Source organism: Populus nigra, chromosome 1 (genome assembly GCF_951802175.1).
Source record: "Populus nigra chromosome 1, ddPopNigr1.1, whole genome shotgun sequence".
Lineage (NCBI taxonomy): Eukaryota > Viridiplantae > Streptophyta > Magnoliopsida > Malpighiales > Salicaceae > Populus > Populus nigra.
Window position 1 is genome coordinate 10,416,269 of NC_084852.1, and position 133,266 is coordinate 10,549,534.

The window sequence follows — 133,266 nt, forward strand, 5'->3', positions numbered from 1 at the left end:
GACTAGTTAGGGTTCCTAGTGACCAAAATATTAGGTGGTGACTCCCATTCTATTTTTCCATCGATAAAAGACAAGAATTCCTTGTCTCCTCATATTTCATATTTGTCAGATAGATATATGAATTGAAGTGAAATATTTGCCGTGACACCGCACAGGTGCGACAGTTTTCACAAATTAAAAAACACAAAATTATGGTAATGTAAAAAAGAAAAAAAAAACCTTGGATTGATGAAAGAAGAAAACAAATAATGAATGAATAGTATAAGAAACAGTAAAACATCTAGATATTTTAGATTTTCACTAATTTGTTTATTTTAAAATTGATGACATGACTAAATAAGACGGTATATCTTATTGTAGTTGGTTTATAATATTACTCGGAGAACTTCATGTGCTTAATATTTTTTTCTGTTCGCCTAAAAAAAAAAAAAAAAAAGCGCGGTTCCCCCAACTGGCTGTGGTAGGTGGTGCCTCGGGTCACTTCAAAACACCATTTCAACATCATAAAAGACTACAGAAAATTTCTAAACGAAACGCATTTTTTGTTATACATGTTCTAGGCGTTGTATCTCAGCATGACCATTTCATACCTTTTTTAATTGAGTTTCTTCTTCTTCTTCTTCTTCTTCTTTCAATTTGGTGGATAATGTCTTTGTCCTCTGGAATCTGGACAAGTCTAGATTTGTAGTCGTCTCTTGTCATCATTTGTTGATTGCTATCTTGACTTAATCCATGTTTAAGTGTAAAACTGCCTAGACTTCTTCTAGTAGTTTCTCCTGAAATAGCATCTCAAGGAGAAATGCTCTTTTGAAGAGTTTTTTTTTTAACAATGTAAATATGTTTTTTTTATATGCACTCATAAAAAATCACTTAGAAAATACAAATATATTTAATACTAATAAAACTATTTATTAAATATAGCTAACTAATATAATTTCAATCAAAACTTTTTTTAACATAGAAATATATTAAACAAATTTTTATCACTTTTGACTGATACGTAGGTATAACTTTTCAACATAGAAACGCTATTTTGACTGTTTAATACAACTTTTTCGTTGGAGCTGAATTTTTTTTGTCCTTTTCTCTTGGTTCTTCCCATAAAGATGCCCTAAATAATTAAGATATGTTGTTAACAAACTCTCACGAGCAAGCTTTTGAACAAAACCTTGAATGGTTCATTAAAGAAACTAGATTTCAAACTTATAATTGTTACATCATGTGGACTGCGGTCCTCGGCAGATATCCATTTTCAATAGAATTGAAATATTACATTTATAACATTGAATAGAATTTAGCTTGGTACTAGATGCTCGTGTTGCGTGACAGATTAAAATTCAGGTGTTGTTATTATATTTTTTAATAAATTAAATTAAACTATATAAATATTAATTTGATATAACCTGATTAATTTGTTAGGTTTGAAGACAACCCCAACAACTGCTAAAAATGTAGTTTGATTTTAAAAAATCAAGATAATATCTTATAGATCGACTCGGGTTAACTTGTTAAATTTATTATCCAGGTCATGAGACCCTAGTAACCATATAGAAAGTAAATAGAAAAAAAATATTAAACTCAATTCTCAATCAATCCAATGTTGAATAATAAAATTGAAAAAAAATCAACTAAAAAAATAAGTTGAGTCAACCTGGGTTAATTTTGTCAAACTTGGGTTATAAAACTGGGATAATGTTATAAAAAACAAATCAAAATAAATTATGAAACTCAATTCTCGATCAACTCAATATTAAAGGATGAAATTAAAAATAAATAAATAAATAAAGGACACAAAAAAACACCTAAGTCAATCGACCAAACCCGTGACTCGAGTAATGAGACGAGGATAACCTCATAGAATGCAAACAAAAAAATATTATGAAACCTAATTTTCAATCAATCTAATATTGAATAATAAAATTAAAAAAGAAATCAACTAAAAAAACTCAAGTCAATTGGCCTAACCCGCAACCTACGTCATAAGATTGAGATAATCACACGGAAAGCATATAAAAAAAACAATTATGAAGAATAATTCAGAATCAAATTAATATTAAATGATAAAATTAAAAAAAATATTTAATTAAAAAATACCAAAAAAAACCCAATCAACTTGGCCAACCCGTAAAACTAGCGACCTATGTCAAGATACCGTAATAACTTTATAGAAAGCAAGCAAAAGAAATTATAAAACTCAATTCTCAATCAACCCAATGTTAAAATGATGGAGTTAAGAAGCGAATAATTTTAAAAAATAAAAAAAATGATCAACCAGCTCAGCTAACCTGTAATACTCCCAACCTATGAGATTGTGATAACTTCATAGAAAACATATTAAAATAATGTTTTTAAATTAATCTAGTTTATATAATATAAACATTAAGGAATGAAATTGTATTGACATAATAATTAAAAAATTTTATTTAATTTGGAAGAATAATTTTTTAAATATTCATTTTATCTTATCTTTTAATATAGCGATTAATGATAATTAAGGAACATAAAAATTGTTTTCACTAGTCCAACGGTTCACATATGGTCTGCCGTTGTAATCATGAATCTTCTGCAAACGAAAGCGTAAGCAGATTCGGTGTGTGTGTGTGTGGGTGTGTGTGTGTGTGTGTGTCTTAGTCATACTTAGTGTTTTACATATATAAATAGAAAGATCGACTCTGGTAAGACCTTTCCCCTTTCATAATCCTCCTCGGCTGTCCTTGACGCGTGCAGGATTTAGTACCAAGTCGTTCATACCAAGTCAAAAACTTTTTCTTCTTCTTAATTTCTCTTTCTTTTCTTTTATTATTTTCCCCCTCCGTTTTGCCATGGAACCGCCCATTAAGTAATCATACTAAGTGCCATAACATAAAATTTATTAATTAACTACTATTGGAAGCTTCATATAGACAAGAAAATATGTTACGTACGTGCCAATACTAATATATAGTGAACCCAATAAAGTTACATAAAATTCAAAACCTTCGACTTTTGGCTTATATTTTCAACTTCTTGTTCATATTTTTTTTTGCTTAATTGACAATATCTAACGTTCTTTATTGAGTTTCTTCCCTCTCAAGCAAGAATTAAGCAAATTAATATCATTTATGGTTTAATTTATGATACTTTGATTTAATCTTAATAAATAACTCAATTGGTTAGTTTTTAAATTTACTTCTTAATAATTAATAATTACGAGTTTAAGTATTTATATAATTATTAATTTTTAAGTTTATAAAATTAATTAAAATATATATAAACTGTACTGAATATTCATATTAAATTAAAAAAATAATGTGGGATCAACTTGGTATAAATTAAATCTTCCTGCTACGCTGTGCATGAGATATGACTGAATTCCTAAATTGTGTGCTTTGACATTTGAAGTCTTCCTAGACTGCTGACCGTACGCATTCATGGTCAGCCAAGTTGTCTCATTGATAGACCTTTCCTTCTTTTCACCCGCAGCAACTTCGTACTGGCTAGTAGTTTCCTTGTGCCTCGATCATTTCAAATTCGCTATATAAATGCCTGTCTCTCGTAACTTAGTCAAGAAAGCAAACGAAGATACTGTAAGAAGATAACGTCTTACTTGCCTAGCTATACATACATAGATCAAGCAAAAGCCAAAACCCTTTTGAAACAACAAGATATATTCACTGAATTATCATGGCAGGTCTTATTAGAGAGCCAGTGAGGGTGGTGATAATCAACACGCAGTACGTGGAGACGGATGTTAGGAGCTTCAAGTCAGTGGTGCAAGAGTTCACCGGCAAAGACTCTGCACCTCCAGGAAATAGTGATCATAAGCATCTAAAGAGAGGACTGTCAAGGAAATTGACATCAATGGACGAGATCAGGGCAAAAAGGGTTCGGTTGGATGTTAGTGATAAGGTTCCAAATGCTGGTGGTGATCAAGTTTTGATGAGAGATTTATCGTTCAAGGAGTTTGAAGGATTGCTCAAGGAGATGCCATCTATGGATGAGTTATACCGATTATGGGCTGATATTTAAGTTTTCATGCACTAAACATATGTTTATTTAATTAATTCTACTAATTGTTTCAGTATTTGTGTTTAATGTTATGATAATGCAGATTCCTCACTACTATAATACCTCATTAAGGTCTTGTTAATCTTTATGGCTCCTCTCTCTCTCCAGTCTCCTGGCCTTGCAAATTGAGACACATTCACTAGAGCTCTAGCTAGAAAGGAAAGAATGTTCATTTTCACTGGTAATTAGCATGAAAACTGGAGCTATCAAATACAGAAAGCAGAGTTACAAACTGTAAATCAAAGGAGGAAAAAAACAAATTCTGCATTTTCTGCGGCCTATGTTTTTTAACTCTTATCATCCTCGAATTTATGGCTGCATGTTTGTGGCTGAAAATGAATGAAAGAATCCGTCGAGGACTTTTTTCTTGCTGGACTATAAGGTTTGAAACTACCAACTGCTTGTGATCATTTATGGAGTGAGGCCCATCATGGGGCCCCATAAATGTGTGGGTAAATAATCCGTACCGAGCCCTAAAGAGGCCCGCTCTCTTTTTTCGCATCACCAATTTATAAAAAAATCTATCTGCATAGTTTTGCAAAATGAATTAAATAGTGTTTCTAGTTTCAAATTTTAGTTTATTAATCCCTTTTATCCATTTTATATTTTTTTAATCTTTTATTTAAAAATATAATTAAATAGTATGGGAAGATACGGTCTATAAATGAAAGAATATTAAATTAAATATAAATGATATCGGTCTAGGAACTAATTAATTATTTTTAAAAACTAAAACGACTAGAATTAGAATGATATAAATGAATATAAAAGAATATTAAATAAAATATAAATGATATAAATGAATATTGGTCTATGTGATCAAGAATTAGAATTCGAGAGTTCGCTTGTGTCTGGAAAATGTATGATCACCCCTAAGATATCATTCCAATGAACAATTACTCGTAATAAAAAAAAAATTAGTTTTTATTGATTTTTATCATCTGCTTTCTAAAAACTCGGAATTTTTATATTATATATTTTTTTTTTACCATAGTCGGATATCCCTCACAATTCCCCATCATTTTTGCTGGGATTTGGAAGAGTACCCTTCGTAACCTACATAATTGCACTTGTTTTTATTCACTTTTTTAGGGATTTTTTAAATTCCCAACATATTTGGTAGAATCCAAAAATTAAGCTATTTTAGTTATTATTACCATCATAGTTGTAATTATATATTTTTATTGTTCTCTAATATCAAAGTTTTTTTATTAAGATCCCTCAGCATATTTGGTGGGATCCAAAAATTATTTTAGAAAATCATCTGCAAACTACCTAAAATTCCATCCTCGGATAATTTTTACCACAAAATTATTCATAAAAATTAAGGTTGTCAGGTAACAATATTGTTTTATTATTATTATTATCTTGTGATGTAGAATTTTTATTAAGATACTTCAGCACATTTGTAGGGATCCTAAAATTATTTTCCACCTCACGAATCATTTTAGAAAAACATCTTGCAAGCCCTGTAAAATTCCGTCCTCAGATATATTTAGAATACAACAGGAAAGATAAATAAGGGAATAATAATAATTAAATAGGTAGATACATGGCACTAAAAATTGTCTATTCAGTTTGAGACAGGAACAAGGGAAGGGAACGAGGACTGATCTGTCCGAAGCAGAAAGAAAAGGAAATATGCATCACTAATATATATGGTTTATATTTATATTATTTTTTTATATATATTTATACTTTGTAGGAATTTAAGCCAAACAAATGATGTTTTAGATCTCATTAGCTTTGATAACATGACTTAGCTTTATATTTAAAATATTTGTGTTTAAACATTTTACTTTCATAATATTTTGATATTTTGTTTAAGTTGAATTACTTTAAATTAAAAATCTATTTAATATTGACTATTAGAAATATTTTAAATTTTAAAATTATATTTGTTTAACATTGTGTTTGTATTGTATAATTTATAATTAATTTATCTTGAATTTGAATTATGTTTATATATATAATCTTGAAACGGTACGCCGAAATACTCCGAAACTGAAACATTCCATTCCAATTAAAAAAACAAAACACCTACCAAAACGGAATTGACAATTTTAAGCCCAACTGGTTCTTGTGTGGAGCAAGAACCAGTTTGCGGCGAGCTTAATTTTTATATTTTTTTTAATAATAATTTGGCACAACTTGCATATTAGACTTTAAGTTTTTAGATCATGCCAAAAAAGATAAATCATATATGCAATTTTATCCCCATAATTGTTTTAAGCCAAAAATCTAAACTAATGTTAGTATAACTTAAAATTTTTCTTGGGCAAAACTAAGTTTGCAGGTTAGGAATTTTTAAACTCGCTCAACCAGTAGATACTGTATTTTTGGTAACTAGCATGGGGTTATCTGAAAGACTCATTTTATGACTTTGACTTTTGAGCAATAAACACAAGTCAACTAGGTTTTAAGGTACATGCAGCAGGAGACTTGCACTGGAAAAAGGATATGTAATTTATTCTATTACTGAATTTGTTTTCTATTTTCTATTTGCATGTTATTCCTGAAACTCATAAGAATTGCCCATTTTATCTTCTTTTGCTTTATTTAAATAATTAAATAATATGGTAAGATTGATGAGAAAAGACGATAGTTTATAAATACAATAATATTAAATTAAATATGAATAATATTGTTCGAGGAACTAATTAATTATTTTTTAAAACTAAAATAACTATTTAATTTATTTTAAAAAATTAAAGGGATTAATTTATAAAATTTTTTTCCATTACCATGTCATTCATTTGTTGCATTACCTAATTCACATCTCCACTAATGTTGATAACCAAACAGTTAACCTCAGCCTGTAAGGGGAAAAAAGTACATAATATTGTCTAATTTAGTCCAATCTCATCTCTTTTCCTATCATGTCTAAGAGTACCAAATGCATCATTATAGCATATCTATAAAATGTAAAGGGGAAAATGGGAAATTATCATACAATATGAAAAAAATGATGAATTGACAAAATAGTTTTACTTAAACAAGTTATGGCGTGTAAAACTTCACTCATATCAATATCGACTAGAATGTCGTTTCTGTTGCCAAACTATCGCATTACTTGATATGGATAATGTAGCTTGACCATCTATAAAAATATTAGCGGGACCACTAATATTCATATGTCTATCCCGCTAGTGCAAATAGCAGGAGAAATTGTCAATCTTTCATTTGAATAAGGCATCCATTTTACCTGTAGAATAGAAGTTTCTTAAATATTAAACAGCTACAATTCAATGAAGTCAAGTTTTTTATTTAACAAATGGCTTAAAAAACACATGGATAACATGCTGCCTATCTAGCTCGCTCTAATAAAATATCAACACATGTGTTGAATTATTTTCAAATACTCTATCAACACATCACCTAGCATTACAAATATGTAAGTTTAATTATATTTGTTTTTAAAATTTTATTATTAGACAATATAAATGCATATAATTGCAAAATAACTTTGCAATACCTACATCGTATTGAGAGCTAAAGTGTAACCTCCATAGTCTAGACAATCATAGACAAGTAGTCTAGGTATCTAGAGCCGACCCACATAAATATGCTCTCAAGACCATAATTGTTATTAAATAAAAACAAGTTATTTTTTTCATGTTAACAACAAACATTTAAATTATCAATAATTACTTAAACTTTTCAATTCATATATGTAGAAGTAGCAAACATTCCCCAACCTATTTGACTCCCTTCATGCATGTAAAACACACACACACACACACACACACACACACACACACACACACACATATATATATATATATATATATATATATATTTGTACAAGATTGCAATACGGTAGATCGTCAGGTATATGTGGTGATGATGTCAAAGTCATCCATAAGCATCAGATAAATCAAAGGCACATATCTCTCTATGAAATTTGTGAACAATACATTACCAAATAGATGCAGTATATATGCTCTGGCATACCTACGTAACACATCAAAATTATCATAAGAATTCATGAAAACTTAACAAATAATCAACACATTCAAATCATAATTTAATTTGTACATCTGCAAGACCTCATCATCAATATCATCTGGTGTGTCGTAAATATCTCATCAATCCATTTAAAACGTATGTCACCCCTTTCAATTTAGAAAGAGAGGGTGTCAATCCAAATGATCACTTATATAATGCAATCTATTATGAACGCTAGTAAATATGATTGCTTGTCCATCAATAAGCAGTCCAAGTAAAGTTATCATGTTATGTAGTGTCGGTGTCATCTCTTCATGCCTAAGATGGAACGTGTGTGTCTCACGTCTCAATTAGTGTATGGATCAAGTCATGGTCAAACATGATGCGGTAACGTATAAAAAACTTGTCTAGAACACATATGGCTAAATCCGCTCATGTAGTCTCATCCGACTATATGTACAAAAATAAATTATGGTCGCATCCTTCATATCAATTTAAAATATAATTACATACATATATAATACCTTTAATGTTAAATAAATTAAAAATATATTAAAATTAAATATTCTTATAATGTCAGCAAATACATCCTCCAATCAATATCAATCTTGCAACCGCGGGACAAAAATATTGGCAGGTTTTGCATGTATTGTGACTCATGCTCTTTATGATCATACTCATGCTCTCTATGGATGTCATTGTCATGTTGTCTAGGAATATCATTGTCGTAATGTGGATACTCAACATAAGCAAACGATATGTCACCTTAAATGCATAACATCTTATATAATAGTACTTGTGTGAGATTATATAAGTTTACTATACTTGTCATAACTTATTTTTGGATTATTCCCTAAATTCAATTTTTTCTTCCAAAAATCAAAAAAATATATCAAAAAATTTGAGGAAGAAATGTCCAAAATCATATGTTTATTGGACTCAATTAAATTTATTAAAGATTTAATTGAGTTTATGAAGACTTCGATTGCAAGAAAAATTAATTTTGAAGTCAATTTGGGCATTAATTGAAAGAAATTAAAGTTCTAGGTCAAATTATAATTTTTTAGAGTTGATGTGGTCAAATTAGGGGCTTAATTGCATAAATATTAAAATTTGATGGTCAGTTAGGGACTTAATTGAAGAAATCTAAAACCAATAACCAAATTGGAAAAGGCGCGTAAATAGAGGGGCTGTAATTAACCGAATCAAGGGGCCAAATTAAAGAAATTAGAAGTTTATTGATCAATTGAGGGTCAAATTGCATAAATCAGAGACCAAGGACTAAAGTGAAAAGGGTAGCCAACTTCAAGGCCGACGATTGAATTTGGCTGGGATGCAATTGAATTGATTTTTAAAATCAAAATTGCAATTTAGGACTTGATTGAATAAATTACAAATTAAAGACTGATTTGGACTTTGACACGATTTTGCCGCCATTTTCTTTTAAATGAAGCGATGCATTTTGTCCAAAATGACGCTATTTCAAAAAAAAAAAAGCCCAAACAGTGTTGTTTTGAACGGCATTGTAGGTCTTCTTCTTCCCCTGGACGCGCGAGGTAGGGGAAGAAGAAGGTTTCGCTCCCCTGCTTTTCTCCTCTCCCTCTTTCTCCAAAAACCCCAAAAAGACGCCGACCAAAGACCCCCACTTGCTTAAACTTTGACCTGTGGCCTACCACGGGGTGAAAAACAGAGGGGACATGCCCCTTAGGCAGTCCTGGGGCGGTTGCACAGTAGCCGCCCCTACCACCCTACCCTTGCGCCACAACTGGGCAGGGGTAGTAGGCCTCCCCCCTTGTTTTTTGCCTATAAATACAGGGAAACAGAGAGCCCAAAAAGGAGGAGCAGAGAAGAAAAGAAAAGAAAAACCAAGATGAATAAGAGAAGGAAAACATAGAGAAAAAGAAAAACAAAACAAGGGAAGAAACAGAAAGAACCGTCACCGCCACCTTCCTCGTCGCCGCCACGAGAACCGTCTTGAGCCGCTGTCGATAGCAGCTCCATCGCCAGCAGAGGCAGAGGAGAAACCAAACCGAAACAAAGAAAAAAAAGAAGGGGAACCCTTGGCCGCTTCAGTTCTGCCATCTCCTCCGCCACCAGTAGTTGCGTTCTGCTACCTCCACCGCCACCAGCAGCACCACGAGCGACCGCAGGTCAGTCTCCTTCCCTTTCCCTTTCTTCTTCTTCTTCTTCTTAACCGGGTGCTGCACTGTTCATTTTGCATGCATGTGAACAGTGCAGCGATCCTCCACTGTTTAATGGGCCGACAGCGCTGACCCAGCCCAAAAATGGTTGGGCCTGGTCCGGCCCAATTCTAAAAAATTTCAAAAAAATTATTTTGAAAGAATTGTGATTTTTTCACGTATTTTTCTACTAAATTTTGCTTAATATTGGTTTGTATTTTTATACTCTAAATATACAAATCCGGTATTAAAATACCTAGTTTTCATAACAGAAAAATTGTTTTTGTTTTCATGCATACGACCAAGTCTCTTAAAGCTAAAAATCATATTGTATTTTCATATGACAAAGAAAACTTTAAAAAAATATATTTTAGCATGCATTTTGGCTTTAATAACCAGTTTATTAAAGTCACGATAACTTACATACTAACGTAACTTGATAGATAAAATTACAAAGAATAAAAGTTTGGTGATGAAAAAACATATGAATTGTTCATATGAACAGTATAGTTCATGGTAATCTATGCCTTGTGTTACAGTGGAAGGAGCTATAGTGATTTACCCAACTCTTTTAGTTTATTAAATAGCTATTGGACCCGCGTTTCATCACAAGTCGAATATTTTTTCTTTCTTAAACAAAAGTGTATATATAGATATTTATGACGTGTTTTTATATATATAAAAAATCTCAAATAGAATTCAGAAAGTTCATGCATACATCTAATTAAATAAATCGAGAATTACTTATGCAATAAAAAAAATTATCAATCATGATCTCAACTTAGCTAAAGTTAATGAGCCAAACATTCAACTCAAGTCATGGATTATAAAAAAAATTAGGTTCAACAATTTTTTTTATAGTTTTTTTTATCTAAAATAGACACTTATAAAGTCAAGAAGCAACAAAATATCAAAGTGACTGGAAAAAAAAATTAAACTAAAACAAATTATGTTGCTCAATTAATAATCAACCACATATGAAGTGATGAATTTTTTAAAAAAAAAAACAAGAAAAAAACAAATTATAATGGATAAAAATGAAAAAGAAAAAAGAAGAAAAGTAAAAAAGACCTAGTCTCTCAGGCTAGGAAAGCCTAAAGTTCCGTGGCCTCAAGAAAAAGGCTTAGACGCCCGGGCCTGGAGTAGCTCATGTGCCGAGGCCTTTTTTAATTTTCTTAAATGGAAGAAAATAGGTTCTCTGCCCCTTAATGCTTTGAAAAAAATAGCACACGATACGTCGCCTGCACTGCCTATATTCCGGTGACCTCTAGTAGCTGTAAAATTAGGTTGATTTGTTTTAGGAAAAAAAAACCTATTTTCAACCATATTTCAACCGGAAAAAAATTGGATTGATCTGTTTCAGATCAAAAAAAGTTTATTTTCAACCATATTTCAATAAAAAAAAACTAAACACCTTCTAAAACATTTTGATAACCTCTAACAACCTAGAAATTAGCTGTAAAACCCACAATTAACCCAAAATAAAAGTTCTTTTTAGATTCAGATTTACCATTTCAAACAAGTTTAAGAGAAAAACACCTTGTATAGACTTTTCCCATCAAAAGAAACTCATTAACATTGAAACCACTTGTTTTTATGGCCGGAATGAGTCTCAATCGAGACTTTCTCTCTCTATCATTGGAATTTAGTCACTTTCTCTCTTCTCTCTCATACCAATAACCAAAAAATAAGGAAAATAAAGTTTGGGACCAATATTGAATTTCATAAATTGTTAGGGATTGAAAGTTTATAATTTGAAAAGTTTGAGGATCAAAGTGTATGTTTAGCTCTAAGTTAAAAAAAACCATCTATTTTTGTCTCTTTTTTCATCTTAGTCCCCTATCTTTGAATTTTATCATGCCTTAATAAATGTGTTTTAATTGGTCAGTAATTTGGGCCTATAAGGATGTAAACAAAAGAAAAAAAAAGAACTAAAAAAAAGACAAATCATTGTGGCAATCCACGATGATGTGTTTTTATGAACAGTTGTGTGGAGAATAGTATTTCTTGATGAACAGTTGCGTGAGGAATAGTATTTTTCCACTACTTTTAAAGTATTTCTTAATAATTTGTTTCACTCTTTTCATTTGGCTTAGGGAATCATTATTTTTTCGTTAGCATTGCTTTAAATTAAAGTATTTTTATTATAATTGAGTTGTTTGTTGCTTTTCATAATCTTTTGTCTTTGAGATAGCATTATCATAGAAGCTCTCCTTTCTCTCTCACACTTTAGCCCTCATAACAAGACCACTTTTGAGGTTCTTCTCTTCTCTTTCTTTTCCCTTTTTATTTTTTATTGTGCTTTTTTATGTAACTTTCACATTTGAATTCATTTAGACTTACCATGTTTTTACATCTTAAAGCGTTTTGATTATTATTGTTGTTTTTAGTTGCAGAGCCAGAAATTTTTTGTTGGGGATGGATAAATATGCTAAGATGAAAAGGATGCTAGGATTAAAAGGCTATTATTTCATTTAAAATACAGTAGTTTTCTTATTTTAAATCTAATTTTTTATAGAATGGGAATAGATAGTTAATTGTCATTAGTTAGAAAAGGTACAAATTTATTAGTAGTGGATAATTATAGAAAAGAAAATACAACTAATAATAATTAGTTATATCTCAAAAAGAAAAATTTAATACAACTAATAATAATTAGATTTATATGTAAAAGAAATATATATATATATATATATATATATATAAAAATAAAGAAAAAATGGAGAATTAAATAAAGTCTAATTATAGAAAAGGAAAAATGATTAAAAAAAGGTACCGAAAATCTTACAAAGAAAATAAATAAATAAGGTATTAAAATTACTAAGAAAAGTAATAAAAAAAGGTATTAAAATTTATATTTTAGACATTAAGTTAATAAAAACTTAAAAATATTTTATTCAAATCAAATAAAGTTTGTGTTTTTATATATAGTTATAAAATTTAAAATATATATTTAGAGTAATAAGTAACATTTTAGTTTTAAATTGACAATTTTGAACATTAAGGAACTCTCCTAGTAAACTACTATGTGTGTATTTGATATTCTTGTTCTTTTTAAAGCACAACTAGTTTTTATCTATTATTTTCTTTAAATTTCTTTTCCATTTTTTTAATCTAAATGAGTATTTGGTTAAAGACTATTTTGCTTCGAAAGTAAAGAACTTTATCATTTAAAAAAAATGATTTACTTTTAGTTAAAAGAATAGTACCTCTTTTTAATCTAAAGCAAAGCTGTTTTTAATTTCTTAAAATCATAACAATATATTATCAAATACTCTTTTAGACAAACACTTTTACTTCGAGAACCTTAATAAGAAAGTTCATTATAGTCTTGTAGAAGTGTACTAGATAGGGTGTCCAGGCTTCACCTAGTGTCAGGTATAAATATTTTTTAAAGAAAAAAATAAAGAATATACAGATGTTGTTAGCATGTTTTTTAGATTAAGAAAAAGTTCAATCTTGAGGATTAAATCAACGTCGAACTTATTCTTGACATCACTTCATGCACAATGGGAAAAAAAGCTGAATATTTATTTTAGTTTCAGAATTGGTATCTAAAGTTTCAATTATTTTTAATTAATAAAACTAAATATTTTTCCAAATCAAGTATTAAATCCATGTTGTAACTTATTATTAACATCGCAAGAACCTCATATCAAGTCAACCAAAACAAATCATCAAACTCATTACCAAATCAACTAAATACAAAAGAATAAAATTAAAAAAAGAAGAAGTTAAATGTCTGAAAAAACTTTAAAGGACAAAAAAAACATTAAGTATTGCAATCCACAACTGATTGCATCTTCCTTCTATGTTGTGTTTTCATCATTTTATTTCTAATACCCCTTCAATCTCACATTTTCTTGCATCAAACAACATTCTCTGGCTTATCAAATGTCAATTGCGTGAAACTCAACAATAATTATTGCTATAAATAATTAAAAAAATATGGACCAAATCTAACATCCAAAAAATTAATAGGCTATTTTGCTATTTTAAAGGGAGCCAAGCGTGAAAACCAAAAAGAGATAAGAGAGAGAGAGAGAAAAAAAACAAAATGAGTCATCATAGCCACAATGAAACCTCATGTGTTCATGCGCCATCTTACAAGGAAGATTTTGTTGAGATGATTTGATGTACACTAAGGAAAACCATCATTGGAGATCTAAGAAGGTTGCATTCGCCTCCATATTACAATGGTCTTCCTCATACATTAGCGCCTGTAATACACGCACTAACCACCTTTTCCCTTTTCTTTCATTTTAGCCCTTGATTTAGAGGGGGAAAGGTTGACCATTTATTTTCATTTTAAATTTGGTCCTTAAAGCTTCAAATGTCTTAAATTAATAAAATTATATTTTATTTTATCAAATCGAGTATTAATCTAACCCTATAATGCTTTTCCAGCATTGTGAGAACCCAATATCAAGCTAAATGAAATAAATCATCAAATCCAATCACACAACCAAGTGTGAAAAGACCATTTTGAAAAAAGAAAGTTTAGTAAAAAAAAATGGTATGAATACTTGGTCCTTGATTTGGTAGAAAAGGGCCTAATCATTTGCTTAAGCTTTAAATTTGATCCCTAAAACTTCAATTATTTTCAATTAATAAAATCTTATTTAATTTTATCAAATTAAACATTAATTGAGCTCTAAAAGTTTTTGTCAATATCGCAAGAACCCAACATTAAGCTAACAGAAATAAATCATTAAGTCAAATCCCACATCAACTCAATGTAAAAGGATCAGATTGAAAAAGAAAAGGAAGTAAAGTGGCCAATAAAAAATAAAAATATAAAAAAGCATTGTTGAGAACTATTACAATTCACAATATTTTATCTCTTGGTCTACAATAAAATCAAAGAGACATTTTAGTTTCTTTTAAAAATTAATAATAAAAGGGTTAAATGTTGTTACCGAAACTTTGTTGTACCATTGCTATGAAAAAAAATGTTACTTTTCAAGTAACAAGTGCAAATATGGCTAAACCATTTTTATTTTTATCATTTTATTTGATGAGTATGTAATTTTTACTCAATATTTTTATGCTTTGGAAGAGCTCAAACCTATAACATGGTGATAACCTAATCAAACATGGATCTGGCAAAGTAGTCAAACTCAATATTCATGGGTCCAGTCATACGTTAAGCCCAAATCTTCATAAATCTAGCGATTTGTCATACCCAACATACTTGGATTCATCTATAAGCTAAGTTTAAAGCACCATGGGTCTGACATCTTGCCAGACCCAATATACCTAGGTTCAGCTATGAGTTGAGTCCAAGTCACCACGAGTTTGAAAAATTATCAGACCCAATATACATGGGTTTAGTCATCGGCTAAGCCCAAGTTACCATGGGTCTAACAATTTGCTAGACCCAATATACCTGGGTTCATTCATAAGTTGTGCCCAAAGTATCGTAGGTATGGCAAGGTATCAGATCCAATATACTTGGGTTCAGTTATAAACTGAGCCTGTGGGTCTGGCACCTTGGGTTTATCCACGAGCTGAACCCTGGTCACCATGGGTCTAGCAATGTTCTAGACTCAATATACTTGGGTTTAGCCTCGAAATAAGCCCAAGACTTCATGGGTCTAATGAATTGCTAGAACTATCTCCCCTGAGTATGGACATCAAACTCAATTGGTCTTAAAGATCCATGTTATGATCATAGAATTCTATCTTAAGATTATTAACAATCTATTCATGTCAGAAATAATCATTTTCTTACACTTGTAGATGTATGAATGGTCTCCCAAGAACATACCATATTTTCATCTCAGTAATGATGTGTAAAATGATTTTTTTCCCATTATTAAATGTCATCTAAAGAAAATGACTCTTCAAACCTTCCACTCCATTAAAATGACAAGGTTCAGGAAGTATAAATATCATCTAAACCACCCAAATAAAAAGTTCACAACTTTCTATTATCCAAGTTTATATACTTAAGCCTTTAAAGCATTTAACACAAAAAAAAATTCTTGTTTTTTGAATTTAAAGCTTTTTTTTATTTATCACCATATTTATTTAAAATTACTAACTTTATTATCGGAGAGTCTTTAAACCCCACTGATATGAACCTTTTTGCAAGTACTAGGACTTTTACCATTAATTTTATACTTCTTGAACTAAGAACAAGGAAGTATTGACATGAACATTTGATCAATCATTATCCATACACCAAATAACCTCATTCCTAAGCATATTAGATTTTAAAATATCATCATTATTCAATTAGTATCTTATGTTATCTAGTTGTGTCCACTTTCATCCAATTGATAACTCCATAGATTTTCTATAAAGGTTGCTAACATGGCTAGTGAAAAAATCTAACAAAATTTAATCAATGGGAGTAAATTAGAAAAAAAAAAGAACATAAGGGTATAATTGAACAAAGGACCCAAATATAGGGATAAAGTAAGGATATTATCCTACTAAGTTTCCATCGTGTAATTCTAACTACAAAGCTTAAAATATGGTCAGGTGAGCTGCGGACCTTTTAACTATTAAAAATGTTATATTTATGTGAACTAAAAAAAAGAAAAGAAAAGAAAAGAAGAGGTTTTCTTGTTACTGAAGTTTCTATATGATATGAGTTGAAGAAGCCCGTGGTGCCGTATTTTGGTGCACCAAATAACGGTTCCATTAACATTTCTTTTAATTGAAAAAGAAAAACCGTTGCCTCCTCCTCCTAAATAGTACGAGAATAATATAATAACGGTACACGTGTTTGGATATTATTCAATGTTGATAAACCTGAGTCAGGTATCTTAGAGTTTTGGTCAACCAATTAGACGGTCCAATATCATATATAAATCTTGATGATGCTAATGTCGACAAAAAATAACCGTCCATCACGGACCATGTGGCTTACTTTATTTTTGGAGTGAAAATATGGAACTGCTTTCTTCTTTGAATGGGGGCGGGCCTCGCATGGATATATTATTTTGGAAAAGCAATATGGTTCTGTGTTCGTCAGCGGGCCTCGTTCACTAAAGTCAATGTGTAAATTCAGCAAAATATCCATGGATATCTGCAATTTATCCAACTATTTGCTAACTATTTTTATATTTTAAAAGTATTTTAAAATAAAATAATTTTTTTTTATTTTTTCTTTACTTAAAATTAATAATTTTTTAATATTTTCAGATCATTTTAATGATATTTATATTTAAAATTATTTTGATATATTTTTAAATAAAAAATACTTTAAAAAATAATCACTACCATATTTTAACATCACGGTAGAATATATATATATATATATATATATATATATATATATATATATATATATATATATATATATAATTCAAAATTGACACATACAAGTAAGAATATTTATTGAGCATTAATCAGTCTCTGAATTTACAATTTGAGGATTTTACATGGAAGGTTTAGATTTTAATTTTAGAAAAGGTTGAGTAAAATGAGAAATATAGATAGGACATGGTTATTTTCTATTGTTAAATCTAGATCTTTAAATAAAATAAGTAATATATAATCGTTAGGGCGGTGAAGTGAATGTAGTTGTATGGTTGGGTGGCTCTTATTATTTGGGGATTTACCATCAAATGAAACTGCCATTATGGATGTAGCGCGTTAGCCTTCTAGGCTTTGGCCTTTTATAATTGTATTCCTCTACTAGTTTCCTTACGCACGCTACGTGGGTTAAATTAAAAATAAAAAATAAACCTAAATAATTAGAAAAAAAATTGAACCTAAAAAAATACGTATGTTTATGGAAAACTTTTTGGTTGTTATTAAACTCAGTGTATAACAAGTAAATTTTAAAAACTCTCGATTTATCTTCTTGTTTAATCTAATTTTTAAATTAAATTGTATAAAAATATATCGATGTAACTCAACCAGCTTGATTGATTCGAAAATAATCTGAATAATAAGTGAAAAGCTTGGTTTGATTTGAAAAAAAAATTCAAGACTATATTTTTTAATATTGAGACGAAATGGACCCAAGCTTCACAGTTTAACTTACCAAACTTGTAGCCTAGATCATAGACTCTACTTGGTTTAATAATTTTTAAACTATTTTTTACTTAATGATATGATACTAAAAATATATGCTCGTAAAATTAAGCATCAACTAAATGTTGAAATTTTTGTTTGAAACTGTAATAAGCTTATAGAAAATAAACTAAAATAAATTATAAATTTTAATTCAAAATCAACTAAATATTGAAGAATAAAATTGATAATAAAAAAAATCCAATAAGTATTCAAATGAAAGAAAAAAGTTGGCGGATGAAAAAAAAAAAATAATTTGGTATTATTATTAAACTCAACTTAACATGTCAACTTTGAAACCTTTTAACTCAACTCCTTACCTACCCTAAGTTTAAAATTAATCCACACAGAAGTTGACTCTAGGCGACGCAGTTGAATTGACAAGTTTAAAAACAACTAGGATGACTAGTAAAACCATGTTTGGCTTTTAAAAAATTTCAACTCAAGCTTCACGTCTTAACTCGTAAAACTCGCGATCTGGATCATGAATTCTACTTGGTTTAAATACTTTATTTTTTTATAATATTTTTTATTTAATGATATGATAACAAAAATAAACGCTTGTAAAAATTGAGCACCAGCCAAATACTGAGATATTTATTTAAGACTATAATAAATTTATAGAAAATAAATAAAAATAAATTATCACAATCAATTTAAAATTAATAAAATATTAAAGGATAAAATTTAAAAAAAATTAAATTTAGAAATTTTTTAAAAAAAATTAAGGTGCCTGAATCACCATTAGAGTATTAGTAACTAACCAAGTGTGTGTGTGTGTAAAGAAAGAAAGCATTATGGAGTTGGCGATAACAGGGGAGGAGAAAATTGCAACTCCTCTGATTTTAAGCCTGCAGGCACCACTCTTCAGCCTGGATTGTATTATTATTTCATCTGTTCATTAGTTCGATGTAAAAAATATGTTTTTAAAATTATCTAGAAAATATTTATTTTTAGTTAATTCATAAACTCATTCAAAGATGTTATTATCCTCGAAAACATTAATAGTGTCATGCATGAATTATATTAATAAATAATTCAGATAATTACAAATAATTTGTTTACATTAATCACAACAAATTGTTGAATTTTTTTTAAAACATATCTTTGGTTGGGAGAATGTGTGTACAATGAGTTATGTATTTGGTTGATTGCTTATGTGATAATACCTAAGTGAAGGTTATAGTTGTTTTTTTAGGAGATAAAAATATCATTTGTTAATTGATCAGGATAATCTAATAAATTATGATTTTTATATAGTAAAATTACTTTGTCATCTTTAAAAGCTAGGAGAGTAGATATTTTATCCAGGGGCTTTTGTGTATTTTTAACTTTATTTGCATGTATATTTTTCTCTATAGTAAAATAACATGTCTAGTCTTTGACTTTAAAAAATCTAAGCCTAACAAGATAGGTTGTTTTCGTATTTTACATGTTTTTTTTGTAATATTAGGATGTCCTCAGGAGGTTTTTAGTAATTTAAATTATTAAAATATTAATAAATTAATATAAAAGGTTGATGTGTGCTACACACACGTCATCACCCTCGGCTTTTTAGTAACTTGAATTATTAAAATACTAATAAATTAATATTAAAGGTTAACGTTTGCTATGCACGTGTTACTCCCCCCCCTCCCCGCGCGCCTAACCAGAAGGTGGAAGATGGCCAAAATTCACTGATTGTCGTATTATCCGACATGTCAAGTGGTAGCGCAACTGTTGGTACTGTAGCGCATTTAGCCTAGTTGGCGGCAGTTCGACAGCGATGAAAGTTTTTCTTCATCCCCTTCTTTTCTCTCTCTTGTGCATTGGTTTTCTTATCGAGCCTTTAAAAATTCAGATGTGTCCTCTGATTTGTATTTATTTTAAAGTTTGTCATCATTTTTATGATTTCTATTTGTTTTGATTTTAAAGCTTTTTTAATTTTTTTTGTTTCAATTTCATTTAGACCGAGGAGGTTACAAAAAGAAAAGGGGAGGGAAATTTTTCAAATTTTCCTTCACCAAGCCTAAGAGAAAACACCTAAATTTCTATACCCTACACAAACTTTAGAATTTCCACATGGGAAGACAAACTTGGGAAGGAGATTTGTAAGAAGAAAAGTGACGGAATTGCTAAGAGAAGATGGAGTGGGAGGCCGACTGCTTGTAGAGAAGAAAGGGGTTAGGAAACTTTAATCAAATCAAAAATCAAACCTAAATTTTTCTCCAGGTATGAAGTTTTAAACCAATTGGGAAAGCCAAATTAAATTCATGCAAGAATTGTGCATTAATTTGAAGTTTGAAAGATTAGGGTCCTTGAGTAAATTTTGAGGAAATGTGGAATTGATTGGAACTAAGTGAGTTGAGCAGCATAGGTTGCCTAAAAATAATGGAAGTATGCAAAGAAGATTTTAACAAAATCAAAGATCATGGGGAAATAGTGGTTGGCCATGAGATTGTAAGTAAAGAAAGGAAATTTTGATAGTTTGCGTTGTTTTCCTTATTGCAAAATTAAAACAGGTTTCAGGAGGTGAATAATAAGGAAATGTTGTGATTGAGTGTAGAAAAAAAAAGGGAAGGAACCGATTTAAGGACGGGTCACTGGAGGGGAAGAAAAAAACAGAGGAGGAGAACGTATGACTCCTCTGTTAATTAATTAGATGTGTTGATGTAGTGTAGTTACAAATTGGAACTTATAAGGGAGAGGAACTTACGTTCCAGGTAGGATGAAAACATGGCTGAAATTGATGGGGAAGTAGGATTGGAGATAAAAATTGCAGGTACCTTCTCCATTGACAAAATAAGGCAGGTTCGTTGTCCTGGTTCCTAAGGGAATTTGGACCTCAAGATGATAGAATCTAGGGAGGGTCCATTCATAGAAGTTGTAGTTGGGAGTGTTAGCTTTCCAACGAGTCTGACCCCGTCTAATTTGGAGTCCTGAAACTCTAGATAAAAATGAAAATATGAGGCGAAGTCAAGCTGCTACCCCTGTTAGCAGTTTCGGCCAAGTCGATAAAACGGCGAAATTTAGCCGTATTAAGGGTAGAATTTGTTTTCTCGCCTTTTGTAAAGTGTGTCTTGATCTCAAAGAAGAAGAAGAAGAAGAAGAAGAATAAACTGTGATCAACATTGAATCATGATGTCCACTCGGACTACTAATGGGCTGAAAATGTGAAAGGATAATAATGAGGAATGTAAGTGAGAAAGAAAAGATTGGTAAAAGAGAAATGAATAGTATTACCATTGTTGCTGTTGTGTTGTGTTGTGATATGTGGACTAATATAAAATAATGATGGGTGTTTGTGGTTTCAGGAGGAACCGCGAGAGGAGTACAACAACAATAGGGGAACGCAAGTCGAGCGTCTACAGCAGGTAGGTACTCGGTACCTATATCTCCTCTTGTTAATAATTATTTTAACTAACTATTGAACTATAAAAATTTAGTCCGTATTGATGAGGAAAAGAAAAGGGGGAAAGGAAAGGTTAAATGATGAGAAAATAGAAATGGAGGACTAAATTTAAATTATGGGTTCTTTTAGAGGAAATGAACAGTAACAACAAATTTTGGTAATGACTGTTTCTCGAATTTGATTAGCTTGTCCTTGATATGGGAGGCTAATGATGTTAGCCAAGCTAGTTAACATCGGCATTACCGGTACGTGGGAGGAGAAATATAAAACTTGATTAACTATTCAGGTTCAGAATAGTTAATGATATCGGCAGGCGACGCCGATATCGATAAAATTTATAAACTTGATTAACTATTCGGATTCAGAATAGTTAATGATATCGGCGGGTGACGTCGATATCGGCAAAACTTATAGACTTGATTAGCTTTCCGAGGTAAAAGCTAATGATGTCAAAAATCCTTGACATCGGCATACCCGAGGACCTCTCAAGGTAGCATAGAATAGTGATTAACTATTTCGGTCCAAAAATAGTTAATGACACCAACGGTTGTGTTAGTGTCGGCATTTTCATGAATATGATTAGTTGACCCCATGATGGGTAACTAAAGACACTAATGGAGGTCATTAGTGTCGGTAGTAGTCTTCCTAATGTGGGGAGAAGTAGTTAAAGGAAATAAACTGGATAATCCTCAGAAGGGGTTGATAGTGGTGTATTGAAATTGCATATGACTTAAGTAGATAAATGTGCTGTATAAATTTTCTTTCGTGAATTGTTTATATTTTAGTTATTTTTAATTTTATGGAAAATATATGTTTTGCAGGTCCCTCTTATTCACGTCAGGAGTAGAATTTAGGTTCCTTATCCCTTTTGTATAAGTTAGGAACTTAGGGATTTTTCATGTAATTTTGTTATGCAATAAACATGTAACCTGAATAGAATAGTATACTCCTTATATTATTTTGTTTTTGGAATATTAATGTATTAATCTATACTTGGAAAAATTATAGCGTAATAGCTTATATTCAGAACGCTAAACTGTGTTGTGCTTATATATAAAATTCCAGTGCTTGAATGGTCCTCTTAATTACTAACTTATGCATGTGATATGAGATGGAAATTGAGAATGAAAATTTGTCCTAAGTATATTCTCAAATGAATAAAATGATTGAATGTACCAATTATGAATGTGATTATGGGTGGGATGCGATTATAATTGTGTGCAGGATAAATTGTCGATAACTTGAGATCTCCCGGTATAGGGGAATCTTTGCTGAAATTTCATTAGAAATTTCGGTGAACTTAACAATAAATTTTTTTTTCTCCATTTACCCTTTATGTAGGAGTTAAACGAATATATATTGATTGAATTTTTTTGAGGTTGTTACAGCTATGCTATAAATAACTTTAAAAAACCGTGACACGGATCATCATACATGAGAAAACCGAGAAGTCCTCAACAAATCAAATGCCGAATGATAAAATCGGGAAAACAAAAACCCAATTAAATGAAAGGATTGAAAATAAAATAAAGTAATTAAAAGAATGAGGGTAACAATAAATAAATTAGAAGGCATGAACAATTATTTTATTAGAAGGTTAAATTAAAAACAAAAAAAATAACAAAATAAAAAAAATTAGAAGTATGAGGACCAAATTAGAAAAAAAAAATATAACAAACTTGGATTGAAGGATGAAATTGAAAACCACCAAAACCCTAACAAAAGAGCAAAAGAAAAAACTAATATCAAAAGAAGATGAAAAAAATTGAAAAATATCATATATAACAAATTAGAATTGAGGACTAAATTGACAAAAAAAATTCTCAAAAAGGTCTAGTAAAAAAATCAAAAATCAAAACAATAAAGACTAAATGGGAAAAAAAATATACCAAATTAAAATTAAAGGACTAAATTAAAAATAAATAAAACTTATATAAAAGGGTAAAAAAATAGAAATTAAAAGAATAAAATCAACACACATCGTACCTAATAGAAGAGGAAGTGGTTGCACATCTAATGAGATAATGAAAGTGCTTGTTCGATCACTGGAAAGCGCCGCACACACCATCTAAAGGGCATAATGCCTTCTATGCGCTAACGTGTGATAAACACGCACCAACAATTTTAAATAATAAAAAAATTAAGATTTCAAGGAAAAATACCAAATTACTTCCTGTAAATATAAGATTCACCATAAAACTTATTTGAAAAAACAAAAATATCTTTGGATGAATTGTTCATTTCTCATTGACTGCAAGGGCAAAAATGATTATATATGTATTTTTTAAAATTAGGATTAATTAAATAATTTAATTGTTTAAAAATTATAAAAAAGATATAAATATTATTATATAATTATTAAATGACTAATATACTGTAAAAATAACTAAAATACCCTTGAAATCAAGACTTATAATTTTTTTGGTGAATGGTAAAAACATCATTTTATTATAGTGGTAAATAAAAAAAATGTGTATGGCTATAATAAATTTTCCTTTCATGCTAGTTGTTTTTTTATTAAGTAAGGAAATAATCATTATTAGTACTTTAATTAAAATTAGTATGTGTAATATAATAAGCCAAAGCAATAAACGTGTGGCAGAAATGGAAAGCGAGGAGGTAATATCTCAATTTTTAAGGCATTCCGTATTAAGAACAAGACACGTATCCTTCTTGTTATAAACAAGATAAAACATGAAAATTAGTTACATCCTTTTACTTACCTTTTGTATCTACTAAAGAAAAGACAAATATAAAGTGAAAATAGAAAATGAAATTCATTATCTATTTTTAAAAATATATTTATTTATAATTTTTTTAAAATTAACAAAAATAACTTATAAAATATCATTATTTAAATCTTTACCACCTTAAATTTTCTCATTAGTAATTATCAAGTTAAGATTAATACCAAATAAATTTCTAGAATATATTATGTTGATACTAAAGATACAATTTTTAAAATTATAAGAAAATATTTAATTTTGATTAATATACAAATTAATTCAAAAATATCTTTTTACATGTAATAAAAAACCTAAATTGGCTAATATCATTTCAGTCAGCACGTGTATTACACGCGAACCAGCATCGCGTTTTCGTTTCTTTCTTTATAGTATTACAAAACACATGGACCCACTTAGTTGAAACTTTGATGGATGATGATCTTTGATTCTTTTCCTCGCTCAGTACTCTACCCTTTCGTGCCTTCCTTCTCTACATCATTCTTTCATTCTCTTTTTATCTATCGCCAAGCACTCTAAAAAGAGAAAAATTAAATTTATTTGGTCCCTCAACTCTTTAATATTTCTTTGTTTGATGATTTGATCCCCTAAAATTAATTTTTTATCATTACATCCTCCAGTACCTCATGTTTCTATAACTCTGTCCTTTTGAACCTATTCAAGGGAGAGGATTTTAATTTTAAAAGTAAGACTCCATAAAAGCAAAAGAATTACTATATTTTACGGAAGAAATCTTAGTAATATTAATAACAATAATTTACAAAGAACTCTGAAGAGTATAACTCAACTGATCAGACTCTATGTTTGCTTTCTAGAGATCACTAGTTCGAGTCTCACAAATTTCAGGGCCACTGAAGACTTATATGGTGGTTAACTTCAGGGCCCGTGAAATTAGTCAAAATATACGCAAATTGACCCGGACATCCATATTAAAAAAAAAAAAGAAGAATAACTTACAAAGCAAATCTTATAAAACGAAAGGAAATAATAGAAATACCAAATTAAAATAAATTGGAGAGTCAAGGGACCGAATTGCATTATTAACAAAAAAGAATTCAACAGAGATAAAAACACAACTCCTTGTTGGATCATTAAAAAAAGAGACAGAAGTCACGTATGTGTATTCTTCAACACCCACACACATTTGTGTATATTTGATGAAAATAACCATAATTACAAGTTGAAAACAAATTAAAAATAAAAAGTGAAAAGGGAAACTCTCTCTCTGTATATAAGTATAAATCAGAGAAAGTTCTGATTTTGTTTCTCTTCTTGTTACAAATCTCTCGATCTCTCCATATCTTTCTCTCTCTCTTTCATTTCACGTTGGAGATCTCGAACAGGTTAGTTCTTAATGTGAATTCTTCTTGTTTCTTTCAATTTCTGTTTCTTGTTTGAATTTTGGAGATAAACTGCTAGCGTTTTTCTTTTTTTCTTTTTTTTTTTTTATGGTGAACTTCTGATTTTCGTAGTATCTAGGGCTTTGGAGATGTTTCGAAATATATCAAATAGCAAATTGTGCTGTGAATTGGTTATAGTGGATGCTTTTATGTGATGAAGGGTTAGGGTTTTGAATGTTGTGATTGTTTGTTTCTTTCTTTCAAATAGTAATTTTTGTTGCTTCTTTGTGTTTATTCAATTCTTGCAGGTTTTTGTGGTGATGATTTTGTGCTTTAAATTGGAAGTGAATGGAGGGGAAAGTCTATTTTGTCTTGAGAGAATGAAATAGGGTTTTAAATATGGATAATTTTTTGGTGTTGCAGATTAATGTATTTCAAATAAGTTTACCTAGATAGTGATTGGAAGAGAAATGCCTTTTCTTGTTATGGTTAATTTGTTTTTTTTTTAATTGAGAAAACAAACAAAAACTGAGTAGAAGGGAATTCTTGGGATTACTGGATGGGGAATAAGCTGGGGAGAAGGAGACAAGTGGTGGATGAGAGGTATACAAGACCACAAGGTCTCTATGTTCATAAAGATGTGGACCATAAAAAGCTGAGAAAGCTCATTCTCGAATCCAAGCTTGCCCCTTGTTTTCCAGGGGATGAAGACAGCTGTAATGATCATGAGGAATGCCCAATCTGTTTCTTGGTCTGTATTTCTATCATTATCTTTGTTTCCCTGTCCTTTTTCCCTCAAGTTTATTATGATTTTGTTTTGCCCAGTTCCACTGTGTTTAGTTGCTTGCCAAGCTGAAGAAAAAGAAAGGAATTGCTTTTTGTATATTCTCATTAATATTTTCTTGAGAAAATAGCATTTGATCGATTCTTTCCCTTCTTTTTGAGAGACCTAGGAAAATTATTTTAAGATACCATGTTTTTTCCTCTCCCTTTGTTTACTCGTTGACCAAGGAGAAACAATTGATTTCCTAAAGCTTAGATTGAATGGTATTAGACGCTGTTATATATTGTTGGTGTGACCAATCTGGCACTTTTGTTTTGTTTCTTTCTTAGTATTATCCGAGTCTCAACCGATCAAGATGTTGCATGAAGGGCATTTGTACAGGTAATTGCCAATTGATTTCTGCAATTTGACATGCAAAGTTAGTTATTCATATCATGTACACAATTTGATCAGTGTTCTCTGTACCAGAGTGTTTTCTGCAGATGAAGAATCCTAATTCAACTCGTCCTACCCAGTATCCTTCATTCTTTATTATTATTATATATATATATATATATATATATATATATATATATTAATTTACTTGCATATTTGCTTAATTTGACTGTCATCATCTTATTCCTCATGAAGCCATATTTCTATGCTTGGGGTACTTAATGTTATCAGATGTCCATTTTGCAAAACCTCAAATTATGCTGTGGAGTATCGAGGTGTGAAAACAAAGGAGGAAAAGGGTTTGGAGCAGATTGTAAGATTTGATTGGCATACAAGCCCAAATTTTTGTTATTTGGTGAACTGTGTGCTTATATTTTCCACATGTTGGTTGAGATTTATATGCATTTCTTCATTTTCTGCAGGAAGAACAGCGTGTTATAGAAGCGAAAATTAGGATGCGACGGCAGGAGCTTCAGGATGAAGAAGAGAGAATGCAGAAAAGACTAGATGTGAGTTCGTCAAGTGCTAATATTGAACCAGGGGAGCTTGAATGTGGGCCAACAACTGGTATCCTCTCTTTGAAATTCTGATATCCACTCCTATGCTTATGTCATGGTTACTGTGATAGTAATACCTTTTATTCTCCTCTCCAATCCTCTCTCCCAGTTCCATCCGATACGACTCCCGTGGAAAGTGGGGAAATCGTTTCGTCTCAATACTCAATCAGACGTCCTCCACATGCTGGAGCGAACAGGTATATTGCGTCTCTTGTCCCCCCCCTGGATATGATTTTTGTATTTCTTACCAGTTCCTGTGGTGATGGAATGAAAGGAAGGAGAGAAGATAGCAGTGTCACAACTGCTTTGCACTGTTAAGTCTCTCTAGAAAAAGAACAAACAAAAGCTTCAATGCATGCTGTATCTCATTGAGACTCAGAGTTTGTTTTTTAATCAAGGGAAGGCATAGGTTAGAATGACTGTAAGTTTTGTTATGGTTTGTTGACTTCAAATTCTAAATCAAATGTGTCAACAGTTCCTTATTACATGATGTCAGATAGCTTGTTCCTCTGATTGTTGTTTTACCCTTTTTTTATAGATTTGATCAGCACCAGCACTCAGAATAGCATATTTAATACCATATTTCCAGTTCAGCAGCTTGTTATACTAGGCTCAATAACATTCTTAAACTGATTCTGATTTTCTTTCAGTTTGCCATTGTTCTAGTTTATATATCAAATGTTTATTAAATTTATAGGGATGATGAATTTGACCTGGATCTCGAGGATATTATGGTTATGGAAGCAATCTGGCTTTCCATTCAGGTAAACAGTCTTTGATTGATTACCTCCAACTTACATGAATATTGACCAAGAAATTTCAGGTGTTTAAACTAACATTTTAATTTTATTTTCTTACCTCTAGTATCTGATTGGATTTTTCACATGTATTAGTCTGGCATTATCCATGTACCATTCATAACTGTTTGCATCTTACCTATCTAGGGATTGGATGCGATTATGATTTCCTGTACTCCAACTTTATGATCAAATGAGATGGGTAATATTAGGGATGTGCAGATTTTAAATAATAATAATAATTAGAAAAAGAGATGTGCAGATTGAATTTTTCTTTACACTTTAGAGAATATCATCTTAATCTTAAATTTTAAAAGATGCAGAATTTAATGTACAGCATTTCAAAGGCATCTTACTGCGTTAGAAACACCATCTCTATGGTTTAAGGTTTCTATTCATCAATATTTTTGTGTCTATTCAAGTCTATTATTTGTGTAGCTTATATCTAGTACGCCCAATGAATCGACCATATTTCATTTCCTGATTACATAAATGGGTTAACATTTTTTTAGCATTTCATATAGCGTTTCTTTCTTTTTTTACTTTGGATATGTAAAACTCTTATGATATAATGTCTAAAGCCAGTCACTTCGTATGATTGTAAAAAAAACATAACCCAGCACCTTAATAGAAATCATAATAATAATTACACGTCACCTAAATTTGTTAGAATAGAGAGATGATTATTAAAATGAAAATTCAAAGTGGAGAGTAAGTTAGATCTATCAAGTAAATAGATGCTCTTGCCTAACAATTCAATTATCTGTCATCAGTTATAACTAGTTTCAAACTGATTTAAGTTAATCCCTCTCTCCCCATCCACCATGGCATTATGTTTCATCAGATACAATCACCTCGAGCTTTTCTTTGTGACTTAACATTTCTTCTCATCTGTAAACACCTTAAGAGGGCGGTATCCATAGTCATCTGTCTTTTATATGATAGCAGGGTTCTTATGCATATGTGCATCTAGATGTCAGCCCAGTGAACAAAGGAAAATTAGAGATACAATGAAATTGGAAGCATTTAAAAAAGATTTACAAAAAAGAGAGAGAAACATGACAGTATTGATAGTGTATAAATCTAGTGTTCCTTACCTCAGCAGAAAAACCAGTTCTTTTTTTAGAAGTTGATATCTGAAATGGAAGCAAATTGAAGCTATAAAAAGAGTTGCTGCTTACAAATATGTCTTATTGGTGCCTAAAACACTGCTTTAATGATTTTTGACTTCCCTCTTCTTGAAAATTAAAATTTGTATTGCATTGTGTATTTTTCCTTGCTGTGATATTGAATACTCTTTGCACATTGTTTTTTCATATTTGTCCTAGAGAAACTCGGGTTTGGGAGTCCAGTTCTGTTCTCTTTTTTTCCCCTTTATCACAAGCACAAGTATATTTTTGTCAAATAAAGCTTTCTTGACAGTTCATGCTTTTATCTATGGATGAGGTTGATAGGCCTTTTCTATGCAGACATGTGTTCATACAATGCATGATGTAAAAAATGTTCTGTTTGCTCTTTAGTAACTGAACTGTTGTCTGATATGGACCTGGGAGATTTGACACTGTTTTATTCCTGGTCGTGACAAATGATTTGAGCTTGTACCTTGCTCCAGGAAAATGGAAGACAGAAAAATCCACTTTGTGGTGATGTTGCACCTCCTGCACAATATACCATGGAAGCACGCTATGTGACTCCAGCGATGGCACCACCACTGGCTGGATCTTCATCATCCCCTTCTGGAGGTCTTGCTTGTGCTATAGCTGCTCTCGCTGAGCGTCAGCAGACTGGTGGGGAATCAATTGTTCACAGTAGTGGAAATATGCCATCATTCAACATGCTTCCAAGCACTAGTAGCTTTTACAACAGGCTTGAGCAGGATGCAGACAATTACTCGCCTGCACAGAGCTCTAGCAATGTATTGCCAGACTGCAGGATGATTGTGACAAGAGATGATGGGGAATGGGGTGCAGATCGTGGATCAGATGCTGCTGAAGCTGGGACCAGTTATGCAAGTTCTGAGACTGCAGAAGATGCTGGTGGAATTTCTTCCCTGTTACCTCCACCACCGCCTACAGATGAAATTGGAGGAAGCTTTCAGAATGTCTCTGGACCCATCCCAGAGAGTTTTGAGGAGCAGATGATGCTGGCCATGGCTGTTTCCCTTGCTGAGGCTCGAGCTATGACTAGTGGGCCCCAAAGTGCATGGCAATAGATTTCAGGTATAGGCGAAAAAAAGTTCAAACAAATGATGCTGGCTAAGGCTTTGCAGCTAGCTCAGTACTGAGCTAGGTCCAGTGCACAATGTGTGCCTGCAACTGGCTAAATGGTCCAGGTAGCGAAGATTCTCTCCTTTGCACTTCATATCACTACATATAGTTGTTAAAAGGAAAAGGTATTATTTTAGTGAATGAAAGGTTGTTTGATAATGGTACAACATAACGATTTGAAGTCTCTTGGTCGTTTCTTTTCATGGTTCTATATCATTTCTTAGCTTGTTCAGGATTCGCAGGGTAGCAAAATCAGTTAATGATGGAATCATCACATTCACTTGTACAGAATTTTAGGTGGCATCCATCTTTTCTGTAACGGTTTCATTCTTCCACAATTAATGAATAGATGCGCTTGCTCAATTTATCGGAGTGCAGACCAAAATGGAAGATTAGATTTTATTTGGTTTCTCAGCTTCTTACAGTGCTGTAAAGGAACTACATGTTAATCTGCTCACCATTGATGTGTCTTTGTAGAGGTGTTTCTGGATCCTTGGGTCTCAAGTCCCCAATAATCTAATGCCATTACTGTGCCTGGAATTTGGAAAGGAACACGATGAAAGATTCATGCAGCAACTAGAGGGATGGATTGATGGAAGGAAAGGAACTGCCTAGCCCATCATTTGCCTCGAGTGCCAAAAACATTGCATTCATGTGATTTTTCGACGCAGGGAACTTCTCACACCTTTTTCGAGGCCCCAATAATCGAATTTTACAAAAACATATACGTGCTTATAAGATTTGAAAGTATCAGGAGTTTAAGAATATGAAACACACAGAACAAATCCATTAAAGTGGACGCCGGGTGTGCAAAATGCAAATGGCTTGTGAGGAAAGGATTTAGATAGAAACGAGGATGATGTTGGGAAGAAATCATCAAATCTTTGTCCTCGTGAAGGGATACGAGCATCCCATAAGATCAAAATGATACGAATAGAGTGCAAGAGAATTAGGGAGTCATCCAGCTATGCGATCAATTTTCTAGTAATATATATTCCCTTTGCTCTTCTTCTTCTGGGAAATTGGAGAAATTAATAGATGAAAGAGTCTCGTCACCTGTACTAACCCTACCGATGTTTGGTTTGTATATGAAGGGTAGAAATTGTTTCCTCCTGAAATCGCAGCCCTATCTCTTTTCATCATCCATTCTCATCAGCTGACGGAACACGCCTTTACCATAAATTTGGCGGTGGTTTTCTGATAGATATCCAGGGATCGTGGTTTAATCTTATCAGACATGCTCAGGCTCTTCTTTACTCCAGTAAGGCCATGTGAATCCCTTCACTCTTTGCGTGTGAAGGTAATCAGTGTGAGTAACCTGGTACCGTGGTACGAACGACTTTGAAGCTTCATGTAACCTAATATATATTGAGATTGAGCATCGACCATATGCATAGAGATAGCATTCTTGTGAATTAATGCAATAGAAAAACGTGGGATAAGTTTAAATAATGATTGCGACTGTGATTTTGACCAAGGACTTGTGTATCTCCTCTAAAATAAGGTTAAATTGTACTATTTCTTGAAATAAATTTGCTGTCTCTCAATCCTCAAGATCATATGTTCATGACAGATCCAATCATGACCATTGGATCATGAGCCCCCGGCATCTTCAAAGATGTGGGTACGGTCAGTGTGAACTAACAACGATAAAGAAGGAGATTCATGAGCTAGGGCATTGGAGTAGTTGAAGATGCATCAACAATCATTTACACCCCACATGGTATGTCTCAAGAATAGTCAAGGGAGGCTCAACTTTCTTTCACATTAACAATGAAATGGGTGGTGGCCAAGATGGTTAAATGAATGCAGGACAAGAGATATGCTTTTTATATGGTTTTAGTTTCATTTTCTTTGTATACTAATACTAATGGTCATGGATCACATGATATAAATCATGTTTTGCAACTCTTATTTAGAATATAAAGTTTTAGTTTGATACACGTAAGTTAATGTGAGATCCTATATATATCAAAAAAAAAAAAAATCTTTCACATGATTTTGATATGGACAAGATATATGATTTTTATATAGTTTCTAGTTTAATTTTCTTTCTACTAATATTAATGGTCATAGAACATATGATACAAGTCTTGTTTTGTAAATTTTATTCAGGATATAAAGATTTAATTTGATATACACAAATTGGCTTAAGATATTCCACACACATGTCTCTAATGGGTGTAGCGTGGTGGCAAAGGGTTTGAGATTTGCACAGCAGGTCTTGAGTTCGAGTCAGAGCGTGCACCTCTTGTAAGAGCTTGGAACAGCCAGGGTTTTACTCGCTCACCTGGGCCCACAAAGTGCGCTTTCCGAGGATGGGGTTTCCTTGAATTAAAAAAAAAAATTCCACACGCGCGCGCGCACACACAAAACTTTCTTGCACATGGTTTTGATATGGACGAAACTTGTTGACATTATTTTCCGTAAGCTATTCATTAAATGATTGATGTTTGAGGACTGTATTACCTCCATTCGCCCATAGTATAATAACATTAATGATAAGTTTCTGATCCATTATTAGAGTGAGATTAGAAAAATAAATTAAGTGATTCATCCCACCGCTAAGTGTTGGCATTTGTTTTTGACCTCCGAACCAATTCAAGGCATGCTAGACCAGCTTTTGCCTTATCCCATTTCTTTACAATGTTATCCCATTTCTTTACAATGTTATCAATTATGCATTGGTTTTAGGGGTAGGGATTTGGGATGGGAGGGAATTTTTTATTTCTTATGCTGCTCATGATTCTGTGGATCTACGTTCCAATGAAAGAAATTACTATGAAGTTTCCTATAAAAAAATAGATTAAGGTTAGGAATAACATAACTTGTGTTAAATAATTGTTAATTTTGAGTCACAATTCAATTAATTTTTATTAAATAACTTATGATAAAACCAAGAAATGAGTTAGAGTAATGTTTTTAATTTCTTATTCATTAGTTCAGACCAAAGGTATTTTGGATATTTGTTAATGAATCTCTTAGATTTAATATATGCAATTGACAAAAGAAATACTTGAGTAAATATATAGTTCTATCAGCTTATCTAGTGGAAGTATTTAACAATTTGAGTGCATCATCCAAAGCTTGTAGCTTATCTCTTTTGCTCAACCATGGGGAAACAAATTTCCATTTAATTTCTTTTTCATGTAGGATAGTTACCACTAATTAACATGTGCACCCAACAAATATATATATATATATATATATATATATATATATATATATATATATATATATATATATATATATTTCTTTAAGCACACAGAAGATTTTACTTAAAACTTAGTACATGGCTTGTTTCTTTTTTTTTTAATGTTTTTAATTAACACTTTGTTATATGTTTTTTAAATAATTTCTAAATTTATATTTTAATTAATGCCCTTTCTTTGTGTTTTTTGAGCTTATTTAGCCTTTTTTCCTAAGTAGGGATTATTGTTTATTTATATTGTATGTATCTAAGGTTTTAAGAGATTAGTATGATTCATCTATAATTTTTTTTTTGTATTTTATATAGATTAAGTTTATTTTTAAAAATAAAAAATATTTATTTTTAGATAATATTTATAATATATGCAGTCTTGCATAATATTTTTTTTCTTTTTATTTTATTCAATTATTTTTATATGTGTGTCTGTTTTTATTATCATTTTATTTAATAAAAAATTAATTTTAATCAACAAGTTTATTAAATATAACTTGATAAATGGTTGTATTCTACATAAACCTAAAATCAAACAAATTCAAACAAGTATGTATTAATTATAATGAATCATGATATAAACAATTAAAATATTAAACATAACACTCTAATGTGTATGATAAACTCATAAGTAAGGTTGTTAAAAATACTTTTTTGACACAACATGGAACATACAATATAAACTCGGATCGTAAACTCGAATCGTAAAATCATAAGTAAAATATTTTAACAAATTATATATTAATAATTTCAGTCAAGTAGTAAATAATAACTTAATGTGGGGTTTAGCGATTGTTTAATAATATGATAAACTTGTTTTTTAAAATGTTTTTAACTTTGAAATGTATTAAAATAATATATTTTTTATTTTTTAAAATTTATTTTTAATATTAATACATTAAAACAATTTTAAAAATTAATTAAAACCTAAAAAATAATTAAGGATCAGTTTCTATGACTTTACTCACAAAGTCAATCCACAGTTTTTCTCATGTCTTTCCTTCTTAATTGATGTTTTTTATTCATAAAGCAATGGGCAGAAATGCATCTCAATCTCACAACACAACAAAAAAAAAAAACATAAATGATAATAAAATTTCTTTCACAATTCACATCCAACATCACCACCTCAACTATAGTCAACAACCATTAGTCCACTACCTTATCTTTCACAGCCAACATCACCACCTCTGAATTTATCAACCAAATGGAACAACTTTAAATATTTAGCAGCAATTAGCAAACAAGCTCAGCGTTTCTTCTCTGCAGTATTGCCCAATGCCCACCGTTGCCACAAGAGATACTTCAGCTACTAACTGTTTGATCAAGAAATTTGTAGCATCATCACCGAAATCAACTACCCTTGATGCACTCTCTCATCTTCTCTCCCCCGACTCCACTCACCACCCTTTATTGTATCTTCTCACTCTCCCTATAAGTAATAACTCAAGACCCATTAGATCTGCTTGGTAGGGACTTGATGTTGAGGGTTTTGAACAACCTCGATGCTCGCAATGTGGCACGATGTGTCATCGTCTCTCGTAGCTGGAACCATGTTGCTTCTAGTAATCTTCTCTGGACCTCCAAGTCTAGGTGTTTTTCTTCTGTTTGAGATGAACACAGAGATCAACAGAGAGTTGAAGAGTTTGTCAGTTAACAAACACACATAGAGTTGAAGAGTTTGTCAAACTCGTAAACTCGGTCCGAGTTGACCGAGTTTAATCGAGTTGACCGAGTTTAATCGAGTTGGACTGAGTTTGTTGGTTTTCAAGTTTCTAACCCGATTGTACACGGTATATACAAGTTAACTCGTAAAATCAGATGATTTTACAAGTTAACTCGCGAGTTTGACAACCTTGCTCATGAGTTCAAACAAAGCTGTAAACCATAAGGTCGAGTTTGTAAAATTTATCTACTTGTTTGTAATGTTTGTCTTGGAATAGTAAAAATAAGGAAAACTAATTTCACCCTTCTCAATTCAATTCAAGAAAATCACAAAGATATCTTCATCCAAAATCCCTCAAACTAACTATATATGCCATCTTATAATGTTTTTTTATAGATTTTCTTGGAAGAAATCTTATTTAAGTAGGGGTGATCATTTTCGGTTCGGTTCAATTTTTATTAAAAAAAAATTAACCAAACCAATTTTTTTTTAAAAAAAACCAAAACCGGTTCAAACCGACCGGTTTCGATTTGGTTTTTCCAGTTTGGCTCGGTTTTGACTTAGTTTTTTTTGTTTGGCTCGGTTTTTTCTGGTTTTTTTCGGTTCGGTTTTTTCGGTTTCAGGCTTATAAAACTGAAATCGAACTGAACCAGAACCGATTAGTTTTTTCAAAATTTTAATCGGTTTTTTTCACAATTCGGTTATTTGTTTTTCCAGTTTTCTAAGTTTAATCGGTTTTTCAGTTTTTTTGCTCACCTCTACATTGAAGTCTTGTTTGAGAGATCACAATGATTACTTTTTAATCTAACTTGATCTCTCCAAACTCAACTATATAATCAAATAATTCCACACGAATTCAATGCTTATCATGTGTTAGATGAAAGGAAATAATTTAAATAATTGAGAGTATTTTTCCTATATATATATTTTAAGAGTCTTGCACTTCCATATGGTTATTTTTTGTGTATTCATATTTTCTACCATACATCTTTTTATCACTTTTCAGACAAAAAAGCCCCTTAAGTTGCTAAAAAGAAAAATTCCAAAATATAAGAAATGAAAAATTAATTTTAAAAAATTATCAAAACTTAAAATGCCTAGAAAAACAATAAAATTAAAATAGCCACAAAAATTGAAAAAATTGGAATATTAATAAAAACTTGGAACATCGAGAAAACATTGAAATAAACCCTAAAAAATATATAAAATCCATGTTCTCAAAACTTATTTTATTTTCTTAGACATTTTTTTATGCTTTAAGATTTTCTAGGTTTTTTCTTGGCTTTTCAAGTCTTATTCCTTTTGCCTTTGGAAAATTAGTTTTTCATTTTTTAGATTTTTAGAAATTAGTTTTTTCAGATAGTGATGTGATTGTAGAGGCATTTTTGTCCAAAAAGTGATAAAATAGCATATGAAAGAAAATTTAAATATATCCATACATATTATAAAACTTTATTTTTTTTAAAAATGAGGAATTTAGAGAATTGCTTTCAGCCCCGTGGGTTAAGGTAAGGGCAAATGAGAGAATTCATATAAATGATATTTTTTTAAGGAGATTGAAGTGGCGTGTCTCTCATGATAACTCCTTTTTTTTTTCAAATTTTTTTTTTTTTAATTGTGATCTTCTAGATTCAACTATTGACCATTTTTTGTAGTATTTACTAGAGAAAGAAAAAAATTAACAAAATAGGACCAAAGCGTTAAATAAGAAAAAAATTCCATGGTTAATTTCAAACTCATTGAAAAACGTTCTTTTTAGTCCCTCTATCTTTCTTTGTTTGTTCGGTTCCTATAGTTTTTAGAATTGTAATTTTAGTCTAAAAATTTATCTTATTTATTTTTCAGTCTTTTAATTTGAGATAACAAAAAATCATTGAAAATGATAGAGAAAAGAGAGTTCTCTGTTGGATACCTTCAAACAATAAAAAAGGTAAATGTTGATGTCAACGAGTTGTTTTCAACGAGAGTGGTTTGATGGTAATAGATTTTTCTTATAAACATGTTGAAAAAAAGTAAATCAGGGTTCATTTAAATTTTTTTATTTGATTATTTTTTAATTGATTTTGGGGTTAGTAAGTGGTTTATGTAGGTTATTATGGTATTTTTGAGTTGTTTTCCGGTAAAAATGACAAGAAAATTAGGTTTTTATGACAAAAAAACTCAGATCTTGATTTTCTAATCACTAAAAGTGACCGAAAAATATTACAGTAAGTGACAAGTTAACTATGAGTGGTGATTTGTGACATGTCTCCCAGTTCTTTTTTTTTTGAAAAAAAAAGAAAGCATATGACTCCAAAGAAAAAAAATATAAAAAACCTCAAGCATGAGCCTAGGTTTTTTAATAAAGCCTAAATAGGTGGGCCTGCCTTGTTTTTATTTTTTGTTTTGGAGAAATTACCCCCAACATTCTCCTCCAAACACAATTTCAATATCTTAAAAACAACTAAAAAAACCCAAACTAAAGCTTAGAAAGAACTTTATTTTTTTCAATCATCTCATCGATTGTCCATAAACCAAGTTGAATTTATTAAAGGCTACATCCAACATTTTTTTTTAAAAAAACCAATTGACTGGGCAATTCTGGGTATTATCTAATTGAATCAAGTGAATTAGGCAAATTCAATTGTTTGCTTTTAAAGAGATAGTTAAGGCAACAAATAGGTTTTCAACCTAAAACCTTGTGGGAGAAGGTGGATTTGGTTTTGTATTTGGATTTTTTTAGGGGTTAGGAGTATTTGGGTTTATTATCGAGAGAGGTGAAGGTGAGCCAAAATATACTTGCACTTATGCAAAGAGTGACAGTGGATAAAGACCTATTAGTTGATTTATTTATGGTGAGGGACTGTGATGTACATGGGTTTACAACGGTGTTTGGCTTTGGCTTGGTGGAGATGGTTGTTTGATGGGGGGAAAGCTAAGTTATTGCTGATGTGGGGAAAGAGTGACAGTGGCTCTCAGTTATGGGTGGTGATTTATGAGATAGGAAAATGGTGGCAGTAGCTTTCGACTATGAGTGGTGGTTTGTGAAATGGGAAAATGGTGGCAGTTTTGATAGTAAGGTGATTGTTTTTTTTTTGTTGTCATAATGGATATGGAGAAGTGGTGGTTCGGTGTTAGGTTGTTTGGATAGGGAGAAAGACTGGTATGGAGGTATAACAAGGTGATTATGGAGGTGGTGTGTTGGCTAGGTTTTGAGTTTGTGGTCTTGATGGCTAGGGTTTAGTTGTGGAAGATGGTGAACAATGTTTTCTCTCAAGCATTTCGTTCTATTTTTTTATTCATTTTCTCTCTAGTCATCATATTTAAGAAAAAAAATATTTGTTTTCTCTTTTTTTTCCGAATAATTGTTATGTAAGACTAGGAAGAGTTTGCCTCCATTTCAAATTTCTATAAATAAGAGCAAATGATTGAGATTTGTAACTAAGAGAAAGAGATCTAGGTTGAATTTTTTTATATAAGAAAAATAAGAAATTTAAAGATCTAAGCAAAATTTAGTAAAAGCTCTTAGATCATTTGTGTCCCAATTTGGTTTCACCATTTAGATCCAAGTTTTTGAAGTGAATATAGGTGATGGAGTTGCCTTATTTGTGAAACATAATTAGGATACTCTTTGAAGGGACTTCTTGCCCTAAAATGGGGTTTTCTTGCCCTAAAATTGGGTTGGATTAAAATTTTATAACAATTATGTGTTAGATACTTGACTTAAAAAAATGTTACAACTTCTATTTCTACCAGATTGGTCATTTCATTATTCAATTGTTAGGTAGCTGAAACTCCAACAATGAGAAAAAAAGATGAGGTTGGTGGATATGTTTTTTTTTAAAAAAAATTTGATGGAAAAAATTATAATATTTAATATAAGGTCATTTTAGTTATTAAATGAAAAATAATGATAAATTTGTAAATAATTAGGTAATTTTTGTTGACTTTTTTTTGGCGAGGATATTAAGTATTAGTGAGCGTATAAAGTTTAAAATGCATTGTGTAATTTTGCAAAACTTGGTAGATAAGTGCAATTATGACCAAACCATAGGATGTTAGGGATATTTATTTCCTTTTGTTTTTGTTTAACTAAATTTATTTTTTAAAAAATTAATAAATCTAAAATATTATGAATAAATTATTTTTTTCAATTTTATCCTCTAACTTTGGGTATATTAAGGATTGAGTTTTAGAATTTGTTTTAATTTTCTTTCTATAAGGTTATTTTAGGGGTGATCATTTTCGGTTCGGTTCAGTTTTTATATATAAAAACAACCAAACCAAAATTTTGTAAAATATAAAAAATAAAATTGAAACTGGTTTAAACCGACTAGTTTCGGTTCGGTTCGGTAATTTTATATTAAAAATCAAAACTCAACCGACCGGTTTTGGTTATGTTCAGTTTGGTTTTGATGCAGTTCGGTTCGGTTATTTTATATTAAAAACCAAAAACTATATTGTTTTTTGGAGTTTTTTTTGGACTTTCTAATGAGCTTGGTTTCGATTTGGTTTGGTTTTTTTATTTTTTCAGTTCGGTTTTTCGATGTCAAGCTTATGAAACTGAAATCAAACTGAACCGAATATTTTTTTAAATATTCTAATTGGTTTAATTAGTTTTTTTTCATGATTCAGTTTTTTCGGTAATTTGTTTTAGGTTTTCTTGTTTTTTTAGTTTTTTTGCTCACCTCTAGGTTATCTCAGTCTCGTGATCTAGGTCATGAGTTTTCTATGTTAACCTCGGTTGACTTGAGTCTTTATTTTTCTCATTTTTTAATTGATTTTCTTAATTTCGTTATAAGGTTATCTTGGTCTCATGACCCGATTTGTGAGTTTTCTAGGCTAACCTTCATTGACTTGAGTTTTGTTTTTTTTTCAATTTCATCCTTCAATGTTAGGTTGATTGAGAATTAAGTTTTGTAATTTGTTTTCATTTTCTTTCTTTAAGGTTATCCCAGTATCATAACCTGAGTCCAAGTTGATTCAAGTCTTTTTTTGGTCCTTTTTAAATTTTTTTTCAATTTCATCCTTTAATATTTGATTGATTGATAATTAAGTTTCATAATTTATTTTGGTTTGCTTTCTATATGGTAATCCTGATCTCATGAATCAGAACATGAGTTTGACAAGTTAACTCTAGTTAATTAGGTAATTTTTGTTGTTTTTTAATTGAATTTTTCAATTTCATGCTTCAATATTTTGTTGATTAAAAATTGAGCTTTATGAATTGTTTCGACTTGCTTTTTATGGGGTTATCCCTGTCTCATAATCCAGGTTGAAGGTTTGACAAGTTGTTCTGAGTTGACTCATGATTTTTCTGTTCTTTTTTTAATAGATTTTTTTTTTAATTTTGTTCTTTAACATGAGGTTGATTAGGAATTGAGTTTCATAGCTTGTTTCGATTTGCTTTCTATGAGGTTATCATGGTCTCATGACTCAAGTGTAAGATTTGACAAGTTAATCTGGATTTACCCGAATCGATTCAATAAATTCTTGTCTCATTATTTAAAACAAAGATGCTAATGTTTTTGAGTTAAATTATATTTTTACCAGTTATTTTTGGACTCATCAAATGAATCAAGTTCTATCGAGTCAACTCATATGATTTAATTTTTTTACTAGAAAAAAATGTTAATAATATCAAAATCTTATATGTTTTTTTATATATAAAAAAATACCCATGACATACTGCTAATGAATGATATAGTCTAATAATGATAATACATTAAGTTAAAAGTGATTTCAATGCAAAAACATTGAAAAACCATTAAAAGGCTGTTCCAAATGATGACTGAAAATTGAAGTTTTAAAAATTGATTATAAACAAAACAACCGTACACCCCCAATATTTAGAATTATTGCGTGTTTATATATATAAAAAATTGTTAAAGTCTTTTGATTGTATTATAATAATAATAATAATAATAAAAAGGCTGCTTTTATGCAAACAAACTCTTTAATTTGAACATTCGAGGATCTTAGAATACCTTTCTATTTGTAAAATAAAATGAAAACTTCCATCTCTATTCGGCTTCCGGTGCACTTCAAATTATAAAATTCCTCTGTGCATTTCTCATGTAATGTTAGCTGAAATAAACCCACGAGTGTAAATTCTTCTATAAATCACAAGTAAACAGAAATATTAATGCTTGATCACTTGTTTGTTCTTCAACACTTCACTATTAAATTTTCAAACTTAAGTTGGAGAACATGATAATTAACTGCAGGCGGGAAAAAGGATACGTTCTCCAAGGACTTGCTATTAAGAACAGTATTAGAAGTGGAGTTGAAAAAAGACAAGAAAAAAAAAAAGGTTTGAACTTTGAAAAGAGACAAAAAAAGACAAGAGTTCTTGGAGAGGTGAGATAGAGGTTGGATTTCCAAAGATTCACCACTATCTTATTGCATTTATTATCACCATATCACACTGCCCACTCGTCCTTTCCCTTAAAAATTACCCTTTTGTCACCTTGCTTCTTTATTTTTTTTTTCCTTCACTTATTGGTACCAGCTTTCTTTCAAACTTCAAACTTCAAACTTCTGTCTTCCTCTCTCTAACTTCATATTTTTTTTTAGGCTACCACTCCCTTGTCTTTAGTGTTTGTGTTTGAAAAAAGAAGTATCGTAATTTTGACATTAAGCAGCTCCCTCTACACCTGTTAACCAAAGGGTGTTTCATGGAATCATTGATTATATGAATACTCTGTCTCTCTTACAACCCACAAGAGGAGCTGACTGGTTTAAGGAACAGTTCTAGTTCTGCATTCAGATAGATACCAAGGTGAGTTTCTCATTTTTTGTTTTTTTTTTTTGTTTTTGAGAAGCAAAGCAATTTATTTGTATGTAACAATGCATGTAGGTGTAGTTGATGAACGTGCAAAACAAAAGGAGTTTCTTTGGATCTCATTGTTATTCTTCTTTTTCCTTCTGTTTTTCTGTAAATCATGTGTGCTAGCTTGTTGAGTTTTTCTTCTTTCTTCTTTTTTTTTAATATTTTGGTACCAACAAAGTACCATTGCCCTTCTAACTATGATCCATTTGGTTTTCGAGAGAGAAAATATAAGAAGAGCGAAGCTTTGGAATCTCATCACTACCCAGTACCCACAATTCAATCTGTTATAAAATTCAAGCTTTAGTCTGTCCATGTTTTTTTCTGGGCAACCAAACACTCATTTTACACATACACCTGTTTTGGGTATCTATAATTTGTATTTTCCCATCTGATCATTTTAAGGAAAAAACAATGTTGAGATGTTAAATGGGTCAAACATGCGAATCCATGAATGCTGTTTCAGATCTATCTGGGTACTTTGATTTGTTTGAATTTATTTCTTTGGTTTTAATAAACCGAGAGAAAAAAAATTGTGTCTTGAATTATTGAGTCAACACTATCACTATTTATCACTATTTTTTCACTTTAAAAAATGTCTAGTTTTGAAGTTGTAATACACCAACACGTGCACGGTGGCGCGTGTGGTGGTATGTTCCTTTTCTTGTCTTTAGAAATATTCTTGGGCAGAGCATGTCCCTCCTCCTCTGACACCTTACAGTTGCTTATTTAACGTTTCTTTGTTGTCATCCTTCACCTTTTTTCTGTAAAAAAAAAGAGGTGGAAGAGATATGGGGCTGAAAGGACAATAATACCCCTGCCAAAGTTGAGATTCGAAGCTCTCTTTTTTAAAAAAGCAGTTAAGGTGAAAGGGAAGGCATATTTTGATTGATGGATATGGATAGTGAAAAGGAGTGGTTAAAAGATTGCGTTTGCACTGTCCAAGAAAACAAAGCACACTGGCAGGATATCGCGGCCTTGGTGCTTGTAAAAGTTGGAATGGATGGTACTTTTTTCAATTGTGTAGCCTAGTTAGTATTCAGGGATTGACTACGAGTAACAAGGAATGGAAATCTTCAGAAAAGAAATCATGTGACTATGGAAATCAATTAAGTCAAATGATATGAATGTGCTTTGCTCCGTAGACTGGTATCATCTCATCAGGGTTTCCAGTAAAATTCTGTCATGCTTGGCTCGGCATTTGAACTGTGTGCTAGGTCCTGAAAATGGCAGGTCTCGATCTTTATCTTGATCAAGTGGTTTGAGAGCTTATACTTTACCTATAATTATTTGAAGTAAAGTTGATATCTTAACTGCTCCCATTAAAGGGTCCCAATGATAATGATTAACAGGCCCCTGATAGGTGCATATTGTGGACCTGTTGAGACCATGTGGAAAGTAAAACTGTCACCTCTTTACCAGCTTTTCCTGCGAAATAAAAAGATGGAAAATCCTGTCTGGGGTGGTTGGATTATCTTAGTTCTTCATTACTTGTGTCTGGTGGATGTAATGTATGATTCTACATCCGTTTCTCTTGATGGACCATGAGATATTAATAATGCAACACAGTACTCCATTTATTGTTTCTTAACTGTAGGTTTTCCAGCTTTTGGTGATCCAGATTTCTCATTGCAGTGTTTTTCTTTTTTTCCCTGAGGAAATCTAGTGGTGTATTTGGGGCAACATGTCAAGTTAGGCCAGGTCAATGTTGTGTGGGCATATACACTTGTTCTCTTTATTATGTTTTCTTACATTAAAGTTGGCGTAGCAAGCTTAAGTCTGCATTATTTAGTAATGATCATTTCACAGGCTCTTGTATGTCCTCAAGGACGTAGGCTCATGTAATGTTTACCGTCACAAGAAGTTGGCCTTTTCAAATGCTATTGCTACTCCAAGTTATTTGATTATATTTGTGATGCTACACTCGTTCTTCTTGATTGTGCCCCCTAGAATATAGCTCATGGAACAAATTAAGATGTGAAGCCAGGATTTATTTCATTTCACAGGGGAGTTTTTAAATGCTTCACAAGCCCATGCTTTGACCTTTTACGGTTAACTAGGAAGAGTTGAGTTAACATCCTGTAAAAATAGCTTGAAATATAGCTTGCTGGAGCTTGGCTCAGAGGTCACTGGATTTTTTATTACAAATTGTGATTTAATTCTTACACCTATAATTGGACTGATATTTTGTTCATCATTTTCATTATAGCCTCCTTTTTTCGTTTTCTTTTTTTAAGTTTCCCTTCTGTTTGCATATTAAGTGCTAAGAACACAAATTTCCAATGACAGTTGCTTCCAGCTCTCTTGAACAAACATTGCTTTAGGTGCTTCAATGCCGAGATCAAGGTCAGAGAACATTACCCTGCTATCATTTATCAATATACTGTTTTGACAACACATGCATGCGCGTGCCCTGATTGAACTGTTGATTCAAGTTATTTGGATTAAGAGATTTTACTTGCTTTATACTTATAACATGCTTTAAAGCAAATTAAAAAGCTACAGGCATATTTTTCTGTTAGAGTGTATTGATGCCTTTATATGTACTTTTAGATGTGATTGTACTTGCAAAATTCTATTCTTCTATAGGATATCCAAATCTACTATCATTTCATCCAGCAAGGTTAAATTATTATAAAACTCTTGATTTATGCCAGAATCATAACATGAAGCATCGGTTGTTAAACTAGTAGCTTGGTTTAAACCATGACAATACATTGATTTATCTCTCAGGAACTAGGCGTCATCGAAGAAACCTACTTTATTTCAGTTGGATGGCATGAAATGCCCCAACTAGTTTCAGGTTGAGGCTTTGTTGTTGTATGGTATAAAATGATGAAATCAACCACGAATCAAGTAGAATGAATTTATGCTATTTAACAATTGTTTGACTCGGCTTCCTGATTGCATGCAGCTGCAAATAATATCCATACTTTAGTAGGGTTACTCAACCCGTCCTTTAGATGCTCTATCCTCAATCACTTTGGATTCGTTCTATCATTTCCTTGTCAATTTTTTTCCTCAGTGTAGTCTTGAATCAATTCAATTTACAATGAACATCGTGAGTGTCGCATTACATTACAAGTGGCATGCATTAACAGTCTAAATTCTTTTCTTTTTTTAAAATGAAGTTGCTGTTCATTTTGATTTTGGCTATAATATTACCAGTAACTTACGAATTCATTGTGTCAAAAATGTCTGATGGCTATTTTGGTTTCCATTTTCTGTTTCAATGATAATTAGAGGATCAGAAATGCCTCAAAGGCAGTCTCCTCGAGGCTCACATCCACTTAGGACATCTAACTCTGATTCCGACCCACTGCATCATAGACCTATAGCTGATCGAAGAGAGAAGCTAGGAGACCGTTGCTCCCCAAGAGGCTCCCAGCCTGACTCATTAAACCAAAAGAAGCTTGGAACCCGCATTGCAGATTTAGAATCTCAGCTTGGCCAAGCACAAGTAGAGCTGAAGACTCTAAAAGAGCAGTTGGCTTCAGCTGAAGCTGCAAAGAAAGAAGCTCAAAAAGAATTGGAGAAAAAAGCCAGGAAAGGTGCTGTTCCAGAGCCAGAGGTGGATTCCAAAAAAGCAGATAGCAACTCAGCAGATGAAGTTTCTGAAGACAACCAGCTGGAAACTGATGTTTTTGAAGTTCCAGTGGAGAAAAAGACTGTTGAGCCCGAGGTTGATCGTGGCGACTTGCTTGATCAGGTAGAAAAAGAAAACAACCCAACTGATATACCGGCTGAACCGCTAGTGATTTCAGAGCCAGAAAAGCTGTCTTTTCATGACCTGGCATTGAAGGATGATGAGATAAATATGCTAAAAACCAAGCTAGAAGAGAAGCAAAAGGACCTAGAGGTGTTTGGTATGGAAAATGAGAACTTGAAGAATCAACTGAATGAAGCAAATTTGTACATCTCATCTGCCAAATCCAAGGAAGAGGAAGTGTCCTTGAAGCTGGGCCAATTGGGAGAAGAGCTGGAAGCAAGTAAAGCAAATGCTGCCCAGTTAAAGGGGAAACTGGAAGCTGCCGAAGGAGCGAACGAAGCATTGGAGACAGAAATGAAGAAAATGAGAGTGCAGACAGAGCAGTGGAGAAAAGCAGCAGATGCTGCTGCTGCAGTTCTCGCTGGGGGAGTGGAGATTAGTGGAAGGATTCCAGAGAGGTGTGGCTCCATGGATAAGCACTTTGGTGGTGTTTTCGGGCCACCAGCAGGAGGGTATGCAGGTTTCGTGGGATCACCTGGAATGGCTGATGATTTGGACGATGGTTTTGGTAGTGTGAAGCGGAAGAGCTCTGGGATCAAGAAGTTTGGAGAGTTGTGGAAAAAGAAGGGCCAGAAATAAGATGTTAGGTTGTTGAAATCCTGATCCACCTTTTTTTATTGTGTTGGTAAGGAAATGGCTGCTTACCATTTCACATTTTGCTGTCAATGTTTATATATGTTGAAGTTACGCTATCTAAACCTTTCCAGGGATGATTTTGTAGCATGTTGTTGCTTTGGTGAAACTGGGAATCCTCCAAACTTTCACAATAAAATATGTGGAGACCTCACTCTTTTTTAAGATACTTGAGCTTATGAGGATAAAGAGGATACTGCATAGTGCAAACACCCAACTACCCCTTTGAATGATTGAATTTGATGGTTTTCTTGTGGTCCGGCCTTGTTGTTTTTACGTTTTAAAAATATTTTTGAAAAATTTTTATTTTTTTCTTTGTTTTAAATTAATATTTTTTTAGTATTTTTAGATTATTTTGATATACTAATAAAAAATATTATTTTAATATATTTTTAAATAAAAAATATTTTAAAAAATAACTATAACAACAACAGCAAGTTACATTACAATGATAACTCGTCTCAAACAGGTTGTATCGAGGTGTACATTACAATGACAACTCGACAGGTTTGAACCTTTTTTATTGATAAGGGATTTGGATTTTGATATAACATGAGATTTTACCAATAAAGCTACTTTGCTGCTACAAATTGATGTGGCTGTGTGTGGTTGATTTTTGATCTAAAATAGATAGACACCTATAAATTTAATAATGAATAAAATATTAAAGTGATTGAAAATAAAATAAAACATCAAAATGATTGGAAAAAAAAATCAAACTGTAATAAATTATGTTATTAAATTAATAATTAATCAAATATCAAGTAATGAAATTGAAAAATAAACAAGAAAAAAATATAATTTAAATGGATAAAAATACAAAAGAGACCCAATTTTTATGAGAAGAAAATCCAAAGTTCATGGGCTTCTAGAAAAAGGTCTAGGTGTGTGGGCCTAAAACAGCCCACACGCCTGGACCTTATTTTTTAAAAAACATTTTAAGAGGTTGTCTTGGGCCTTATTTTTTTAAAAAAATTTTAAGGGATTGACCACCTCTTAATGCTTTGAAAAATAAAATAGTAAGCGACGCGTTGCCTGAACTGTCTAGATTTCAACAACCTTCGGTCACTGAAAAATTAGGTTGGTCAGTTTCAAACCAAGAGAAACCAATTTTCAACCATATTATGACCTGAAAAAACAGAAAAAAAAAAACATTAAACACCTTCTAAAATATATTTATAGCATCTAACAACTTAGAAATTAGCTTCAAAACTCATAATCAACCCGAAACAAAAACATTTTCAAGTTTAGATCTACTATTTCAAGCATGTTTAAGGGAAAAAAAACACCTTGTATAAACTTTCTTTATCAAAAGGAATTCATTGACACCAAAACCACCCGTTTTCATGGCTAAAATTGGTTTCAACCAAGATTTTTTTTTTATTACTGAAATTCAGCTATTTTCTCTCTCATCTCTCAAATAAATGACAAAAAAAAAATGAAATTTAGGATTAAAATTGAATTTCATAAATAGTGTTTATAATTTATAAAGTTGGAGAACCAAATGTATTTTTAGTTCCAAGTTTTGAAATTTTTTTTTTTTTGCTACTTTTTTCATCTTATTCCCCTAGCTTTAAATTTTTTTCTTTTCTTAATAAATTTAGTTTAATTAGCTATTAATTTGGTTCTATAAAAGTGTAATAGAAAAAAATTAAAAATAAAACATATTGCTGTAACAATCTATAATAATTTATTCCTGAATAGTGGCGCGGGGAAAACTATATCCCACATGGTATTTCTTAATGCACTTTTGCAAATAAAACATAATTATTTTACCTAAACATACAACATTAAGCTTAGGCCCTGCATCGATCAATCAAAAATGCAGATCCACCAAATTCCCATGAAGTCTATAGGAAAGAAATGTAAATCTTTCTTTTGTGGGGACAATTATTATTATTATTATTAATTAACAAAACATTAAAGGCTTTAGGAAAGAGTTATTTTTTTTTATTTTATCATTTAATTTTTTAAAAAATTATACTTCATAATTTATTTTCTATTGAATTATATATTGGTCTCATAGATATTTTTTTAATCTCAAATTTTAACATTAAATATATTAGATTTGAGGCTTTATAATTTTTTATCGATTTTTAACCTTCAACAACTCAATTTTTTTTTAATTTCATCCTTCAATATTAAATTGTTTTAGAAATTATGTTTCATAATTATTTTTGATATTTTTTCTATTGGATTGTATACTAGTCTCATAGATTTAGGTTTTTTTTTTTCTCAATTTCAACATTTAATATTAGATATGTTTGAAGAGGAGCTTTATAATTTTTTTTATTTGCGTGAATAAATTTATCATGATCTTATGATTTAAGTTGTGGGTTTAACAGGTTAACTCAAGTTGACTCGGGTAATTTGGAGCCAACTTTTTCTTATTAATTATTTCTCGATTTCATCCTTTAACTTTGACTTAGCAGTACATTAAACTTCATAATTTTTTTTATTTGCTTTCTATAAGGTTATCGTGATGTTATGAACTAGATCACAAGTTTAATAAATTGACCTGAGTTGATTTTGTTTATTTTTTAGTCCTTTTTTTAATTGAATACTCTTTTCAATTGGGTTTTGTAACTTTTTGTATTTTTTTATATAGGATTATCTTGATATCATGATTCGGGTTTCAAGTTTGACAGGTTGACTTGAGTTAACTTGATTATTTTTTTGGTTTTTTTAATTGAGTATTTTTTTTTTCAATTTCACGCTTCAACAACTCAATCTTTTTTTTTAATTTAGTTTTTATTTTCAATTTCATCCTTCAATATTTGATTGTTTAGAAATTAAGCTTCATATTTTTTAAAAAAAAATTTGCTTTCAGGAGAGTTTTCCTAGTCTCATGGATTTATTTATTTATTATATTTCAACCTTCAACATTATATATGTTGGAAATATGCTTCATAATTTTTTTTATTTGTTTTATATGAAGTTACCTTAGTCTCATAATCAAGGTCGCAAGTTTAATAAGTTAGCTCAGGTTGATTTGAGTTTTTTTTTTGTTTTTTTTTTAATTGATTTTTTTTATTTCATCCTTCAATATTTGATTAGTTGGAAATTAAGCTTCGTAATTTTTCTCGATTTGCTTTTTATGTGATTATTTTGATCTTATAACCCGGGTCACGGATTTGATAGTTTAACCTAGGTTGACTTATGTATTTTTTTTTTGTTCTTTTTTTTAATTTTATTATTCAACATTAGGTTAATTTAGAATTGACTTTCTTAATTTTTTTTAATTTTTTTTCTATAAGTTATTATAGTCTCATAACCTAGATCGCATTTAACATGTTAACTCAGGTCAATTCAATACATTGTTATATTACTATTTGAAAAAAAATCATTCAATATATCATCATATCAATGTTAAAAAAATATCATCTAATATGTATCATATTTTAAGTTCATGATTAGATTTTTTTTATTAACAAACATGATAACAACACTTGAATATTTTTTTAAGTTAAAAAAATTTAATAACATGAACCAATGATCTAGTATTGCTTAAGTTGTAAAATACCATTATGAAGTTATGAAATTTGAGGGGAAAGAGATTCTTGAACTAAAAAAATTCCAAAATCATAAATAATATAATTTTTTTATCAAGGCTTTTATTAGTAAGCTGACCAAAAATACCCTGAAAATCCCCACTGTTCGCTCTCCTTCTCTGTAAGGTAATAAAATTAAAAAAAAAAAGCTAAAAAAAAAAAATACAGTTTGCTCTCTCTTTCATTTTTCACCACCAGTGCTCTTACCTCTTTCCGCCGCCGCCGCCACCGCCATATGCTTTCTTTACTATCTAAATTTACTTTGCATAGAAAGAAAAATCAGAATTTTTTATATTCAAGAGAATATTAGTTTTCTCATAAAAAAACAAGAGGGCATTTTACAATTAAAATTTTTTATTTTGTATAAAATATTTTACAAGTAAAAAAATATTTTATATATTTTATGTGTAAAATGTTCTGCTTATAAAATATTTTTTTAATAGTGATAGTGTAGGATATGATGAAATAACTAGTTGTAGTGAGATGAGACTGGTGGTAGAGAGAGTGGTGAGGTAATTGTGGTGGAAAAAATCGTAGCAGTGAGATGAAGATAGTGAAAAAAAAAAATGATGGTGAGATGACATTAATAATTGAAAAGATGGTAATGATAGTGAAAAAGAAGATGATGATTAGATAAAAATAATAATTAAATGATATTGTACGTAAATTGTATAAAATATTTTATAAAATAAAAATAATTTACAGTAAATAAACTAAATTTAAAAATTAATTATAAAATATTTTTTATTAACTAATTTTACTGTAAAATATTTTAAAAAAGCAAATACTTTAATGTAAAATATGAACATGGAAAAATTTGGAAAACATTTTGCAAAACAAAGGGACCTTAACTGACAAATGTTTTACTTCCCATTGTGCTTATTGGCCGTCGCTTACTGCTATAATTGCCATCTACACCGATGCTCATCAATTCATCAAGCAAATCAGAACCATTAAATCAAACAGAATCTGTAATTCCAAGTTGATTCAAATAGAGCCTGTCTCTTCTAGTTTGCAGAGCAGAATCCAAAGAGCGAACGCCTAACATTGCACACCCAGAGCCGAGCCATAGGAAAACTTCGCTTTCTAACGGCCTGGCATATGCTTTCAAGTGACAGTTTCTTATACTCGACAAAATATTCCATAACCATTGCCCCTCGAGCGAAAGAGAGTGAAATAGATTTCCAAAACTTCATCAATGTAAGGAAGCTATGTTGGTATACAACAATACCATTTACTAATCATCCTCATCATCACTGTCATAGTTCTGGAATAGGGATTGTAGCCCAGTGCTTGTATCATTGCCTTTACTCTCCTCCACTTGTTTATTCTCCACTGGCTTATTACTGTCAGAAGATGCAACTGGTTTCTTTATCACAGATATCCTGATCATCGGGGATCCGAAACTGGGTTTACTATCATTCTTAGTCCCTGAACCGCTTGAATTTTCTGTTGACAACCAAAGAACATGAATGTCAGACTCATCTAGGATTTCATAATAACAGATGAATGTAACAAGTAAAACAAAAGGTAACAATCCTAAGCTGAAAATTAAGATCCTGGTGATGTGTAGGAAATCAAATTTTCTGACGTAAATGTTTCTAAATACACTAGCATTTGAAGGATATTCTTTTACATAGAGCATTAATAACTTCTATTTGGGACACCAACACACGTTTTTTCTGAATACATTAGACCTGTCATGCAGACCACCAGAAAGGCAGTGAAACATTTTGAATATTAAAATATACTTTTTTGCAGGAGATGTTCGATATTTAGCAGAAATACACTGAACATTTAGCCACAGAAGTGAGTTTGAGAATATTCTAGCTATCTATGCTGTTCTTGCCTCATAGTTGTCGCATTATTCAAACATCATAGTCAATCTACCGATATTGACAAATGAATAGCTCCATTCAATGTCAAACAAGGAGCTTATATATAACTCATCTTTTCATTCCTTGCTTCTAATTATGAACTCCAATCTAACTGCACTCCAAGAATTTTAGTTCTGTAAAAATTAAGGAAGGAAAAGGTAAAAGACAGATATAGAGTACCTTTGTTATTTGAGCTATCTGAAACACTAGCTTTTGTTAATGAATCTGTTGGTTTACTTGAAACTTCATCAGCAACTTTCCTCTTCTGCAATGCATGCAGGCAAGAGTTCAAGTTAAGGAACCATTTAATCTCCACTTAAAGCCATAAATTGCTATATTGGAAGTTTAATACATTGCAAATGAAAAAGAAGAGAAAGAAGGGCAAATATAAATGGTTCAATTACGCTCATGATGAGTGCAGTAGATGAAATACTTTATAAAATTGACAAAGTTGATGCATGACGGCAATGCATCCAGACACAATGCTTGAAGAATGTAAAAGGTCACACAGACAGACTGTATTTCCGATAAATATGCATTCAGGTAAACTGCTCCTTGTGCCTAAATGAATAAGGAGTCACTTAATTAGTATACTCCAAAAAGTCATTACCATAACATTTTCTCTGAACTGGAATTGTAGAGATGGAAAGGTTGGAAAGTGGGACAGTATATGGAGGAATAAAGCTATTTTTTTATTTTGTTTTTTTGGTAGAGTGAAAAGGTGCAAGGATGGAAGATAATTGTAGGAATATTAATGTTTTCACAAGTATGGGCATGGTTGCGAAATATTCATATATGTTCTATATCACCCCTTATTAATACTCTTGACCCACCTGTCATAAATATGCTTCCCTCCTGCTATGTCTTTGCAGTTGTAGGTTCAGCTACGGCTATATGATCAAAATTCAGGACCAGTGAGCCAAAAGCACAAGATTTAATACATACACCTTCGCATCCCTTTATCTATCTGAGTTCTAAACTAAAAACTCAATCCAAGAAAAGTTGATTTCAGTAGGAGGGATAGATTCTTGAAGTTTGGAGCTAATTAATTGAATATTTCAGTTTTTCTATAGGTAAACTCTAAAGCATACACACTAGCTCATTCCTACAAAGAGCATCTACATATTTCTTTCCAAATTCAATGCATCCAAAGCTCCATCATTATATTTTCTAAGTGATAAACGCAATCAAAGGGCAAAGCCTCCACAGCAACAATAATTAAAGGGGAACAATAGTCATATTTGCAAATAAAAGTACAAAGACGGTGGATTTAGCTTTGAGATTAATCATTCCTTTCCTCTGGAAGAAGTAAAACATGTGTTCTATAACCATTTATATTTTGAAATTATACCGATGGGGAAATTGCCTAGGGTAAAGAATGCATGTGAAAGTTTACAACCACATTTGATTCGTTTTCTCATAATTTCCTTTAATGATCACACCAACTATATTCTGTATCATTCATATTTTTCTCATATATCCATAAAGTAACTAATAAAAGGAATAAATAGAATTACAGGATTCTCATACCTTGAGCTTGTCATTTGACATGTTGAACTCTTCATCATCATCAGAATCTTCATCAGAAATTCTTCTAATAACCTCCTTTTTGCTTTGCTTTAAATTTTAAAAAGAAAACAAACCATGTATGAGCAACCAGTCATATAGACGAAGGTAAGCAAAGGAAGGGGATTCAAAAGAGCTGGTTAGGAAAAACTAGCAAGTACAGAAATTGAGCACTAACTTGGAATATTGATTTTATAAGAGCTTCATCCTCTTCTTCCAACTTCTTCTCCTGTCAGCACATAAATCCATTGCCGGTGTCAGAACAAAGGCAATACAACAGAGAGATAAAAAAGAAAACGTTCCCAGAAGAAAGCAAGCATTATGCCTGCAAGAATCTCTATTTTGGATTTCACACATTCACATGTAAAAGCACAGAATGCACATAATGCTTCGCTGCTTTTCATTTCAATGAACTAAGAGAGAATATATCGAATAACTGAAACTCCATACCTTTTCAGAAGCAGTGTGCTGCAAAGCCTCGAGCATTGCATCTACACTGACAGTTGCATGCCGGGACTGCAAACCAAAAACAAAAGTCAGTACAGGAAGACAAAAATCACCAGAGCATAATTTTAACCAATAACATCAACCCAAAGCATCAAAATACCAACTCCCCACAAACCAATTACCTTCATAGACTTCATTTCGTCAAGTGCAGCAAGAATGTCCATCTCTCTTTTAGAATCCAAAGTTCTATTCTCCAATGATTTCATGGCATCCCCCATCTCTTCAGCATCCCTCTTCTTCTTCTCACCGTCCAGCACCTACCACCACAAACAACAGCATTATTTTCCAAACAAGCAATCCTCACATATAAACAACAACCAAAGTACAACATGGTAGCTAATATTTTTACCTCGTCCTCGGCACGCCAAGGTTCAAAATTCCGCGTGGCACCACTCTCAACTGTATAATCCGAGTTTTGAGGATCCGTCTTCATTGCTATCTCGGCAGAACACTTGGTACACTTGAAGTAAAATCTAAATATTTGTATTCCTAGATACGTCTGCAAAAAAAAAAAATTCACAGCCAAAACCCAAAATAAATAAATAATCATAAAAAAAACTACGATAGTTAACTGGGACAAACTAAATCCTGATTTTTACCTCGCCAATTACGTCTTCTTTGCGAGAATTAAACTTGGTGCCTTTATAGATGTAATTACCACAAGTATTGCAGCGAATGCTCATGGGAAGCATCATTCGGACCTTGATTTGCTGGTTCTTGGGTCTTCGGATCCTGGGTAATTTCGATGGATCAAAATCTGGGGGGTAGTACTTGTTTAACACCTTTCTTTCTCCCATCTTCTTTGCTTAGTTACTTGCCTTCTTCTTCTTCGAATGAAATAGAGAGAAACAAAACCCAAATTACTGCAATTGATTGAAGATTGGGTGTTCGGAACGTGAGTAATCAGGGATTAACTGACTTGATCTTTGAAATCGTAAAGCCGGAGAGAGACGCAGCGTGATAATAAATTAATGATGAACTAGATAACCGGCCTAGGCTGCGGTTCCGAACAAAATTGTTTTCAACGTAAAAAATATGTCAAGACAAGAAGGAATTCTCAGAAAATGTCACTAGAGCGTGTATAAAAGTGGAATAAAGATTATTTTTAAATTGTTTTTTATTTAAAAATTTATTAAAATAATATATTTTTTATTATTTTATATTAACATATTAAACTAAAATAAAAATATTAATTTAAAATTTTTCCATAAACAATTTAAAAATTTTAAATAACATAGTTGGAACTTGGACCACAATGTCAAATAATATCTTAATCTAATTTGAGGTTGACTTAATTAAAGGGTGTTTAGGAGTGTGGTTGTGGTTGCTTTTCAAAATACTTTTCACTCAAAAAAGTGTGCCAACAATATTTTTTTATTTTTTAAAAATTATTTTTGAGATCAGCACATCAAAATGATTTGAAAATATAAAAAATATATTACTTCAAAAAAAATTTTCAAATTTTTTCGGAAGCGCTTTTGAAAAGCACTCCCAAACAGGCTCTTAATTTAGAACATATTTGTTTTTGCAGCCACATCATGTTTTTCAAAAATAATTAAAATTTTATTTTGTTTTAAATTAATTTTTTATTGTTTTTAAATTATTTTAATACGTGGATGTCAAAAATAAATTTTAAAAAATAAAAAAATATTTTAATATATTTTCAAGTAAAAATTAATTTAAAAATTAATTGTTACCACAATGTCAAACACGGTAATAGATCTAAAAACAACATTAAAAAATAATAAAAACATGATTTGATTTAAAAATAAATCTAAGATCATTCATTCTCTAAAACCGAGATCCTTCCCATAATTTGTTTTAAATATTCAAACCACGACTCATTGAATTGATTCGAGTTCATAACTTAACATGCAAAAGTCACAATCCAAGCTATGAATTGAACTAGTTTTAATAAAAAAAATTAAAAAACAATTTTTTATTTAATTATAAAGAAATAAAGTAGACACTCGTAAAATTAAACACGAACCAAATTAAGACATTTGTTTGAGATCACGATAAATATAAAAAAGCAAAACAAAATAAATTATAAAATCAATTAAAAATAAACCTTGTGTTGTAGGATGAGGTCGAAAAAAAATCAATAAAAACTTAATATAAACATAATGTTGAAATATAAAATTAGAAAAAAGATAAAAAGATAAAGGAAAAAAAAAAAGCCTACACCCATGTGCCTGGGCCATCTTTTATTTATTTTTATTTTCAAGTTCAATCCTTATATCAAATTAAAAGATTTTATTAAGTGCAAATACATAATTAGACTTTTAATTAGTGAAATTATATTTATTAAGGACTTAATTGGTGAAAAATTAAGTTTGGAAGTCTAATTTGGGTGTAATTGAGAAGATTAGAGTTTTAGATGACCAAATTTAATTTTTACAAGTTAATTTGGTGAAATCAGGGATAAAATTGTAAGAAAATCAAAGTTTTTGGGGTTAATTAAGGGTCAAATTGAAGAAATTCACAACTAATGACTTTTTTTAAAAAAGACGCTAAACTTTGGGGACTTAATTTGGTTAAAAATCAAGGTGAAATTGAAGAAATTAAAAGTTTGAAGGTCCATTAGGAAATTAAATTGAAAATATCTAAGACCAAGAACTATTTTGTAAGAAAACACAGAAATTTAAGGATCCAATCGCAGAAGACTAAGGGTGAAATTACAAGACAAACAAACTGTTTTGTCTTCTACCATAATAGCTTGTTAGAACACCTGATGATTTTCATATTGTTGTAATCATAACTTGAACATCCAATTGCTAATAGTTAACACAGAAACTCCCGTTAGGAGTCTGCAGGATCTCCAACTCTTCATTGAACAATTCTCATCGATAATTTTCTTCACACCCCACTTGTATGTCAAGAGTATATGTTGTGAAACTCTGTATAACTCTTTAGCTGGTTGAGCACTCTTACTCCGCTGCAAGTACTGCTCAACCTAGTGCTACTCTCGTTTTAACTCTTCTGATTGTCTTTACTTAAATATACATCCATGTGATAAAGACAAGAACTTTTGATAAACATTATCTTCAAACCTAACAAACTACTAATCATGTTTCACAAAAACATTTCTCCAACAGTTATCTTTGGATAACTTGTATTTATCTTCTTTTAATAAAACTTATCTAAGCTTTTTATATAATTTATTCAAACAAACTAGGTAATTACATAAATAATAAACTTGATAAATTATTTATCTAATTTGAATAAACTAACAATCTAAACAAATTCATCTTTATCAACGCAAATATCATTAACTAATCAATGCCAATAATTTTGACATTTATAATCTCTCTTTTTGGTTGATTTGTGACAAAACATGTTAAAGATGAATTAACATGCAAGTAGTTCAAATAGTTCAATCATAAACATATACTTCATTAAAGTATTCCTGTAAGTATAATTGAAATAATGTTATGTAGCATGAGAACAATTAATTTTCATGCAATAACATCCTATCAGTTTCTAACATGTTTCATGCATACATTTCATAATTTATTCAAAGAACACTTCATATCGCATGTTACATAATAAATAGTTCATAATATGTTCGAAAATTATTATGCATTAATATTATTATGCAACTACATGCATCAAGTTCAGTGCATCAAGTATTCAACATAGAGGTTCTTATACTAAAAAAATATCCAAGTTATTATAGATAAGAATATTCAATATTCATTACTGATTAAAAATCAGTAAAATTTCATAACAACAAAAAATTCTCTGATAGGGCTCGGGGCTGACTGTTGGCTGCTTGTGTGGTTGTTGGTTGGTTGCTTGCATCTTTGTCTTCCTTTTGGGTTGACATCAATCATACTCCTTATCTTAACTAATAACATATTGATGTACTTGTTCGACATCTAAGTTGAGTTGAACAAGTCTGTTATTAACTGCATCAATCCTTTGTTCCCACTTACTAGTAAAACTATCAAACTTGTTTGATATTACTTATAATTTTCTATTATAAAAGGGAGTGGGAGGCTAGTTTGAGGAATCTTAGGCTGAGAGGATGTAGACTTTTCAAGATGTGACCTCTTTTAATTGACCACAACTTCAGATTTGACAATAATTGTGACTAAGATCTTACCATAAATATTTATTATTGGGTCATTATCACACAAAGATATTTTAGCCATGATTGTTACCCTAGATGTCAACCTACTAAAAGGTAAACTCACTTTCTTCTCAATTGTAGCTCTTTGTATGATATCAACAAAGTAAATAGCTAGGATAATAGAAACATCAATAGTAATAACATACATGAACCAAGTTTTCTTAATTGTTAGCTCAATATGTCTTCTAATAGGCTAGAGGTTTGTTAGCATAAGTTTTGCTAATAGTTAGTAAGGATGTAATATAGTGTTAATAGGCAGTCTATATACTTTGGTAGATCATTTTGGTTCTTTAAGGATAACAAACAGATCATTCATCTGAGTTTTTAAAAGGGCTCCTATTCATTTATAGGGAAAGCCAAAATCTGTGATTTCATGTAGTTCATATATCTTTTTAATGATAACATGAGACAACTCAAGGTTTTAATCTATAGCAATAGAAGTAATGAAGTGGTCATCAAGATGGAAATGCTCACGATTGACATAAAACTCCCTAACTACCTCATCATTTAGAGCAGTTGCTCCTTTAGTCAGTTTACCCTATTGTTTTTTTTTTAAGATATCTTTTATAAACATAGATGTGGGATCAGAAAGATCACTTATTAGAGCTTCTTTTTACCAATATGTTCTTTTTGGAGAAATTGGTTATATAAGCCATCTATGCATTAGAGGAAATGAAGCGGTCAATTTTTATAGACTATGTTGTAAATTTAAAGGAACTAGTCACTATTTTAACATTTTGTTCTGTCTTTTGAATATTAAAGGGCTAAACTAGAGTCTTTTTAGGGGATGAGGTCTCCTATTCTTCTTTATTGGTAGAGTTTGAAGTAGGGGTTTCAAGTTTCTTCTTAGCTTTTACTTTATAATATCCCTTCAATAAGAAAATGAATTTTTCATTTTCAAAAACAATAAATCAAAACAAATTTGCTCTACAAATGTAGTGCATAGATGAAAAACACATTTTTTTAACAATCTTCTCAATAAATTTCAGATCAAGAGAGGATATCCTTATTATTTTTGCAAAAATGTTAAATGTAAGATGGAAGAATAAGCAGATGTTGTGTCTCAAAAATTTCTTTTGTATTTATCAGAAGATTGTAAGTAAAGATGAAGAAATAGATTTTCTTGAAAAATCATAAGATGAGTGTGCCTTCAAATAAGAAACAATAAGAGAAAGAGAATGATGATTGCATTTTTTGATAAACAAAACCATTAAATCAGCCATGAAACATCTGTTTTTCTCTTATTACTGCTCATAACTAGCTTCATGATATGAACCTATAACCTCTCTTGACACGTTAGTGTTATGAAAAAGATAGACTTCTTAGACTAACTATTTCCTTTTATTTTTGTTTCATCAATCAATTACGCATATTAATTTCACTTGTTTTTCTCACAAGTATATCTAATTCTACACTTAGACAGAGATATGGACCTATATAAAATAACTTAATTTTCTAGCATAAAAATACTCACAATTGACGATTTGAAAAGAGATGCTTAACATATTGGTCAATCTTTATTTATGAATGCGTATCTTTTTACCTAATCAAATCAAGATGTGAGTGAGAAAGACAAGATTTATGTTTTAAAATTTGTTTCTTTATCTTATTATTTTTTTTATCTATGATATGCTAGCAAGGTATGAGCATATCTTGAAAGTCAAACTTTATGTCAAGACTTAAATACAAAAGATATTCACTCCTAACATAATATTTGATTAACTCTATCATTTCTATTATGTAATTTATTGTTTATTTCCACAGTGAGCAAATGACTTTTCCTTTAAATAATTGAAAATTAGAATAGATCCATACTGAAATGTTCATTTATTTCCACAATGATTTGAATACTTGACCTTTTCTTAAGGATGTGTAAGGAGAAATGTCTTAATAGCTTGTATACTAGGTTCAACTAGCTTTAGTCAATTCAAGGTTACTCTTCCTTAACTGTTAGCATACTTGTATTTAACTCAATTTGAATTTTGCTAATAGGTAGTAAAACAACTTGAATTCCTCACAGTGCTTAAAGATAATATCTTTATTTGGCCTTTTAAAACAGTAACATTTAAAAAATAAAGACCATACTAATAAGTTTTGCCTTGATCTTAGCAAAATGAAATTTGTGAGATTTAGAGGTATAGTTAGGTATAATTACAAGGTTTGCTTTTGTGCTTCAGTGTCAACAACTTGTTACCTTTGTGAAAAACATATAAAAATATAAATAAAAATTTGAATGTACCTGTTTTTGTTATTTATAAATTTTATCTCTTTTAAGAATTATGGCATTTCACATACACAAATGACTTTCCTAAGATATTTAAATCTTAGACCATCTAGAGGTTTCGTGAATAAGTCAGCCAATTGATTTTTGATGTTCACATGTTCTAATGACACAATCTTTAATTCAACCAAGTCTCGAATGAAGTGATGTGTTGTATCTATATGATTGGTTCTTGAATGTTGCACAAGATTTTTAGAGATACTAATTGCATTAGAATTATCACAATAAATAGTCATAGTAACCTGAGAAAAAACATAATCTTCTAGTATCTTTTTCTTCCAAAAAAGTTGTGTGTAATAATTGTCTGCTGCAATGTTCTCGACTTTTGTAGTGGATAATAAGATTGGATTTTGTTTTTTACTCATTCATGTTGTCAAGTTTTCGCCAATATAAAAACACCATTCATTAGTGTTTTTTTATTGTCAACATTGCTTGCCCAGTCAACATCTGAATAGCCACTTAGACTCAATTTTGAATATTTTGAATACCATACATCATAGTCAATTGTAACACTAAGGTATTTTAAGATTTTTTTTATCTACTGTAAGATGTGATTCTTTAAGATTACATTGAAATCTAGCACAAACACCAACATTAAAAGTAATGTCAGGTCTACTTGTAGTAGAAGGCTAGACTAGAGTTTTTTTAAGGGATGAGGTCCCATGTTCTTTCTTATCGGTAGAGTTTGAAGTAGAGGTTCTAGGTTTCTTCTTACCTTTTACTTTATAATTTCTCTTCAATAAGAAAATGCATTAGCCATTTTCAAAAACAATAAATCAAAACAAATGTGTTCCGTAAATGTAATGCATATATGATTATAAAGAGAGGATACCTTACCATTTTTTGCAGAAATGTTAAGTGCAAGATGGAAGACAAAATAGATGTCGTATCTCAAAAAAAATTTTTGTATTTATCAGAAGACTACAAGTAAAGATGAAGGAAGATATTTTCTTGGAAAATTATAAGATAAGTGTCTTAAAACAAGAAACAATGTGTGTGTGAGAGAGAGAGAGAGAGAATGATTATTGCATTTTTTTAATAAACAAAACCATTAAATCATCCATGAAACATCTATTTTTCTCTTATTCCTACTCACAATAAGCTTCATGATATGCACCTATAACCTCTATGGACACATCAGTGTTATGAAGAAAATAGACTCCATAGACTAACTATTTTTCTTTTTGTTTCATAAATCAATTAGGCCCATCATTTTCACCTGTTTTTTCTCACAAGTGTGTCTAATTTTACATTTAGGCAAAAATATAAACCTAAATAAAGGAACCTAATTTTCTAGCCTAAAAATACGCACAATTGACAATTTAAAAGGAGATATTTATCTTATTGGTCAATATTTATTTATGAACACATATCTTTTTAGTTGACCAAATCAATATGTGAGTGTGTGAGTGAGAAATACAATATTTCTGCTTTAAAATTTCTTCCTTCATCTTCTTCTCTTTAATATATGATATGCTAGCAAGGTGTGAGCATACATTGAAAGTCAGACTTTATGTTAGAACTTAGTTATAGAAGATTTTCACTCTTACATAATATTTGATAAACTCTATCATTTCTATTATGTAATTTCTGGTTTATCTTCATAATGAGCAATTGACTTCTTTTCTCAAAGAATTGAAGCGTAGAATGGATTCATACTAAAGTGTTCGTCTATTTCCATAATGATATGAATACTTGATTTTTTCTTAAGAATCTGTTAGGAGGAATGTATTAACAGCTTGTGTACTAGATTCAACTAGTTTTAGTCAATTCAAGATTACTCCTCCTTAACTGTTAGCATACTTGTATTTAACTCAATTTGAATTTTTCTAACAGGTAGTAAAATAACTTGAATTCCTCATAGTGCTTTAAGATAATATTTTTATTTGGTCTTTTAAAAGAATAACATTTCAAATCAATTCTAGCACTAAGATATTTTAAGATTCTTTTAACTACTGTAGGATATGATTCTTTAGTATTACATTGAAATCTAACACAAACACCAACACTAAAAGCAATGCCAAGTCTACTTGTAGTAATGTAAAGTAGACTCCTTATCATGCTTTTATAAAGTGTAGAATCAACACCCTTACTTATATAATCAGTTGGTTTAGACATACATGCTCATAAGTGTATGAACATGACTCTTTCCTTTAACACCACACTTATTAACCATATTTCTAGCATACTTAGATTGGGAAATAAAAATTCAATTTTTGCTACATATGCTTAATTTGTATGCCAAAGAAGTTTAACTCACCAATCATACTCATTTTAAATTCAGATTTCATTTTTTGAAAAACTCATGAGAAAATGAGTCAAGGATATCTATAAATATAATGTCATCAACATAAATTTAAGAAATGAGTAGATATTTACCAGTTTTTCTTACAAAAAAGTGTTGTTAGTTTGTTCTTTTTTGAAATTGTTATCTAACAGATATTTTGTTAATTATTTATATCATGCTCGCAGTGCTTGTTTCAGATCATAAATAGTTTTTTTTCAACCTGTACAAATGATCAAGAAATAAATGATTAGTGAAATTTTTGGGTTGTTCTATATAAACCTTTCATTGTAAAATTCCATTTAGGAATGCACTCTTGACATCCATTTGATACTGTTTAAAATTCAAGTGACAAACAATTATAAGTAATATGCAAACAAATACCAAATGAGATACTGGTGTAAATGTTTCATCAAAATCAATCCCTTCGACTTGAGTGTATCATTGTGCCACTAGTCTTGCTTTGTTTTTTTATGATTATTCCATGCTTATCTAATTTGTTCTTAAAAATCCACTTGATTCCAATATTTATGGAAAAATTATTATCCAAGAATTAACAATATAATCTATCATGGTGAGGTTTATCTAAAGTATACATTCCTAAATGGGAAAATTCAAATCTAATAGGAGTATGTGTTTTTATATATATATATATATATATCTTTTGATAAATTAAGTATCTACAGACATAGGCCTTAATTGAGATCCAGTATGTCCATATTTTCCAAAACTTTTCCATAAAACCAAATTGATTATGGAAACTGGGAGTGAATTAAGGAACCCATACTTATCCTATATTATGCACTAATTATAATTGGGAGGTAACATGCATCACAATTTTTTCGGTTGTGATTTATAATATGGTAAGTCGACTCCAAGAATCGAAAGGCCTTTTAATTATTTACCTTTTTATGATTTCTTAAGAATATTTTCTTGTAATAAAGGTTGAAATATATCGGTGAGAATTAAAATAGAGGAACTGCAATCAAAACATTTCCAAACATATTTCCCTAACTATGTCAACTTAATCAATATCATGAAACCGTATCCACTGAATCCTAAGAAATCAAAGCATATGCAGAATGTTAGTGATAAACAAGGTAACAGAACGTTTTTCAACCGTCAATATATATATATATATATATATATGCACACATTCTCCTCATAATTTGCATGAAGCAAAAAGTTCATTGACATTCTGAAAAAGAACAGGCGGAAAGATGGGTTTGATTTTGGCTTTTGTTAGGGTTTTGTTTCTTACGTTCCTTTTGGTCAGGTACACTGATGCTGGAGCTAGAAATGGCGCCTACAAGGTTTTCAATGTGAAGAAATACGGTGCAGTCTCCGATGGCAAGACAGAGAATAACAAGGTAATGAATAAATCATTCATTAATTTGATATTTCTGGCCATTTCAGATAATCATGATTCGTAGGCATAACTATCACTTGATATCTTAAGGGACCATTTAGTTGGTTTATTTTGGTTTTCATGGCTATTTCATCTTGGGGGACTTTGCAAGTGTTAAGAGGTAGCTATTGAAAAAAAAAACAAGAAGCAGAAGCAACCTCCCTTCTATGAATTAATGTTCTTGTACTGTTTCATTTCCAAGTTTAGTTGCTTTATTGAGTGCATGCTTGCTGATCACTGCCTTAATATATACTAGATTTTCTTTTGTCTTTTTATAAAAAATAAGCACATGCTTATCTTTCAAATCAATTTGAGTTTAGGCGTTCTTGAAAGCATGGAGTGAGGCATGTCAATGGCATGGAAAGGCTATGGTTTTGATCCCAAGAGGAGTATACATTTTGGACTCGGTGCTATTTTTAGGTGAATGTAATGGTTACACGGCATTTAACTTGAAGGGGATTTTAAAGCCAAAAGGCATTCTGCAGACTTCTGATCAGTGGATTACTTTCCGGTATATTAAAGGGTTCTTTCTCGGAGGCGGTGGTACCTTGGATGGAGAAGGATACAAGCATTGGAACCGCCATGATTGTCTCAAAAACCATAACTGCCATCCTCTTGCCATTGTAAGTTCATAGTAATATTAATTCAATTAAAGCCGCAACGCTCTAGATTCCCATGTACAAGTTAATTTGGAACAAATTTATCTTCTTTCAATGGGGGATTTCATTGAATCCTTGAATTAGAGGTGAAGCATATGCTCGTTTATATAGCATCTTGAGTTGAATATGCAAATCACCTAATAATTTTTTATATTTTGGATCAGTCATTAAGACTCGAATTTATCCAAAATGGGATGGTCAGCCATATAAGATCAATCAACAGCCAGAACGCCCATGTGTCACTCTTTGGGTGCGTCAACTTAAACATGTCTAATCTTAGACTATCAGCTCCAGGTGACAGCCCTAACACTGATGGGATCAAAATTGGAAGTTCAGAAGAAATTAAGATTTCCAAAACAAGAATTGGCACCGGCGATGATTGTGTAGCTATACTCTCTGGAAGTAAGAACATTAATATTTCTCAAGTTCATTGTGGCCCTGGGCATGGAATTAGTGTTGGAAGTATGGGAGGGGAGGGTAGTGTGACAGAGAGTGTGGTGGGAGTAACTGTGAAGGATTGCACCTTCAACGGTACAAGTGATGGTACAAGAATCAAAACATGGGCTTCCTCTACTACCGGTGTTGCTTCCAATTTCATATATGAGAACATTCGAATGATGAATGTTGGCAATCCTATCATTATCGATCAAGATTATTGCCCTTACCCTCCCTGTGATATGAAGGTATTATCTTGTTCATAATCTAGCTTATTTTACAAGCTCTTTCCACCATCATGCATGATTCGATCTTGCCAAGATTTTCCTAAAACCCCTTGTATTATGTTGTTTCAGAATCCATTTTTTGCGTAGGAGTTCTTTAATGAGTTGATATGTTCTTGTTTCATGGGAAGCAAGCAAGTACTTTGCCTAACCTTTCTATTCTTTTCCTTTCATGTTCATAGACTCCCTCACGCATTCAAATCAAAGACATTACATTCAACAACATTTGGGGCACTTCTGAATCAAATGTTGCAGTTACTTTAAATTGTAGTCGAACCGTTCCATGCAAGAATATACTGCTAAAAGACATCAGTTTTTTCCATGGTCGTGGAGGTTCTGTAAGGTCGTTATGTTCCAACGCCAGGGGTACTTCTTATGGCCGTCAAAGACCACCCTCTTGCTTCTAGTACCTGGATTTAGCTTGACTGCATATATATAGTTCTTCATTTTGTATGTTCAGATTTATAACTTTGGTCTCCCTTAATAACGTACAGTATCTAGTTTACTTCAGTGATTTAGTGACTTTTGACGGTCATGGATGAAACTGGTTTTTATCCATATTTCTTTGTAATATCGATCACTGAGGCTTAATGATTTTCATTAAAAAAAATTAAGGTGGTTATTGAAGGGTTTTTTTCCCTTCTCTCGAAGCCTTGTCATGGTTTTGCGTATTGAGTTGAAATTAGACTTTCTGTACATATATCTGATCTTTTTCTTCTTCTTTTATGCATGCATGATGTTGTGGATTTATAGCATTGCGCAATCAAATCAAGACACCTTCTTCGGCATGAGAATATATAGACAGAATTTTGTAGCATGAATAAAATGAACTCGATATCCCTTGCTTTATCTAGCCACAGAAATTTCCAATAATTTATTTCACTCAACAAAAACTTCTGAAAATAAGATTTAGTTTCAGATATGGTGAATGGATGGTTATGGTAATTTGTAGTCTCTTATGGAGGAATGCAACTGCAAACTACTAGCATTTGTTACTTTGTTTTATTCCCCGCTGATTTTAAGTTTTGAATTGATTTTAATAGTTTGCAATATCGGGGATAAGCATAAGAATTTCTATGTTATGGCTGTATGTAATATTTTTAATCCGAACTTTATGTATATGCAATATTATTTGAATAATTGTTTAAAATTTTTGCATAAAAGTACTTTTTGAGCATGTTATAAATTGTTAGTATGATACAAGTTATAAATTGTAAGAACACTGATAACTATTCACATATTAACTGATTGTGTCTACAAGAATATTTATTTGATCTAAACTTTATGCTTGCTAATCCATGTTTTTGTGTTTTGTCACAAATCAAGTCGAAGGGGTAGATTGTAAATGTCGTTTTATTGGTTTAGATTACTGAATATCCTTTCATGATTGGTAAGAAGATAGTTGGTTTACAATAAAAGTTTATCAAGATCTCCTTTGTAATTATCTTATTAATTTAGTTAATATAAGAAACACTACCAGAAAAATCAATAAATACAAACGAAAATACCGATGGAATATTTTTGTTGGTAAATTGCCGACGAATTTTACCGACAGAAATATTTTCTTGGTATTTATCGAGGGAATTACAGTGAAAAAAAAATAATTAAAATAAAGTAAAAAAACAATGGCGTGCCATTTTTACCAACGGAATTAGCGAAGGAATAAATTTTGTCGGTAAAATCTATCAGTAAATTCGTTGGTAAACCGTGAACATTGTTCATCATGTCAATTACAAAGGGAATCACCAACGGAAAAATTCTGTCGGTATTTTCCAGAGAGTTCTGGAATTATTCACTTCCCAATTGCACTATTAATTACTATTCTTTACAGACAAAATCACTGACTGATTGAAAAGTCGTCGGTGTTATTTGGCGGTTTTCTGAAAAGTTTCGATTAAATTAAAATTTTAAATTAAATATTACAGACGGAATCACCAACGGATTAAAAAGTCGTCGGTGATATTTGGTGGTTTTTGAACAAATTTTATTAAATTAAAATTTTAAATTAAATATTGCAGACGGGGATCATCGACGGAATGCTTAAAAATATTAATATTTAATTATCCATCAGTAAAACCGTCAATAACACGCCATAATAAAAAGCTTAGAATCTATAATTTCACAACAGACATGGCTCATTTCTTCTTCTTCTTCTTCTTCTTCTTCCCCTTCCCTATATGTAAAAAACATCAATATCCATTTATTTCTCTTATATTCTCTCCTCAACTCCTTCTCTTCTCCTCCATGCTCAGATATGTATTCTTCTCCTTTCTTTTTTTTTCTTCTTAGTTTTTTTTTAATTAATATACTTTACGAATTTGTTTTTTTTTCTCTCTTCTTAGCTTCACTTGCAACCACATTAAGGTAAGATTTTTCTTTTTTCATGTTTTTTTCACTATATTTGTTATTTTATTTTATTTTTAATTGTTTTTGTTCTTAATAATTGTATGAATATTGTTGTAGGATTTTTTTCATATGATTTTCTTCTTTTTTCCAAGTGTTTTGAGTATTATAGAGTGTTGATTTATATTAATTTAATTATTTTATAGTTTTGTAAAATGGATTTTTAAAAAATATTTTTAAATAATTACCGACAGAATTATACACGGTTTTTTTCCGAGGGGAATACCGATGGAATGAAGCGGATAATTTTTTTTGCGTACCTTTTCCGTTAGTAAATCCATCAGTAATAATATTTTTTTATTACCAACGAACTTACCGACAGAAAAAGAATTACCAACCTACAGATAATCATTTCTGTCAGTGATTTTGTTGGTAAATTAATTACCAACAGAATGATAGTACAAATACCAACGGAATATTCTGTCGGTAAATCTAAAGATTATGATAGTGAGATAAGTTCAGATAGAAAAGAAAAAGTTATCCAAAAATAATTTTATCAGTGTTTTAGTAAAACACATATGTTATCAATGTAACAAACTAGGAAGCTTGAAGATTATCTTTATCCTTATCACATAAGACATATATATAAGGAGGGTTAAGTCTGAAGAAAAAGGTGTTTTAAAGGAGAGTTTCATAACGTAAAAGTAGCAATTATATTGAAGTAAGTGTGCCAATCAGCTAAGGAGTTTACACAAAGTTACGCAACATATATTCTTGACACATGATGAATGTGTAGGAAATTCTCGATTATAAGTGGTCCCTGAAGAGTTGAAGAGCCTGTAAATTCCTATAAGGAGTTCTTATGTGAATTGTTAACAACTGGATATTTTAGTTAGGATGAAAATAGTTTGAAGAACATCAAGTGTACTGACAAGTTACTACGATAAGAGACATGATGTAGCTCACTATCTCAACAAGTAAGGTAGGATAGATACAAAGGGTTTGTGATTAGAGATACTCTTCTTGTAATTTTTCAAATTAGTGAAAAGTTATCTATCTTGAAAGGGCTTTTTTTTTTATCTTTTGAAGAGTTATTCAAAAGGTTTTCCCTTCATAACTAAATATCTTGTGCATTAAATTTTTCTGTGTTTTCTATTTATTTGGTTTCTAATTAGTGTTTGCAAAGTGTTATCAGATCATTTGTTAAGAGGTAGTAAACAAGAAAAAGACTTTATTTATATATAACTTTAACCCATTTTAGATTGGGTCTTTCTATTAGATTTTGAGTTTCATCAATTAATTAATGAATTTTTTCATATGAAAGTCATGTGACTCATATATAATTTTTAAAAAAATATTTTTTTTTATTCTTGCATGCAAAACAACTTTCTAAAGTTTTGTTGTTGTTTTTTTTTCCATGGATTTTTATTATAATTATGGATATTTATATTAGATTTAAATTTTTCTATTTAAAAGTCAAAATCATCTAAGAATTCAAAAATAAGTCAATAAGTCAAGGATTTAGATCAATTTGTGCCCAAGTCACATCACTTTTATATGCAAAAACCCTATAATTAATGAATGAAACCCTACAAAATCTAATAAAAAAACTCAATTTTAAACAAGATAAAGATGTAGGAGGTCCATTCCAAATTTTTTAGCAGAAGGACCCATTTATATATGACTTAAAATTTAAGAAAGGTTTAACCCATTTAGCCTTAAAAGATTCAACAGTGTCTAGAGTTCAGAATAGTCTTAAACTTTTTATGCAAATCATATAACTTCTAATTAGTCCTATATTCCTAGAAAAAGAAAAGGGCAATGACAATGGCATTGAAGAAGCCTAATGGTTGGGACACTTGTTTAAAGCGTACAGAGTATGGGCATATAGGATATTAATACTTCACTAAACCTAAACTATATATCAAAGTGGAGAATGAAAAACCAATTCAAAATGTTGATAGAGAATAAAATAGAGAATAGTCGATGAGTTAAAATGCAAAAATAACATTGGAAAAAGCAAGACTAACGAGAGAGAAAAATGAAAGCAAGCTGTAAGTTTAAACCAGCATGCTATGAGACTAAAATAACCTTCTACACTAGCGATTGATGAAGTTATAAATGTGCAAGAACACATCAATTCCTAGTCAATGAAGACTTTGAGTAAGAAAGCAACAAATATTTTGCTCCCTAGAGATCATCAATTCGAGTTTAACAAATCTTAAAACCACTAAAGACTTACATGGTCGTTAACTTCAGGGCCCGTGAAATTAGTTTAGGTACGCGTAAGCTGATCCGGACACCCACATTAATCTAAACAAAAAAGCAACAAATATCAGTCACTTATCTGCAACATCAATAGTCAAATATCATTTTCTAGGCTCAAAGCTTAACGACATGTTGACGCATGATGAGTCGAATACAAAGTCATTGAGAATTTTAGCAAAATGTTGTTTTTACTTATTACTATGGATACAAAAGTTATGCTAAATCCTATGTTAAAGTTATTGACTTTGCTTCTATCTGTTTGAAAGTGTGGTTGTGGTTATTTTTCAAAGTGTTTTTCGTGTTGAAATACATCAAAATGATATTTTTTTTATTTTTTTAAAATTATTTTTGAGATCAGCGCATCAAAATAATTCAAAATACACAAAAAATTAATTTAAAAAAAAAACAAAATTTTAAATTTTTAAAAAATACAATTTGCACCGCATTTCCAAATTGTGTCTAATTCTATTCATGACCAGGTTATACATATATATACATATATATATATATGAGAATTACACAGGAGAGGACATTTCACACGTGACAAAACAGTAACAATGGTTGGAGAAAGGCGATGCTGGACAAGCTTGAAGAATGTTGCTGCCATGTTTGTGCCTAGGGATAGCAATTGTACCCATCTCCTTTTACCCAAACAAAAACCGGGAACAGAGAGACTTTTGCCAGAGGATGTTCTCTGACTTGATGGAGCTTCATACCCAATTCAAAAATGTAAATAATATATTATATTTATAATATTTTCAATATATGTCTAGCATACAATAATTGATGTAGTGTTTTTTCTAAAATTATCTTGATTAACTTTGTTTGATAAATATAAAACATATTAATTATCATAATTTATGTATTTTATTTAATAAAAACTGGTCATGAATGAAAACTTTCTTTATAAAAGAATTGGAAATCACCTTTTTTATATAAATAGAGAGGGATATGAAAGTTAGAAGACCTCCATGAAGATGGAGACTCTGCTAAACTTGCTAATTGGCTAACAGAAAGCCAGAATTCCGGTCTCTGTTCCTCATTCCACAGTAGCCTTGTAAAAGCCCTAAGACCATGAATGCTGTTCATATTGCAATATTTTTTTTATTAATATAGGTGTCCGAACGGTCAGCTTGCATGCACCTCAATTAATTTTATAGGTCTTGAAGTTAACAACCATGTAAATCACTATTAGCTATAATATTAGTAATCATAGGACTCAAACTTAAAATTATAAAAAAAAATAAATCCCTTAATTTCAAACTCTTATCACTACGTAACAATAATTTATTAATATTGCAATATTATTCTTCCAATAAATGGTTAGACTTCGTGGCCCCAAATTATTATCTCGGTACAAGTGTATTTATTTTAGCTTTTATGGTTGAGTTTGAGGTTGGATACAACCTATTTATACACAAAACTCAACCACAAAAACTACTTTTTATTGCTTTTCTTAGCTTTTTTTGATGAATTCCATACACAAAACTCTACCTCCACCTAAAAATCAAACACCCTCTTATGATTAATGAACTTTAAGACATTACAGACAACAATGTCATTTCAACTCATACAGTGGGTATCATAAATATTTAGTGAAATGGAAAGACGTCCTCTTATTTGACTTTAACTGTATTTGGATTTTAATGAAGAGTTTTTAAGGCCTCGATCTTAATCTTTATGAAAAAAAAAATAACGGGACCCTACGGTTGAAATTTTAAATTTTTTTTACTTTAAATTAAAATTTTTGTATTATTTTAATATATTAATATTAAAAATATATAAAAAAAATATTATCTCAATATATTTTTAAATAAAAAACACTATAAAAAATAATATTTATTACTATTAAAAATATCATTTAACTCCTCCCAGTCGGGGTTAACTTACATCACATTGCTCTGCTAGTTATAGAAAAATTACGGTGGTCCGATAAGGGGTAGTTTTGTAATTTTCTAAGATTTACCAATCAACTCTTCCGGTATTACCTGGCACAAGCTATGGTAGACCTCCTCTAGAACATATGATCTAGGAAACTGAATTTATGTTAGAAGGGTGCTCCATTTTATCTAAGGTGTGACTCGTGAAGCCTAGGACTGACTTCTTGGAGCTTTGTTTTTCCTTTTTTCCAGATTCCAAATACTCAGTAAACACATCCTAATCGTCACCCATAACCAATTCCCTCATTTCCTAACCCCTTCGGCTCTGGCTATGACTTGTAAACCTTAATAATATTTGTGTTGTAGTCAGGAAGGTGCCGCATCATTCATGGTTGCTTGAAACGTTAGCTTTTTTTCTGAATTAATGCCCCCTCCACAACTACAAGGATAGGGCACCCAATTGCTGCTGCAAAATGCACTAAAAATTTATTAAAAGAAATTACCTGATCAAGTTATATGCGAACCGCGATCATAACAGATGCAATTGATGGTAAAATTAAGAAAGCAGATGAAATGGTTTAAACAAAGGGATGGAACTAAGGTAAAGGGTCCTTGGAGACTGAGACAGTCTTGTGAAAACTTCAATTTGAAGCAGGCAACAATATGTTTCAGTCGCATTAAAAGTTCGGTTGCGATGGAAAAGATGGAAACACTGAAACAAGAGAAAGTTTCACCATCCCTTCAGCACAACAGAGTTCCTCTCAACTAGGAAATAACTGAATTCTATCCAAGGGTCTTAGACTCTGGTGATTAGTTAATGCATTGCTGGGCGAGTAACTCGCGGCCTCACGGGAGTCTTTGAAGGACTTACCCTAAAAAAACTCAAATATTTTAGATGTGTTGGCATTGGCTTAGTTCAAATCCTCTAAAAAGAAAATTCAATTCAAGTTCAGTGACAATATACCTGACAGGCTGGGATCCCAGGGCCATCCCACTGCAATTCAGTGCAACGATGGCACTTTCTGCCTGTTTACAAAGTCAAAAGAATCAGGAAAGAGCAAGATTGCAAAAGGAAAGGAATGGCAGTTGTTTGCATGATTAAATGAAATCAATTGGGAGCATCACAGCTAAATGTTTCATCTTTGCTGTCTATATTAAACATTATGATGATTAATTTACATGTAAAAATACCATGCACATAAATCGTTACAGTTGCTGGCAAGATGCAATGCAGTTATTACAATCAGCATCAGTGGGAAGCAATGCTTTTTTTTTCTTTTTTTGCTTTTTTTGGGAATTTGCACATGATTAATAGCTCCAAAATAAGAAGAAGAAGAAGAAGAAGAAGAAGAAGAAGAATATAGGGTATAGTACCTACTAGTGCAGCTTATATAGAGATTATTGTTGCTATCTCATACCCTCTCCAGTCCTATCAATTTCCCTGTCTTAAACAACTATCTGATATTAAATCTAGTTCACCACCAAACTTTTAGAGGTATGCTAGGTTCCACTTTCTTCATAATGAATCATTAATCACCTTTGTCAAATTGAATAGCTTAAACAACCTTGGAAATAAATTCACACTAAAACTTGTACAATACTCTCTCATTGCATCCATGAAAATGATATTTTATAGATACAGGGCATGATTTTTGTTCTCACTTGCAAGAAAACGTGCAACACACAAACATACAAAGGCTGAACCTACAAGAACGAAAATCTGACAAGCAAGGAAAGGACACACAGCATGACAGCAATTCACAGTAGAGAGAAAAGGTTGGTGAAGGTATGTGTTCACAAAGTAAATAGAGGAAGGAGGTGTTAGAAAAGTGGGAGAGAAAATGAGTGAGAGTCAATAAAATTCAAATCTTTAGTAAGTCCAGTCAATAAGATTTTTTAATATTGCTGAACCTACAAGAAGGAACATATGACATGAAAAGAAAGGATACACAGCAATTCACAATAGTGAGACAGGATGTTGGAGGTATTTGGTCAAAGAGTTAAGGAGGTGAGGGTCTCAATAAAATTTAAAACTTTAGTTGGTCCAGCTTTTAAAAAACTAGAATAGCCCTTTTAAAATTCACCTTTAATGCACTGTTAAGATCCTTTAAATAATTTTGTAGCAAGTTCAGGTTATTGAGCCAAGACTGCACTTACAAACCCAAAAACTTGGGAAACTTATCACTAGATATGATCAAAAATCCTAATAGATCAAAATCTTAAAATAATCAAATTTTAAATATCATTTGTCTGTTAAATCCCAAGATTACTCTCCTAAACTCGTATGAAATTCAAAAGATTTGAAAACCTTGAAATTCTAAAAATACTCCTAAAGTTCCATGAAATGTGATGCAGTGCAACAAAAATGCATTCAATATAGTCACAATTTATTCAGCACTTAGTATCAGTACTACCTCTCCCACATCCATAGGCAGGTCCTAGAAGTGTATCCTACATGAACATAAGGAAATACAAGATGCAATAGGATACTAAAAATATATATAAAATTTCCATGAAATTTCCATGCATCCCACTCAATAACCACCGATCACAACAAATTGTACTTCCAAGTTGCCCAAGATAGCATACACACAGCCTCTGCCATCAACAAACAGGACACTACAAGGGTAAAATGGTGTGATAGGCTGCATATTATGTGGAAAAGTATATGAACCCTATTCTTAACACGAGAAGTTTATTCTCACTACATTAAGTCTAACCATGATACAGAGTTGAAGAATGACTACTTATATCTCCAAATAGGTAAAACAAAAATCCATAAGAGAAAATTGAAATCAAAATAGTCAAGATAGCTCCCATAATCCCTGCCCCCAAAACTCCTCGATTTAAAAATAAAGAAAAACATAAAAACAAAACCAATGGCAGTTCATTCAAACCAGTACCAAGAAAAGCCAGACAGCTATTGTTGTGTGTGACAAACACAGATGAAAGAATAATTTTGTTCATTAAGGAAAGTTTGTGCAAACCAGCAAAATTAAAAGCCGAACATGCTTACAGTATGGTGCTTTTGTTACATAAGAGTGTGTGTGTGTGTGTGACCGCACTAGCCATCAATTTCATAAACTTGATGCAATTTCAAGAATTTTCAATAACATCAACATCATAGCTTACCATAGCAAATTCAACAAATGCTATACGAGTTGAATGCACGTGATCCCCTAAAAGTCTCAAGCGAGTAACCTGTCAATAAAACAAGACAAGAGAAAGAGCGGGGTCACTCAATGAAGAACTCTTGGCATTCACTCGTTTGAAGGGGGAGGGTGGAGATGTTTTGGTGCTATGCTCACCTCACCACATATTGATTCAAAGAAATTCTTGACTTCAACTTGAGAAACCTGCATTTACAATGAACTTCATTAACTGGAAGAATTTAAATAGGAGTGCAGTTGTGAACTAAATCAGCAAGCATAACAGTACAATGGCAAATATCAGAAGACAGTTGAGCCCATGATGCCAATACACTCAAAGGTTCATCAATCTATTTAATGCAAGGAGGAGGTGTTACCTTTTTATCGATGTTGGTACAATAGACTGTCCTAGTGCACATCTCCCGTTCATCTTCAGACTGCATTTAGTAAAAATGTTGGTATCATCAAGAAAGCCCCCTCTCAAGCATCAAAACTTGTGCACTTGCTAAAATAGCACTATCATGCAGAAATTAACACAAGTTAAAAGGGACAAAATAAAATTCATTCATACCCTAGGGAGGAATGTAGGATTCACTGGAAGGATAGCAGTTTTTGAAGGTAGCACTCTGACTGGATAGTATCCTAGCATTGTCCCACCGAGGTTTAAAGCTGCTCTTGCTCCTTCTGTTGAAATAAATCCAGCTTCTCATGTAAGAAATACTTATAATTACATATAGATTGTGCAAATACAAATACATATGTTAAATGATTGCAGGCAGCTGTTCACTCACGCTCATCAGCAAACTCCACAAATGCAAAACGAAGAACTGAATGCGGATCACCACAAACCCGGCAATCAACAACCTTCAATCCAACATATAAATACTGATGAGATAGCAAAAACCATGCTCATGAAAAAAGGGGCATGCAGCTTGAACAAAAAGGGGCAAGGTAATGTATTTCCTTTTGATATGCCCATAAAGGCAAAGTCTCAAGACAGAAGCACAAGGGTATAGTGAAAGTTATAAACACCATAAAACACATGGAAGGAGGAAAATTGTGGCTGAAGGACTCAAGGAGCTGCAGTGCAGCAACTAGGACGCAAGCACTGGTTGGTTATGAGTCTTTGGAATTGTGAAAATCTATTATCTTGCAAATTTTGAACCATTTTTTCAGGTTACCTCAATTTATATGCAAACAACCAAATATCTCATGAACTACGAGAACCAATAGATAGTAGCTCATAAAATCTAATTAATAATTCTAATGTGAATCTTTAAGAGTAAATTATAAATTAGTCCCTCTAGTTTTGAGAAACAAATTAATTAGTCCCCCATGTTTCAAAACCTAATTATTTAGTCTATTGACCAGTGATGACCATGCTTAATTTAATATTAATTTATTTCAAAAATTGTCTTCTTTTCTTATCAATATTTCCATAATATCTATTTATTTTTTTCCTTTTTTGATTTTTTAAAATTGGAAAATAACCTAAAATGGATGAAAAGTATTAAATAATTAGTTTTTGAAAAGGGAGGGACTAGTTAATTCATTTCTCAAAACTACAAGGACTAATTTATAATTTATCTGAATTTTAAGCATTAAAAAAAGGTGGCTCTTGTGTGAAAGCAAAGTTAATGAATGGCAAAATGTGAAAGGGAAACCATCTACTGAACAATTACAAGAAAGCAGTAACAAAATAAGTAAATCCTCAATCATTAAGCTGGTTCAGGGGTTATAAGAAATTTCAACCAGTTTTGTCTGTTACACAAATGGTAGATAATCCTAGGCTATCTTGTTATTTATAGCCCAGGCTGAGAATTTAGGTCACTTCTTCATTCTTCAATACAAGTAAATGTGGAACCTGACTTGTAAACATCCTTCAAAATATGGTCTAAGTTTGCATGTGAGATAAAATAAATAAAAAGGGGACTTTAAACCATTGGTAATAGCATGGACCCAACATATTATGGATGAAAACAAAAGGAAAAAAGTGGAGGCACAAATTGACAAATAATGAAATACAAGACAGTACTAAAACACTCACCACAAATTGATTATGTGCATATCTGTACATGCACATAATACACCTATAACCTCTGGAGAGATAAAAATGCTTGCCATCATGTTTGTATGGAAACTATATTGTATGATAGAAGATGATAGCAGAGATCCATTGAAACTACAAATCTTTTAAACTATGAGAAGACAAAAACTTCACAAGCTCTTATGCAACATAAAGTTATTATAATGTAATAAAACCAGCAATATAGAACTGATAACATAAACTGCAACTCTCTAGCAGAAGTTAAAACAGTGAGAAGAAAAGAAATATGTCAATAACAGAAACACACGAGGCCAGTTCCATAAATAGCATCCATTATGAAAACTACATACCAGATGAAGATCAAGAAGGAAAACATAAATCTCCTAGTCAAAACATCGCCATACTACCACAACTAGCTTGAATTTTATTAAGTCCAATAGATTTTAACAAATGTGCGAGACTATCAACAGTAATTCTAAGAATCTGACACGGCCAAATAATAAAACAAATATATTGAATTGGTAAAGTAACAACATAAAAAATATTTTTTTATTAAAAATTATACTCAAATGCATAATCTGAAACCAATTATGAGTATATGCAACTTAGAGACCGTTTGGGAACGCGGTACAAACCGCGTTCCACAAAAATTCAAAAAATAATTTTATTTGTTTTTTTGCTTAAATTTAATTTTTTTTAATGTTTTCAAATTGTTTTGATGTGCTGATGTCAAAATGATTTTTAAAAAATAAAAAAATATTATTTTAATGCATTTCTAGATGAAAAGCAACTGTTATCACACTCCCAAACAATTAACTGTGGGTGTGCTAACTTGTGTTTTTTCTTTCAGCTTGCGCGCCGATCGAGAGCCCTTAAATATTATTAGTAGGATTAATAGGAGCTAAATTGGAAAAGTTAAAGTCCTTCCATGAACCTTGATCAAACTCTACTCACTCCCATCATCAATAAAAGAAAGGAAAGTTATCCCATAAGTTGTGCATAATTCAAATTTTTTTAGAAAGGAAAAATATAAAAGAGAAAGAAAAATGTGCAGCAACACTATGAGTTGAGGTTAAAATGGTATGATTCAACTGGATTAGGGCACATAAAGTATGCTCCTTGTGATTTAGTGTCAAATGGCAACTTACACCTAACAGCAATTTGTACCTCACATCAAGGGCAACCTCAAGGCAAACTTTAGATTTGCCTTCCATAGAACTTTCATGGTATGGTCCAAAGAATTAGTGGTCTCCAGAAAACATAGCAATGGTACTTGAATTGAACAAATTCTTATTGAAAACAAATGAACAAAACTCTAAGAATTTCCAAACTAAAGTAAGGACACCATAACTGAGAATTTGGCATGTCTTCATCCTTGTTCATTAGAATGACATCAATATTGTTGAGAAACAGGAAAAAATAATTATCATAAACAGTGGAAAAACTACAGGAACCAATTGATCAAAGGAAAAACACACAAGATACGAACAAAATATCAAGCGAGCACATATTCCAAGTTCTAGTTCTTTAGGATGAACTAAACACAACTAATGAATAAGGAAATGAAATCCACTTTGCTGGGGGGGAAAAGATCATTTTGAAGTGAAACGGGCCATCATGATAATAAAATTAAAAAAAAAATAAAAATAAAAAAACGCATGATGAACTAACATGGATCATCGAGATTCAGAATTATCCTTGTAGTAGAAACTGCCAAATAACGAATTAATATTAATGAGGATCGTAACTTACTTGTCCACAACCACTAAATAAGCCAGCAAGCCGCTCTTCAGTTACCTAAATTGTGAACCAGTTTCTCTAAACTCAGAACAGAAGAGCAAAACCACTAGCTATAAAAATCGATGCATCAACGTAGCGTAAAACTTTTGCTATGGAACTCAGAAACATACATGTTGATCAATGTCAGAAACATATACTGTTCGTCTAATACTGTCTTCTTGTTGGGCTCTATAAGCTCTCCCATTCAACTTCCTCCTCCCCTGGTTAAAGTTATTTCTTTTCTGTAAAAACACAAGTAAGATTTCAGCAAACATAACCAAGAAAAAGAACAGATAAAAAAGAGTAGCATGACACAAAAGCTTCTCTCATAGTTTGCTGAAAAAGAAATGTTTGCTGAAATTGCCAAAATCTTAAAACTTTCATAAAAAACACGCAGAAAAAAGAGGAAAAAAAAACTATCCCCGGTTGAATGAAAGGCCGAGCAGCTTAGAACTAACAAGCATGCAGAGTGATCCTACCGACGGTTAAGAAAAAAAAATGCACGGTAAGAACTACAAAATCGAATTAATATTATAAAATCGAATTAACTCAAAGACAACATACCATATATCAGAAACCCGCTTCATAACATATACATTAATATTATAAAGAAGGATTAATACACGGTAAGAACTACAAAATCGAATTAAGACGTAAAATGGGGAAACCTATCTTCTAATTCTACCAACCATATTAATTTAGGATCTGATTAAGATAACAAAGTCCTTCTACCATACCCAGCTAAAATCATATTGACCAATGATTAACAAAAAAAAAATTATAAAAACCTAAAACCCCAGTTATCGTTGAAATCATAATGGCAGTTATGATATTCAATCCAACGATAACATTACAACAAATTGTCAGCTAATTTTAGAAATCAACAACATAATTTTTAGAGCCGAAAACAAATGGATCAGTCATCAAATTCAAAATTTGATAGATAGATATATAACCTCAAAGAGTACAAAAAATAGGGAACCTCAAAATCTGGCAGAATCCAAAAAACCCATTTGTCAAAAACACAAACAAAACCCAAATAACACAGAAAAAAAAAAGAAGAAGAAGAAGAATTGTCCAAACACAAATCAAAACTAACTAGAACCAATTTAAAAAATATAAAAAACAGAAATGCAAGATCAAAATGGAAATGATCAGAGACAACAAACAAAAAGTACCCTTTTAGGGAAGTTGTCATTGGCCGATTGCTTAACAGGGACTGCAAAATTGTTGAAATGAAGTTCGTTTGGATTATTTTTACTATAAGAAGATGGGAAGAACTCCTTAGCCAAGGGATTCAACTTGGTGAACATATCCACAAGCTTTTGGACAGTGAATTCAGATTCTGATGTTGGCTTTGTTTCTGAGTCCAAATTATTGTTGTTATCATTTTTGTTGGCGGCGGTGGTGTTGTTGTTGGAAGCCACTGCAGCCTCACTGGTAATCTCAGCAACCGCAGCCATGTATAGATGCTAAAAAACCCAGAAACCAGAAAGACCTGAACTTTATTTATTTATTGGAAATCAAGAAAAACTACTGAGCATAAAATCCAACCAAGTTTTTTTATTATTTCTATCAGTGAAAAAGAAAGAGAAAGAGAAACAGAGGCAAGATCAGATAGGAAGAGGAAAATGTATAGAAATGCAATAAGCTTATAGAGAGAGATTAAAGGGATACGATGATGATGATGAAGATGATGATGAATTCTGACAGAGATGATACATATTAAGCCGAAATGGAAAGGAAAAAAAAAGTAGGAGGAATGAGTGATCAAAGTTGTTAGTTCTATTTATTTATTTATTTATTTATTCTGCAGTGAGACAACGAAGAGAGAGAGAGAGAGAGAGCGAAATAAAGTTAGGGTTTTTGGCAGTGGGAGGTGAAAATGCGAGAGAAGAACATTTGGCTTTTTTATTTGTATGTTTTTTTTCTTTTTTCTTTTTTTTCTTTTTTTTTTTTTTTTTGAGAATGTTCCCTCTTACTCAAGAGAGGGGAAGAAGAAGAGAGAGAGAGAGAGAGAGAGAGTTGAAAGGGAGGAACGTTAAAAATGGAGAGGAAGGACAGCTGCTAACGTAAGATGACTTAAGCAGCCAAAGTTGTTGTTACTTTGTTTGTTTGTGAGAGAGAGAGAGAGAGACTATGGATTCTGATATGTCATCTGTAACTGCTGCTACTGTTATGGGTTTGTTGGGATTCTCCCTCTCTCTCTCTCCTTCGTGTTTTTTTTTTTTTTAATGCGTAATTACAAATAAATTAACTTCACTTGAATGTTTTTTTATATATAAAAAAAAACCTTCACTTGAATGTTTGTGTGGCTGACCGCTCACCCAAAAAAGGAATAGTACACTTTTGCTTTTTATTTTTTTTTCCTGTGTTTGGTAACATGATAGTCGTGAGAGAATATTTTGGACTTAATAATTTTTCAATCTAAATACATTTTAAAATTTAATCTAGAATATCATGTTAAAATTTAATCGCCAAGTAAAATTTAAAATTTATTGTGTGGAAAGTTTAACTCTTTTTTATTTTTTTAATTTTATTCTTGGACTAAAATTTATTTTATTTTTTTATGGGATTATCTTAGTGTTAAAAAAATCTCAGTATTAATTTGACACTCGATTTTGTAATGGTCTATTTTTGTTATTATATAGTTAAATAAATAATAGCTTAAAAAAATAAGTTATTAATGTCAATGGAGTCCATTACCTAGTTTACAGGTTTGATGTGTTGACCCGGGTTATCTAATACACGGGTTTAATTGGTTTACTCATCAAATATGATATATTTTTTTTTAGTTTTTGGTCTTTTCATTTTTTTTAATTGTTTTTTATTTCAATCTTATTTAGTATTAGATTAGTTGAGAAATGGAATTCATAATTTTTTTTTCTATTTTCTATAAGATTATCACGATTTCAAATAAATATCTATTTTATGACTGATAATCGACTTTGAAAGCATCTAATGTTATTATAAAATTAAATAAAAATTATTTACAAAAATAACAAAGTTAGAAAACCTATTAAAGTCTATGACCCAGGACGTAGGGTGACTGAGGTCGATCTAATTTGACATCGTCTCAATAAAAAACAAATTGTCATCTTAAAGTTTTTTTAAAAGTTACATTATATTTTTACCGGTCATCCAAGTTGTCTTTGAACCCATTAAATTGAATAATTCATTTTGGATCAGCTCTTATACGGTTTAATTCGAAACTCGAGTTAGGTAATGAGCTGGGTTGATAGGTTTCAAGATTAAACTACTTGATTGGATTTAATGATACTGTCAAAAAATTCTTCATACTTAATATTTTTTTTAAGTTTAGAAAAAAAATAGTCTGACCCGCAACGGAGCACGAGAAAATATACTAGTTCATGCTACGTTGCCTATAGGGAAAAAAAAGAACAAAAAAAAGCATGGATGGTCTTAAATTCTATGTGGAAGATAAAACAAATCTAAAATATGCATTGATCAATGTATTCAATAAAATTAATCAAAACTTATATGCATAAAAATATACTAAAAATATTTATTTAATTATTTGCAATGTTTTTTTAGGATGAAAAAATAAAAATTTAATTGAAAACAAAACAACATGCTAGCATGGTTCCTTTGCTTCTTATTCTTCTTCTTTTTTGTCATGGTTGCTTCATGTTGTAGGCCATTGGATGGCCTAGGTTTAAAATTCAATTATGTTTGAGCTTGTTCAATATGTGTTATTTGACTAAGGGGCCAATCATGGCCCATTCAACCTATTCAAAACCTATTTTGGCTAAGGACACTCTTGTTTTAACCCTTGTTTAACTTGATAAATTGCTTCAGCATGTGCCATTTGACCAAAAGGATAAATCATGACTCAGCTGCCATGTTCAAAACCCGATGTGGCTCTAAAAAAATCTAAAGGCACCGTCATTTCAAACCTCGCCTAACTTAATCAGGCTCAAACACAAAACAACTAATATAAAAGGAAAATTCACAAAAAATAGAAAAAAAAAAAGAGCGAAAAGATAACATCATATTAGGTCGATCTCCACCGACCCAAGTTAACTCACTACATGTGCAAAAAAGGTCATAGCATGACCATAATGAGGTAACTTAGTTTAGCCAGTTGTCTTTTCTATTATTTCTTTCTTTGGTTGGCATTCATTGGGCTCGGGAAGGATGAAGTTTGGGACCAAACTACAAAGCCACAAAAAACCAGGAACCACAATAAAAAAAATCCAAGAGTTATTAGAGAACCAGGGACCGAACAAAAAAAATTCTCTTTCATTTCCATTCCTTTCCTTTCTCCTCAATTGAATCTTCTTTAGGCTTGGGTGGAATGAAGTTTGGGACCAAACTAAAGACCTATAAATGATTCAGGGACCAAATAAAAAAATATAATAGTTATAAAAATGAAAGGGACTAAATAAAAAATAATAATGAGTGGCCAAAAACTAATTTGTTTAGCGTGTGTAAAACACGCGTCAAAGTGTGAGAAAGTTGCCATGTTTGGGTAGTACGTGTCGTCAGTGAAGACATGACGCAGCTCCAACACCCCTTTTTATTTCTTCTCTCTTTTTCCTCACTCTCTCCCTTATCTTTCGTTCAATAACTTAAAAAAGATATCATTCTCGTCCATTGAATATGAGAAAGGGTGCACAATGATTCTTCAATGCCAATCAGTTTTTTCTATGATATAAGTTGGACTAATTTGAGTAGTATGCTATCTTATTAAGAAATTAATGAAAAATCTCAAATCTCAAATTTATGATTGGATGAATTAAAATAAACTAAGCCTTCTGAGGAAAATATTGTAGCTCCAATCAATATTCTCCCTTTCATATTTCACTTTAAATTAGATCAATGATTTTTTTTTAATTTTGATCCGCGTATTTTTTTCTCTTTGATTAAATCCTTTTCTGACCAAATTAATGGCTAATTGCTTTTAAATTGTTAACAAAGAATATAATTAAAAGGCAAAGGATCCAAGTGAAAATAGTAGGGAAAATAGGTAGTTGTTTCAAAATCAGCACAACAAAATCATTTTAGTCCTCATACTTTCCAAATAAACATTTTTGGTCCTTTTAGTTTTCATAAAAATAATTTTTGGTTCAAAACTTCATTTTTCTTACTTTTTTAGTTCCTGGTTTGAGAAAGAATAAAAAAAGTAACTGATTTATGGTGGAAAGAGAGAGAATATTGGTTAACACTAATTTTGGCCACATAAAAGGTTGATCTTAGTGTTAATGGGTCTCATTCAATGAGAGAAGTTACACTCGAGTGTTTTTTGGCTTTCCTATCACTTGAAAGAGTATATGTGAGCTTGGTAAATATTTTGAATTCAGGTTAGTTTTGGATTTTTTGACTAGTCTTTGGGTTATTTGAGGATGTAAACTAATTTATCAAGGTCTTTAAGGTGTTTTCTAAGTGTTTTAGATCAAAAATAGGTTAAAAATGATTTTTAAGCATTAAATACCCTTTCCTTTATTTTTTAGCGAATCTGCGATTGTTGGATTCTAAAGACGCTGAATCATTTGAAAAAATAAAGGCGGATAACACATTGTTATTGGAAAAAAAGACCTAGCACACAGGTCGGGTATGGCGTGATTGTTAATTTTTTTAAAAAAAAATATTGCTGCATTTTCATCCTCTTAAAATTGTCTAAGTAGTTGGTTAAATCAGGTTGGCACAAATCTATTTAACATGTTGTCGTCTCAACATTTAAAAACAGTTGTCTAATATGTCACTATCTTGGTATTGAAAAAATATATTGTCAGATTTTGCATTCGTGATTAAAGTGTTATTCTCTTATAAAACACGATATTAATGACTAGATTTTTTTTTGCATTAAAAAAAACTTGAATAGCGACATAGGGCCTTTAATGTTCTAGTCTTCTTCTAATTACCATTGACTATTTCATAAGTGATGGTTCAAGTATTTGAACCTAAAAAGTCAAAGGAGGAATGAATCTTTTTAAAATTCTATACCAATACCTAATTTATAATTTGCTCATATGTTTGTCTTAATTATTCAAAATTACCCCTTAAATTAATAAATTTGTACTTTAAAAATATTCTATGTTTGTAAAATTGACTCAATTAGAATCAATAATTAATTATAATTCATTGATATGTTAATTAGATATAACATGAACAAATAATTACATCATAAAATGAAAAATTAGGCCTATACATCATATGAGTCATCAATGAAAGGCTTGGATTATTTTTATTACAAGAAGATGGGAAACTTCTTAGCCAAGTGATGATATCTCAAAAAATTAAAGTAGCTTTAAAAGCAAGGCTTATTATATATTGAATAATTGGTTAATCTCTTGGTTGTAACAATCTGATTTATTTTTCCTAGTTAAAGTGGTTGGTGTCTAGTGTCTACATAAGGTCCTTTATAGTATAATTAAGGACTCTTAGATGCTTAAATGAGTATCTTTTTAGAGAAAAAAATGCAATGATATATTAGAGAGATGCTTTAAAATATGTATACAATAGAGAATAGAGATTATGAATCTAGAGCTTGAAAATCATTATTCATGAGGTATTAATAACTCATAAGTCTAGTTATTTTATGGAAATGAGAGGTTGGATTTTCATTTTTTTTCCTTATAGTATTAATGATAAATATTCCTTAAACAAACATTAATAAGAGTTAAGCTCATCCTTTAGGTTGAACTCATGGCGTTGAGCTCTTCCCTAAGATTTGTTGCTACCTAATTTTTTACTCATGTTTTGATAAAATTTTTGAAAAATCCAAAAATAACAAAAAAACAACAAAAATCCAAAAAATATGTTTTTTAATATATTTGCATTGTTTTTAACATTTTCAACATCATCTTAAAAGAATTTAAACTTTCAAAGATCTTGGGAACGCGTTTGATTTTTAACGCATTATTTTTAAAATCACTGATTTTCCTCATTCGAGACGATGTTAATAAAAAAATTCCAAAAAAAAACAAGAAAAATCAAATTTATAAAAAAAAAGAAAGTTGAGGAACCAATTTTGAGACCTAAGCAACATTTTACCTATAAATAGTAGCCTTCAACACACATAAAAGAGGGGGTAATTTTGCACAATCAAAGGAATCACAAAAAACCCTAAACCACAAAAAAACCCTAAAAACCCATAACCCTTTCTTCTCCTTAACCGAAGCGGCCGCAAGCCTCCCTTTCCCTATTCAGAAAAGTCGCCGTCCCCCGGGGTCCTTGGTTTGTTTTCAGAACGGAGCCAAGGACCCCTTACCATTTCAGCTCTCTATCTTCTCCCCTGCATAAGCAGCAACTTCATATCGCCACTAAACCTCTCTCTTTCCCTGCACCGGGACCGACCCCTGATCTCCATCAACCCTCTCTTGGCCGCGTCTCTATTTTTGGTTGAAAATCAGAGGGGTCTTCCCCTCACAAGTCTTCATTTTCCCCTCTCAGCCGCAGATCCCTCAGCCATCTCAGCCTCCCCTCCTTTCCCTGTTGCTTTTCTTCACCACCGAGGATACCGCCCTCCATCCTACAGATCATCGTTGACCACAACGAATCTTCCCTCATCAGCACAAACCGGCAACCACATCTCAGCCTCCCTGCTCAATAGTTGTTCTCATCTTCGTTGTAGCTTCAACAACAACAGATCCACAGTCTTCACCATCAGTCACAGCAGCACCGTCCTCACCGGCCTCCAGCAGCAGTCTAAGCACCATAAGCCACAAACGCCTTGACCTTAGAGTCGGCCGCCTGAAATGGAGAAGAAGGCGAAACCAAGAGAGAAGCAGATCCAAAACAGAAACAAACATATCTGTGAACCAGAAAGAAAAAAAACTAAAACCAGCTGCCTTGTGAATTTTTGGGCTTTTACAGGTGACAGTGACTCTCATCGCCGACGTAAGAAGACAGAGAGGAAGAAGACATTCCAGATCCCCTGGTTTTTTTAGACTTTCTTGCAGCGGCCTGTGAACTCACGCGCCGCCAGTGGCGGTGGCATGTGGAGACAACGCGTCGCCACTGTTTTTGTGGTCCAGGAGGACTCCCTTGCAATTCCTGGAGTTTTAGGGGCTATTTTGCAAATTTTAAATTGTTTCATGCAATTTTTTGTTTAGTTTTGAATTTTTATTATTTGTAGTGTTGATGTAACAAAATAGAAAAAGAAAAGAAAAGAAATATAGTGAAAATGTATGTGTGTGTTTGTATTTGTTTTATTGATGTTTCTTTTTATTTATGATAAAATTGCAAAGAATAAAGAAGAATTTAATATTTTGATTTGTTCACGGTCAAGAATTATGAACTTACACGGAAGTTGTTTTTCTAATATCCGATGAAAAAACAAAAATTTTAAAACTTCTTTAACACATCAAAGCCACAAAGCAGCTTACCTCAGGTAGGGTGCGTTAGGGATGCTAATACCTTCTTTAACCACAACCAGTCCCTTACCCTTGAATCTCTGACAAGACCAATACACCCGGGTTTCCTAGTAGCCCTCGATTAAATACTAAGTGGCGACTCCAACGAATCAAATTAAGCAAAATGAGCAAACAAAAAATCATCAAGCCGACATTGCGTGGGTGACATACGACAAGACTTAGCCTATAGTGTTAGGTTATTCTCCAAGGTTGAGCCTATGAAGGTTATACTCTTCCTCTAAGTTAAACCCATAAGACAGTTATGCCCAGGCATGTTGCCTAAGATAGTGAGTTTTTAGGCTTTCAAGGTTTTTTTAAGCCCATTAAATTTGGATTTATTAGTAGCCCCCAGATATTTGTGATATTTATACGCAAAGACTTGTGAAAATACTTAGTTATTATGATGAGTTCATAAAATTTTCTTTGTATGAGAAGAGAGGTGAAAACCCCAGGTAATACATCGAAAAGTCTGTGTGTAGAGGCTTGCACATTGTTTGAAGAAATTTCTAAGTATATAAAAGGGAATCATGGAGAAACCCATACTTAAAAAAAATTCTAGGAGAGTGAGGTAAGATATAAATGACTTCATACTTAGAAAAGTTTTCTAATAGGTGGAGAAAACTATAGAAGGTGGAGCTTGTACTTAGAAAAGTTTTAAGTGACCGGGAGGAATCCAAGAAAAATAAGTATATACTTAAAAAAGAATTAAGTAGCTGGAGGAACATAAAAAGGATGAATCTATACTTAGAAAAAAAAAATTTAAGTGGTTGAGGAGAACTCATAGAGGGTGAAGCCCGTACTTATAAAATCTCAAAGTGATCGGAGGAACCTAAGAATGATGAATCTATATTTAGAAAATTTCTCAAACCAAGTATGGGGTGCTTGTTTAAGACCATATAATGCTTTTTTGAGCATGCAAACATACCTAAAATCATGTGAAACACCAGGATAGGCGCCAAATAAACTTCTTCTTAAAGATCTCCATTCAAAAAGATATTTTAACATCAAGTTGAGAGATACCACTGACAAACTGAAGCTATTGCAACCAATTTAGATTTGTATCGCTTAATAGATCTATCAGAATTAGTCTTGATCTTATACATCCAATGATAACTAACAACACTCTTACCAAGAGGTAAAAGTACCAAATCTCAAGTATCTATTTTATACAAAGCTGAAAGTTCCTTATCCATAGTTTGCTGCCAATAAAGATAAAAAATTGCCTCTTTATATGAAAAAAGCTCAGAGAGACAATGAACAAAAGGTAAAAAAGAAGTAAAATATGAAGAATAATAAAAGTAGGTAAAATATGGTAACTTTGTGGACTTACGAATACGTGTGGATTGACAAAAAGGTGAATCCACATTCTCAGATGAAACTTGAAGGACCATAGAAGAAAAGAGATCTTTAAGTGTACCAAAGAGTAAAGTGTTAATAGTTGCAGAATGATCAGTACGAATTGGTAAGGTAGAATGTAAAGGTAACGGGGTAAGAACATGAGAAAGGGGATTTGAAGTACTAGGAACTTGAGATGATAAACTATCAAAATCCTAAAAAAAATGAATCTATACAAATAAAATCATATCTAGTCAAGTTATGAGTAGTTGATGAAATAGAAAAAAAAAAGCATATACTAAAGAAAAACAACATAACGAGACACATAAATTTTCTAAATTATTGGATCAAAACAACAATACCCCTTTTTATCTTCATGATAACCAATAAAGATAAAATAGCAAATCAAAAGGATAATTTATTGCATTTTACATAACAAAGAAGAACAAAACAAGTACAACCTAAAACTCTAAAGAAAGAATAAGGGCATACCTATACAACTTTTTAAAATGAGAAAAACTAAAATATAAGAAGATGGAATTGTATTAATTAAATCTACAGTAGTAAGAATAGCTTCACCCCAAAACACACCAAGAACATAAGTAGACAACTAGAGAACGAGCAGTTTCAACAATATGCCTATATTTTCTTTCAGCAATGTCATTTTTCTTAGGAATATTTGTACACAAAATTTAGTGACTAGTTACATCTAGGGCAAACAACTTATAAATTTATTAAAGGTGTATGCCTCACCTAAATCACAATTAAAACTTTTAATAACAGCAAAATGTTAAGTTTTGACAAAAGCGTGAAAGGTTGTATATATATCAAAGAATTCATAACGATATTTTATTAAATAAATCTAATAATAACGAGTATGATTATCAATAAAAGAAACATAATATTGAGAGGTGTATTTCCCACCTAAAATATTTGATAACAACAGAATGTTGAGTTTTGACAAAAGTACGAAATGTTGTATATATCTCAAAGAATTCAGAATGATATTCATTAAATAAATCCCACAATAACAAGTATGATAATCAATAAAAGAAATATAATATTGAGACCCTCTTTTATGAAAATAAGAAATGGTCCTCAAATATCAGAATGAATCAAATCAAATGGAAAAGAAGAAACAAAAATACATCGATTAAAAAGTAAAGCAAAAAATTTTGCTAGTTTACATCCTTTATAATCAGAAATATCACAAGTTTGTAAATTTCCTAAAGCATATATGGATACCAAAAATCTCAAACAATAAGACAAAACATGATCTGGATGAGAATGTCATAAATAAAAACCAGAAGAAGAAGGACTTAAATGAAAAGTAGACAAATTAACATTAGTAGCAATAGCAGCAGCTGACACTTTTAACTCATCCAAAATATAGAGTCCTATATTCTTATGGTTTGTCCCAATCAGCTTTTGAGATTGTAGATCTTATACACAACAAAAGAAAATGAGGAAAAATGACTAAATAATTATTAAAATCATATAACTGACCAATATAAGTAATATCCAATATGAGTTTCAAAATAAGATAAACATTAAGAAAGAACATGTGAAGTTTAATAATAAAACCAACACCTGTTAAAGGCATAGGAGTGCCATCAACAGTCATGGCATAAATAGAAGATGAAAGAGACATAGAAGCAAAATATAAAGAATCGAGAGACATATGATAAGAAGCACTAAAATTCAAGACTCATTCAGAATGTGACATACTTGAAAACTATGAGGAAAATGACCCATTACAAAAGAAGCAAACATGACTTGTGGCTGTAAGGAGAGAAACTTCTAAAATTACTTATTTAGAGTGTTAGGATTGGTGAAAGGACCTGGTGAAACTACTATTACATTATTAGAATGTGGTGGTTTGTAACCTTGAGATAGTCTATAAGCATTAAATTGTGACTGGTTATCAAGCTTTCAAGCTTGAGATTGCTGTTGTGATTGATTTTGTTGTCTTAACATAGGACATCAAGCCTTCTAATGACCTTTCAGCTTACAGAAACTGCACTAGTTGAAGGCAACCTATGTGTAAGGTTTATTTTGATTATTAGAGAGTGGTTTAGGGTACTGCTAACCAATAAGGATTAGAAGTAGAAATAATTTTCTTTTTAGAATAAGACTGAAGATGTATTTCTTTAGCAAATAACTCATTGACAACTGAGTTAACAGAAAAAAGTGGAGAACGATGCAAAATCGAACATTTAAGTCCTTCAAAATCACTGTGAAGTGCCATTAAAAACTGTATCAATCGTTGTGTCTCTCTACAAGCAATATAGGCACCACATGCCTTTAATTTTATCGATTCTATAAGAGTCAATTGATTATAAAGATCTGTTATAATAAAATAGCTTCTAGTGAAGAGCTCGTATATCATTCTCTAATTGATACTGCTTTGCAAAATTTGATTGAGTGAATAACTTTTGTAGATGATATCAAATTTCTTTTGTTGTCTCATACTTTGCCAACTATGTACCTATGGAATGCTCAACAAAATTGTTAATCCAAATAATAATTTTTACATTGTTCGCTTCACAGACATCTATCAAAGCAGCATAACCCTTATCAAGATTTCTAAATTTCACATAAATTCCACTAACATACATCCAAATCTTTTCTGGTTGTTATTCATTAATGGAGTGCGTACCTTTAAGGGCAAACGAACAAACAGACTTTAGCATTAAGGAAGGAAGGATAGAATTTATAAGGGTAAATTATCTACATCTTATGATATAGAGATAGGAATAATTTACATCTTTATTTTTCTAAAATTATAATACATTATTTATAATTTTCAAATTCATTTCACTTGATATATATTGTTGTTTGAATTCAATCACACTTCTATCAATTCCATTGAGAAAAAAATAAATTTCTATTAAAAAAATGTTATTAATCACGTGCTACAATAATTTTTATGTCCAAGTTGCCGAATTAATGATCAACACTTGAATAGAACACAAATACTCAAAATTATAAAACACTGAAACAAGAGAAAACAAACAATAAATAAATAAGTAAATTTTTTTATTAAAAAAATTGATATTTTTCAGAATATATATATATAACACCCAAATTGTCAATACAAAAAAATAACAAGTGAAAAGTGGTAAAAAGAAACTAAAGAAAAGGATTAAAGTATATGGATGGATTGAATACCTCTTTAGAAAGTAATTGGATTAACCATCTATGTGGTGGCTCAGTGGTAAAAGTTTAGGACCAAGAGATTTGCTCCCTTTGTGGTCTCAGGTTCGAGCCATGTGGTTGCTCATATAATGGCCACTGGAGGCTTATATGGTCGTTAGCTTCAGGGCCCGTGGGATTAGTCGAGGTCCGCGCAAGCTGGCCCGGACATCCACGTTAAACTAAAAAAAATTGGATTAATTATAAGTTTGGTTTTTTTATCAAATTAATATAGAAAAATAAATTTCTCAAGATAAATATTATATTATTTTATACAATTTAATAATTGTAACATTAAAAAAAAAGAATGAATTATAGTAAATAACTTTTTTTATAAATTGAATAAAAAAATTAATTAACTAAAAAATGATTTTATTAAAAAGTATAAGAAGAAATTAGTTTATCAATTATGAAAAATATGAATATGGTTTTGAAAAAATAATATAATAATTAAAATATACATAATATAGATTTAATTATGAAGATGTGATGATTGAATAATAACAAAAAATGTGCATTTGTAATGAAATTATTATCTTGCATTTCTAACTATGTTATATTTAAACTTTGTATTGATGTAGATATTTTGTTTGATATATGATTGGTTTAATTATTTATTTTTTATTAAATATATTTGGAAAAATTATTCAACAATCAAGTAAATCATAATTTAATTATATTATGTTATTAGAAATGAATTGTATTTTTATTATGATTACAAAACCTTTGTAGATATTTTATTTGATATATGATTGGTTTAGTTATTATTTTTTATTAAATATATTTGGAGAAATAATTTAATAATCAATTAAATCATAATTTAATTATATTATCTCCTCAAAAATGAATTATATTTTTATGATGATTACATAACTTTTCTAAGATGATTGTGATGAGTGAAAAAACTAATTAAAGAATTAATATTTATTATAAAATAAAATAAAAATAACAACATCTATTTATTATTCTAAACATTGCAAGTTTAGCGATAATATATATTAAAAGTAAAATAAATTTGTATTCCATTTATTTTGTTTTGTTCTTTATTAATTAAATAAAATATAGAAATATTATTATATCCTATATACAATTATCAAACACAATTTCATTTTATATTCTGTATATCACGTTTATTTATGTCTCTCCTATCCTAAACCATACGCTATATTAATACTTCATTTAATACACAAATATAATGAAACCCTAAGTCATTTATTCTTCAATTATATTTGACAAAAATCAAGTCAATTAAGTTCAATAAATGAGTATCATTGACTAAATTCAAATGTGAAAGGATTTTTTTACCTAACAGGCCGGCCTAGGTTAAGAAAATTATCCTATTCTCGCAATCTTGTAAAGCCAAATCTAACCCAATCTTTAAACGATCTGGACTCAAAGTTCATAAGTTTTAGGTCCGACTAACCTGGTATAATATAATTACTAGATTTTTAACGTTTGAGGTCGGGTTATTTTTATATCATAAAAAATATATATAAACGTTGTTACCGTGTTTTTTCATATAAAAAAATCATCAAATCAAAATATGATATACATTAAATGGTTTCTTTTTAAAATATTGATACGTGACACATCAAATTATATTTTTCACCAAGATTGTGACATATTGAATTAATTCAGGTTAATCTGTTAAATATACAACCTAGTTCATAAGACCATGATAATCCTATGAAAGCAAATCAAAATAAATTATAAAGGTTAGTTCTTAATCAACCAAATGTTGAATGATAAAAATAAAAAACAAAACATATTAAATTAAAAAAAGACCAAAAAAACTACCCAAGTCAACTATGGTTAACTCATCAAACCCACTATACAGGCCATGAGATCAGGATAACCTTATAGAGAGCAAATCAAGAAACTTTTTGAAGCCCAAATTCAAACCAACTTAATGTTAAAAAATGAGATTGAAAGGAAAAAAACAATTAAAAAAATATATATAAAAAAAACAATGCAAGTCAACTCGGGTTAATATATTAAACGCGAAACATGAGTTATGAGACCGGGTTAAATTCATAAAAAAAAATTACGAAGCTTCATTTCCAACAGACCCAACGTTGAAGGTTGAAATCGAGAAAAAAAAAACTAAATCCATAAGATCGAGATAACTACTCACAAAGCAAATTGAAAAAAAATAAAAAGTTCAATTCCCAAACAAGCTAATATTTAAGGATGAAATAAAAAAAAACAATTAAAAAAAAAGCTGAATGAACTTACTAACCCCGCAACTCAAGTCATAAAATCAAAATAATCCTATAAAAAATAAATAAAAAATACTATGAAGTCCAATTAAAAAATAAATTTAAAAAATAACAAAAAAAGCACTGAGTCAACTTGTCAAACTCATATATGAGATTAAAATAACTCTATAAATGATGAAATTAAAAAAACCAATTAGAAAACACGAAAAAAAATATCAAAATCAACGTAAGTTAACCCAATTAAACCTGTGACTTCAATCATGAGATTGAGTTAAATTCAAATAAAAAAAATTAAATCTTCATTTTCAATGGACCTAGTATTGAAGATAGAAATCAAGAAAAAACTAAATAAATGAGATTGATATATAACTCAACCGGGAAAAAACAAATATGAAGCATAATTCCTTATACAATATAATATTAAAAGATAAAATAAAAATAAAATATGATAATGTGTTTATTTTTATAGTTAAATATGTATTTTTAAGTGTTTTTTATTTAAAAAACATCAAATTAATATCGGATGATCAAACCATGCCGGGTCAGGGCTATGAAAAAATATCAGACCTGACAATGGCCCCACCCATAAACACCCACGGCCAGTAAACTGGAGATTGCAAGCAAACAAAACAAAACAATAAACAAATAGCAAAGAGTTAAATTAAAACTCCATTTTCACCTACCATTAATGAAAAGGCTTCTTAACTGTTGCCTTATTTGTTACTTTTCATATTTGATTTTTATATTTGTTTGTCATTAAAAAAGTTAATTAAAAAAATACTTTTTAGTCAAAGAAAAATTTAATTTGATTTTTAGAAAAGTGTTTTCCTTTTATTTTTGGTGGAAAACACTTTCTAGAAGTTATGAAAAAATTAAAAATATCATATTATTTGTTGATTATATTAAATTTGGTTTTCAAACTTTTGATTGCTATATATTTTATTTTGAATCTCTTTTTTCAATTTTATCCCTTAAAATTTGATTATTATATCAACTTTGGTCTTGATTCTTTTAAATGTTATTTATTTTATTCGAAATAATTTATGAAATTATCATTTATTATTTTTTAATTTCATTATTTTTCAACTTTTTTATATATTAGATTTGATCTCCATTGTTTTATTTTTTATTTATTTTATTTGAGATAAATTACATTTTGTTTTTCAATTTCATTCGCATTTAACTTTTTAATTTGTAAGATTTGTTTCTTATTATTTTAATAAACTTAAAAAAATAAAATATTAATAAGTTATTTTTCAACTCATTTTTCATGACATAATCAAACACTAGAAAGTGTTTTCCAATTTATTTTTCATAATACTACTAAACATCAAAAAATAATTCACTTTCCAAAAATCCATTTCCAATAAAATTACTTTTAAAAAAACTACTTTACAACAAACAAAAATGGTTTAGAATCTAAACAACATGGAGAAAACACCGCCCTCCACATCAATGTTTACTCACTCAAAGTTTATTGTGGATCCACAATGAATTTTTTCATATTTTAGTAATTAAACCTTTATTCTCATCAATGTTTTCCAACTTATTTTTCATAACACTACCAAATATCGAAAAATAATTCACTTTTCAAGAACCCATTTCCAAGGAAATTACTTTTAAAAAAACTATTTTTCAGCAAACAAATATGATTTATAATCTAAACAACATGGAGAAAACATTGTACTCCACATCAATGTTTACTCTCTCATAGTTTATTGTGGATCCACAATGAATTTTTTTATATTTTAATAATTAAACCTTTTTTCTCATTGATTACACCTTTCCTTAGTCAAATTAAAGGTCAATTGCTTCTATTTTGTTATGGAATGACAGAACTGAAAGACACTGGACCAATATGAAAAACACATAGGAACTAGATGACTATTTTGAAATTTTCTAAAAAAGTTTCCTTTAGTCCTCTTAGTTTGCATTATATCCATTTCTATCTTTTTAATAATTTCACATTTCACTTTTGGTTCAAGACTTCATTTCTCTTATTTTTTGGTTTCTAGTTTGAAGTAGGAGAGAAAGAAGTCATTGACCACTAAAATAGTTGATCTTGGTATCTACGAGTTTCATTTCATAAGTAGAGTTCCACTAGTTTTTTTTACCTTAAAATTACTTGAAAAATCATATTGGCCTCAAAAAGTTTTTGGATTTTAAATTGATTTTTTTTATTTTTAGACTATTTTTTGAGTTATTTAAAGACATAAACATGTTATTTTTTTCAAAAACAAAATAGGGGTGGATGACAAGTTAGCCACCCCATAAAAAAATGATAGACTTGGTAAGCCGAGTTACGTGGGCTTTCTAAGGCTCGCGTGCCTAGGCCTTTGTTTTTTAGGCCTCGGTGCGATGGGCCAACCAGGCCTGTGCATCTAGATCTTTTTTTAGATTATTTTTTTTCAATTTAATCCTTCACAAATGTATTTTTTTTCAATTTTATCTTTTAATAGTTTGTTAATTTTTAATTAGTCAAAGGAATTTTTTCAGTATTATATTTATAGGTTTATTACGATCTCAAACAAATACCCCAATCATTAGTTAGTTCTTGATTTTACAAGTGCCTGTTTTTTTATCATATAATTAGATTACAAATTTTTTGAACTTGATTGAATTCATGACCTAGGACATAAGTTTTGGTGGTTAAATTTGGTTGATTAGGAATCGAGCTTCATGTTTTTATTTATTTATTTTATATAGAGTTATTGAGATCTCAAACAAACATTTTAACATTGAGTTGGTGCTTGATTTCATGAGCAACTTGTTTTATCATATGATTAAATAAAAAATACATAAAAACATAAAATAAAACCTAATAGAGTCTGTGACCCAGGTTGTTGGTTCGGTGGGTTAGGTTGTGAAATCCAAATTAATCCAATAAGTTATCGTCTCAATATTTTTTAAAAAAATTATGTCACCTTGAAATTTATATTTAACCTAGACTATATTTTGTTAGTTGTCTGACTTGATTTTAAACTCATTAAGTTTATTGTGTCATGTCAAGACAAGTTCAAAATTGTTTAATTTTGAACATGAGTTAGATAAAGAGACAGGTTGGAAGATTTTAGTATTGACCCATTGGCCACGAAAACAATATCCAATGACTTGGACATTCTTTTTTTTAGTGCAACTCCTATATAGCGTGGGTCTTATAACTAGTTAAAACTAAATCATTGACACTGTAAATTAAAAATATAATGGTGATTTATTGTAGCCTTACTATTTATCCTTTTATATTTGCTTGTTCATCCCACTATTAATAGCTAGAATTTTTTTTATCCTTGAAATTTTTACTTTTTTACAAATTGATCATTGCACTTAATTTCTTTTCAATTTTATCTTTTCAAAAAAAATTCCATGTTTTTATATGTTAGTATTTATTTATATTTATATTCTCTAGCATATCTGGTTTATCATAAAGTATATTAACATTAAATTAAAGATATATTTCATAAAATGTAATTTAAATTTTTTGTCAAAAAAAGTAAAAGAATAAAGATCAAAACTAACACTAATAGAAATAGAGTTTCTTTTTTTGTTTTTTTACAAAAAAGCTTCAAACAATTCAATATCATCCTTGCATTTTGAATTATACATGTTCAATCCTTTTTTTTTATAGTCCAAAAAATTATTTGTATCATATTTTTATCTTTAAGGTAGCGTTTGGTTATTATTCTGGGACAGAAAGGATAGGGATAGTTGAGACATAAATGTGTTTGGTTAAAGAAACAAAAACATGAACAGAAAAATGAAAATAAATTTGTCTCTAGTAATTTTGAGTGAATTTTTGTACTTTGAAAACAGGAGATACAAAGAGGATATATCTCTATAGACAATATTTATTATTTATTATTTTTAAAATATCCTTATAAAAAACTCTCAATTCTAAATTGTCCAACTAAAACATTTGAGTATAAAAATAATTATTATTATAGTCTTAAAACTCAACTCAAAAAATTGATACTAGGCAAAACCCGAGTTACTATATAGTTTTAAAACCTGGCTTGGGAGTTGACCTGAGACAAGGTTTTGGTCATGGGTTAGAAGGGTTAACCCAATTGACCTAATTTAAAACAAAACAAAAAATCAAACCAATCTTGGTTTGACCAAATTTCTTTTCAAAAAAAGTCAATAGTTTTTTAAACCATGTTTTATCCCGGGTTGACTTAGGTTTTTAACTAGTTCAGGTTGAGTCAATCATTCCTTTATTTTTTCTTAAACTTGAACCATTACATGCCCCTGATCAACCTCGTCAAGTCAGTCTTGATTTTATAACTAGAGTTATTATAGTATTATTAATTTCAACACTCAATATAAACTAAAATAAATATAAAATAAAACTAAGTATTTTTTAAGATATGCAAGTTTTACAACAATACATATTATGAGTAAAATAGATTTTTTTTATATTTTATTATGTCTTGTCCACCGTAACCAAATATGATACAAAAACAGTCATTTTATCTTGTACATTACTACCAAACACAATTCTATCACCGTCACCTTTTCTGTGTTATCTCTTTTGTCTCCACCATTTCTATCTCTATTGTCCTAGGATAGTAACCAAACACTATCTAAATGTTGAGCATGGAGAGAGAAAGTCATCTAAAAATAGCAAGAAGAAAGAAAAGTGGTCGATCGAGCACATTCCGACTATCTAAATGGACAAACTTAGTGTCAATGAGTTTGTCTTATAGATTAGAATTCAATAGAGGTGGTTATGCCATTTAAACATACTAGAAAAGGAGGTTGAGATCATTGTTTTTTTTATTTACTTTGATTCTCGATTTTTAAACTAAGTAGAGGTGTTTTAGGCTTCAAAATATGTTTATTAAGGTTTTAAGGACATGTTCAGGGTGTTTTTAGGCCAAAACAAGCTGAAAATGGGTATTTGGGGTCTCATACCATATTTTTAAGATCATCGAAGGTGATCAAAAAATACAAAAAAATGAACAATTTGTCAATTGTATGCTTTTTTTTTCTTAAATAAAAAAGCAAGGTATGCAAGCCTGACATTCTAATCCCATTTGTGCCTAGGCTTTTCTCGTTAGCCAGGTGTGCAAGCTTGCCTAGTAGTAGCTGACCTCTTCTTTAAAAAATAATTCATTTTAAATTTAATTTTTAATTAATACACTCTTTCTTATTATTTCAATTATTTAGTTTAAAGTTTTTTTAAGTATTAGTTGATTTTTTGAATTGTTTCTATAATTTTTCAAGACTTTAAAGAGATTATTTTAATCTATCTTTAAATTTTTCCATCTAAAATCTTAAATAGATAAATTGCATTTGCATGGTTCATTAATAAGAATGAAAACTATATGTACTTAACAATAAAATTAACCTCGAAGATAAATAAAATAAAATGTATAAAATAAAAAGGATGGTGGTGATAAAATATTTATATGTGCATATATCTTTTGCTTAGTTAAAAGAAGATTGGTCTCATATTTAGAACTTTAATCAACATTAAAAATCCTTATTTGATTTATCAATTTTGATATTTTTCAATATATTTTATTAAACAAAGATATAATCTTTCCATTCTTTAAGTAAAAAAAATTATGATACTAAAAAATGCCTTCATAATATTGTCACCTAAGCAAAAATGCTATTAAAAAACACTTTCGCAAGGTATTCTTTTTACATTCAAAAATAATTTTAATCCGACCCACAATATAATATGAGCCAATAATATAATAATGATTAAAGTAAGAGAAGTGTGGAGACTATATTAAAAAAAAACTATTAATGGATGGAGGATAAATATAAGATTTACCTTTATCTCTCTCTTATAGGTTTCAAGATAGCATCAAGTTTTTACCCAACAAAAACTAATAATAATCTTTTTTTTATAGCACAACAACCAAACTAGCTTAGAATTAAAACCATTATTGGATATGAAAGAAGTAGGAATGATTCTAGGTTAGTTCCATTTTATTCTCATGAATTACATGCATTTATTAAATATTTTCTTAATTTTTTTTAAATAACGTTTTGAGTTAATTTATTTTATTTTATCTTTATTTGTAAAGAAGATATTATTGATAAATAGATGAAATGTTAAGAGACAAATGATAAAAAAAAATAAACTTCTAATAAAGATGATAATTATCAAATAAGGGTAAAATGAAATTCAGTATAGTTTTATTCTTTCTAAGAAAAAAAAAGTTGAGGTGCATATGGAGAGTTTTTGGATAGACCATAAGAACCATTTGCTGATAAATACATAGATTGTACTAATAGCCTTTCTATTTTTTTAATTGAAGTGTAAAACTAATTAAAACATATAATTAAAATTTTAAAACTAAGGCTGGGGATTTATTTGAGGATGCCTTTTGGATTTAGCAATTTTAAATTACTGTAATGAGATAAGATAGAGCATCCATCCATCTATTAATCTAGTAAATAGGTGAAAAATAAAGTATGTCCTAAAATCCAACCTCATTCACCACTCTACCATAAGTGTTAAAAAAAATCTAGCATATTTATAATATTTGGATTATCTTATCCGAATTGATTTGTTAAAATTAGATAATATAAATATTACAAATGATAAAGGGTTAAAATACCTAAGAAATAAATATCATGGGTCGATAGCTAGTCAAGATTTTTGAAACCCAATTATCTCAATTCAACTCTTATACCCTAAACCACTTTTGCTTTTATATTTAATAATTTGTGGATTGAGTATTTATTTTTATTTTATTTATAAATGTTTTGACTTTAAAGTTCTTGTTAGTGGACTTTTTATTAGAGTTTTTGAACATAAACAAAAGTGCACGTGTCTTTGTTGGAGGGGAGAAGAAGGTAACTGGAATTTGATGGTGATGTAGTGTACAAAAATTAGACCAACATTGAGGGTGTTATTGCATCTATAGTCTATGTTGTAAGTTCATCTTTAAATGTGGATTCACAAAAAGTAGCAATAAAAGCTCAACTCATGAATATTTTTAATATTCATAAAAAAAAAAAATTAGCTTGATCTAATACATTTAACCCACTCAAGTAAAAAAAATTTGAATAAATTAAATTTACAACTTATAAAATATCGGTAATATTTATGAGTGGCATTTGATATATTGGGTTAAGGTTTGGATCCATAACTAGTCCATTGACCCTTGCTCTGTCGTGAGCCGAACTATTTTTTTTTAAATGTAATAAAGATCACTAAGAACATGATGAGGATTTTTTTTGTAATGCTATAAAACCCGAGCAAAAAGATAAATATTGAAATCTCTTGATTTAGATCTTTGCCTGGCACGAGTTTCCAACAAAACTATAAAAGAGTTAACTCAATGTGAATTGGTTTATTTAATAGGCTCAAAGAAAACTCGGATGATTGATTTTTATTTTAAAAAACTAATGTTGAATAATGAAATTTAAAAAAAATAATAAGACAAAAAATAAAAAGAGAATGTCGGGCCACATCAACTTTTAAAACCTATTACTCGTGGTTATTAGACTAGAAATACCATACATGGAAAACAATGAAACTCAATCCCTAACAAATCTTATGTTGAATGACCACATCTACTTTTAAAACCCGCAACCCGAGGTTATTAGATTGGTAAAAACATACATGGAAAAACAATGAAACTCAATCTCCAACAAATCTTATGTTTAATGATGAATTATCATTATCATTACTATTACTATTATCATCTTTATTATTATTATCATTGTTATTATTATTACTATCACTATTACTACTGTTATTATTATGATCACTATTACTATTATTATCATTGTTATCATTATTATTATTAATATTATTGTTGTTGTTATTGTTATTGTTTTTATCTCTATTATTGTTATTATTGTTGTTATTGTTGTTGTTGTTGTTATTGTTGTTATTGTTATTATTATTGTTATTGTTAATAGTATTATTATTAACATCATTATCATTATTATTAGCTCTATTAGTATTATTATTATCTATTATTACTATCGTTGTTGTTATTATCACAATTATTACTATTGTTACTATCATTGTCACGATTATTGATATCATAACCATTATTTCCATCTTAATAAATTATTATTATTGCTATTATTACTATTACTATTATTATTGTATATATATTAAGAGAAAATGGTGTTTTTCTGTAAAAATGATATAATTGTAAACTTTGTTAATTTTTTACTGTAATGGTGGTAAAATTATAATTGTTAATTTTTCTTTTGATAACAAAATTTTCTTATATTTTATTTTCTTTTTATACTTGATATTTTTATCATTTCACACTTGGTCTATTTCTCATCATTTTTTTCCCATCTTTATTTTTTTTTGTAATATTTAGTTTTTTTTCTTTACACATTTGTTTTTGGAAAAAAATTTATTTTTATTTCTTACATTTTGAATATTTATCACTTTATGCTTGGCCTATTTATATTATTTTTTTTTGTTCTTATCTTTATTATTTTGTAATTTGTTTTATATTTTTTTCTTTACACTTTTTTTAATTATTATACAAATACTAAGAAAATAGTGTTTCACTATAGCAATTGTAATATTGTTTTATTTTTCTGTTGCGTTAAAAATTAGCTTGAGATCTTTTTTGACGCATATGATCTTTACTATATTTTATTACATATAAATATCAAATTTTTTATTAAAAATTATATTTTTTACTCAATGTTAAAAAATATGTTAATAACATTTACACATTAATTCTTTTGTATTAGAAAAAAAAAATTTGACCGGCAGCAAGACAAGTTAAATAAACGCATTAACACTTTGTTTTTTTTTTTTTGCATTTATTAGAAAAAATGGCTCTCAATGTATTTAATTAAATGCATGCACATGCCTTTTGATTTATAATTAGATAAAAAAACACATTTGAAAAGCTTGTAATTTTTCTCCAAAAACAATAATCCAACCCATGGCGAAACGTAAATCAAATAACTAGTTATTGCTATTACTATTACTATTACCATTACCATTACCATTATTATTATTAATATCACAATTATTATTATTATTATTATTATTATTATTATTATTATTATTATTATTATTATTATTGTCACTATTATTATCATAAAAAAACTATTATTACTATCACTATTTTTTTTTCATTATTACTATTACTATATATACTATTACTTTTTTTACAACCACCATCACCACCATTATCATTACCATTATTACAATCATGATAAACTATTACTATTACCATTATTATTAACATTATCATCACTATTATTATTATTATTACAACTACTATAATTACCATTATTACTATCACTATCATCACCACCACTGTTTTTGTTGTTATTGCTATTGAAATAACAAAAATCATAAATTTGATTTGAGAGATAAAATTAAAAATTATAAAAACTTTGACAAACAGGCAAGGGAAACAAATAAGAAATTATAAGAAGAAGGACCAAACTAAAATTAATATTATTATTATTGAAAAGAAATTCATAAACTTGATTTGAAGTATAAAATTAAAAACAACAAAAACTTTGACAAAAGAGCTAAGGAAAAAAAACTAAGAAATCAAAAGTAGAAGGATTAAATCGAAAAATATTATATATACAAATTAGAATTCAAGGATTAAATTGAAAACAAATAAAAACTTTAATAAAAGAAAAAATGACCAAAATCAAAAAATCAAAACTAAAAGAATGAATTTTGAAACATCAACAACAACGAGGGCCATTTTTAGTTTTTTTAAGGATATGAGAGAGAAATAAAGGGGGGAAAAAAAGAAAAGATCACCAGTAATAAACCAATCACTTTTAGATAATACATGCCATCCATCAAGGAAGAGAATATAATGAAGAACAAAATGAGACAATAAAAGCATATTTTCAACCACTGAGAGGTGTTATACATGCTACCCAAAATTTACTGTACTTCTCGCATGCTAACAACTTTTTTAATTTAAAAAATAATAATTAAATATTTAATTACATTATCATCTTTGATTATATCGATAATTAAAAAAATAATATGAAAAAACACTAATACCCTGTCTCAATGACTTAATTTTTTGAACTTCAAGGTAAAATATGTAATTTTATTATATTAAAAAAATAAAATGCTCAAAAAAATTGTGCAAAAAAATAATCTTCTTCATGGTTAAATGATTTTTAATTTTAAGGGTAGCAAAATCATTTGATTGTGCATAATAATAATAATAATAATAAGAAAAAAACTTCTAAATAATTCTAAAATGATATAAAAAAACTATCTTCCCCTAAAAAAACAATAATTTAAAAGATTTTGTTTTAAAATAAAATCATTATTCTCCTATTATAATCTATATAGGTGTGTCTCTCTCTTCTATACAGTATATAGAATGAACCGGCTCTTCTACAGCACCCCTTTCAATTCTTACTAATTTGCTAACCTATCCTCCTCTCCCTCTTTCTTCCTAAGGATATTAGGGTTTATCGCTCACCCTCTTTCTCTCTCAAAAGTACCCCTCCCCCTCTCGATGCAGATGGATCCAACAAAGAAGCGCAAGCTCGAAGAAAACGGCATCGTATCATCCACCACCGACCTAGACTCTCCTTACAAACTAACCCCTCAAGACGCCCGCAAGATGATGGAACGCTTCACGCCTGACCAGCTCCTCGATATTCTTCAAAACGCCGTCGTACGCCACCCAGACATCCTTGATGCCGTCCGATCCATCGCAGACCCGGACGCCACGCAACGGAAGCTCTTTATACGCGGCCTTGGATGGGAAACCACAACGGAAAATCTCCGAAATCTGTTCTCTACTTACGGGGAATTAGAAGAAGCGGTTGTAATCCTTGATAAAAACACCGGAAAGTCGAAAGGGTACGGTTTTGTTATCTATAAGCATGTCGATGGTGCGTTATTGGCTTTGAAAGAGCCCAGTAAGAAAATTGATGGGCGCGTGACTGTCACGCAACTAGCGATAGCGGGGAATTCAGGTGCCAATAATAACAATAATTCTTCCGCCAATCCTGGTGTTGTTGATGTTGCAATGCGGAAGATCTATGTAGCGAATGTGCCGTATGAAATGCCGTCGGATAAGTTGTTGAATCATTTTGCGCAGTATGGGGAGATTGAGGAGGGTCCGTTAGGTTTTGATAAGCAAACAGGGAAATCGAAAGGGTTTGCGCTTTTTGTTTATAAGACGGCAGAAGGAGCGCAGGCTGCTTTATTAGAGCCGGTGAAGATGATTGAAGGGAGGCAGTTGAATTGTAAGTTAGCAATTGATGGGAAAAGAGGGAGGCAGCCTGGCGGGGGGCAAGGACCAGGGCAAGATGGATTGCAAGGACAGGTGCAGGGTGGGAATGTTCATGGAGATGGTGGAATGGGGATGGTGCTGCAGACAGGGTATGGCGCGCCAGGTGGATATGGTTCTTATGGTGGTGCGTTTTCGAGTGGCGTGCCTCCAATGGGTGGTCACCAGCAGCAGCACCACCATCCTGCTGCTCCTTTGAATGCTTCACTGGGTGGGCCTGGGTTGGGGTCTCAGGGGGTAGGTGGTTTGAGTGGTACTGGGGGTGGTAGTTATGGCCCACCTTATGGTGGGTATGGTGGACCAGGTTCTACAGGATATGGTGGATTGGGTGGTGGCGGTGCCGGCGTCGGTGCTTCTGTTGGTGCGTCTTCATCGTTTAGGTTGCCACCAAGTTCAGTTGGAATGCCTACTGGTGGATATCCAGATCCTGGGCAGTATAGCTTGTCATCATCAAATGCTTCATTTCCAAGTCAGCATCAGGGAGCATCCCCTGCACCAAGGGTTCCATCTGGGGGAATGTATCCAAATTTGCCACCTTACTATTGAGGTAGTAAATTGGGTTTAAATTAATTGCTTTGTGATTTCTTGCATTATTTGGTGCTGTTGAATGGCTTGGTTTCTATGTGTGCTTGTTGGGATGGTTTCTTTTCCTTATATTTGCTTGGTTTGTTTGCTTTGCTTTGTGAAAAACTTGTGTATGTTTGTTCACTGTATGATTTGTCCATGGTATTTGCTTTTATGTCGTTTATGTTGATTTTCTTGACCTGTATTACAAGGTCATGCCATGGGGTGAATCAGTGATCTAGTGTGTTCCTTGATAGCATTCATGTGATTTGTTGTCCATCTATTTCATGTGTCCCTAGTTTTTTCTCTGCTGTCCATTTTTGTGCATCCTGTCTTCTCTATTTTTTGTGAGTCTCCACTCTGCTGAAATGTTTGACAATAGGTTGAACATGTTCAGATCTACAAGAATCAGATTGTCATACCAGAAATGATGGAGGTGTAAAAGCAGCTTGTTGGCCTCATAGACATAACTGTTATTTGTTTTTGACTGGCTAATTTCAGTCTGTTTAAGCTTTGGGTTGATAATCTTAGCTACTTAGATGAAAGTATGAAATGGGAAAGAAGATTTGTGCTGTCTTCTTTGTTTTTTAAGGGAATAGGGGAGATGAAATGAAAAGGATTAAAATTTCCGTCCTTGACTTAAGTAGCAGGGGGAGAAATGCTGAGAATGGAAGAATTTGTTGTTCAAATTTTTACCATGGATGCCCACCAAAAAATTCCTTTTGTCTGCCCATATTAACTCCTTCACCATCTCAAAGTTACTGAGTTGTTCTTAGACATTGGCATGAAATAGTTATAAGCCATGAAAGTTCCTCTGGCTTTGTTGAAACTAGGAAGAATAGTAAGGTCCCATTTGTTTCATGTAAAAACTAACATGCTTTCAAAAATATGTTGTTTTTCATTGTTTGGTTACGTTAGTAAAGACTAGAAAATAATTGTTTTAGTATTTGGTATGTGGGAGAAATAAGTGTTTAAAAGGAAAAGACAAGAGTTGATTAGTGATGGTGCTAGAGTTATGTAATTCACTCATCCTCCTTGAATTTTCAATCATTCCAGATTGCGCAATCCCAATCTTGGTGTGTTCGCTATCCAGAATGTGAAATCTGGCGACCCCATTTTTACTCTATCCTTTGCTATAGATTTGCAAGTACTCATGTTTAAATATAAGAGTAAATGTTTAAAACCTATATAAAAAATGAAATATTTGGATTTGAAGATATTTGTTATTAATTGGAATCTGAAAAGTTGCTAGGACCATTCAATTTTTTTACCTTTAAAAAAAGCAAAGAAGGAAAGGTGATAATTGTGTAGAGGTGTGTGCCTGTAGAAAATCAAGAGGTTTTTGAGACAGATAATTTGCATGCTATTTTCTAGGAACAAGGGCGAAAATTACCTTATTTTGAAGTTTTAGTCTACATGCAATAATACAATACTTTTATCTTTTGATTATACATGGAAGACTTATAAAAACAAACCACTATTTGAATTAGCAATACTAAGCCTATCTCCCACTACTCGAGTTTCAGGGGGAGGGGGACTGTAGTAAACACATGTATAGCATATCATAACGCACCGCATTCCAAGTAAATTGGGTGATGCTTGAGTTCTCTAGAACACGGTACATTATGGTATGCAGTTCGCTACCCCCTTTGGAACGCGGTACAAAAGGGGTAGGCTTAGTGTTTGTTTGGCACTGTGGAAATTTCTACTTTTCAAATGCTTTTTTGCCTAAAAAGGCACTAAATTGATGCTTTTTAGGTGCTTTTATGTCAAAAATGATTTTTTTTTATTAAAAAACATTATTTTGATGCATTTTTAATTGAAAAGGCATCACCACATTACCAAACACACACTTAGTATGGTTGCTTTTTCAAGTTGTGGTTCACTTTTGTTCCGGTAGTCCATGTATATGTTACAATTACGTGGTTGCACGTGACAAACTTCCAAACTAGATATTTTCGATTCAAGGGGTTATAAAACACTGGGTGCCGTCCATGATTTAATAACAGAGATTTTCTTGTAAAATGTTTTCATCTTGAGAACTTTAAGTTGTTTTCCATTGTTTTAAGCTTATTTTTCCTTTGACCATAAAATATTTTTTGTTGACCAAGCTTTCCTAGGTAGCCAAACATGGAAAAATGAGGAAAATATTTTATGTGAAACAAGCGGAGCCTAAATTTATAGCTTACAGTATTTTGTACTTCATTAAGTTCCTTCTACCTCTTATAAACACGTGAACTGCATAAGGTGGTTATATATCCGATTATTTTCTCTTCATCTTATACCCTCATGATATTTTTGGACCATGGCATTAGCCATGGAAAGAATTGAGGGCAATTTCTTGTGGCTTGTAGGATGGCAGTCTTGCATTGACCATGACTTTCTTTTTGTGAAAGAAATACTTGTCATTAGCTTTATTTGTGAGATGGTTTGTTGGTTGTCTGGTGTCCCTCTCAGTCTGCAGCATTTTTTTTCTCTGTCTAAAGTACTGTTCTGTTGTTTTGAGCTACCGTTCCTTGTATTAGGAACTAGGTCACATACTGCCTCATTATGTGAAAACTTGGATTGAACCTGGTATGAATCTTCAAATATATTTGCAGTTGTTAACTGTAGCCTTGTACAGCTGTGCTTTTGTAGTTGGATTGTTGGTTTTTGTATTATGAAGATTTCATCTTTTCTTTTCTTCATATTTTTTCCCATTTGAAAAGTCTCCTCATATATTGAAACTCTTCATGGCCTGCCTGTTTTATTATCTATACTTTGACATTATGATGATGCTTTGTGTGTTTGTACATGCTATTAAAGCCATGTTATTTTTAGGTAGCATTCATCTGGTGGCTTTCTTCAGCTGCTCAGCATGACTATTTTATCAGGGTTTCTTGTAATTTTCCTTGCAAAGATTCTTTATTGTTTTGCTAGTTTGTTTTGTTTTGTTTATTTGCTTCAAGTTACCATGAGCTTTGTTTTGTGTGATGAATGTTGAATGATCAATTGAGTTGTGCATGGATGTTTGATTCAGGTGTATGACAGCTTGTTGGGCGCAGATGCTTTTTGTGGTACTCGTGATTGCCTGATTGCAGACTATAGGGTCTCTGGTTGATGAATGTATTAGCTGTGCTTTTACATCCGCTTCTTCACTTCATTTGCACTTTTAATCGTGGTTCATTTTTTAGTGTTTGTTCTTTTTTAGATAAACGAGTGTTGGTTGTTAAGATGACTGAATAGACTAGTCTTTGTACTGTTGTCCGAAGCTATGCACAACTTGGAATTAATTATATCAATAAGACATGAGTATTGATAATATACCGTTTATGCTTGCTTTTGATACTTTATTTGCAAGGTTCACTTCATGGTGGTTGATATGGATTTTGGGATTCTTTGTTACACTAGTTCTCTGAAAAGTTCAGTACTTGTATTTTCTGTTGCATACTCTTGGAATTGCACCACACACTTTTTAATACTTTATTTACATAGGCTTGTATGATCCCATGCTGATACCATATCTTATGGGGAATCAGACATGACTAATCATCCAGACAAATCATTTGTTTTATGTAATCTTTGTGAAAATAATAAGGCAGAATTGTGGATTTTCTCAAACTCGGAGTTTTTAGGATTTTAGCCAACAAGGAACCTTATAGAATGCATTGCATCATGTATTTAATTGTAAATTTTTATTTTACACTGTCAGTTCTTTAGTTAAGGTCTTGTTTCATAAGGTTGTTTTTTTTAAATCTAGTGATTTTCTGAAGATGTCCGGGAGTCAGAGAATCTAGTTTTCTTGCTTTGTATGGTTTTTCTCTGGTTGTGTTATGAAGATGTGCTTGGGCAATAGATGTAAGTTTTCTTGTTCAAGCTTTGTTGCATTAAACCACTGAATCCTTCTTATTAAACGGTGTCCAATTCTTAAGTTGGTCGTGTTTTGTGGAGGTTGCTTTTTTCTTTTTCTTTTCTTGTATTGGCTTCCAAGATGTCCTCAGGCAATTGATGTTGGTAAAGAAAAGTTTGTTTTTGTTTACGCTTTTCTTTTTAAAGCAATTCTTCATTCAACCATGACTTAGGATTGCGGTCCAATGAGCTGCTTGACAATTTAAACTCTATAATCAAGTAATCAGTGACCTCCCTTGGCATGGGCCCCCTCGTGGAAACTACACTGATGGTATTTGCTATTGATCATTTCCCACCGAAGTTTCTTTTATATGTTCAACTAGCCTTTGGGTGTTTGGCCAGTAGCTGCTGGTATGGGCCAGGTTTTTTGTTTATGGATTTCTAATGATGATGCAAAAATTTAACAAGCTGAGTGGTTTTGATGAAATTTTTATTCAAGTCATTTCTGAAGGTGCTTGCTTAATGATGCTGAACTGATAGATTTGCTCATTGGTTATGCGTGTAGGCATTTGCATGCATGTTTATGCACTTGTGTTGCTTTGCTTGAAGAGAACGCAACTTAGTTTTGCTGTATTGAACATGAGATGTTGCATTTGATTGTTCTTCATCAGAGCTACTTAGTGGTTAATCCCCTTTTGCTGTTGGAGATTGACTTGTTAATTTACTGTCATTGCCAGAATAATGTGCACTAGATTTCATGGAACTTGTCCTTCCAAGAGAAGTTTTACAAATTGGTTAAAGTGGCTGGCATCATGGTTTCTGTTTGCTTTTTTTCATAGGATATATCCTTCTATCCGTCAGTTCATATCGTAGCTTGTGTACCTTAGACTATTTAGCTTCTATTGGGTGCTGCCAGCTCATCCTCTATTCTTCTCATGCCTTTATCGGAACCTAGGATATCATAGTGGTGTGTTTTTTTGGGTGGATGTCTTCTAGCTGCATTTAGAATAACCAAATCTCCTCAAACATAACTATTTTAGGTGTAAAAACATGGTTCTGTACTTGATTTTTTTTTTCATTTCTACTTAAATCCTTTATTCTTTGTGGATTTTAGATAAGATTGAAATTACAGCCCTAGGTTTTTCGACTTGTGGATTTTATCCTATATGTGAATTATCTTTTTCTTGGGGTTGTCCATTTTCTTCTCGCACAACTCTGTGTTGTTTCCTTGTGAGAAGAGAACAGAGATGTTTGTGTTCCAGTGCTAGTTTCACTGGTATTAGGTGCCTTAAAAGGTTATCAACAATTTTCCTGCTAAGATGCTGCCAGGAAGTTGATTTGACACCATTAATGTTAGGTACTTTTGCTGTGAAGTTAGCTGCTCCAGAAAATGTGATTCGGCACACCTTTGTCCTAACAACTGTCACTCCTCTTTTTACCTTTTACTTTATTGTTTTCTCTTGCATTTTGGTGAGAGGAATATGAGATGACCAGGATAGAGTTCAAAGGCTAAGTTGGGGGGATAGCTTTGGTGACATGCATAGCATATGAGGGTTACAGGTTGGTTGAGAATTAGGCCTTCTGTATTCCATGGAGATGAAGGGAGGAGGGTTGGTATCTGCCACAGCAGTTTCAACACCTAATCTGGTTGTTATCACGGAAGCTGTTGTAGCTAGGGTGGTGGAGAAAGATCAACCAAGTTTTATTGGCGAGTTCATTGACGCCGGACATGGTGACGGGTAGTAGTTAATTTGGTGGGTGTTGGGAATAATTCTCAAAACAGCTGGTGCAAATATGTATATTCGGCCATGATTATAACGGCACGATTAATTCCCTACAAGTTGATTGATTCTGTGGATTGTTAGGCATATATTTTCTCCTTTTGTCAAGTCGGTTGGAGATTCTAATTCTGTGGTCTCGTATGGAACGCCTAAAGCTGCACGCCTGAAAAGAACATTTCAAAGGTTTGTGGAAACACAAACCTTGTTCACGGGAAAAGTATTATACTCTTCTAAACAATTCTGCTGCGAAAAACAAAACGACACGACTGTAGGCTTTCGAAGAATAAGAATTGCAAAACATATCAAGGCCATTAGTGCCTGTTTCACTACCACCATCTCATATAGGGAGGGAGCTAGGGCAAGTCCTGTTCTTGGTAGCTGTTTCGCTACTATTATTACAAATCGGAAGGGAGCTCTCACGGTGTTGTTTGGTGGTTCCTCTAACTTCAACTTCATAGTTGTCTGATAAATATTATTAGACTACTTAGCATAATGTTTAGTTTTTAGGTATACGATGTATAATAAAAATCCTAGCATGCATAGAAATCTGTATAAAAGATTGGAACATAATCCAAGCATGTATACCAAGTATGTATAGAATTTATACTTGAACAAAATTAGTATAGGGTGCATATTTATTGAATCACTTGAAATTTGATTTAATATAATTAAATTGAGAATTTATTGTTGAGAATAGATATGTCAATAATTAATTATTTGTTCTTGGAGCTTTATTGTTTTTTACTTGGTGTAAACGTGATGAATAATTCATCCTCTTATTTTTTTTTTTTCAAAACCATATCACCTTGTTTAGTATAATATACTTTTAGATAAGGTTTACAAATTCAATGAAACTTGACTAAAACATCTCTACAAAAATTGAACTTCAGCTCTGTAGTCGGAAAAAAACAAAGAACAAAAATAGAACTTTAAGCAGAGGAAACTAAGTTGAAAATGGGGTGAAGAGAGTGTCTAAATTTTGTAAGAATTTATCAAAAAACGATCTACAAATACTCTTTTCTCAACCCTTTTTTATAGAGGATTTTGAAAATAATAATAATAATAAATTAATTATGGTAATTAAGAGAATTAATTCCTATTATTAATAGTTTTAATTACCCTCCATAAACAAGAATTGTACATGACAATTTTGGCTTTAAATCTAATGTTCTATATGAATAAACATTGTCCAGGTTGAATAAATTATTCACTCTTTAATTCATAGGTTGGACAAACTAATAGGCAACTAAAAATAGTTTTTTATGGGCAAAATAATTAAAAACCCAAGCTCAAAAAATAGATAGGTAAAAAATATTTTTGTGGTTTAAAAAATTATTTCATAATAAATTTAAATTTAAGCCTAGGCTTGAGCACCAGTCGAGCAAATACACATGTGGCTTAAGCTTTCTTTTTCTTCTAAATACTTGGATGCTTTTAAGGATCAATTTTACCTCTTTATTATCTTACTACATAAATAACAAGAAAACTTTTTTTTCTTTTCTACGTGGGAAGGAGGTTTTGGGTTTTACAAAAACACATGAACCAAGGATTTTTTGAAATCAACTTTTTATTCATACATAATTTGTTTCAGCCATGTTAATATTTCATATAAAAAAACCTTATGTTCAAGAATAAATCTTAAAAAAATTCTAGTTTTAAAAGTTAGCAGAGGTGTTTTCTATTTGACCTTAAAATGCCTATTAATCATGGTTTTAAACAAATTACCAACACTCCTAACATTTTTTTTGTTGTCTAATGCATGCCAACATAGGCTACGGATACTGGGTTTGACACTTTTTTTTGGAGCTTATCTTATCTTAACCTGCATCAAAGTTGTTAGTATATATGTCATGTAGCCAATCGGTTGGTTACACTTGACATTAATTTTATTCATGTAAAAATATATTTATTATTAATACAAGTTTTTTTTATCTTTAATATTCATTTATGTTTGATTAATGAATTTAGAGTAAATATAAAGGCATCGAGATAAAATTATTTTGCAAAGAAAATTATAAAATGATTATAATTATGAGATTCATAATATATCAAAGCATTGTTCCTAAATGTTCTTGATCAATGCTTTATTAAGATTGAATATTAATTAGATCAATTGTGACTAATACATATTACGTTCTTTCCTTTACAAAAGGAAACATTTTTTATATATCATAAACCGAAATATGAGAGATACCTAGAGCTAATATGTAGACGTTTGTCATATAACATGTATACTAAATCGACCTATATAAGAATTTCATATGTAGAGATCAATAATGTCTATAGAAAAGTCCACATGATAATTGTGCAGGTGATCCTTAGACTTGAGATCAATACGTTATCTTATATATAAAATATTATATTTTGATCCTGACTACATGATGTCTTAATCAAAGGCAGCAAACAAGTAAATATTAAGTATATTATGAACTATATGAAAGTATTTGAATGATAAAAAAAAATGATTCATCACCATAGGTGAATTAGAGAAAATTTTACACATTCTCAAACAGTATTGATTGTAAAATCCAAATCTTATTGAAAGAACCAATGACTATAGTATTGAGAATAACATGATTTGACAGAACATACACCCTTCATTTTATAATGTCTATATCAGAAATTTTTGTATGAATGGATAATAATTACACTGAAAAACTATTTACTGAAATATTAAGTCAAACCACTTGTGACTTTTTTAATACTTGGGGGATCATGACACGTTACTAGATGGTGCACTTGATCTTTAAATATAAAATCAATCAATTATTGAATTATTAATAAATTAAATTATTTAATCTATTTAATCACATTCTATTTAGGTTATAGTTTATATTTGAGCCAACTTGTTATGAATTTAATAAGTCGTACACATTAAAAATCATTGATCATAAATTAAACTAAGATAACTAATTAAGTGTGACTTGATTGTAAGTAAATTTTAGAAATTGAAAAATAAGATGTAATTAATACAAGAAAAACCAAGTAAGGACTTAATTGAATAAATTTCTAAAATTATCTTGAAATAATATATGTGATATTATTCGAGGGACAAAGTGATATTTTGACATTTAAGGATTATTAAGTTTTCCCATAAATAAAAGGTTATGCATCATATTATTTGTATGCTAACATATTATATACACTCCACTTGTACAAATAGAAATAGTAGAGGAAAAAAAATTAGACTAAAGCATAACAATTTTTTTTTCCTAAAAGATTTTTCAGGAATCTTTAATAATAGTTCGTATGAATTACTATTAAAGACCAAATACTTGGATTAATATAATTTACAAAAACTCAACCTAGAAGAATTTGATTTAAGCTAAAAAAATTAGTCTTCAGGAACTACTCTAAACAATCCTAAATTATCTAACACGTTTCTTAAAATTTTTAAAAAAATTAATTTATTGTTTCTCGTGTGTCTAAGAATTTCAAAAAACCTAAAAATAATATTAGAGTCATCATCACCAGACAGTTGTTGATTACTTTTTTTTTTATTATTATTATTAGGGTTAGTTGTGAGTTGGTTTTATGTGTAATTTTTCTTTTCAAAAGTAGTTTTTCTCATGATTTGTTTGTAGATTGTCTACAGTTATTGTTCCAATTAGATCTGGCCAGGATTTTCCAAATCTGGCTGGGATCTATAGAAAAAAAGGTTGCAGCCACCAGCAACGGCGGCTACACCGCTGGCTGTGCTAATGATCTCTCCTTGACAAGAAATTATTTAAAATAAAATTGAGGGAGAAGTAGAAGAAAAATTAAAAGAGAAGCTGCTAAAACTTGTCCCAATGGCTCCCAAGTCTTAACTATCAACCAACGTTAATCTAACTAGCTTCCATCATGTTCCCTTAACTTCCATGGTAACTAAGTAATTGCTCTGCTAACATTTATCCACCATATTCTTCACATGTCGCTGCTAAACCTTGATTGAACTTCCAGTTCGTAAAAATACTCTCTTCTCCAAACGATTCTTATCCTTGATAAGAATCAATGTTGAAATCTGGGAACTGGATTGACAATTCTTCTCCCTCGTACAAGGGCTCACATCCATCAAAAACTTGAAGTATAGGAATCAATATTATGCTTTAATATGCCACCAGATGAATCTGACTCTGGAACTAGAGAAGCTAAGCTTGATACTTCCAACGTGTCATGCCCACTTGAAATATCTTCTGGTTTATAAAACTTGGCAATGAAAGTGGACTGATTCTCAACCTTCCGACCATCATGCACATCCACTACTTTTTGCACAATAAATGAACATTGCATCTTGAATCTCAACAATTATGCCAGCACTACCATTCTTAATGAAATAAAAAACTCGACCATACCAAGAACAATTTATTTTGTGGTGGTGGAAATTAGCCGATGATCAACTTTTCTTCTTCCTTTTCAAATCAAGAATTAAAAAAAAAAAAAAACAAAATGAAAGTTTTGATCCTAAACAATGGTGAGGGAAAAAAAAAACACAAAAATCTAAGCAAAGAATATCTTGAAAACACATGTTTTAGATACAATGTCAAATTAGGTACTTGTATTCTCTTTTTTTTTTTTTCAAGCAACATAAATAATATTTTCTTTTAAAATTAAGCATAAATCAAATATCTAGGTGTTGATACACGCAAATTAAAATAACTTGTGAGGTTCAAATTAAATATATATGAGTTTTATGTTAATATTAAGATATGTATATATTATAATCTATTTAAAAAAAATCTAAATAACCTACAAATATATCTATATAATATAAATATATATTTCAAACTAGGTTCAAGTAGATTTTAAATCAAATTTAATAATATTTATACCCTATTCATTACCCATCAAGTAATATAACAATTCAAAAAATATTCACCCATTCAAATTTTAATTGAAATTGAATCAGCATCAATCAAGTTCAGAATAAATTTATCATTTTCGGTGCCTTTGAGTTGTTTTTGTAATTGTAATATTCGTCAACTTTCCTTGCTCCAACGCTGCAAGAGAAGCACAAGAATGGAAGAACCAGAGTACTAACTTGGAAGATGGATATAGCTAACGCTTCTTTCTTCTAAATCCCTTCATGAATTTAACTTTTGGAAGCTAATAAATTTTACAACATCTGACAATTTAATCCATTATTAGTTATTACAGTGATTGTTGAGGATTTTGCTTCCTCTCTCCTTACCAGTGCCTTTTCAACCCAAAATAAAATCAGTCTTCCAAGATTATGCATTTTTTTTTTTAATCATTAATGGGAAATGACATTCATTTAAAGTGAAACAAAACATCAAGTGCAATGCCATTTTAACTTACAGCTGAGAATAATTATCACCAAGCAAATCCTATGTGCTAAGATTCTTGCTGACATCCTAAGCATTTGCAGGATCATTTATAACTCCCAAGAAATCATCCTTTATGGTGCCAATGCAGAACTGCAAGAAAAGGATAGTGGCAGCATTAGATGAGCAATCACAGCAGAAAAGTGTCAAGCGTTGACCACTGCAAACAACATTTTAGAAAGTCCAAGATTTTTCAAGCTCTCAGACGTCAAAACTCTCTCAACTATGTTCCTTTAAAATATTAAACAACCAAATTATCATATTTCCAAATTATCTAAACAAAATTCATTAATATCTAGATCACATTTGTCCAGAGCAACATCATTACTAAAACTAGAATATTCCCCAGGAGAACGGCAAACGGGTGCCAACTGCAACAGAAGAGCACTCAAACCATTTAAATCAAATTTCAGATGGAATATTTCTACATCTGGTGAAGGTAGCATTCCGGGAAAGTGTTGATTCTTCAAACAAAGTAAAGCAGATATGCTTTCTGTTCCGATGTTGAGTGCTTAGTTCAATAATTTCATTTTTAGAACATGCATTTACTGACAAGAGGTGATGTTACAATGGCGCACTCTCATTCCCTTTTTCGGATATATACAATATGCACCATTACAAGCCCCAGCCAAAAGTTCTCCCATTTTACCGTTGACTGATTCTCAGAAGTAATCACGCCTAGTACAAAAGAGATTTTTTTTTTCTTGTGGATACAAGGCTTCCGATAGTCCTTTCAGAGTTCACACTTCACCACAATACCCAACACCCCTATTGAACAATCCCTGGTGAAAAGAAACAGAACACAAGCAAAACACACTTGTACACCTCCACTTAAAAAATATACTACATTACCTATAGCTTATAGCTTATAAAAGCATATTGTTTATCTAAAGAATTAAAGCATAAGTTTACAAGGATACTGCAGAATTATCACCTATAGCTATAACACTAAAAGATGGTTATTAATAAGAAGACATCATTTAGTTTCACAGTTTAGCTGGCTGACTTTATAACTCTAAGTTCTTATTACTTGCAACTCTCACTCATGAATATCTATTAGTCAGATTTCATTGACAGAGAAATATAGAACTATAAAGTGGAGTTGGAATGAGCTGGCAAGTTCATGAAAATAAAATTCTTATCACATTTATAAAAGATAAAACTCAAAAATCTTACAAAGAAATTCATAAAATTTGAATTGGCAGTTTTTCTTTAATGGTTTGGGCCCACAATTTCTCTTTCTGAAAATATGGACCTATTTAATGGTTGTAGAAATGTAGCAGGAGAGGCTATTAAGATAAACCCAGACACACACACAAACACTCAGAGACTCCCTTCTTCATCTACTTCAGTTTCCATTCTAAATCTTAACCAAGAGTAGTTTTTGCGGTTCACCAAATCCCTAGCACTGCCCTTGGTTACTATTTGCATTGATCACAAGAACCACTTCAGAAGGTGCCCACAATCCCCCCACCCTGGGTGAGAAGCGCAGACACACTAACAAAACCTAAATCTTGTGATGATTGTTGTCATTAACCACTGGCTTGGAGATAGGTTCGATTTTAATATCAAGACAAAAAAAGGGTAGAAATCTGGAACTTTATGTGACAGCAACATGCCATATTTCTTTTATGATTTTGTCACTAAAGAATATGTATCCTGTAATGGCTAATAAGCAAACAGAAATGGTATTGAAGCAATGGCTGAAAAGAAGAAATAACCATTGTAAGTTAGCAAAGAGCAAACAGAAGTGGTTTAAAGCACATACAATTTCTGTGGCATCAACACGCGTTCCGATGATCTTCAATCGCACTTCACTATCCTTTTGAATCTTAACCTGAAAGATGTTCAAGATATTGATTTGAGCTTTGTTATGTAGAGAATAAAAGCTAAACTTCTTTAAAGAATTAGCTGAAATTATAGCATACCGATCCATCTGAAGTTGTATAGTTTGGCATATCTCCAGTCTGGAACTCCATATCATCCGGTATCAACTGAAACACAAAATGAGAAGGCAAGTTCATAAGTAGGGAGATGGAGACTACAACCACAGTTCACAAATGTATATGCATTAGATATACAGGGATGCAAGAAAATACACAGGCTTGAAAGAAAACCAAACATAAATAAGCAAGATAGAAAAGCTTACGGCATAATAGAAGTTTGCTACCATGCAATTAGAATATGTATCAACAAAGCAAGATAAAAAAATAAGTAACAACCAAAAAGCAGCTTTGTTTCAAAATGTCAACTTTTAGCCGTACTTCAATTTTTCATGAAAACATCTGTTCTGCTTATCACATGAAGTGCAAAAGAAAAGAATTCTAGAATTTTGTCTATGGTGAGGGACAGATCAGAAAGCAGAATACCAAAGACAACATTCCATAACTAACTATTGTCTTCCATCCCATTTCTTCAACCAAACATGATCTTTGATTACTAAGCAAATGGAACATAAGGATTTGGAAAAGACAAATCCCATGTTTCTCTCGTTTTGGCTTCCCAAAGAACAATGAGCTATAGTCAACTGGGCCAGACAGTAACCATGGATAACAAGATGGTAGTTTCAATTTTCTTCCGTTTAAAGAACAAAGGTGCATGCATTCTACATCCAATTATTGATGTGGATATACAATTGGTACAGTGAAAATAACAGATGGGGAACATATAGAATATATTAAGCAAACAAAGCAATAACAGAAAGCAATCAAACTTTAAAGAGGTATCAAAATCAAATAAAAATGTAAAACTTACATGGTTTGAAACAAAGATTTGAACTGGCCCAGCTTCAGCAAAAAATCCCATCTGTAAAAATCGGAGTATATTTAGATATTTTCTACAGCACAGTAATCCACAAGAGGTTGAAAAATATGATCCCCAAAAAACTTGCTGGTAAGAGAGAAACATATACCTTATTTACCATGGTAACAACAGCTTCTAGAATTTCTCCCTTAAATGGCCTGAACACGACACATTGGTACTTGACTGGAAACGTCACGAATCCTGTCCCATCTCGGATCAATCCTTTCCCGATGTTTTCAATGCCTGTTATTGCCACCACAAATCCATGTCGACCACTGCAAGAGTGCAGAAATTTTTTTTAATAATGGTATTAAAGATGCAATTTTTTTTCACTGACCTTTTTTTTTAGTGCTCTTTTGTTTCATGGGTCACCAAATATACAGGCAATTAAATTCATCATGAACTTAAATTCCCTTCTTTTTTTTTCTTTTCAAAAACCCACTCAGTATCAAATCTTACGAAGTTTTTATCATCAAAACGATCCTAATAATAATAAAGACAAAACCCTAACTTTGGTTCAACTCCAAGTGCAGTGGATAAATTGAAAGAAAATCAAGAAAAGAAAGCATAATGTTGAAAAGAAACATGCCTGCAAGTGCCCTCGACATCTTTCATGAGCTTGGAGACAATATTCTCGCGGAGGTTGCGCCCAAAGAAGCGAGGGTGCAATTGCATGTTCCTCTCCAACACTATGTGGAAAAACATCCTTCTCTTCTCTTCTTTACAATTTTTTACTTCTGCTTTTATCACTGGAGCTGAGCTGACCGGAGGAAGGCTGGAGAAGACAAAGACTGGTCCTTCTCAGAGGAGGAGCGTCGACAGAGAGAAGAGAGATTTATAAACACGAGAGAAGGGGCCTCCTCCGGCGGCGTCGTTTGCAAGTTCTCTCTTCTGTTTTAACTTATGAGGGCCTGCAGCGCTCGGCCCAGTCACACGCGGGCCTGGCGCCACTTTTTTTTTTAAAAAAAAAAAAAACAGTATTCCCTCTTTATTTCCTTAAACAAATTATTCACCTTTCATTAAATAATATTATGAAAATTATTCATGATATACATATTAATTTAAAAAACTTAAATGTTATATTAGATGTTAACAGACTAAAATCAAATCAAGTGCATGAATTAAACTAATTTTACAGTATTATTTTTTGTAATCTTTTTTAAATAAATTCCAAAAATAATTGAAATATCGTAATAAATTATAAATTTTTAACTTTAATAATAGAAAAAATATATATGGGGGGTAAAATGGACATAACCATTCCCACAGGCCTTCAAGGGCCCTCTACATCAGACAATCTCCTACTCTGGAACTAAAATTTTAAAGCTGAATGTCTTTTCTTTCCTTTACTTTCAGTGCAATTGATGGTGTGCCTCCAAAAACTTCCACAATTTGAACAGCTATACCCAGGTGGGAATTATAAGAGCATGAGAAAGAACAGTAAAAGAAACCATGGTAGCAAACTGGCAGTAGAGGAAGCTCCATGCATTGATTCATTCAGCAACAGCAAGATCATTCATATTCACTCAAAGCAATAAAATGCTGCAGACTCTTAAGAAACCATGGTCGAACATCAGAAAGCTTTCACTTTTCTATCAATCAATGATCTCAATTTAACTGCTTGATTTTTATAGCTTTATCGTATATGCAATAGTATTTTATATTTTTAGTCAAAGTTTACTGATCCAAGGAAATCGGATGCTAAAGGTGAAAATTACTGACTCTAGAGTTTGTTCGAGTTAAAAACTGATTCTTCTATCAATTGATTTTTGGACCTAGGTAAAATTTTGGATCTCTGAAGAACTTAGTGACCGTCTCGGCGTTGTCAGCTGAAAGATCTGTGTTCTCTAGAATATATCCCTTGGATGCCTTGGCAATCGCTTCAATCGAACCAATAGCCTGATTGAGCTGAAAATAGAAGAAAGAGGTGTTAACTGAAAAGGGTTTGCTTCCCAGAACTTCAACCATGACAACAAAACTCAACTTAACAGTCAGCAGTTTCTCAATGTGTATCTTTTACAAGGACAATTTGCTAGGAAAAAAATAACCTTATCAGGGAGCTTTTATGAATGAAAATGCCATTAACCGGAAAACCAACTAAGATGGGAGCAAGTTTAATCCTACAAAACTGTAAAGCAGCTCAAAGGATTGCTTAGAGACTTGTCACATCGAAGAAGAAAAGAAAAGGCTATACAAACTTCGACCACAACACTAGAAAATTACTTCACTGCAGTCCCCGACTACACCACACGGTGCAGTATACCTGGGATTTAGCTAAAGCATTGTCTAGGATTTTAGTTTTATGCTATCTAAGATTGACAAGAAACAATCATATCCTTAAGAACTTCAGCAGACTGGTCCTTATCATCATGGTTTCTCCTATTTGTTCCTTCCAAATATAATAGATATATCAGCACCAGGAAAGTCTAAGAACAGCAAAGAGGAAAAGACATTAAATATATACCAGGGAGCTTTTAAATGTGAAGTACATTAGACTTTTCTTGATCTTTGATTTTGTTAATGATCATTCCAAGGGAATGGCATATTGATAATTCACAGATCAAAAACACAAATATGAAATGGTACTGCCTAAAGACACGTAGATAGGCTTCTGATTTCTTCCATGCTACAATAATTTGTTGTTCGAAGCAACATTAATATTCTCATGTAAATGAGAATTTTGTAAACAATGTACTTGGGAACACTTCAAATAACAAAATACTATGAGGAGCAGGCTAGAACTAAACTTATGCCTGGCAGAAACTGTGAGGACCTGATAAGGAAGAAAACACAGATGCAATAATACTATTAAAAAGAATTATAAGGAATCTTAAAGTAATTGGCTGGAAAGTATGAATTTACAGCATTTGCGTCATGGTTATCAATGCCCGGTATGGATGTCACCACTCTAAGAAAATTGCCCATCCCTTGCACCGATTGCTTCCTCTTCAGATGCAAGTAAAAAAATGTTGCAGCACCAAAGAAAGTGAGCAAATCGTCTTGAACAGTAGGATCTTTAGCTAGTACTTGCAATCAAGAAAATAACTTACACAAACTAACCTCAGCTTTCAATTTTGACAGGGCATCCTGCCGCTTGCATGCTGCAGCTTATAAATTAAAATTTAATGAACCAGTACTTGCAAGTAAGCTTGAAATTCATCTTTAGCAAAATGAGAACTTACTCCCACGAGAATGAGCTATCTTAACAATCTTTTCAAATCCCATCTCCAAGTCTTGAACTGGCACAAATGTTGGCTTGCCAAGCTCCATTCCATATCTTAACAATATCCAAGCAAGTATAAAGTTCTTTATAATCAAAATCAGAATTCAATGGCATCAACATAAATATTAGCTTCACACTCACTTGAAGTAAGAGTGAACAAAGGAGTCATTTTGCTCCTTGATAGGGAGGGAGACAACAACATAAAGATTTGCAAACTGCCCCTTCAGCTTCTTAACTCTGCATTCAGACAACAGATCATGACAATGTTAAAACATTGCAAGAAACGATAAGAAACAAGTTTCTAGCATACCTGCTGAAGATTGGCTCACAGTTTTGACAATCCCAGTTGGTCACAAAGATAAAAGCCACAGACAAACCCCCACAGTTAAAAATGCAGTCCTACATATGATGAATAAAGCGATGAGTTTACACATTTATTATGTGTGCCTGTGCATGTAAATCTAGAAAAAAGGTTAAGAAAGGCAAGTATTACTGGCGCAATTGGAACAAAGTTAAGGCGGAAAGAGTTTGCACTTAGGAAGGATGCAATGAAGTTGATGAAAGACGGGTGTTGTTCATCTCTCCATTTGGTGTTCATCATACAAACTCCAGCACTACTACCTGCATTTACTTCAATAAAAAAAAAAAACGATACAACAATACCATTTCAAAACTCATTAAGATATACCTTAAGAAAATGGTAATGCTACTCTATAATTGAATGAACGTGTGCAAATTAAGAGCTAATATATCCATGAAAATCAAGTGTGTGGAAGTAATTCTGAAAGATTTATGAAATTAATGAACAGTTCAATACGTGAATAACTCAACAATAATAATATGACTCAAGCAATCAAAAGTGATCGGTGTTGAGTTTTTCTTATATTTTCTCAGCAACCAAGCAAGAGGTAGGGCTCTCATTACTTGCCAGTGAAAATCTATGAAAGGTACCAGGATATATGAAACTTGATCTCAAGAAACCTAAACAAAAAAGTTAAGTAGAAAAATGAGAAGATTCATAATATTCAATTTCCTCCACTTTCTCAGCAACCAAACAAATTAAGGGTGAAAACTCTGATTTATTTACAGATTCTTTTTTTTTATGAAATTAGATGTTAAGAAATCTAAAATAAAAATCAAACAACGGAGAAAGAGCAATATAACATGAAAAGATCAAAGATTTGAGGGAGCAATTAAACAGAAAATCGAAGGATGAGTAAGCAGGGAATCGAAAAAGGAAACCTGAGTTTGATGGGATTTGAGGAGTTGGATATCTGTAACTGGAATTCAAATTCGACATTTTCAAACCCTCGCGCGCGCGAGAGCGAGAGAATTGTGTGGGATTGGAGAGAAGCGGGAAGGACCACAGCTTTTGTACTTGCAATATTATTTAAAAAGGAATAACCAGTTATCGACATCGATGTCCCTTTTTTTTCAAAATATATAAATAAATAACTTTCTATTTTCTAAAGTTAAGCAATGCAGCTTAAGTTAGTTTACCAATCATTTATTTTATACTTTCAGTTGTTTTTCTTTAAAGCAAAGAAGTAAAAGCTAGAAAAGTAGGGGCGGAATAATTTTATAAAAAAATATTTAAAAATATAGTAATAATTATTTTTAAAAATATATTTTTTATATCAATACATCAAAATGATCTGAAAATATTAAAAAAATTAATTTTAAATAAAAACAATTTCAAAATTTATTCAACCCCTATTTAAAAATTGAAACGCAATGCCAAATAAGTTGCCTAGTGATTCAATAATTTTATCATAATCACGTTTCATAATAAAATTTTAAAAAATATAATATAATTTATATCCTTAATGTGTATATAAATATTATTGAAGAGAATGAAAGGCCTCACTGGGAATTAGTATTTATTTATTTAGGAATTTCAGTATTATACGATTATTCTAAATTCTATTATTTAATAGTTTAATTAGGATTTTATTTTTATTATTTAATCAAGACTTGTTAGGTTTTTCTATTATATCTGGTTTGATGCATCAAAATAACAAAGTAGACATCCACAAAGCCTTGTTCAATACGGAGTTGTTCTCTCTTGTACTGCTCTCTTTTGTTGTTTTTTTGAAAAATAAAAAAGGTACATACTATTAATAAAGTTAACAAGAAAATAATTTATTATTATTATTATTATTATTATGGATGTCTGGGCTATTTTACGCATACCTTAACTAATTTCATGGGCCCTAAAGTTAACAACCACATAAGTTTCCAGTGGCCATCATATTAGCAATTATAGGGTTCGAACCTGAAACTACAGGGAAAACAAACATCTTAGTTACAATCTCTTACCACTGAATTACCTATTAGATGATTAAAAAATAATTTTTAATATTACACGTGTAAAATATTTTCAATTTGATTTTTTATATGTTTTTTTATATATTTCTTTGTATCATTATAAATAATTTGGGTTGGGTTAATTTGACCCATAAAAACCCATTGAATATAAACATAAGATGGATTAAAGTCTAATTTATCATCCATTATATTTATTTTTTGGGTTCATCTTTTATATTTTAAAAAGTAAAGATTAAACTAGCATAAATCATAAATAATTATCTTAGATATGAGTAGTAATTTATCTTTAATAATAAATACATATAAACTAGTTTATGTACTTTTTTCATTAAAAATAAACATGCATGATATGCATTTTTGTCATTAAAAACAAATAAGAAGTAATTTATCTTAAATATGATGTTTTAGAGTAATAATTGTTATACCAATTTTTTTTTTTATGATCTTTGAAAAACTAATGAAGATTTTTAATTACTATAAAATTAAATGATAATTTTTTTAAAAAAAAATTACCTTCCTAATCCTGATTCAATTCACCATAATATTTGTATGATATAATGTCCAACTCCATTTGGACCATTGTTTAGGGTTAAATTTTTTTTGATTGATTTTATGATAATATATATTTTTGTGTTGGAAACCCTGTTTGTTTTTTAAAAATACTTTTAAAAAAAATTGAAATTTTTTAATTTTTTAATTTGCTTTAAATTAATATTTTTTTAGTTTTTTCAGATTATTTTGATATGCTAATATCAAAAATAATTTTTAAAAAATAAAAATATCATTTTAATGTATTTTTAAGTGAAAAAAATTTTAAAAAACAATCGCAACTACACTCACATGCCTGCTTGTTTATCTAAATTAGTTAACGTGCGCTTTTGTTTTACTTTTACAGTTTTTGCATGAGACTATTTGGGAGTGTTTTTTAAAAGTGATTTCAAAAAAAATTGATTTTTTTTTTTGCTTTGAAGTAATATATTTTTGATGTTTTCAAATCATTTTAATGTACCAATTTCAAAAATAATTTTTTAAAAATAAAAAATATTATTGGTATATTTTTCTGAGTAAAAAGTACTTTAAAAAACAATTATAACTACAACTACACTTCCAAACATCACGAGACTCTCGTAATTAATGATCAATGAAATTTTCTTGGACTATACTTTTTTGGGCCTTATAGGCAGCCTTATAATATTTGTTTACCCGAATGGGGCTAACCAACCCCTATACGATGACTCAAACCTTCCTATCTCTTTATATTATCGTAAAGAGTCACTTCACTTATTTCCATGAATATTTATGTTTATGCAAGGAGTTATTTATTGAGTTCTTACAAAAACATGAGAAGGAGAAAATGCAAATAATATTTTGAAAGCTTAATGATGATGATGTTTTCCTATAAACATGTTAGAAACAATATTTAGTTCTTTAAATTCAATTGATATTTATTTTTTTTGAGTGATTTTAAGATATAATGAGGTTGTAAATGAAAGTTTTTAAAGTATTTTTTTAAATGAAAATGAGTCAGAAAATAGATATTTGTGTCCAAATATTTGAATTCCAGTTTTTTTTATCACATAGAATGACCAAAAATTAATTAATTATATGATATGTTATCTATCTTGGTATGTGACATGTTTTATGTTATAAGAAAAATTGAAGTATCCTTTATATATATAAGATAGGTGCATGGACTTGGCTTGCTAGCCCCATGCGTCTAACCTTATTTATAATGGATCAAGCATGTTAAACATCTATGCCTGCATTTTTAACATGTTTTGGGGTATTTTTTTAATGTTTTTTCATGAATCCTTATCTAATATATTTTATTTTTAATAATAAAAATATAGCATTCTTTTAAAAACATTAGCAAGCATTTTTTTGTGTACAAACACCCATAGTTTTTATATAAAAAAAAATTATTAGGTTTCTTTCATGCAAGCATTTATTTTATTTTCATATAATTAAAAAAATTGTTAAAAATAAAGTTATTAAACTCAATAAGATGAATAATCCAGATCATGTATATAGTGAGTTAACTAGGTCGATCTAAGACATCGTCGCTTCAACATTTTTTTTAAAAAATTTCATTTTAATATTTTTTAAACCAAGTCAGGTTTTTACTAGTTGTTTGGATTGTATTTAAATTTCTCAAGTTAATTGTGTCATATGAGATTGAATATTTTAATTTATATCTATTTTTTAATATCATAACTTAATATTTAGTTATTATTATTAATTTTTTATATCTATTAATGCATATCATCTCAAACTATTTTATTAAATGTGTTTTTTATTTTTCTAAAAACGCATTAGTAATGTGGAGGTAGGGCATAGAATGAGTGAGATTTCATTTGTTTTTACATTTTAAAAGTGTTTTTTAAAAATAATTATTTTTATTTTTATTTTTACTTTAATTTATTTTTTATTTTTTTTTATTTTTTCAAATCATTTTGATGCGCTGATATTAAAAATATTATTTTAATATATTTTAAAATAAAAAATATTTTAAAAAACAATTAGGAACATTTTATACACACCAAAATCAATAAGTATATACTCCACGGGTTCAAAAATGAATGTCAAAGTGATAACTCCTTGCAGTCCTCTTATATGTCTCTCTGTTCTTGTGTTAGCAGTCAAGAAAAAGGAAGTTAAAGCCACTGGACCAACCTTTGCTCGGCTCTCCCTTTTCAACTATATTCCTCACAACTCTATCAATGACAAGCTTTCTTACACAGATCAACTCAGGTAACTCGCTGCAGCCTCAAATACTTGATTTCTAGAACTAAAACCATGACCACAAATTAAACTGATGTCCTGCCCTTATCACCTAAAGAATCAAAACAGAATTTTAACCCTAATTGATAATGCTGCGTACAGATTCCTCGACAAAACAGCAATCATGACTCCCCAAGACCATGTGAATGCAGATGGATCGCTAGTGGAAGAAGCGATATGCTTGTTGAGAGTGGTTCCTCTATGGGCAGCTGCTATCATATACTATTTTGCTATAGTTCAACAGCACACCTATGGAGTCTTCCGAGCAGTTCAAAGCCACAGACGCATCGGAAACAGCAACTTCAAGATACCAGCCGCAACATATATATATTGTGCTCTTGATGCTAAGTTTAAGCATTTTCATATCTATCTATGACCGGATTTTTGTCCCTTTTCTGCGAAGGATTACAGGTAAAGAAGGTGGCATCACGATCCTTCAAAGAATCGGCACTGGCATCTTTCTCACCATTGCAGCAATGTTAGTCTCTGGCTTAATTAGTCGAAGAGAAGCAAGGGACTATAGCTCTTACCAAGCCGACTCAAAGAAGAGGTGCCATCTGATCAATGTCGGCTTTATGGTTAACTCTTCCGCTATCTTTAGCAGGAACAGCAGAGGCATTTGGTTCCATTGGACAGACTGAATTCTACTACCAGCAGTTTCCTGAGAAGCATTGGAGGGTCTCTCTTTCATTGTGGCATAGCAGGCCTCAAGTTATCTGGGTAGTTTTTTTTTTATTGCTATATATGCCACTGAAGTGAAAAATTTTGATCATTTCTTTAGGAAGAAGACGACTCTTTTTAACATTTAATTCATGCTAATTTTATAATCAACAAAATATTTTACTATGACAGCCATCTTTATCAGAATCTCGGAAATCTCTCAGTTCAATTCAATCTGAAAGATTCTTCTAACAAAATTCTTCAATGTGCAAATGTTTTCAATGCCTTGTGCTGTATAAAACCCTGGCATTGTAATGATTATCATGCAGCAAAGCGACTAGTAAGTAATCCCTTCTTGCACAAAATCTCCAAGTAGACATTATTCATAGTTTATATATTGTTACAGTTCAATAATAAAAGGTTCTTTGCAATGACGGCTGACTAATTTTGAAGCGAAACAGCTTCGGTTAAAGAATCAGTTTGAAGTTGAAGAGGCTTGCATCACACGTGGTCAATTCAGTTAAAGCACATGTTAGGCTATGCTAGAAATAGTTAAAAGTTAGAACGGCAGTTGGAATGGTTAGTTGAAGTTGGCGAGAAAGAGGCTTGCTTGCATGTAAATAACAGACTGTGTATTACGTGAAGGAGAGCAAATGAATGAAGTAATTTTGCAGAAACTGCAGAACTCTCTCCCTCTCTATTCAATCTTTCTCTTCTCTGTTCTTCTCTCTCAAAGTCTTATCTTCTTCTTCTCTCTCAAAATCCATCTTCTTCCCATCTTGTTAAGGCGAGACCTTAACATCTATCTCTCCTTCAAGGCGCAAGATAAGATTCCAAGAAAAAAAATGAATATATAACAAAGCGAAGCAAACAAGAAATTGTCAAAATGAGATGGGTTAAAAATATTACATCGCAAATTATGTGAAAACACTCACGATATGGTCCCTACGCAGCTTAACGAACAGTTTGACTCAACTTCAATATTTCAGTCAACAATCGGTTGACAGAAGCCTTAATCTCATTTGGCACTGACAATTCTGGGTGCACTGCCTCCAACGCATATAAAGTGATGACCCTCATCACAACAGCTAAATTCAGAGTCTTGATATCACCTCTCCATACACTTTGATTCACGAAATTGCATGAATGTTTTAAGACGCATTTGTTACATACCTGAGGAGCACATACACGGACAAAAGATGTCACAATATTTTAGTTTGAACAACAGAATGAAGATAAAATTAGAAGACAATGGGATGGCTTACAGTGGCCTCTTGAATCTCAAAAAAAATACGCAATCTTTTGGCAGAAAAAACACTCTTTCTCATAAGGGTAGGGCAACCAAAGAGAGCCACCTTTTTCAAATCACTGCCTGACAGCCACCTGTAAATCCAAGGTTCAAAGCTCGCAACAATCAGAAAAAATGGTCATGGAATTAATACGCGAGGTTAAAAAACTATGTGCAAAGAGGTGGCCATATTTCTTGTCATGTCTGCCTTCCAACCAACCATACAGAAATTACCAGAAAGTCAGATGCACAAACTTTTACTATGATGCCTGAAGGCTTGAGTTGCAAGACATTTGTTAAAGCCATTTAAGATATGGACAATTTGATTGTGGTGATGCATTCACCATTTGTAAATTCAGCAAACTTGACAAGAGACTCCATCTAATACTTTGATCAAACACACAGCTGAAAAACTTGGGGTATACATCAAAAGGAATGAGCTATATAACTGGCCTTCTAGAGCCCTCTAATGTCCTGCTCTGTAACTGGGTTTTCGAAGTTACACCTTCCCTTCCTACGGCATTCACAACACTTCTGATAGTGCATTTGATGATGCATCTCAAAAAATTTCACAGTTTTTCATAAGCACAGTTGATAGCTCAACACAGGAGTAACTAGTAAACGGATGGAAACATGATTCTCTTGGAGCAACAGGTAGGATATTAAAAAACCTTGCTCAACTGAAGCTCAAGCCTACCTTTCAACTTTAGGTTGCATTCCATGTACAAAAATATCCCTCACTTGCACTACTTAGGGAACTGAAGTGCCTAGGAAGCTTGTAAAGCTGGTCATAAAGATGGTTCTATTACTGTAAAACTTGCTTTGAGGACGACTAAATGAACAATCTTGAATTTTTTTGTATAATTAGACTACCCAGGTAGCACCATGATTCATGAACCTGGGTTTCAAATTTAAAGGGAGTTGGGGGGGGGGGGGGAATGGAGAAGTTCAAAAGTCTTTGAGGATGTAGATAAAATAAAAATTTCCTCGAGAGAATCAGAGGAAAGAAAGAGCATGTGCAGTCTCCTTTGTGTATGCACAACAAAAACTCCCATGTTTAACAGCCCAAATTAATCTATGGATGATCTTCGTAGCAGTTAGCAGATCCTAGAAAGCAATATCTAGCACTAGACGATGCTTATGCAAGGCATACATTTTCAAGAACAGAAATTAACTTCCTTGTCATGCTATAATAGGATTGAAATTCAAAAACGTCCAGAGCCAAATAGCAATTGAAGAAAAGAACAAGAACATAAAATCTACATCTTTTGATGTCATTACATCGAAGTCCTCTTTGTTTCCGATGAGTTAATAGAAAAACACAATAATCTATCATGATCAACTTCCATTAAGTTTCCACCACCTCACTTCCCTTAAACTGTAATTCTATGCATCACAGAAATTCAAAAGCTACAAGCAGATCCCTCATCTGTTAGCACATTAAAATAACTTTAATATATTTTATGATTTATGATCTTGAACTCCACAATATATTGGAAACTTCACCATCTTCAATTTCTCCACCCTTCCCTCAAAATTCAAGCATAAATAACATAACAAAAATGCATTAAATATAAAAATAAAAATAAAATCCAGAAATCAACTTACTTTGCAATTTCTTGGTGATCTTTACCAAACTTCTCTGCAGCATGCTTGATAAAATCCCTGCCATAACTATCATTAAAGAAGCTAAAATCCAAGCTACCATCTTTCAGGAAACTGGCATTATTAAAGTATCCTTCTTTATACAAATGAGTAATAAAAATTTCCATATCAGGAGACAGCACCTTAAACACCTTGGGCCTATCCTCCCTCCCCATTTTCATCTTCCTTTCCGCCTTAAATAACACAAGCCTCTCTTCCTTTCCCTTCCTTTCCACTTTGTTTTTACTCTTTCCCAAAAACACAGAGTGCAAATTCTTACCGGGTGTCTCTTCTTTCGCTCTACTCATCACATTTTTTACCTTCTCTTCTTCACCCTTCTTCGAATCTGCTTCTTTTAAATCCCTCACTTCTCTCTCTAACTCCAACAACTTGATCTTAAACTCATTGGTTTTTTTATGGGTACCAAGGCTTGTTGTTCCGGTTTTTTCACATAATCCTACAGCTTCTTGGAAAAAGAGGTGAAGGGGTTTTTTGTTTTGGTCATTAATTTGGGATTCGGAATCGAGTTTGGCAGAGCAAGAGATTAAGGTTCTGTGGATGATTACTGAAGGACCCAGTAGAGAGAGGAGGTTTCGTTGTTGGGGTTTAAGGAGGAGAGTTCTACTTCTAAAGACGGAATGCATTGTGTTTTTGAGGAATTTTTTTTTTTTTTGGGTTAAATGTTTCTTTTTAAGAATCCGGGGTTTAAGGTCGGCTTCGTTTGTCCTGAACTTTTATGTTATTGTACTTTTTAAGTACATAATGAGAAATAGAATAAAGATTTAAGAAATAATTGTAAATATTGTTGCGGATTAATTTCAATTTACTCTCCTGCGTTTGGAGTGAACTCAGTTTCTGTAATGAAGTTTCAAAAAATCGAATCAATTCTCTAAACTTTTGAAGATTCATTAAATAGATTTTTTTACAAATAAGGAATAATTTAAAAAAAAACCTCGAATACTTTGGTTTATTTTTTACTTTTAATTTAAGATTTGAGAAATTGTATTTTATCTGCAGAGTTAACTGGAAAAATCAAATTAGATGAAAAAACATATTTGTTCTATGTATAATCAAATTAGCCTATCACATGTTGAGAAATGTTGTTGTTATGGCTATATGGCATAGATGGATATATTGTTCATATGTAAATAAGTTTTTAATGTAAATATGTATGGTTTTAAAATAATAGATGACAAAGAAAATCAAATATTTGATTATGCATTAATATTGAAGCTAAAAAATATGCACAAAAAGGAAGAATGAATATATATTTATATTGATGCTAATGATGTTGTTGCTATTATAACAATGAGGATGCCAAAATGCTTCACTACCAAGGTTGAAGGCAAAATGAGAATTGAAGTAAAATATTTCAATGGTGATATAAAGTTATACAACAATTTGATACGGATGAATTGAATATGATAATAATGATGTTGTTGTTGTTGGTGATATGAATTTTCAAACTAGAAAGTTAAAGGATTACAAGGGTTAATGTACGCACTAGTAGAGTCCATGATAAGGTTGATGATAAATATGCAAATAATGATGCTAAAGAGAAGGCAGATGATGATTATATTCCTTTTGGTAAGTGTTGAAATGTGCACAATATCGAATGGTGGAGTTG

The 133,266-nt window shown here is 31.0% G+C and overlaps 11 protein-coding genes across 14 annotated transcripts; 6 read left to right on the forward strand and 5 right to left on the reverse strand.

The window, feature by feature from the left end:
* Positions 1 to 3,530: 3,530 nt before the first annotated feature.
* On the forward strand, positions 3,531 to 4,127 carry LOC133688115 (VQ motif-containing protein 1-like). The gene has a single exon (XM_062107506.1). The coding sequence runs from the start codon at positions 3,664 to 3,666 to the stop codon at positions 4,006 to 4,008; it is 345 nt and encodes a 114-aa protein (XP_061963490.1). The 5' UTR covers positions 3,531 to 3,663; the 3' UTR covers positions 4,009 to 4,127.
* Positions 4,128 to 25,443: 21,316 nt separating this feature from the next.
* On the forward strand, positions 25,444 to 30,884 carry LOC133668451 (E3 ubiquitin-protein ligase DA2L). Its single transcript, XM_062088312.1, has 9 exons — positions 25,444 to 25,684; positions 25,990 to 26,432; positions 26,795 to 26,846; positions 26,934 to 26,979; positions 27,132 to 27,213; positions 27,323 to 27,467; positions 27,567 to 27,654; positions 28,155 to 28,221; positions 29,867 to 30,884. The coding sequence occupies exons 2-9, from the start codon at positions 26,241 to 26,243 to the stop codon at positions 30,464 to 30,466; spliced, it is 1,272 nt and encodes a 423-aa protein (XP_061944296.1). The 5' UTR covers positions 25,444 to 25,684; positions 25,990 to 26,240; the 3' UTR covers positions 30,467 to 30,884.
* Positions 30,885 to 41,729: 10,845 nt separating this feature from the next.
* Positions 41,730 to 46,764, forward strand: LOC133677517 (interactor of constitutive active ROPs 4-like). Of its 3 annotated transcripts, none has more exons than XM_062099600.1 (3): positions 41,730 to 42,149; positions 44,487 to 44,543; positions 45,441 to 46,764. In XM_062099600.1, the coding sequence occupies exons 2-3, from the start codon at positions 44,530 to 44,532 to the stop codon at positions 46,543 to 46,545; spliced, it is 1,119 nt and encodes a 372-aa protein (XP_061955584.1). In that variant the 5' UTR covers positions 41,730 to 42,149; positions 44,487 to 44,529; the 3' UTR covers positions 46,546 to 46,764. The 3 variants fall into 3 exon arrangements, with proteins under 3 accessions (XP_061955584.1, XP_061955592.1, XP_061955590.1); XM_062099608.1 differs by lacking the exon at positions 41,730 to 42,149 and adding an exon at positions 42,792 to 43,790; XM_062099606.1 differs by lacking the exon at positions 41,730 to 42,149 and adding an exon at positions 43,813 to 43,898.
* Positions 46,765 to 51,081: 4,317 nt separating this feature from the next.
* On the reverse strand, positions 51,082 to 55,152 carry LOC133686619 (uncharacterized). The gene is made up of 8 exons (XM_062106989.1): positions 54,700 to 55,152; positions 54,450 to 54,599; positions 54,223 to 54,357; positions 54,044 to 54,109; positions 53,772 to 53,822; positions 53,558 to 53,644; positions 52,208 to 52,292; positions 51,082 to 51,599 (listed from the first exon to the last, which is right to left on the reverse strand). The coding sequence occupies exons 1-8, from the start codon at positions 54,895 to 54,897 to the stop codon at positions 51,388 to 51,390; spliced, it is 984 nt and encodes a 327-aa protein (XP_061962973.1). The 5' UTR covers positions 54,898 to 55,152; the 3' UTR covers positions 51,082 to 51,387.
* Positions 55,153 to 64,020: 8,868 nt separating this feature from the next.
* Positions 64,021 to 65,993, forward strand: LOC133705298 (exopolygalacturonase-like). The gene is made up of 4 exons (XM_062130463.1): positions 64,021 to 64,170; positions 64,529 to 64,831; positions 65,032 to 65,550; positions 65,769 to 65,993. Exons 1-4 carry the CDS (start codon positions 64,021 to 64,023, stop codon positions 65,991 to 65,993), a joined length of 1,197 nt encoding a protein of 398 aa, XP_061986447.1.
* A 6,658-nt stretch (positions 65,994 to 72,651) lies between these two features.
* Positions 72,652 to 81,021, reverse strand: LOC133680905 (polyadenylate-binding protein-interacting protein 9-like). The gene is made up of 10 exons (XM_062103932.1): positions 80,231 to 81,021; positions 79,184 to 79,294; positions 79,026 to 79,070; positions 76,018 to 76,090; positions 75,798 to 75,910; positions 75,604 to 75,663; positions 75,386 to 75,433; positions 75,210 to 75,278; positions 73,042 to 73,103; positions 72,652 to 72,949 (listed from the first exon to the last, which is right to left on the reverse strand). Exons 1-10 carry the CDS (start codon positions 80,513 to 80,515, stop codon positions 72,892 to 72,894), a joined length of 924 nt encoding a protein of 307 aa, XP_061959916.1. The 5' UTR covers positions 80,516 to 81,021; the 3' UTR covers positions 72,652 to 72,891.
* Positions 81,022 to 104,475: 23,454 nt separating this feature from the next.
* Positions 104,476 to 109,283, forward strand: LOC133681025 (UBP1-associated protein 2C). Its single transcript, XM_062104109.1, has 2 exons — positions 104,476 to 105,963; positions 109,000 to 109,283. Exon 1 carries the CDS (start codon positions 104,634 to 104,636, stop codon positions 105,960 to 105,962), a length of 1,329 nt encoding a protein of 442 aa, XP_061960093.1. The 5' UTR covers positions 104,476 to 104,633; the 3' UTR covers position 105,963; positions 109,000 to 109,283.
* Positions 109,284 to 116,787: 7,504 nt separating this feature from the next.
* LOC133691223 (DNA-directed RNA polymerase II subunit RPB7) lies at positions 116,788 to 120,597 on the reverse strand. Its single transcript, XM_062111636.1, has 6 exons — positions 120,305 to 120,597; positions 119,825 to 119,990; positions 119,668 to 119,718; positions 118,842 to 118,907; positions 118,682 to 118,750; positions 116,788 to 117,006 (listed from the first exon to the last, which is right to left on the reverse strand). The coding sequence occupies exons 1-6, from the start codon at positions 120,418 to 120,420 to the stop codon at positions 116,944 to 116,946; spliced, it is 531 nt and encodes a 176-aa protein (XP_061967620.1). The 5' UTR covers positions 120,421 to 120,597; the 3' UTR covers positions 116,788 to 116,943.
* Positions 120,598 to 121,179: 582 nt separating this feature from the next.
* Positions 121,180 to 124,313, reverse strand: LOC133691214 (protein PARTING DANCERS). Its single transcript, XM_062111624.1, has 8 exons — positions 124,181 to 124,313; positions 123,432 to 123,568; positions 123,249 to 123,337; positions 123,080 to 123,175; positions 122,898 to 122,992; positions 122,776 to 122,816; positions 122,578 to 122,661; positions 121,180 to 121,623 (listed from the first exon to the last, which is right to left on the reverse strand). Exons 1-8 carry the CDS (start codon positions 124,236 to 124,238, stop codon positions 121,474 to 121,476), a joined length of 750 nt encoding a protein of 249 aa, XP_061967608.1. The 5' UTR covers positions 124,239 to 124,313; the 3' UTR covers positions 121,180 to 121,473.
* A 3,513-nt stretch (positions 124,314 to 127,826) lies between these two features.
* On the forward strand, positions 127,827 to 128,893 carry LOC133700543 (protein NRT1/ PTR FAMILY 2.10-like). Its single transcript, XM_062124107.1, has 2 exons — positions 127,827 to 128,017; positions 128,150 to 128,893. Exons 1-2 carry the CDS (start codon positions 127,842 to 127,844, stop codon positions 128,421 to 128,423), a joined length of 450 nt encoding a protein of 149 aa, XP_061980091.1. The 5' UTR covers positions 127,827 to 127,841; the 3' UTR covers positions 128,424 to 128,893.
* A 424-nt stretch (positions 128,894 to 129,317) lies between these two features.
* Positions 129,318 to 132,357, reverse strand: LOC133700525 (uncharacterized). 2 transcript variants are annotated; one of them, XM_062124098.1, is made up of 4 exons: positions 131,604 to 132,357; positions 129,973 to 130,090; positions 129,617 to 129,880; positions 129,318 to 129,518 (listed from the first exon to the last, which is right to left on the reverse strand). In XM_062124098.1, exons 1-3 carry the CDS (start codon positions 132,281 to 132,283, stop codon positions 129,662 to 129,664), a joined length of 1,017 nt encoding a protein of 338 aa, XP_061980082.1. In that variant the 5' UTR covers positions 132,284 to 132,357; the 3' UTR covers positions 129,318 to 129,518; positions 129,617 to 129,661. The 2 variants fall into 2 exon arrangements, with proteins under 2 accessions (XP_061980082.1, XP_061980076.1); XM_062124092.1 differs by having other exon boundaries at positions 129,318 to 129,880.
* Positions 132,358 to 133,266: the final 909 nt, after the last annotated feature.

What these genes read in the sequence shown, in the direction of transcription:
- LOC133688115 (XM_062107506.1), top strand. Translation starts at nt 3,664, where the DNA reads ATGGCAGGTCTTATTAGAGAGCCAGTGAGGGTGGTGATAATCAACACG.
- LOC133668451 (XM_062088312.1), top strand. Translation starts at nt 26,241, where the DNA reads ATGGGGAATAAGCTGGGGAGAAGGAGACAAGTGGTGGATGAGAGGTAT. An exon ending in AATGCCCAATCTGTTTCTTG is followed by an intron (nt 26,433 to 26,794) that starts GTCTGTATTTCT and finishes TTTCTTTCTTAG; the next exon opens with TATTATCCGAGTCTCAACCG. An exon ending in AAAAGGGTTTGGAGCAGATT is followed by an intron (nt 27,214 to 27,322) that starts GTAAGATTTGAT and finishes CATTTTCTGCAG; the next exon opens with GAAGAACAGCGTGTTATAGA.
- LOC133686619 (XM_062106989.1), bottom strand. Translation starts at nt 54,897, where the DNA reads ATGGGAGAAAGAAAGGTGTTAAACAAGTACTACCCCCCAGATTTTGAT. An exon ending in CTTGGCGTGCCGAGGACGAG is followed by an intron (nt 54,358 to 54,449) that starts GTAAAAATATTA and finishes TTGTGGTGGTAG; the next exon opens with GTGCTGGACGGTGAGAAGAA. An exon ending in AGATAGCTCAAATAACAAAG is followed by an intron (nt 51,600 to 52,207) that starts GTACTCTATATC and finishes GGTTGTCAACAG; the next exon opens with AAAATTCAAGCGGTTCAGGG.
- LOC133705298 (XM_062130463.1), top strand. Translation starts at nt 64,021, where the DNA reads ATGGGTTTGATTTTGGCTTTTGTTAGGGTTTTGTTTCTTACGTTCCTT. An exon ending in GCAAGACAGAGAATAACAAG is followed by an intron (nt 64,171 to 64,528) that starts GTAATGAATAAA and finishes ATTTGAGTTTAG; the next exon opens with GCGTTCTTGAAAGCATGGAG. An exon ending in ACTGCCATCCTCTTGCCATT is followed by an intron (nt 64,832 to 65,031) that starts GTAAGTTCATAG and finishes ATTTTGGATCAG; the next exon opens with TCATTAAGACTCGAATTTAT.
- LOC133680905 (XM_062103932.1), bottom strand. Translation starts at nt 80,515, where the DNA reads ATGGCTGCGGTTGCTGAGATTACCAGTGAGGCTGCAGTGGCTTCCAAC. An exon ending in TTTCTGACATTGATCAACAT is followed by an intron (nt 79,071 to 79,183) that starts GTATGTTTCTGA and finishes TTCACAATTTAG; the next exon opens with GTAACTGAAGAGCGGCTTGC. An exon ending in CTGGGATCCCAGCCTGTCAG is followed by an intron (nt 72,950 to 73,041) that starts GTATATTGTCAC and finishes GAGTTTTTTTAG; the next exon opens with GGTAAGTCCTTCAAAGACTC.
- LOC133681025 (XM_062104109.1), top strand. Translation starts at nt 104,634, where the DNA reads ATGCAGATGGATCCAACAAAGAAGCGCAAGCTCGAAGAAAACGGCATC.
- LOC133691223 (XM_062111636.1), bottom strand. Translation starts at nt 120,420, where the DNA reads ATGTTTTTCCACATAGTGTTGGAGAGGAACATGCAATTGCACCCTCGC. An exon ending in TTGTTACCATGGTAAATAAG is followed by an intron (nt 119,719 to 119,824) that starts GTATATGTTTCT and finishes CGATTTTTACAG; the next exon opens with ATGGGATTTTTTGCTGAAGC. An exon ending in ATACAACTTCAGATGGATCG is followed by an intron (nt 118,751 to 118,841) that starts GTATGCTATAAT and finishes AACATCTTTCAG; the next exon opens with GTTAAGATTCAAAAGGATAG.
- LOC133691214 (XM_062111624.1), bottom strand. Translation starts at nt 124,238, where the DNA reads ATGTCGAATTTGAATTCCAGTTACAGATATCCAACTCCTCAAATCCCA. An exon ending in GATAGCTCATTCTCGTGGGA is followed by an intron (nt 122,817 to 122,897) that starts GTAAGTTCTCAT and finishes TATAAGCTGCAG; the next exon opens with CATGCAAGCGGCAGGATGCC. An exon ending in TGTCAAAATTGAAAGCTGAG is followed by an intron (nt 122,662 to 122,775) that starts GTTAGTTTGTGT and finishes TTGCATCTGAAG; the next exon opens with AGGAAGCAATCGGTGCAAGG.
- LOC133700543 (XM_062124107.1), top strand. Translation starts at nt 127,842, where the DNA reads ATGAATGTCAAAGTGATAACTCCTTGCAGTCCTCTTATATGTCTCTCT. An exon ending in TCTTACACAGATCAACTCAG is followed by an intron (nt 128,018 to 128,149) that starts GTAACTCGCTGC and finishes TGCTGCGTACAG; the next exon opens with ATTCCTCGACAAAACAGCAA.
- LOC133700525 (XM_062124098.1), bottom strand. Translation starts at nt 132,283, where the DNA reads ATGCATTCCGTCTTTAGAAGTAGAACTCTCCTCCTTAAACCCCAACAA. An exon ending in GATCACCAAGAAATTGCAAA is followed by an intron (nt 130,091 to 131,603) that starts GTAAGTTGATTT and finishes TTGGATTTACAG; the next exon opens with GTGGCTGTCAGGCAGTGATT. An exon ending in TTGAGATTCAAGAGGCCACT is followed by an intron (nt 129,881 to 129,972) that starts GTAAGCCATCCC and finishes TGTGCTCCTCAG; the next exon opens with GTATGTAACAAATGCGTCTT.